Source organism: Trichosurus vulpecula, chromosome 5 (assembly GCF_011100635.1).
Source record: "Trichosurus vulpecula isolate mTriVul1 chromosome 5, mTriVul1.pri, whole genome shotgun sequence".
In the NCBI taxonomy this organism is placed as follows: Eukaryota; Metazoa; Chordata; class Mammalia; order Diprotodontia; family Phalangeridae; genus Trichosurus; species Trichosurus vulpecula.
In genome coordinates, this window is record NC_050577.1 from 134,075,284 (window position 1) to 134,219,462 (window position 144,179).

The 144,179-nt window shown below is 37.4% G+C and overlaps 2 protein-coding genes and 1 pseudogene across 3 annotated transcripts in view; 1 reads left to right on the forward strand and 2 right to left on the reverse strand.

Moving 5' to 3' along the window:
* ST7 (suppression of tumorigenicity 7) overlaps positions 1 to 4,560 on the reverse strand; it is a 291,352-nt gene extending 286,792 nt beyond the window's left edge. The window contains exon 1 of one of the 2 annotated variants that reach the window (XM_036759844.1): positions 4,318 to 4,560. In XM_036759844.1, the coding sequence (XP_036615739.1) occupies positions 4,318 to 4,468 (151 nt within the window). In that variant the 5' untranslated portion in view covers positions 4,469 to 4,560. The remainder of the gene's footprint in view (positions 1 to 4,317) is intronic. The other variant, XM_036759849.1, reaches the window with a different exon arrangement.
* A 29,003-nt stretch (positions 4,561 to 33,563) lies between these two features.
* On the forward strand, positions 33,564 to 33,660 carry LOC118852534 (annotated as a pseudogene).
* Positions 33,661 to 53,668: 20,008 nt separating this feature from the next.
* CAPZA2 (capping actin protein of muscle Z-line subunit alpha 2) lies at positions 53,669 to 106,795 on the reverse strand. The gene is made up of 10 exons (XM_036759439.1): positions 106,409 to 106,795; positions 79,236 to 79,299; positions 73,004 to 73,055; positions 66,472 to 66,535; positions 64,956 to 65,162; positions 63,834 to 63,913; positions 60,912 to 60,990; positions 59,915 to 59,986; positions 56,347 to 56,409; positions 53,669 to 55,073 (listed from the first exon to the last, which is right to left on the reverse strand). Exons 1-10 carry the CDS (start codon positions 106,445 to 106,447, stop codon positions 54,933 to 54,935), a joined length of 861 nt encoding a protein of 286 aa, XP_036615334.1. The 5' UTR covers positions 106,448 to 106,795; the 3' UTR covers positions 53,669 to 54,932.
* Positions 106,796 to 144,179: the final 37,384 nt, after the last annotated feature.

The following is a 144,179-nucleotide window of genomic DNA, read 5'->3' on the forward strand; positions in this document are numbered from 1 at the left end:
TTGACCTTACCCTATGCAGAAGTCCCTGGACAGATGGGTCATGGTACCTATGCCTGGAAGAGCGAAAGATCATCTAGTCTAAACTCATTTTACAAATGACAGAACATTAAATTATTTACCCTAGATCATACTAAATGGCAAAGCTAGGATCACAACCCCAAGTTTTCTGACTATATCTCATGGCCCTTTCTATTTCACCACAAGGCCCTACAGTCTCTGCCTGAATTGGACAACCTTACTGTTTAAAAAGGGAGAAAGAGAGAAAGAGACAGCCAAGTGGCTCAGGGGCAGCCAAGTGGCACAATGGATAGCATGCCATTCCTGGAATCAGGAAGACCTGAGTTCACGTACAGCCTCAGGCACTTACTAGCTGTGTGACCCTGGGCAAGTCATTTAGCCTCAGTTTCCAGTATACACCAGACACTCCAGTATCTTTGCCCAAAAAACTCTAAATGACAAAGAGTCAGACATGACAGAAGTTGAACAAATTCAAATTTGACCTCAGACACTCAGTAGCTGTGAAACCCTAGGCAAGTCACTTAACCTCTGTATGCTTTAATCCACTAGACAAGGAAATAACAAACCAGTCCAGTATCTTTGCCAAGAAAACCCAATGGACAGTACTGGTATGCTATGATCCACACTGGTCCTGAAGAGTCCAACAAGACTGAATAACAACCTTGTTAAAAAGGTATTCTAAAGCCTAGGACAATGGCTAGGGGCACATAAGTGTTTCTTCACTTATTAAAACAGACTAAAATCTGCCCTCCAATCATTTCCACCTTTTGGTCCTACCCTTTGTAACAACAAATAGGCAATAGCCTTTTTTTAGCTGATAGTCCTTCAAATATTTGAACACTGTTATTATGTTCCCTTTCCCCTTTAGATTCTCCAAGCTAATCATCTCCAGTTCCTTCAATCGGTTCTCAGTATTACAGTTTCAAAGAATGGTGGAAGGAAATGTACTTTCCAATCTGTTTGTTTTGTTTAATACCTGGTTCTTCTCCCTCTTTTTCTTTTTTTTTTCCACAGAGAAATGCCAAGGGAGGTGAATTTCTCTCAGTCACTATTGTCTTACCTCAAGTACCTGCTTCCAAACCCAGGTGAAACTAGTTCTATGTTAAACTGGTGTAGCATCAGGCACAAATAACTACTCACCCCCTTAGTTTCTATCCTGGTCCTTGTTATCCCAAGAAGTGAGGAATCCACACACAAAGTACCAGAGCTATTTGGTGAAAATGGTTTTAAAAGTTGTATGATAATAGCTCATTTATGTGTACTTTCCACATAACAACACTATGAAATAGGTAGTTCAAATGGGTAGTTGCTACCTACTTTTTACAGATTAGGTCACAAACCTAGAAAGAACTGGGCTCAGGAGTCAATACTTAAGTCTATGATTCAAAATCTCTCTCCAAATCTGCATATATTTACAGAGCACCAATCCCGAATTAGTTTTTTTTTTCCTAAAAACTAGATATCCCTTCACTCCAGTCCACCCTTGACTCAGCTGTCAAATTAATCCTTCTAAAGAGTAAATTCAACCATGTCATCTCCCTTTTCAATAAATTCCAGTGGCCAACAAGCCTCTGAGGCAAGACTCTAAATCCCTTGGCTCTATCCAGCATTACACCTAGCTGCCTAAATCCAAAATTTTTTGATTTGGAAACTAGCCCTGAGAGAGGTTAAGTGATTTGTCCAGGTTCACTAATATAACCAAAGGCAAAGTAAGAATTCAAATCAGAATCCAAATCCAGAAACCTTTCCACTGTACTACATACACCCATGATCATTTAGTTCTTGAGCTGTACACAACACTTGAGAACCAAAACCCCTACTAGTGCTAACTGAAAGTAAAATTTTTCTCAAAGTCACATACATGACTGCAACACAAGAATTTAATTAATTAGTCAATTAGTATTTATTCAGCACCCACTATGTGCTAGGCACTGCTAGGTCCTCAGAATAAAAAATACAAAAATTAAATCACTCCTTTCCTCAAGCTTACATTCCAAGTTACCATTAAGTACCAAACAAAATAATTTTAGTATACTACACATTTAGGCCCCCAAAACTATTATAAAGAGTTTAATACAACACATAGAAATTGCATGTCTAAGATCTCTTGGCCCCACCAGTTCACAGATCACTGTACTAATACAAAATCCACATGTAGTATGGTAATTCCAGAATTCTCAGACTGCTGGTAATCAATAAAGAACTTGTAAAAAGTAGTCGTGAGGATGGAAACTACAGTACACTTCAAGCCAAATTTTCACTACTTTCTAAAACACATCTCATTTTTTTTTTTTTTGCCATGGCATGTTTTCAAGATGTTTCTGTTGCTGTATTTTTAAGGGCTTGCTGGCTAGATAATTTTCCATTTTATTCTACCATTACAAACTCTGAGATTTGAAAGTTAGGACACATTTCTTTTGTATGTGGGGTTACTGCATTAAGTTCCAGACTGATGTTCAGACAAATTGAAGAGCTGTTGCTGACCCTCGGAGATAGAGTGAGTTTCCTCACCAAGATTTCCTTCTACCAGAGAAATCACAGGTCTAGTCTTTAAAAAAAAAAAAGTTCTGGACACAAATCACAAATGCCTTATATTCTGCTAAAGGAAGTGGAGAAGGGAAAGTTAGAAATTTCTTTAAAATTCCCATTAAGAGCACTGTAAATTCCAGATTTCCTGTCTTTATTTTTGTTCCTTCTACATCTGCTTTAGAGATCCGATGCTTCATTCATATTCCATTACTTGAAGAAAAGCAACGGACAAACCTTGTCAAAACAGAGTTACAAACTGACCACCCCATTCAGCAGTGTCTGATTTTAAGGTTACAAGTAAACAATCTTCATGCCACTCTGGCAGCGACAGCGACACACATTCATACAGAAAAGTGCTTCGAGGTGGACAAAGTACTTTCCTTACAACCACCCCCAAGGACTTCAAAAGGGGGGTGGGGACAAGCTGTTCTGCTCTAGGGCCAGCATCAGGCCCACCCAGATGCCCCCCTCCTCCTCCACCACCACCACCACCACCACGGTAGGGTTTAGTCTGCTTTTCTGGACACGAAGCTCTCTTCTCCAATGCCTCCACAGGCCCGTTTTCAGCCTCCCTCCTCATTTTCTGGCAACATCTTCACCCCCACGGTCTCCTGTAGCAACACTACAACCGGGCACCACACCAGCGTGTGTCATGCCACAACCTTCTGACGGACGTCCAGCTCGCTGGTGGAGCCTGGGCAACAGAAGTGACATAACTTTCCTAGACTCTTTTCCCTTTTGGATTTAAAAGGAACAAAGTAGGGGAAAGAGTGGGGGTGATGAACTGGGAGAAGGAGAGAGGTTCCTCTGCTGCTTGGTGAGAGGTCTTTTACCCAAAAAAAAAAAAATCTGGATGCTCCAGGACCAACCTGCGGGGGTCGGGGGGCCGACATGGGGGAGGGGGCAGGAAGGTCTGGGATGATTCCCCTTTCTCTGAACAGACTTCCACCCCTACCCTTCCCCAGGGGAAAGTTGCAAACTCTTGGAAGTAGCTGCTGCAGTTTGCTCGCAGCAGGGGGAGGGCATGTACTGGGGCAGAGGAATGGGGTTGAAGAAAATCAGCTATGATGATTCTCCTCACCGACCCCCTCCTGCTTCCCCTGCCCAAGGTCCTTCCCTGGCGAAAGGACCAAACTCTTGGAAGTAGCTTTTTTTTTTTTTTTTTTTTGCTGCATGCAAGCCGCAGGAAGGAGAGCGTATGCGGACCCGGTGAGGGCCGGGGTCGCTTTGGGCCTCGCACCTTCTGGTGCGGGACGAGATGAGGAGGAACCCCAATGGCTCCTACCCTAACACCCCACCTTCCCTACCCCCCCGCCCCCGCCGCCACAGGCACGTACGTGGCTCCCACGAGCTCCACTCTCCCGCTTCCCCCACTCCAGTCCCCAGCCCCTAGCCCAGCCCAGGTCTCCACGCGGGCAGCTTCTCCTCCAACTACGGGAGAAGCTGGGGAAAGACCACCCCGGGGGCTGTCCCCAGCCCCGGGGAACCCCACCAGACCACCACCCGCGTGGGCGCCGAATCCCGCGGGCGGTAGGACCCGGGGGGAGCCGCCGCGGGGCTCATTCTCAGGCTCCGCCAGCCCGCACCCCCCCCACCTCCCGGGGATCCCCAAGCACCCCTCTCCCACTACACGCGCGCGGCCACTCTCCCCTTCCCGTTCCCCCCCGCCCCCGCTTCCCGCGAGGCTGCCCGCGGGGGCGGGAGCCAGGGCCCCCGCACGACTTGCACAAACTTTGTCCGGCGGGCCCGGGACGGGCTCCCGCCTCCTACCTGTGCTCAGGTTGTCGTTGATTTTCAAGGGCACCCGCAGGATGTAGACGAGGAATAGCATGATGAAGAACCACACGGTCCAGAGATAGGTCCACGACCACACGATGCACGACTTGAGCTGCTCCAGGAACCCCGGGCCCGCTTCAGCCATGTTTTCTGGCTCGCTCACCGGGGCTTTTTTTTTTTTTTACAAGTCAAGAGTTGCTCCCGCTGCTCCTGCCTCCGCCGCTCCCGCCGCCGCCGCGGCCTCTCCGCACGGGCCGCCCGGATGGTTCATGGGCCGGCCCGGCCCGGCCTGCCCAGCGAGAGCGCGGCGAGCGAGGAGCACGGGCGCTCGGGCTGTCCTCCGCCCCGGCCGCGGCTCCCCCAAGCCGCCCGCGCTGCCCGGGCCCACACTTTCTCCACCCCCGCGGGTCCTTCCCCGCTCGGGATCCCGGCTCCCCCCTCCTCCTCCTCCTCCTCCTTCCCCTCCCCCTGCCGAGGTCACCGAGCGGCGGCCGTACCCGCTCCCCCCCTTCTCTTTAATAGTTAGGATACTAATAGTTATCGAGACCCAAGTGCCGCCTCTTAAAGGAAGAACTGCGGCTGCTGGGAGAGCGTGGCGGGAGCCCCGGCCCGGGGAGGAGCGCCCCCCCGCCCCGGGCTGCTCACCTCCCCCGGGTCACGGAGCCCGAGGTGCGGGGCAGCCAGGACACCCACCCGGCCCGAGCCACTCCGCGGTGTTACAAAGGGAGCGAGCGAGATCGAAACCCAGAGCTCAGCGCTCGTGTGGAGCCGCATAATTACACGTAGGGCTGGAAGAGAGAGAGCACAAAACGTTAGGTTCACGAGGGAAACCAACTGTATTGAAGTACAGGGATCAGCAGTCATGTGGAGTTATATAATGGTACACATTTCTGAACTTGTGTCGTTTATACGTGTGCATAGATCTCCACAGACAGGTTATCCCAAAAAGCATAAAATAAATAGGATTACAAAGGAAACCAACTACATAGAAATATATAGAGAGGTTTAAAACATATATATACACACACACGTTTTAGGAATACCTTGTACATGTATACACGTGTACATATGTGTGTACGTATATGCGTGTACATGTGTATAGAGATAGACTGTTAGAAAAATCATAAAATACGTTGGATTACAAAGGAAACCATATATGTGTGTGTTGTGCATGTGTACATACATAGTGATCTATATATATATATATATATATTACGTACATACTTTTAGTACACCTTGTGCACATTTACAGGCATATATACAGTGTTTCAAAAGACATAAAGTACGTAGGACTACGAAGAAAACCAATTGTATAAAAATACAATGAACACAGGGATGTTCCAAAGGCGTAAAATATATAGGATTGCAAAAGAAACCAATTATATATAAATACAGTGATCAATATATTTAAATATATAATATATTGTGGGGAAACCCTGTATGTATGTGTAAATGTTGATCCTTGCATTTCTGTATAATTGGTTTCCTTTGTAATCCTATGTACTTTATATCTTTGGACATCCAGTATACGCATTTACATATGCATATATGTGTAAGTATATATGCATATATACCTGCGGGCACACATGTAAAGGATGTTCCAAAAATGTAATACACATCCTGAATATGTATGTACATGCATATATATGCACACATGTGCCAAGTGTTCAAAAATATTTCTGCAGTTTAAGATTAGGAGAGCCAGAAAATGTGAGGTAGGATTTTAATTGTGCAAGTCAACCAGCATTAAGAAGAGCCTACTACGTACCCACCATTAGGCCAAGCAGTGGAGGATACGGAAGTCAAGATTTGTTGTCTCTTCCAGACTCTTTCCATGACGCACCCCCTCTTTTCATTCTTGCCCATATTCTTCAATACACTTTCTGCCCAGGATTCATCCTGTGTACAGAAAAGCCATCTTCTAGGTCTTTTTACATTTTGGAGTTCCAGGGGAGCCCACAAATGGCCATCTGTTCTCTCTCTCAGTATATAATTTGTTCACTTTTTTTTTTTTTTCAAATTGTACATTTACTTTATAATATCCCTTATACCAGCTGCTGTCCACTAGGGACCAAACTTTCAGTTGGACAACATGGCTTTCTTTCTTCCTTTCTTCCTTTCTTCCTTTTCTTTCTTTCTTTCTTTTTCTTCCTTCCTTCCTTTCTTTCTTTTTTCTTCTTTCTTCCCATAGGATATCACACCTTTATCTGCTGGTGCTCTGTCCAAAAAGTAATGTAAATTTTAATCACTGAAACTTTTTTTTTGTTTTGCCTTTTTCTTTTAAAGACCAACTTTAACCCCAAATCACTCTTGTCCCAGACCAGGCCCTACTTGGTCACTGTTTGGGCCTTGGTTAGCTCAGAATGAATGTAAATAACAATTTCTGTTTTGGCCAGAAACCTGAGGGTCTTCCTCTCCTGGATCTATCTTTTTTAAAGAGGCCATTCTTTGCCTCATTTTTGATTAGGTCTTAATCACTGAATGGGCACTGCCTCAGTCAAACTGAGACCTGTTAGAGACCTTAGCTTGAAAAGGCCACGGCCCCCTTTCGCATCCTGGGCTATCTCCAGTTGTCCTGATCCTTTTCTAGCCACTGGATCCAGATGGCTTTGGTGGAGAGAGGGAGGCTGGTGACATTGCACAGTCCTCCCTCACTTAAATCCAATTCACTTGCTCGTCATAACATCACCTCCCTGATGTCATGGTCCTCTTTGAGAATGAAGTACACACAGCAGCAGCATCCTCATAGGACACTAGAATTAACCCATTTTCTCTGAACCCCCTAAGCTAAAATAATTCAGAATTTCTATATTAGAGGCAATCTGGCATAAGTAAATATTCAAATTCAGCCAGAGTTAGGAGGCATGTACCACTTACCTTTATTTTTTCTTTGTTTAATTTGGGGGTTTTGTCACCAGTTGGAGCCCTGCAAGTTTTTTGATACCCCTTCCTCCCCTCCCCTCCCCCAAAAGTCAAATATAACTAATATTATTAGTTTTTCTTCTACCTTCTAGATCACAGATCATGCTCAGATCTTCCTTCCTAGGTCAAAGTGGCCCTTTTAAAATACAAGTATTCCCTTGTGTGGATTTGGCTCATTAGGCTATAAGTCTGCTACTTATATCCATTAAGCTAATTATGAGCTTTCACTTATGCCTCTGAGGTGAAACAGTGGATAGAGGATTGGATTTGGAGTCAGAAAGAGCTGAGTGTAAATCAGACCTCAGACATATACTAGCTCTTTGACCCTGGGCAAATGACTGAACTTTTATTTGCTTCAGTGACTTCCTTTGTAAAATGGGGATAATAATAGCCCCTACCTCCCAGGATTATTGTGAGGGTCAATTATGATACAATTTCTAAAGAGCTAAATGTGTTGGTAATCAAAATGGGCTCCTTAGCACTTAGTTCAACAAGTGCCCTTGAACAGTTTGGCCTTTGTTTCCTTTGATTAATTCAGTGTCTTTGATTGAGTCTTACCAGGGTGCTAAGCCCCAGGCCCAAACCCCTATTAGGTGTAAAACCTTAGTGGGTGTGGATTGGCAACTAAGGTGGGGCCCAAGGTGGGGCTAACTCCAGGGAGGGCCTAGTTTACATGTCTGGGAGAGCAGAGGCTTTTAGACCATGTGGGTTTAAGTTCGCCTCTTTGTGACGATTCTACGTCACGTGGGTGAGTCGCATGTGTGACTCACCCCTGACGCTGAAAAAGATATAAAAACCAGGGGTTGGCTGTCTGTTCTTGGGAGCTCTTTGCCGCAGCAGTGGTGGCGTGTGACTCTGGGCCAGCCCTTGTTCTGAGCTCCCGGGCTGAACCTAGATGTTGGTAACTATGAATTGTATTGAGTCTGTCTGTTGATGTTTGTAATTGGTTTGTATTTTGTTCTGAAGTTCAGGGTGCTGGTTTTTTCCCCTGAACTAAGTGAATGCTGTCTGTGTGCTGAATTAAAGTAAACTTGTCAACCCCTTTAACCTTGCTTTCCTTATTAAGGCAGATCAAAAGAACCTGTGCTTTCCCAGCATGCCGGCAGCTTTCTGGGTGCTGGCTGTGGGTGGATCTTACACCCCCACAGAAGCTGCTAGCCGGATTGTTGAAACACTAAAGTGTTATATAAATGCTAACTATTATAATTATTATTTGGCTCCTGCCTAAAAACATTGGTACATCTGCTGATATTTTTAAAATCTTGGTCTTTTAAGTTGTCATAAGCGTCTATGGCTCATTGTTTGGGTTTTGATGGCTTGGAATTAGTGTAAATTGAAATTGTTGTCTGTTCTGGCCAGAAACTTTGAGGGTCTTCCTCTCCCAGATTAGTATTTTTGTGATGGTAAATTAGGCCATCTTTTGTCTCAATTCTTACGTAGCTCATAGTCATCGAAAGGGGGTTGCCTCAGACAAATTGAGGCCTGGGAAAGACCTTAATTTAGACAGACCAGGGTCACCCACTGAATTCCAGGCCATCATCTTCACTTGTATCTTGCCACTGGACTTAGATGACTCTGGAAGAGAGAGTGGAGCTGGCAACTTTGCAATTCTTCCAACTAACATTCAAGATGTTAGGTCATTTAGAATTCCTGGGGTGATATTTCATTTTCAATATTATTTAATTTCTTTTTAATTTTACCTATAGTAAAATAAGGTATTCTGTGCTTCCCTCCTGACATGAGCTTATGTTGTTAGTAGTTTAATGAAACTGATCTCATCAACATGGATATTCCCTTTATTGGTGAAAATTGCAATCCACTCATGACTTTTAGATAGATAAAGGTCCCCATGTTCAAAGAGCTGTGCTCAGCATTGAATATAACAAATACATACAAGCAAACCAGTACCTGTCTTGTGAATGTACCATTGGCGAGGGTGGAAGGGGGGTAAGGGGGCAGAGGGGAGAAGAATGTACAATTGAAAAAAGAGGTAGGCTAGTCAGTTACAAAGTGCCTGGCAATCAGTCAGTCAGTCAACTAGCATTTCTTAAGCAGCTACTACATGTTAAGCACTGGGGATTGTTGTTGTTTGTCCTTCATTCTGGAGGAGGACCTTGACATCAGGAAGGTGATGCAAGTGAATAGGACTTAAGTGAGAGAGGGCTGTGCAAAGTTACCAGCCTCACTCTTTCCTCCGAAACCATCTGGGTCCAATGGCAAGACATAGACCAGGACTGGAGATGGCCCCCACTGGGGATACAAAGAAAGACAAAAGACAGTCCTCGGGATTAAGAAATTTAATTATAATAGAAGAGCTTACATTCATTTCATGATCAATCAAAAGGCAGCATTTATCGTTTGTTTTCATGATTATTGGACTGAAGTTTCTCGAGAGCAGTATCTTTTGCCTCTTCAGTTCTTAGAACTCTGCCTGTTGTTTAGGTAGTAGGTGCTTAAGAAATGCTAGTTACTGACTGACTGCTAGGCCCTGTGCTGAGAAATAGAGATAAAACTTTTCATCTTGTAGGATTCTTTTCCATGTTCCTCCACAGATTTTTTTCCATGGGATTCATGTGCTAAAGGCCTCCTTCTACGTATTTTTACATTTTATGGGCTCCAGTGGAGCCCATAAATTGTTGCCCATTTGTTATCTATCTCTCTGAATACCTGTCTAGCCCACCTCTTTTTCCACTTGTAGATTCTCTTAATACTATCCCTTATATCATTTCTCTTTGGTCGACATTGGAACTATTGCTACAACCTAAATATACCTACCAAAGCCCTCTCTACCATCCTTTAGGTGATCCAGATGGATGTTTCCTCAGGTTTCAGTGTTCAAGATTCACAAGTCTGTGTGTCCCTATGTGTGTGTGTATGTCAAAGAGAGAGAGAGAGAGAGACTTAAACAATTGGTCTTTTACCAGCTTGGCACCCTTAATAGTTCTGCAACATTTCCCAAATAAAATCCAGCCTACTTTCTTTCTCTTGTATTCACTAAATAGACAAGCCAACCAACCATGTGGTGGCATAGTTTCTACAATAGGCATCCTTTTTTTAGCCTTTTAGTTTTTCCTCTATGGATTATTAACATGACCTTTTCTTAGTAATCATGGCTGTCACTGAGGAGACTGCAATGTCTTAAGCCTGATAGGATCATCACAGGGTCATCTGCAAATAAGGAAATAAGGGTACCTGGAGGACCTCACTACCTGTAATAGTAAGTCTGTGGATAGATTTCAAGGGACTCCAAAATTCTGTAGAAAAAATGTACATCTTTATTTTAATGTAATTGACTTCCTTTACAATCCAATGTATTTGATTTTCTTCACATTATCCTGAGAAGGGGTCCATAGACTTTAACATATTGCCAAAGGGGTCTGTGACACAAGAAAGGTTAAGAATCCTTGATCTGAAGGCAATCTCTCTCAATCTGTAAAACAACTCTAGGATTGAGGCTAGCACCTTTAGTGATATTTCCACTTGAGATACTGCCTCCATTTGATAATATTCAAAGGGTTATTGCACAAAGTTATCTCCATGGTTGCACTTATCAAGAAATCTGACATACTCTTAACGTATACATGAAAAACACCTTGTTTAGAAGAACTATTAAGGCTGCTTCTTGTTCTACCAAGTCAAATGCTTTAAACACAGCCGTAAGTTTTACTCTGTACACCTTTGAGTCAGTTGTATGCCTGTTAAGATATAGTCTGCTGAAGGGAATCATTTACAAAAGCCTGCTTACTCCCTTCTAATATTTTCATCTGTTAATATCTTCAATTTGCATATAGATCACTTTCATAAAGATTTCATGAGATGAGAAAGTAGCTGTATAGGTCAGTAATTATTTATGTTCTCCCGATTGCCTCTATTAGATATTAATATCATCCATAATTTTTCCATTCTTTTGTTATCTTCCTCTCCTTTAGAAAATCATATAAAAAGATCCATCAAATGCTTTCAGATTGTGTTACTTCCAACACAGATTTCTTCCATGTATCTGGTCCAGCATCTCGGATTCATTTTAAGTACTTTTTTTTTTTACTCCTTCCTAAAGCACATCAGAGAATAAGGTATTAGTGTCCAAATGTGGTGGTCTGTCAATGATGAGGCAAATACCTCATTATAGAAACATTGACAGATATATTCCATTTTACTTCTATTAGTTGACCTGCCAATCTCATCTATTACTGCTTTTAGGATTCTGTCTCTTAGTTGAGTCTCATGGCAAGCTTTCTATAAATTTGTCTTTCCTTCCACTGCTTTGTGAGGTGGTACTACTCACAATCTTCTTCAAAGTATTTTACTTCTAAAGTTGTGTTGACCTTGCATGCAGTCTCTCTCATCTTGGCAAAGAGATCAAGTGTTTTCTGGCTTAAGCAGTTTCTAGGAACTTTTGGTCTCCTTATGAGGAATTTTATAACTATTCAGCTTTGTAGGAAATGGTAATAATTGAGATCAGTTATCTTTTCTCGATGTTACCATTCCCCAGTTTTGGATAACGACAGGTCCTTGAATGAATGCTTTGAAGCTGGAGCCATTGTTTTTAGTATCTTCTCATCCTTTTCCTGTCTTCTGATTTGAAGCTGAATTTGTCTTTTGCTGTAACTAACAGTATTCACACAGATGGCCAATTCCAAAATCAGGCAATCAACAATCATTTTATTAAGCACTAGTTACTATGTGCTAGGCATTGGAAATACAAAGACAAAAAGAAAATAAACCCTTATATGGGGAGATTCAATATGCATACTTGGAAATATGGTACAGTGAAAAGAGTACTATATTTGGAGTAAAAGAACCAGGGTTCAAATCCTATCTCTACCACTTAATGCCAGGGTGATCTGGGTAAGTGTCTCTGGGCTTCAGTTTTCTTAAGTGTAAAATGAAGGAATTGGACTGAAAGACCATTCTAAATCTGCAATAAGTAAATACAAACTATTTTGTTAAGTCATTTTTCAGCGGTATCTGTCTTTTCATGGCCCTATTTGGGGTTTTCTTGGCAAAGATACTGGAGTAGTTTGCTATTTCCTTCCCCAGCTCATTTTACAAATGAGGAACTGAGGCAAACAGGGTTAAGTGACTTGTCCAGGATCACACAGCTAGTAAGTGCCTGGGGCTGGATTTGAACTCAGAAAGATGAGTCCTTCTGACTTCAGGCCTGGCATTCTATCTACTAAGCCACCTACCTGCCCCAATACAAACTATATACAAGGTAATTTCATGGTATGGAGGAGCAGGATGGGCACTAGCCACTGAGATGATCAGGAGGAGCCACATGCTGGAAATGGTACTTGAACTGAGCATTAGAGACTAAGGTTTTTTTTTTAATTAATTTATTTTTTTAGTTTACAACACTCAGTTCCACAAGTTTTTGAGTTCCAAATTTTCTTCCCCTCTCTCCTCTCCCTTCCCCCCAAGACAGTATGTAATATACCTTCACATTAAACTTATTTTCCCAATAATCAAGTTGTAAAGAAAAATTATAACCAATGAAATAAACCATGAGAAAGATGTAACAAAACCAAAAATAAAATAAAATTAAAAAAGAGAGAGAGAGCAAATAGTTTGCTTCAATCTGTATTCAGATTCCGTAATTCTCTCTCTGGATGTGGATAGCCTTTTCCATCACGAGTCTTTTGTAGCTGTTTCAGAAGCTTGCATTTTTGAGAAGAGCCAAGTCTGTCAAAGTTAGTCATCACAGAAACAATGTATCTGTGATTGTGTACAATGTTTTCCTGGTTCTGTTCCCTTCACTCATCATCAGATTGTATAAGACTCTTTAGGTCAGGGGAAGCTAGGTGGCACAGTAAGTAGAATACCAGCCCTGGAGTCAGGAGGACCTGAGTTCGAATCCAACCTCAGATACTTGATACACTTGCTAGCAATGTTACCTTGGGCAATTCACTTAATCCCAAATGTCTTGCCTTCTCCCCTCCAAAAAATTTTTTTTAAAAAAGTCTCTCCAGGTTCTTATGAAGTCCATCTGCTCATTTCACATAGCACAATAGTATTCCATTACATTCATATACCATAATTTGGTTAGCCATTCCCCAATTGATGGGCATCCCCTTGATTACCAATTCTTTGCCACCACAAAAAGAGCTGCTATAAATATTTTTGTACATACGGGTCCTTCTCCCCCTTGTATGATCTCTTTGTGATACAGCCCTGGAAGTGGTATTGCTGGGTCAAAGGGTATGCACATTTTTACAGCCCTTTGGGCATAGTTCCAAATTACTCTCCAAAATGGTTGGATCAGTTCTCAACTCCACCAATGATGCAATAGAGTTCCAATTTTTGCACATCTTCCCCAGCATTTATCATTTTCCTGTTTTGACATGTTAGCCAATCTGACAGCAGAGATGTGGTACCTGAGAGTTGTTTTGATTTGAATTTCTCTAATCAATAGTGATTTAGAGCATTTTTAAATATGATTATAGATATCTTTCATTTCTTCCTCCTAAAGCTGCCTATTCATATCCTTTGACCATTTATCAATTGGGGAATGACTTGTATTCTTATAAATTTGACTCATTTTCCTGTATACTTTAGCGATGAGGCCTTTGTCAGAGACACTGGTGGTAAAAATTCTTTCCCAATTTTCTGCTTCCCTCCTAATTTTGGTCACATTGGCTTTGTTTGTACAAAAACTTTTCAATTTAATGTAATCAAAATTATACATTTTGCATTTCATAATGCTCTTTATCTCTTGTTTGTTTTTAAGAGGTGGAGATGAGGAGGGAGCTTATTGCAAGCATAAGAGTCAGCGTAGGCAAAAGCACAAAGATGGGAGGTGAAAAGTAGTGTGAGGAACATCAACAAGCACAGTTTGGCTGGACAGCAGAGTACAAGAAGGGGAGTAATATAAATTAGGATTAGAAAGGTAGACTGAAACTGTAGAGAAAAGGGCTTTCAGCACCAAGCAGGGGAGTTTGTATTTGTTCCTGGAAGAAACAGGGAAGCGCAGGAATGTTTTGAACAGAGGAGTGACATAATATCACTCAGTTCTTCCAATAGTCTGTCAATTTATTGGTTGCTATTCAGAATACTTTCAGCTAAGTTAATGCTTATAGGTGTCTTAAAATGTTGTGATTCTTGGTATCCTCTGTCCCCCTTTTCTACCACTCCACTACTGGTGACTATGGAAGCAAAAAGGCCTGAATATAACTGATGGCATTTTTTTAAAAAAATTTTATATGTTTTATGGTTAAAGTCTTTATCACCTAGTAGCCAATCTACAGACAAGCCTCTCATTACTTAGCTAGATTGGTTCTCATAGTATAGACTTAGTCATTCACACCAGAACAGTACACAAAACTCTTCCAACCTGATAGAAGACAGATAAAGCATCCAGGCCAAACTTCACACCATGATGAGGAATATGAATAGGACCTTGTATAAGAATTGTATGGTATGAATTTATTTTCTTGAACCTCCCTTTCTTTTAGTTGTTTGTTCTGAATCTTACTGTATAATTTGCTACAATGATATAGGTGATCAAAAACATATAAGAGGATCTAGAATATATACTGTTGGACATGGTCAATGCATCGATTAATTTTGTAGAATTTTTTTTTCTTAAACTTTCTCACAAGGGATGGCTCACTGAGTAAGATTGTGGGAGAGGGAAAATTTTAGAAATGAATGTGATGTAAAAACAAAATGTATCAACAAAACCTAGACATTTTAAAATGTATGTAGGAAAATGCTATTGATATGCATTTCTTTATATACGGCAAACCAATTGATTTTTGCATCCATCTATTTAGAGTCTTGATGGAATAAAACTATTAGAGAAAGCAATGTAATAAATTAGAAAGACCTCTCAATGTTGGAGTTAGAGAATTATTTGGAAGAGCACTTAATGTGGAAGTAGGAGGATCTGCGTTTTAATTTTAGCTCTGTTACTGATTACTCTGGGCAAGCCACTTAACCTCAAGCCTCTCTTTCCTCATCTGTAAAACAAAGAAGTTGGATTAAATCATCTCAAAGGTCACTACCCTCTCTAGATCCTATGTCAAATCTATTGCAAGGTTCTAATTTCCTGTGATATTTTATTAAATGGCATGCTAGGTATTGAATAATTCATATGCCAAGAATATCATCCAGTTAATTTATGTTATAAAAGACTGCTTCCGCATTGCTTATTCCTCACAATCATTAATAGCTGTCCTTGATGTTAAGGACATTACTTTATAACCAGCATATCAGATATCAACATTACTTCCCAATATATCAAGATTTTTTAAAGGTATTGTTATTTAAACACATTTGGTTGTAACAATGATTTGATGTTTTGTACATCAAAAATAGTGTTACTATCCTTGAAAAGACTTCAAAAGAATTTCAGTCCATAGGAGTTTTCACTCGTCATTTTTGTCTCTTTCTAAAGTGGGGATTCTTAACCTGTGGTTTGTGAACTTATTTGTTTGTTTGTTTTAAACATTCTGCTACTGCATTTAAACATAACTGGTTTCTGTTTTTAATACTGTGCATTTTATTTTATGCTTAAAAAAATTATTCTGAGAAAGGGACCATAGTTTTCACCAGGCTGCCAAAGGTATCCAGGATACATGCAAAAAAGTTAGAAACTCCTAATCTAAAGGCCATGAACATAAATGTTATTAGTGCTATAGTAAATTAAAACATGATTTTTCTTAGACTTAGCCAATCTCTTATGTACCTGTGCTAACATAACTACCAAATATTCTAACATAAACATATGTTTAGACTTGAGAAATTCCAAGTGCTATTTCAATTAACATATAAATATTAATATTGCTAATGCATACTTTTGACACCTAATAAATATTATGATTTTATTTTCCACCAAATAGTGAACATAACTCAAAGTTTATTTCAAGGCAAGTAATAAGCAGAATCATGGAATCTAAGAGTATAAAGGAAGTTCAGAGGCCATCCAGTCCATCCAACCTGTACCTGAGAAGGAATCCTCTCACTAACTTTTCCAAATAGTAACCTCCAGCCTCTGCTATAACACCACTCGCCAGTGATGGAACAGCCCTCACATTTCAAGGCAGCTCCCTGCCCCCCCCCCCCATTTGGGGCTGTCATAACTGGGAAGTTTTTCTTACCACTGAGATAAAATGTGCCTGTCTTATACTCTCCGCTCCCAGTTCAGCCCTCCGGAGCCAACGAAAACAATTCTGATCTTCTACCACATGAAGGCCTTTCAACTACTTAAAAACAGGTATCATGTCCTCTCTAAGTCTTCATTTTTCTAAGCAAAGGATCCCTACTTCCATCAAACAGTCCTTCATTGGCAGCGCTCCGGTTGCGTACCCTGTATTCTTACCAGCTTATCAATGTTTTCCCTAAAATGTAGTCCCCGGAATTGAACACAATATTCCATATGTGGTCTGACTTTGGCAAAGTACAGTAGGAATATCATCTCCCAGTCTTAGGCACTTTGCCTCTTTAATGTGGTTTAAATATTTGTTGAATTATGTAGTCTTTCACATCCTGAGGAAGTATCTATATCTAGGTGAAACTCCTCAGTATCTATTATTTCTCCTCAAATGAAGGTGTCTATAATAAGATTAAGGAGCTTTGTTGATACACACACAACAATCCTGATTGATAGGATGCCAGGTAGAGAACAATAAGAGCTTTATTAGAAGGTGGCCTAGCCCTACCTGCCACTGGCAATGGAGTGGTGATTCCTAGTTTCCATTAGAAAAGCAAATTTTCTTTCCTTTTGAAAGTAAGTGGAAACAAAAATGAACCAATAACCTCTCTGAACATAAATTAATAGTTTCTTCTTCTGACCATATAACTATGTAGTACTTATAAGGTTATAGAGTGCTTTAAGTTTGCACAAAACTTTGCATATATTTTCCCAACTGACCAGGAGAGGATACTAGAAGGAAAGTAAAACGACAATGTAGGGATAAATAAATGGATGATCTCAAAAATACCAACCAAGATCCAACTTATCAACAAAATCCAACTGCCATATTACATGACAAGGTATTGTAGAAAGAACATTGCAACAGTATACAGCACACCTGAATTCTAGTCCTTACCACTTACTTATACTGAAACAACTAAGTAACCCTGCATTCCTGGTATAAAACCAACTGGGCCATAGTATACAATCTTTTTGATATTTTATTGTAGCTTCTTTGCAAATACTTTTATTTTAAAATTTTCCACCAATATTCATTAGGGACATTTGTCTATATGTAGTAGTTCTCAAATTTTTTGCTTTTCAGGTTACATTCTTAAAAATTATTGAGAACTGCAAAGAGATTTTGTTTATATAGACTATATTAATCTATATTTACTTTATTAAAATTTTAAACTGATACATTTTAAAAATTTTATTTATCCATTTAAAAATAATAATAAACCTATTACATGTTAAAAACAACCTATTTTATGAAAAATAACGTTTTCCAAAATAAATTTAGTAAGTAAAGTGACATTATTTTATATTGCTTTGCAAACCTCCTTAATGTCTGGCTTAATACAGGACAACTGGATCCTCATATCTACTCTATTCAGTCTCTTATAATATGTTCTTTTGGTTCAGTGTATGAAGAAAATCCAGCCTCACAAAGATAAATAGTTGAAAAAGGAAGGAACATTTTAAAAGGCAAATAACAGCTTAATATGATTTATTTTTGAGGTAATGGGGTTAAGTGACGTGCCTAGGGTTATACAGCTAGTAAGTTTCTGAGGCTGGATTTAAACATAAAGTCCTCCTGATTCCAGGGCCAGTACTCTATCCACTGCACCACCTACCCATTTCCTGATCCAGCTTAGTGTGATTTTTAAAATAATCTTGACTTCACAGACCCCCTGAAATGCTCTCTCCCCAGTTGTACTAGATCTATAGCTGCTTCCTCAGTCCATTCTGAATCCATAATGTCAGGGAACAAGGCCAACAACCAGTCCTTGTTCTTGTTCCCTGAACTGTACACAACCTCAGACCCCTGGCATGGATCTTCAACCCCACACCTTGCTCTGGTATCTCCATTTGCTCTGTGCTCCAAGCAGCCTTCGTGGTTTAACCTCCTCCCCAGCGCTCACAGGCCTCTGGCAGGCTCCTTTTAGTAACCTCTCTGGAAAAATCACTGTGGTTTCTCCTTTGATTTCCTGATCAACCACGGTTTACCTTGATTTTTGTTGGACTAATTGTAGGAGAGAGCTGAACTGTATTGCCTTGTCCTAAGCTGCTATCTTTGCTGGCTGCCCCAGAGACATTTCTGTATTTCATTCTCCTAAAGTGACCAGGCTTCCAAAAGCATCTCTCACTAATGAAGGCCGACACGGAAGATGGATACAAAGAGACAAAGATACTCTCTAATGATTGCTGTTACCATTATCTTGCTTGTGTACTGGTCATTGCTTTGGTCAGGTTTACCTATGACAACACAATTCCAACCAGCATTAACTTAGTTAAACGATATACCAACCAGTCACACAAGAAAAAAATCAGCAAAATAGATCATGTTATTTTAGTCTACCATTTCCTCATTTGTGAAATGAGGGGATTGGATTACAGGTTTGCTAAAGGACCTTCCAGTTCAAACATTCTATAATTTTGTGGCTGGTAACATGATAGAAGTAGCCAGTGAACTCAAACTCTAATTCTGCACAAACTGCCTTGTTTTTCTTTGTATTCTCATTGGATGAGGTAATTCTTAGATTTCACATGGAATTATAAGTTCATGGTGTGTCTATGAATTATATATTATTCCCACTGAAAAATTTGTTTCAGTTCTTTTTATCACAATACAATGCTTTGTATTATATGGATCAGACTTTCTTTCATTTCTATTTCTAATATCCAAGAATAACTATACAGACACACAAAATAAAGGAGAAATGTGTTAATTATCATGCTTATTTGACCAGAATAGAAAAATAGTCCAATCACTCAAATCTCAAACTGATTTTCTGAGCTACATAACCCAAGTTACTTGAATTCTATACAAACTCTCTCCTTCATTTTGTGTTATCAATTTATTCTCATTGCCTTTTCTTTTTTTTTTTTGAGTTTAAATCATTATTTATTTATTTTTAGTATTTTAGTTTTCAGCATTAATTTTCACAAGAGTGAATTACAAATTTTCTCCCCATTTCTACCATCCCCCCCCCACTCCAAGATGGCATATATTCTGGTTGCCCCATTCCCCAGTCAGCCCTCCCTTCTGTCACCACATTCCCCCCCACCCCATCCCCTTTTCTCTTACTTTCTTGTAGAGCAAGATAGATTTCAATGCCCTGTTGCCTGTATATCTTATTTCCTAGTTGCATGCAAAAACTTTTTTTTTGAACATCTTCTTTTAAAACTTTGAGTTCCAAATTCTTTCCCCTTTTCCCTCCCCACCCACTCTCCCTAAGAAGGTAAACAATTCAACATAGGCCACATGTGTATCATTATGCAAAACCCTTCCACAATACTCATGTTGTGAAAGACTAACTATATTTTGCTCCTTCCTATCCTATCCCCCTTTGTCCAATTTTCTCCCTTGACCCTGTCCCTTTTTAAAAGCATTTGCTTTTGATTACCTCCTGCCCCTATCTGCCCTCCCTTCTATTGTCCCCCCTTTTTTATCCCCTTCCTCCTTCTTTCCTGTGGGGTAAGATACCCAATTGAGTGTGCATGTTATTCCCTCCTCAGGTCAAATCCAATGAGAGCAAGATTCACTCATTCCCCCTCACCTGCCCCCTCTTCCCTCCCAACAGAACTATTTCTTGCCACTTTTATGCAAGATATTTTACCCCATTGTGTCTCTCCCTTTCTCCCTCTCTCAATATAGTCCTCTCTCATCCCTTAATTTGATTTTATTTTTTTTAGATATCATGCCTTCATAGTCAACTCACCCTGTGCCTTCTGTCTGTTTGTCTATCTATCTATCTATCTATCTATCTATCTATCTATCTTCCCTTCAGCTACTCTAATATAATACTGAGGTCTCATGAATCATACACATCATCTTTCCATGTAGGAATGTAAACAAAACAGTTCAACTTTAGTAAGTCCCTTCTGATTTCTCTTTCTTGTTTACCTTTTCATACTTCTCTTGATTCTTGTGTTTGAAAGTCAAATTTTCTATTCAGCTCTGGTCTTTTCACTGAGAAAGCTTGAAAGTCCTCTATTTTATTGAAAATCCATATTTTGCCTTGGAGTATGATACTCAGTTTTGCTGGTTAGGTGATTCTTGGTTTTAATCCTAGCTCCACTGACCTCTGGAATATCGTATTCCAAGCCCTTCGATCCCTTAATGTAGAAGCTGCTAGATCTTGTAGTATTCTGATTGTGTTCCCACAATACTCAAATTATTTCTTTCTGGCTGCTTGCAATATTTTTTCCTTGATCTGGGAGGTCTGTAATTTGACAACAATATTCCTAGGAGTTTTCTTTTTGAGATCTTTTTTGGAGGTGATCTATGGATTCTTTCAATTTCTATTTTACCCTCTGGCTCTAGAATATCAGGGCAGTTCTCTTTGATAACTTCTTGAAAGATGATATCTAGGCTCTTTATTTGATCATGGCTTTCAGGTAGTCCAGTAATTTTTAAATTATCTCTCCTGGATCTATTTTCCAGGTCAGTGGTTTTTCCAATGAGATATTTTACATTGTCTTCCATTTTTTCATTCCTTTGGTTCTGTTTTATAATTTCCTGATTTCTCATAAAGTCACTAGCTTCCACTTGCTCCAGTCTAATTTTTAAGGTAGTATTTTCTCTTCAGTGGTCTTTTGGACCTCCTTTTCCATTTGGGTAATTCTGCCTTTCAAGGCATTCTTCTCCTCATTGGCTTTTTGGAGCTCTTCTGCCATTTAAGTTAGTCTATTTTTAAGGTGTTGTTTTCTTCAGTATTTTTTTGGGTCTCCTTTAGCAAGTCATTGACTTGTTTTTCATGGTTTTCTCGCATCATTCTCATTTCTCGTCCCAATTTTTTCCTCTACTTCTCTACCTTGCTTTTCCAAATCCTTTTTGAGCTCTTCCATGGCCTGAGACCAGTTCATGTTTTTCTTGGAGGCTTTTGATGTACGCTCTTTGACTTTGTTGACTTCTGTATGTTTCTGGCTGTATGTTTTGGTCTTCTTTGTCACCAAAGAAAGATTCCAAAGTCTGAGTCTGAATCTGAGTTCGTTTTTGCTGCCTGGCCATGCTCTCAGCCAACTACTTGACCCTTGAGTTTTTCGTCGGGTATGACTACTTGTAGAGTAGAGAGTACTTTGTTCCAAGCTTGAGGGGATGCGCTGTTGTTTTCAGAGCTATTTCTCACAGCAAGCTTTGCCACACCAGCGCTCCTCCTCCCCCAAGAACTGCCAATGTGGACCTGATTCAGATCTTAAGCAGGCTCTGCACTCCAGCTCTGATCTGGCACTTAATTCCTCCCGCCATGTGGTCCTGGGGCTGGAAGCAACTGCAGCTGTAGTTCTGTAGCTGCCAAACCAGGAACTCCTTTCACTCTGCCCCTGCAGCTTTTCCCACTAATCTTCTCTGTTGTCTTTGGTGTTTGTGGGTTGAAAAGTCTGGTAACTTCCACAGCTCACTGATTGAAGGTGCTATGCCTGTTCTGGCTGGCTCCCTGTCTGGTTGGTCTGGGCGCATCTCACTCTGGACTCTGCTCTACTCTGTTCCCAGCTCCATGCGATAGACCTTACCCAGTGACCATCCGTGCTGTCCTGGGCTGGAGCCCTGCTTCCCTCTGCTATTTCATGGGTTCTGCAGTTCTAGAATTTGTTCAGAGCCATTTTTTATCAGTGTTTGGAGGGTCCTGGGAGAGAGCCCTAGGCAAGTCCCTGCTTTCCAGCCGCCATCTTGGCTCTGCCCCCTCAGTGCCTTTTCTATTAGTGTTAATTACTGTGTACAATCATGCCTAAGGTAATATATAAGATTTAACTAATGGACTTTACTTCCGTGTTAATAAATCCAGTAAGTAAATGATTAAAACTGAATAAGAGATTTCTCATAGGTTGTTAATTCCCTGTCATCATTACCTAATAAAACACTTAAAATTTGCATTTGTCCCTTTGATGAAAGCTACTTATCCAGTTTTTTGAGGATTAGAGCATTGAGTCAAGAATGAAGTTAGTGAATCTGAGTATCTTATGTTCCAACAAGTGCTTTACTAAAGCCTACACTTAATCATATGTACTTGACTTCATTTACTGATGACATCTTACTAATTTATTACAAAATTGCACTTAGTTTTATTCAAATATGTCTAGGCATATTTGTTTAGTGTTTTTCATAAATTTTATTGATAGACACATGGTAAAGTGGCATATAATTTTTACCTCCTCCCAAATAATCTGATTGTATTATTTGAAAACCCAAGACCTTTGGTAATATAAGTTCACAGTGCTTTTTTTTTTCCAATAATAATTTAATTCAATTCTTATGTAGCATACTATTCTTGATATTCAGCCCCTTTTCTACTATACAGAATGTCAAGGTTTGGGCTATCCAACGAAGACAAAAAATGTGCTTCCAGGCAAGGACTTAGTAGTTAATTTTGTCTAACATGTCTAGGAATATTTGTCTAGTATTCATTATCAATTTATTCATAGCTGCATGCTACATTATTACCTACCCTTTTTAACCCCATTTCAAATATCCTGATTAATTTTTAAATCTGAGACCATACAAGAAAGCCAAATACATGTTTCTACATGTATTACTTATGTGGCTAACCAGGCATTTGCAGGAACAGAAGGAATGTGATGTATTTTCAAGCACGAAAACTGGAATTTAAGATATCAGAGTTAGAAAAATGACAAGTAGAAAGACTGCAGCAGGCTTCTCCTTGCCTGAGCCTGCCATTGAATTTATTCTGTCCATTTCACAAGTAATGAGCTACCTGCCACAAGATATAGTCAGAGATCTCTGACAGTGACAGGACAGGTCTAAGCAGAAAAGCACTATCTTAGGTCCATGTTCTCCACCACAGGGGGAGCTGAAACCCAGATACAGAGTTCCCGAATGCTCCTCTAATGATTATTCCTAAAGAAAATATTAAGTTGAATATCATCTGGGAAATGTGTTTTAATCTATATTCCTTTGCCTACTTGCAGGAAGAACAGCAGTGGAAAGTTAAGCAGACTAAATTTTGCCTTTCTTGGAATGCCTGTGTTTTGTAACCCAAATTCTGTTTAGAGTCCTGAGTTTAGGAATTGTGGGACCAGGTTTGCATGTTGGATAGTTTATAATGTATTGTTTTTATTGTTTCTATACAAAGAATAAAATATTATAAAATGTCCAGGTTTTCCTGTCTGTCCCTGTTGAGAATGACTCCATTATACTAAAGTCACATTACTCTAACTTAGTGAAATATAGCACAGTCAAGGAGGAGGTAGGTTTGCTTGAGGTGGGGACTCAGAGCTTTTCTGATTGAGTAAATCCACACTAATCACGCCCCTTAGATTACTGGGACCACTCAGTCATCAAAAAACCCAGAGATGTGGGATCTGACTCACTTTCTGAGAATCGTAGAAAGCTTGGTACTTTCTAATCACTTCTACCAGGTGAAGTACCATAACCACCAACATGAACGTGGAACTTACCCAATTTCTGATCTCTCCTGCTAACTACAGTTTGGCTAATGATTAGCATGCCACCTGGTGGTTAAACTTCTATCTAAAATTTTGATGGCATAATTAAGTGTAATCCTTCCATATACAAATTATCTTAGTTTCTTTATAGATAAATTCCCCAATGATTTCAGACTCCCTGGAGATGGTGAGATTTATTTTTGGCCTCAGTTTCTCTGTTCTCTCATATTAATGTTATCCACCACTTTTTCCTCTCAACTTCAACAAATATTTGCTAAACATCTACAACAGTTTTAAAAATACTACTTCCTGACATTGCTACATGATTTTTAATGTTATTGTTTAATAAATCTATTTAGACATTCAGACTCTTTCCCTTCATCTCATTTTCCTTTTATTGGTACACATCATTTTGTAAACATTTACTCCGGAAAAGTCATGTGTATATAATTTTTTTTTCTATTTTAACACATGGGAAGGTGGTGGGGGGGGAGAGATTTGCTATTAATAGGAAGGAGTCAAGGAAGGAAAGCTGACTGACCTGTATATATGGTAATGCTGTTGTGTTGTAAGAAATGATAAAGGGGATGGTTTTAGAAAAATGTGGAAAGATTTGTATGAACTGATGAAAAAGGAAGTGAGCAAAACTAGAAGAATTTCTATAATAACAACAATACTATAAAGACAAACAACTTTGAAACTCTTATCAACACAATGGAACCATAATTCTAGAGGATCATGATGAAACATGCTATCCACCTCCAGATAGGGGGCTGATAGATGCAAAGTGCAGATTGAAGCAGAGTTTTTGGACTTGGATAAAGCAGGTATTTGTTTTGCTTGATGATAGATAGACAGATATACATACATATATATATATATGTATCTATATATATACACACATAATATATATATATATACATATATACACACACACACATATTTGTACATACACACACGTGCACATGCGAGCAGCTAAGTGGCATAGTGGATAGAGCACCAGGCCTAGAGTCAGGAAGATCTGAGTTTAAATCTGGCCTTACTCACTTACTAGCTGTGTGACTCTGGGCAAGTCACTTAACCCTATTTACCTCAGTTTCTTTATCTGTAAAATGACTAGAGAAGGACATGGGAAACTACTTGAGTATCTCTGCCAAGAAAACACCAAATGGGGTTATGAAGAATTGGACACAACTGAAAACAAGTGAACTGAAAGAAGAATACCAGCTGTCCTATGAAATTTTGAGTTTCTCATAATTAAAAGTATTCAAGTAGAGACTGTATGATCATCTATGGTGGGTCCCCAGAGTGTAAATTTCACCTCATCCCTAGGGGGATGTTTTATGTGCAAAAACAGTACTCTATCCTATCCTGTGATCTGTGGAATCCCATGTGTCTCGGACTAGTGAGACATTAGTGAAGATGCATTAGTGAAGATGCCTGATGCTATGAACTTCTGGCTAAAGTTTCACTAGCAGCAGTAGCATCTTTGCACAAAGATCACTATGAAAATCTCTACTCTGAGATATCTGAGATATCCAGCCCCCACCTAGTGACCGGCCTTTCATTCTCCACTGAATATACACAAGGAGCAGCCTCCTTGGGTGGCTTCTTCTATCTGAAGTCAAAGGTGGTTCTAAGCTAAGGAATAGCTGGATGAAAAGCTCAAAATCCAGGCCAGGAGGAGAGGGAGGGACAGCAGAAGACCAAAACAGAGCCATCTATCTTTCCCTATCTTTGCTTCAGTGTAAATAATTTATAGCTCCATAATATCTTTACTGCAAAAAAAAAATTTTTGAGTGGAAATTTCAGTTTTCATTTATTAATTTATTTTTAGTTTTCAACATTCACTTCCACAAGATTTTGAGTTTCAGATTTTCTCCCCATCCCTCCCCTCCCCCCACCCCAAGACAGTGTACATTCTGATTACCCCTTCTTCCAATCGGGCCTCCCTTTTATCACACACACGCCTTTCTCTTATCCCCATTCCTTCTATTTTCCTGTAGGGCAAGATCGATTTCTATACCCTTTTGCCTGTATATCTTATTTCCCAGTTGCATGTAAAAACAATTTTTAACATTTGTTTTTAAAACTCTGAGTTCCAAGTTCTCTCCCTTCCTCCCTCCCCACCCACCCTCATCGAGAAGGCAAGAAATTCGATATAGGTTATACATGTGCAGTCATGCAAAACACTTCCATAATAGTCATGTTGTGAAAGACTAACTACATTTCCCTCCATCCTATCCCACCCCTCATTTATTCTATTGTCTCCTTTGACCCTGTCCTTCCTCAAAAATGTTTGCTTCTGATTACCCCCTCCCCCAATCTGTCCTCCCTTCTATCATACCCCCCTCTCTTATTCCCTTCCCCCCCTGCCACTTTCCTGTAGGGTAAGATAGATTTTCATACTCAATTGAGTGTGCATGTTGTTTCCTCCTTAATCCAAATCCGATGAGAGTAAGGTTCATTCATTCCCCCTTACCTCCCCCCTCTTCTCCTCCACTGTAAAAGTGTTTTCTTATACAAAAAAAAAAAAACTTTTAAAGTATCTTTAGAAGGAACATCCTTGCTATAGCTAAAAATTCTAATAGTTGCTTTTTCACTGTATCTAATATCTCCACCACTTCCCCTCTCCTTCTCTAACAGTGTTACTGTCTGGGACTAAGTTGTTTTTATTTTCTCAAATTCCCAGTATGTAAAATAGACAAATAGTGGCACAACAACTAGGTGGTGCAGTAGACAGAGTGCCAGGCCTGGAGTCAGGAAGACCTGAGTTCAAATTCAGCCTCAGACCTAGCTGTGTGATCCTGGGCAAGTCATCTAACCCTGTTGGCTTTAGTTTCCACATCTGTAAAATGAGCTGGAGAAGGAAATGGCAAACTACAAAGATACTGATCTTTACCAAGAAAACCCCAAATGATATCCTGAAGAGTTGGACACAACTAAAATGACTGAACAACAACAACAAAATTTTAAAGTGGAAACAATCTTATCGTTAAAGTTAAAATCTAGTTGATGGAACAGGAGAATGCTATGTTCTTAGATATCTGGATTTCAGCCCAACATTTACCAAAGTTAAACTCTGATATGCTACACTGCCTTCTTAATAATTACTCACATTCTTCAAAGTTTGCACAGTGCTTTCAGCTAGAATTTATCCCATTTCATAGTCTCAGAATCAGAAAGGATGTCAGAAGTTTAGCTAATCTGACTCTGACTTAAATTATAAATTCCATCTATAATAATTCCAAGTATTTATTCAACCAGTGATCTAATACAACTAATGATAAGGAACCCACTGCCCTCCAAGGCATCCTGTCTTTTTTCTAATTGTTTGGAAGTTTTTGGTTTTGTTTTGTTTTGTTCTTGAGGGAAATCTATCTCCATGTAACTTCCATCTGTTGGTCCTTGTTGGAACCACCTAGACCGTAAAATTTCACAATACAGACCTTCATATATTTGAAGAGAAAGATTGTGTTCTCTTAAGTTTCCTTCTTTACTATCCAGAATCCTATCACAATAGCAGTGCTGCTTGTTGCTTCAGCCACCCTCTAGAAGATTAAATTCTCATCAAGTGAAGTAAAAAAAATCTATAAATTGCTTTCAACAGAAAGAGACCTTCAACAAATATCTGAATGGTTGAAGTCCCCTACCACAATTGCATCTTGGGACTGTGTCAGCTTTGTGATCTAGGTCAAGAACTCATCCAGTTCCTCCAGCTTTTTCTATATTTGCCTATATTTCTCCCTACTTTGCTCTTCCCCAAGTTCTCTCCACTATGTTTACTCTCACAGGTTCATGGGTATCCACACATTTTATATCCTCTTGATGGACAATGTTGCTCTTCTTCCCCTTCTTCCATTGCTGTGGTCATAGTCATTGAGTCCCATCCCATAAAAACTCAGTGATACCTATGAGATTTTATTACATGTATTAAAATATCTAGTTCAATTTGTTTATTTTTTGCATAGCCTGCTTTTTTGTACAGGTCTTTTCTCTTTCCCTTCCTTCCTTCCTTCCTTCCTTCCTTCCTTCCTTCCTTCCTTCCTTCCTTCCTTCCTTCCTTCTTGCACTAACTAGCTATGTGACTTTATACAAGTCATTTTTAACCCTTTTGGCTTTCAATTTTCACTTCTGTAAAATGATGTTAGGCCATATGACTTTCTTTCACCTATATAAATCTCTTCCAGTTCTTGAATTCTAGAATTCTATGAATTGAAAGTTAGTTTGGCATTGAGAAGGAGCTGAATCCATGCATGGGTAAACGATGGCTCCACTATTGAAGCATGCAACTCAGATGAACTATGTTCAACTTGAGGGAGTCTAACAAATTTATCTCTATGGCTTGTTTTCCTCTGACCCATGGTTTCCTCCCTGAGAATATCAGAGTTTAGTTCATTTTGCCTCTATTCTTGGAACATTAGAACTCGACTTATGTCATTCCAAGGGCATTTAGCTCCTATGCATGTACTCAGGCTAATGAAACAATGCATATAGGACAGGTTTTATTTAATCCAACCCAGAACTCCACGTACCTAGGCCCAAGCTCATAAACAGCTAAAATACCTTTCCTCTTTGGTGGGCCTCCACCTTCCCCAGCAATCTACATAATCTTCCATACTTATGGATCTACCCCACCCCTTCCTCTTCCCAAGAGGGGATAAAATTCAGAACTGCTAGGGAGTCCAAAAACCTCCCACTCTGGTAGATTCCACCTTCTATTAGGACTTAAACAGTTCAAGGGACACAGGGTACCAGAAAGCCTAGGTGCAAGTAGATCCTCCATTGCATAGATTCCTGCTATGCCAGTCATCCTTGATATCACTGTCATTGCCTAGTGAATGCTCCTCTTCTTGTTCTGTATCTCTCACTGCCCGTTGGTCTATGTCTCCATCTGGTTTTGATTCTTCCTTTTCTGAGAGACCATTTTTTGCTGTCTCAGTTTGTTAACTTATTTGTGTATCTAATTTCAAAAGTAATGTGTGGATTGATCTTTGAATCTCACAGCATTTATTAGGGTCTCCAAAATACATGTATATATTTCCATATGTATGCAAATTTAGGTATGTATACACAGACATATCAGCTTACAGCAAAACAAACATTTGCATTGTTGGAAGGGTACCACATTTTAAATTGAGTACTCTTGCATCTGGGCCAGGAATTCAAACATAGCAATACTAGATTCCAACTTGCCTGTCCCTAGTGATACAGTCAGCTTTGTACTGGCTGGGATTCAAGGCCTGGCATTGCACAGACCAGCGACTCCTGGCAGAACACTATTAGTAGGCCACTATAGAGCTAAGTTTTTATAGCCCTCCTGAAGGCAATGGAAACACCCAGTTAGTCCTTTCAAAAGTTGTGGTTTCAAATATTTGTTAATATAGTGCAACCTGTCCTTGCAGAATACCCTTATTAAGACACTACAGGCCAATCAACTCTCAGCAATAAACTCTGGCCAGGAATCAGTAGCAAAAGAGTGTGTTTAATAACCCAATTTTATCCATGACCAAGTTAGTTTACCTATCCCTCCCCTAATTCCTAGAATATGTCTGGCTCAATTCTCCCTGGGCCTGTGTCACCACCTGGTGGTTTCCCAGTGCATGAGGTTTGCCGGAAGTCCCCATGGTTGTGTTGGCCTCTTTCCTTTGTGTGGAGCCCCTCTTCAAGTTTCTCTGTCCTCTCTCCATCCTTACTTCTTCCTTTTAAAGATAATTTCCAACATTTTCACTGTATTAGCAATGTGATATTACCTCATTCATCTTCATTTAAAAACTGAAGCTGTGGTTTTGAGTAAATGCAATAAAAAAAGGACTCCATTACCAGTTCGGCGAGCACTCCAGAAAGAGGAGTTCACATGTTTCATGGACAACCTAAAGGGAGCTGGGGTGCCTCCTGGATATATATATCAGGACTCCATTGGCTTCATTTTTTTTAAAACCATTTCACCTTTAATTTGCTATGTTTAATAACCTCTCCCCACCTTTTTAATTAAAAGGCCTTTAAAACCCCACAGAGCTAATTCAGGTTATAAAACCTTAAATCGCTTTAACTTATAAAGTTTTGTTAAACCAAAATGACATACTCATTTTGGTACAGTGGAAAGAATACAGTTCTGATATTAGAGAAACTGGGTTCAAATCTCCCCTCTGATGTTTATTACCTATGACCTCAGGCAAGTCATTTATCTTCCCTGAGTCTCAGGTTTCTCATCTGTTAAATTGAGGGGGCTGTACTGATGGCTTTAGAGATGCTTCCAGTTCTAAACCTATGATTGTGCAACTTGCTCTTTTGTTCTGTGCTTTAACCAAGTCACAGTTTTCGCCACATAGGATCCCACTGATTGGATAACCAATGTATGGAAAGTTCTTATTGCTTAAAATAGCTATCTCAACTGAATTTTAACCAAATAATCATATGCTTTCACTATTTATTAAAATTGGTGAAAGACCTTAGGTAATGGGAATCTTTATTATATCTATGATTTTTCCACTAATAAGCCTCATGAAATGTGCAATAGCAAGGAATTTCATCTTTAGGGAAGTCAATATTAAAAACCTCAAATCTAATTTTAATACTTAACAAACCACCATGAATTGCTGTCAACACTTAAGCAGCACATCCCTAAGATAATCTTCAAATAAATGCACACTGTTCCCTGGGGAAATTACAGCTTATTCCAGGGTCTTCACCTCCTCATTATCTAAGCAAGATGTAGTCGACCAAAATTTCCCTCTTAGGTACAGACAGTCTGAGGTAGAAACAAGTTTTACTTGTTAAGCCTAACTCCACCCAACCTTCATTAGAGAGTAAGAAACAAATTCCACCTGCAGACCTTGGTTCCCTTCTTTGCTTTATTAACAAGCGTCTTCAGATCTGAATGCAGTTTATAAGGTCCGTATCAACATGGCAGCAAATATTGGGGATTTAACCTGATTAACTGATGGAGAAATTAAATTATTCTCACTAGAAACCAATACAGATTTTCCATTTTGATTCTTTGCCTGGAATATACTTTTTACTCACCTCTGACTCTTGGTATCCCTAGCTCAAGGAATAAGCTTAAATGCCATCTCCTGGATAAGACCCTTCTTGTTCCTACTTTCCCCTCCTCGGATCCCCATTTAATGTTTTTCCTCTCAAAAATTACTTATTTACTTTGTATGTTTTTTCTATTTATCTGTTTGTGTTTATGTTGTTTTCCCTTACCAAAACAAAGGCTCCAAGGACCACTTCATTTTTGTCTTTGTATTATTTGTCTTTGCATAACACTTGGCATATGTGTGTATGTAGGTATGTATGGTGTGTTCTTAAGGAATACACATGTTGAACTGAAAAAAAAAAAGTAATCAGAACCCAATGCCCATGTATTCCAGCAACTAATGTATTTTGAATTAACAGAGGAAGTTTATTCCAGAACTATGACCTCTTGGTCTTAGCACCGTCTTGTTGAAATCCAATATGCCATTAGAAGCAACTGGAAGAAGAAGGAGAATGCACAGGTTAAAGTAAAAGAGGAAAAAGATGAGGTAGAGGTCCAAGAAGCCTGGCTATACTGACCACAAATGCAATGGGAACAGAGACATGGAGCGCCAGACCCCTGTTTACACCTGGCAATCACCCTACTAGGGATGTACCAGCTCTTCCACAGATCCAGAACTCTAGTTTCTATAGGACTCTTGCTACCATTCAAATCCTACTTGTCAAAGAATATTCCATTTTTTTGGAGGTGGGAAGGCAGGGCAGTTGGGGTTAAGTGACTTGCCCAAGGTCACACAGCTAGTGTGTCAAGTGTCTGAGGTTGAATTTGAACTCAGGTCCTCCTGAATCCAGGGCTGGTGCTCTACTCATTGCATCACCTAAGTGCCCCGGATATTCCATCTTTTAATGAAAAATCAATCTTCCTGAAACCAATTTGCTTAGTTATGTGCCATCCAGGATTCTCTTGATATTCCAGATTAAGCATTTTCTTTGTGCTTAGCATAGTAGTGTTATAATAAATCATTTTGTCTTTGGGGGTTAGGAAAAAAACACCTTAATTTAGAAAAAAAACCTTAATTACAACAGCTACTCTTCAGTATTTCTCATCCCATAATCTCATAGTTTCACAGGATACTACATTTAGAATCGGAATGAGCCTCAGTCCATCTAGTCCAACTCTTCATCCTATAAGAGAGTAACTCGAGACCTAGTGAACTGGGCAAAGCCAAAAAGAGAAGCGATAAGTCTGAGATTTGAACCTAGGTCTCCTGATGCTAATCTACAGTCTTGACACTGACATAAAGACAGAATTCAACACTAAAATAATATATATTCAATCACTTCCTTTCCTTTCCTCCCTTCATTCTCACCAAGTTGGGAACAGAGTTGGGGAGACTGGAAATAAAGAGGGGAAAAAAGTATTTTGACTACCTGACCTAAAACAAATGTGACCTTTCCAGGAATCTTATGAGAGTCTTTATATCTGGCTCCTTCTTTCTTTCTTTCTTTCTTTCTTTCTTTCTTTCTTTCTTTCTTTCTTTCTTTCTTTCTTTCTTTCTTTCTTTCTTTCTTCCTTCCTTCCTTCCTTCCTTCCTTCCTTCCTTCCTTCCTTTCTTTTTTCCTTTCTTTCTTTCTTCCTTCCTTTCTTTCTCTTTCTTTCTTTCTTTCTTTCTTTCTTTCTTTCTTTCTTTCTTTCTTTCTTTCTCTCTTTAAGTCTCGGTTTCCTCATCTGCAAAATGGGGGCGATAATATTTGTAATATAATAGGGTTGTTGTGAGAAGCAAATGAGATAACAGTCCAACAGACCAGGAGAGCTCCCTGAATCAGCTTTGTTATAAAGTGCTTTCTAAATGATAAAGTGTTAGAGATTACTATTACTCCCCAGTGCTCTCTCCTCTCTCTCTCCTACCTACCTGTAATTCTGAAGCTCCCACTGGATTATTGTAAATCTATCAGAGATTCAACTCTGCCTTTTAAAATTTAAAACTATTTAGAGAGTATAAGAAGAAAGAGAAGAAAACTAGAAAGAAACTAAACCAGAGTCTGAAGAATAAAATAGGGGACTGGCCAATGAGGAACCAGTCTTAAGAGCACATATGGCTGTTTGGTAAGCCTGCTTTTCTGACCCTGCATGATGGAGGTCCCTGCTCTCCTCCTTTGGAGCAGTTATTTTGTAACTGTTTCCTGTCTGCTTCCCCTGTGGCAAAGGCTTCTGAGTGAGAACTGAATATGCATACAAAAGGCCTCAGTGACTTGACATTCCCTTTCAGCGTTGGTGTGTTTTGAGGAGCTTAAGCCTTTGATTGTGGTGGCACACACAGTAATCCTTGTTACTAAAGAGGCTGGGGCTGGTGGATAGCTTGAGCTTGGGAGTTCTGAGCTGCAGTAGGGTTAACTAAGTCTGAACTAAGGCTGGGAGCACAGGGCCACCAGGCTGCCTAAAGAGGCCCAAAGCAGTCTAGATTAGAAACAGAGCAGGTGACTATCGCAGTCAGTAGCATTAAGCCTTTGAGTGACCACTGCATTTTAGCCTGGTCAAGACAGGGAAACTCAGTCCAATGTCCCCCCCCACCCTAAAAAAGCCTTTGGTTGGGGAGGGAAGTTGAAGCAGGGATGGCAGCAATGTTGTTGCCAGCCCCACTAACCAGGCTAATGTGTGATCCACAAATACATGGTGCCTCAGTTCTTTGCCTCTTCCATGTCTTTTACTGCTCTTAAGTGAATGATTGTTAGAGATAGTTACAGCCTTTCAAATGCTGAAGCTTTGAAAGGTTATGAGCTTTGAGAGGTTGAAGAGGTGCTTGCTTCAGCAGCACATACACTGAAATTGGAGAAGATTAGCATGGCCCCTGTGTAAGGATGACACACAAATTTGTGAAGCAATCCATATTTTTAAAATTAAGGGGTAAATAGAAGTTGGAAAATTAAATATGATAGATCTCTGGAGAAAATTGAATGGGAATAGAAAGGAATATACCTTTTTCTCAGCGGTATATGGCACCTACACAAAAAATGACTGTGTATTAGGATATAAAAACCTCACAATCAAAGGCAGAAAGGCAGAAATATTAAATGCATCCTTATATCATGATGCAATAAAAATTACATGTAATAAAAGGCCATGGAAAGATAGATTAAAATTAATTGGAAACTAAATAATCTAATCCTAAAGAATGAGTGGGTCAAACAACAAATCATAGAAATAGTCAATAATTTCATCAAACAGAATGACAATAATGAGACAACATACCAAATTTATGGGATGCAGCCAAAGCAGTTCTTAGGGGAAATTTCATATCTCTAAATACTTACATAAGTAAAGTAGAGAAAGAGAGGCTCAATGAATTGAACATGCAGCTAAAAAAATCTAGAAAAAGAATAAATTAAAAATTCCCAATTAAATACCAAATTAGAAATTCTAAAAATCAAATGAGAGATTAATAAAATTGAAAGTAAGAAAACTATTGAATTAATAAAGCTAGGAACTGGCTTTATTTAAAAAAAATAAAATAGATAAACCTTTGGTTAATTTGATTTTTAAAAAGAAAGAAGAAAACCAAACTCTTAGTATAAAAAATGAAAAGGAGGAATTCACCACAAATGAAGAGGAAATTAAAGTGATAATTGGGAGCTATTTTTCCCAACTGTATGCCAATAAATCTGACAATCTAAATGAAATGGATAAATATTTACAAAAATACAAATTGCCCAGATTAACAGAAGAGGAAATAAAATACTTAACCCCATTTTAGAAAAAGAAATTGAACAAGCCATCCATGAACTCCCTAATAAAAAATCTCCAGGGCTGGATGGATTTACAAGTGAATTCTACCAAACATTTAAAGAACAATTAATTCCAATACTATATAAACTATTTGGAAAAATAGGCAAAGAAGCACCACTGTCAAATTGCTTTTATGACACAAAGATGGTGCTGATTCCTAAGCCAGGAAGAGCCAAGACAGAGAAAGAAAATTATGGACCAACTTCCCTAATGAATATTGATGCAAAATATTTAAATAAAATATTAGCAAAGAGATTACAGCATTCCATCACCAGGATAATACAACATGATCAGGTGGTATTTATACCAGGAATGCAGGGCTGGTTCAATATTAGGAAAACTTTCAGCATAATTGACCATATCAGTAACAAAACTAACAGAAATCATATGATTATCTCAATGGATGCAGAAAAAAGCTTTTGACAAAATACAGCACCCTTTCATTCCTTTTAAAACACAGGAATAAATGGAGTTTTCATTAAAATAATAAGTAGAATCTATGTAAAATCATCAACAGGTGTTATATATAATGGGGACAAGTTTTCCCAGTAAGATCAGGGGTGAAACACTATCATCACTATTATCCAGTATTGTATTAGAAATGATAGCTTTAGTAATGAGAGAAGAAAAAAACTGAAGGAATTAGAATAGGCAATGAGGAAACAAAATTGTCACTCTTTGCAGATGATATGATGGTATACTTAGAGAATCCTAGAGAACTAACTAAAAAGTACTTGAAATAATTAACAACTTTAGCAAAGTCAGAGGATATAAAATAAACCCACATAAATCATCAGCATTTCCATATGTTGCTAACAAAGCCCAGCAACAAGACATAGAAAGAGAACTTTCATTTAAAATAACTGTACACAATATAAAATATATGGGAGTCTACCTGCCAAGACAAACCCAGGAACTATGTGAACACAATTACAAAACACTTTTTACACAAATAAAGTCAGATCTAAACAATTGGAAAAATACCAATTGCTCATGGGCAGGTGTTTCAACAATCCGGCTAGCAGCTGCTGTGGGGGGTATAAAACCAACAACAACCAGCTCACAGAACACTGCAAGCCCAGGTCCTTTTGATCTGCTTTATTTAAGGAAAGCAATGTTAAAGGGTTAACAATCTTACTTTAAGCCAGCATACAAATATCATTTACTTAGTTCAGGGGAAAAAACCAGCACCTTGAATTACAGACCAAATACAATTTGTAGTTATCAACATCTGAGTCTTCAGCCGGGTTGCTCATTACAAGGGCTGCCCAGAGTCACATTTGCCACTCCTGCTGTGGCTCAGAGCTCCGAGACAGAACACCAACCTCTGCCCTTATATATCCTGTTCAGGGCCCCCAAGGACCCTGACCTCACCCAGGCTGGGTGTGGAGAAGTTCCTCACCCCCAATATCACATGAGATACAAATCAATGACTCCCAATTGTCTCAGTGCTGAGAAATACAAAAACATCCCACTTTATCTGCCCCATTCAAACAAAGGCCAGAATCATTAAAGGTCAACAGCAAAAAGTCCCACCTTAATTACTATTACAGCAGGCCAAGGTAATGTAATAAAAACAACAATTCTACCTAAATTAATTTATTCAGTACCATACCACTTAAACTATCAAAAAATTATTTTACAGATTTAGAAAAAATAATAACAAAATTCATCTGGAAGAACAAAAGATCGAGAATATCAAGGGAATTAAGGGGAGGAAATGCAAAGGAAGGTGGCCTAGCCATACCAGATCTAAAACTATATTTTAAAGCAGCAATCATCAAAACTATTTGATACTGGCTAAAAAATAGAGTGGTGGATCAGTGGCATGGGTTAGGTGCACAAGACACAGTAGTAAATGACTATAGTAATCTACTATTTGATAAACCCAGTGACTCCAGCTTCTGGGATAAGAATTCACTATTTGACAAAAACTACTGGGAAAAGTGGAAAATAGTATGGCAGAAACTAAGCATAGACCAACATCTTATACCCTGTACCAAGACAAGATTGAAATAGCTACATGATTTAGACATAAAGGATGAAACCATAAGCAAATTAGGGAAGCATGGAACAGTTTACCTGTCAGATATATGGAGACAGGAAGATTTTGTGACCAAACAAGAGATAGAGAATATTATGAAATGCAAAATGGATAATTTTAATTACACTAAATTTAAAAGGTTTTACACAAACAAAACCAATGCAACAAGATTCGAAGGAAAGCAGAAAGCTGGGAAACAATTTTTATAGCCAGTGTTTCTGATAAAGGCCTCATTTCTCAAATATATAGAGAACTGAGTCAAATTTATAAGAATACAAATCATTCCCCAGTTGATAAATGGTCAAAGGGTATGAACAGGCAGTTTTCAGATGGAGAAATGAAAGCTATTTACAGTCATATGAAAAAATGCACTATGAATTAGAGAAATTAATACAACTGTGAGGTACCATCTCCCTCCTATCAGATGGGCTAATATGACAGAAAATGAAAATGACAAATGTTGGAGAAGATGTGGGAAAATTGGAATGGGAATGCGTTGTTGGTGGAGTTGTAAACTGATCCAACCATTCTGGACAGCAATTTGGAACTATGCCCAAAGGGCTATAAAACTGTGCATACCCTTTGACTCAACAATAGCAATACTAGGTAGGTATCCCAAAGAGATCACAAAAAAGAGAAAATGTACAAAATGTACAAAAACATTTATAGCACATGTGCAAAAATATTTATAGCAGCTCTTTTTGTGGTGGCCAAGAATTAGAAATTGAAAGGTTGCCCATCAATTGAGGAATGGCTGAACGAGTTGTGGTACATGAATGTAATCAAATACAATTGTTCTATAAGAAATGATGAGCAGGCAGATTTCAGAAAACCTGGAAAGACTTACACGAACTGATACTGAGTGAAGTGAACAGAACCAGGAGAACATTGTACACAGTAACAGCAACACTGTCTGATGACCAACTTTGGTAGACTTAGGTCTTCTCGGCAATACAATGACTTAAGACAGTTGTGAAAGACTCATGATGGAAAATGCTGTCCACATCCAGAGAAAGAACTATGGAATCTGAATGCAGATTGAAGCCAACTATTTTAACTTTTTTGTTGTTGTTGTTTTTAATTTCTTATAGTTTTTCCCTTTTCTTCTGATTCTTCTTTCACAACATCTTTAATGTGGAAATATGTTTAACATGATGGTACATGTATAACCTATATCAGATTGATTGCTGTTTTGGGGAGGGAGGAAGGGAGGAAAGGAAAAAATCTGGAACTCAAAATCTTATAAAAATGAATGCTGAAAACTATCTTTACATGTAATTGGAAAAAACAAAATACTATCAAGTTTTAAAAAAAGAAAGGTTGAAGAGGAGTAACCAGAAGCCAGCTTAGAAGTAGACTGACCCTGTAGCCAATATACAAGTTCCTGTAAGCAAGAGAGCCACCCTGCCTAACAACCATGACCCAATGGAAAGTGAACTTGGTAGGGTTGAACGCCTTTTAGATTTGGCTTTAAATCTAAACCCATTCTTCCCAAGGAACAAGGTAGTAGAGGGGGAAATATGTTCCTGCTCTTTGGGGGAAATGTTTGTCCTTTGCTTCTTTTCTCAGTAAATATCTCTGTGTAAAAGCTAAATGATGCTAACTGGTTAAAAAATATTAGGGTGTTAATCACTCTCCCCATCAGTCACACACTCTCCATATCCAAAGGCTTAAGCAGTTATTACCTCCTGACAAACATATTCACACAGGAAAGAGAAAAAGGTCAAGTCAATGGGACCTTTGGAATGTATGCTCATTTCAGTGTCAGAAGCTAATCAAAAAGCCTTTCTTCTACCACTCAGTGAATGAACGAGAAACAGTTAATAGAATAACTGTGCATGCCTTAAAGTGGAGAATGGAACTCTCCATTCTGCATTATCAGAAGCACACTCACCAAACATTCATGTGCTCCTGGGGTTGGGCCCTCGTTGGCCAGTCCTGAGAATAATACTAAACATATAGAGAAAATATCAATTTCAAAAAACAGCCTACATTTCTTGAGCATGAAAATAACGCTGGAATCACCATATTTGAAACTAAGTTGAAAGTATTCCCTTGCAGCAAGAAAAACATTGCCCATCTTCCCTGTGATAGTATATTTACATTACTTTGCTTTAAAAAAATACTTTTAAGTTCAGGATTTCAAAATACTTCACCATTTAGTATAACCAACTGCATGAACTCCAATGGCCTACTTAACCTCTAAGTCTTAGTTTCTTTAGCTGTGAGATGAGAGAGTTGGAAGCATGACCTCTACGGTGACTTACACTTTTAATGTTCTATGATAAAGTCAGAGTGGCAAGGTGGAAAGCATCTTGGCTCTGGAATCAGAGATGCTGTGTTTGAGTCTTTCCTCTGACATTGCCTGGGCAAGTCATTTGACTTCCCTGGGCCTCAGTTTCCTCATCTTTAAAATGAGAAAATTAGACTACTTGGTTTATGAAGTCCTTTCCTGCTCCAGATTCATGACCCTTCTCTCAATAGACTAAAAAAACATAAAAACACTTGTTCTAAATCTGTCTTTGAGGTAGGATATTTAAAGGTCCTCACTCAGCCATTTTTACTCATTATTTAGAAAATACTCTATAGCATTTTATATTATATTTTACAAAAACTGACATACTGGAATATATGCATTTGTTTTCTTGTGATTTTTAATAAATGCCCTCTATTTCCCAAGCCTTCAAAGTAGGATAATGGATTTGTAAGAGCCTTTGATGATGTAGATTAAATGCTATTGCTAAAAATATCATCAGTCAAAAAAACCCCCTTCTTTCCTCCATTAATTCACATACTCTTTATAACACTCCCTTATTGCCTTTGCTCATTATTCTTCTGCAACTCCCCAGCCTACACTTTCCTCTAGATCCAGGGAAACAAAGAGAGGGGAGGTAGATGGGTAAGGCAGTTTTCTTGCAACACTCATTCATTGTATCCTAGATTCTTTCATGTTCCATTTGTCTTCAAATCACAGCTGCTTTTCAGCTGTAAGCTATATTCCTAAAGTCTGCAAAAGATAACAGTTGCCTTGATGGCCATATTTCTTCTGATTTATTCTTTAAACTTCAAAATATCTTTTTTTTCTTTTGGGATTGATAGTTTCGAAAAGAAACTTGGTGATTTCCAAGCCATTAACCATGAAAAGAAGGGAGTATCTTACCCCTGCCATAGCCTCACTGAAGAAACCAAAGAAACTATGTTTTAAAAAAATGTACCTTGAATAATCTAATATATGGAAATCCAAGTTTACAGGACAGAGGTGGGGCAGCTTTCCTGGCCTTTGGGGACTTTCTTTGCTGCAGCTCCTGCTTCTGCTTCCTTTCTCCTCTTCCCTTTTGCTCTACCTCTTCTGCTTTTTTAAGGCTTTTGTAGATAGTCTCCAAGGCACCCCCTTTGCCTGCTCTGGTGGCATGTTTGCTAGGAAGAAGCCCAGATCTCATTTGGATCTCAGGGACTGTCTTCCTTTCCAATTCCTGCTTTCAGGATCCTGATACTCCTGTCTACGGATTTCACTAGACGGGATCAGATCACTGAAAAGTCAAATAGACATTTTTCCCCATTTGATTCCTTTTTCCACTTGGTGTTTCATGGTTTGGCTCATGGCCCTGAGTCTCTGATTAGTACAGACAAGAAAGACAAAGAAGTCGAAATTTAAAATTTTAAAAGAATGTGCCTCTAGTCACCAGCCCTGAAACTCCAATGTAAGTAAGCTTTTCATGGAAAACTTTAGGATTTGGTGAGCAGTGTTCAGTTGGAAAAATAATTTTTTTAGTCAAGAAGATAAGGATGAAAAGATTATGCTGTAAATTAGGGGAAGAATAGTTTGATTTTTCAAAGTTTATATTTTTAAAAAATAAAACAGTTAATTTTTAAAAAATTAACTTTGGTTAAGTCTTAAATTTTTTTATGAATAATGGAGGTCAGACATTTACTGTTATTCCCATCTTACAGTTGTTTTTCTGCACATGAGAAGAGATCTTTCAATTTGAAAGGTCCTAGCTATGTATGTCTTTTCTCTCCAGAATGAGTCTTCGTATCCACAATCTTTTGGAATACAAAAAAAGATGACTGAGTACTCAATAAATATTTGCCTTCAGTAATAGCTATCAAAATAATAGCATTTACACAGCACTTTAAGGTTTACAAAGCACTTTACACATATAACCTCATTTGATCTACACAATAACCCTGGGAGGAACGTGCTATCATTATCATCATTTCATGGAAGATGAAATTAAGGCTGAGAAAAGTTATATCACTTCAAAAAATACATTTTCTGGAAGCGCACTCTAATGAAATGTTCAGGCTCTACTTGTGAAGAGATGCAGATTTCAAACTAGAGCGTTAAGAGTCAATGTCAATGGAAGATCGATATGAAAGTAAGACAAGCTTTAGTTCACATTTCCCTCTAGCCTCAGTTATTTGCTTTCCCAACTCCCCCAGAGCATTTTTTATGAAATAGTTTCACGATTTCTATTGGGAAAACTTCGCTGATGTGCTGACTAAATTCTCTCTCCTTTAATTTGAACCAAAGGCTTCTTCTTACTCAGTTCAACTCAAATAACTTTCAGATCCCCTACAATCATCATTTTGCCAGGAAAGCCCTAAATCTACTTTATGCACATGACAATCTCAAAGTAGGCTGATTTAATTTGCTCAGTTAACTCCTCCTTGAATCAAAATGTTACATACACTATGACATTTATTGTATAACTTTTTAAATTTTAGGGGCACCCTAAGGCCATGGAAAGAGTTGCCATGAAAATGAACCAAATAAAAATAAACTTCCCACACTCAAGCCTCTATTTTTAAAACTTTGAAAAAATTTTATGATAGACCACAGACAAATAAAATTTTATGAGACAGCATGTCGTGATAATTGGTATGTATAACATGGCTAAAGCAATAATTTGAGAGTCCTCTTCTAAAGAGTAGTGGCTTTCAAACTGCTTATTTAAGTTTTTGTGTTTTGTGCATACAGAAACAAAATTAAAATTAAGCTGTATATATGTACTTTTAAATTTATCATAGCTCTGACTAGTCCTTTAAGCTATTCTAGGAAATGAAAGTAAGCATGCTAAAAATGTACCCATGCCTCTTAAAATTGCTGGCACCCAAATAAGGCTGGAGATTCATAGAAGAGAAGGAAATGATCATGTCATATAGTTTTTAAGTAAGAGAAAATTATAGGGAATTGTTACATGTCAGGTGCACCTTTGACCTGAAATCATTCTCAAACTTTTGTGAAAGTAAAATGTAGCTCTTCATTTAGACGGTCATCTATCATGGAAAATCCTTCCACCACACATTATTAATTGGTCAATAATCTGTAGTTTTAGAGAGATGCCTAGGACACTGAGAGGTTAAGCAATATGTACAACGGCTGCATACAAACAAGATATTTACAAGCTAAGTTGGAAATAATCAACAGAGGAAAGGGGCAAGCGTTAAGAAGGATCAGGAAAGGCTTCTCTGGAATGTGGGATTTTGTAATAATGATTCCAGTTCTAATGAGATTAGAATCATAGGCTCTCAGAGTTGAATGATACCTCAGAGACAAGTCTAGTGCAGGGCAGTTTTTGGATTCAGAGGAATTGGGTTTCAATCCTAAATATTTCACGTGCTACTTACTTGTGTGACTTTGAACAAGTCATTTCATTTAATCTCTCTAGGCCTCAGTCACTTCTTTTACAAAATGAAGGGAAATGGTGATGAGGTCAGACTAGATTTCTTGTAAAGTTCCTACCAGCTCTAAATGTATGATCTAATTCAGGGCTTCTTGAACTTGGACCTCTTTTCCTGTTTTGGCAGAGTTTTGGCATTGTGTGGCCTAACGGTACTTGCGGTGCAAAGTACGCATGCTTTGTGTTCAAAACCAAGGCTGCAGTGAATTGCAAGATACAGCACTGGCAATCGTTACCAGAAACACCTCAGATTCATGACAAATTTGATTTTTAATTAATTTTTGGTGGTTGCACATTCAGAAAACTTTGACTGTTGCCAAATTTTTCGTGACCCGATATGGGGTCGCAACCCACAATTTAAGAAGCGCTGGACTCTAATTCAACCCATACCTGAAAAGGGAAATCCCCTGCCACATAACCTCTCCACAAATGAGTAACTTCCTGAAGTAGCTCATTTTGCTTTTGGTTGGTGAACATTATTAAATAAGTTTTTTCCTGGTATTGAATTGAAACCTGACTTTCCTGCTTCTAGGTACTATATTTATATTAATTAAAGCCTCCGAGACAAAGTAAACAAAGGGTTTCAGTTTTAAAACCAACGTGTTGGGCCATTTTTCCTATTTCCAGTTATTTCTGCTTCTCAAAGTACTTATTATCAACAAAGCTTTCCACTACCATTGCTGAAATAGAAACTGTAAATTGTAACCTTCAGAATGTCTAGAAATGGCCTTCAACTTTTTAGCTCGCCCCATAAATAGTGAAGGCACAGCCTGATAGATCCACAGGATTCCCTTTCTTTGAGTATATTTTTGAATAGCTAGCATTTCACATTGGAGAAGGAAATGGCAAATTACTCTGGTATCTTTGCCAGGACTGAAAAGACCGAACAACAAAGAAGATATGGATACCTAATACAGGAAAATGATTGCCCTAACACCTAACATACACAGTTTATTCCTTACCTTGACTGTAGAGGTTCTCCAAGTTGTCTGTTGTAGGTTTGGCAATGTGAAAAGAAGGACCTGATAAATTCTATACCTGTTTAGGCTTCCATGAATTCTTAAGTGAGAGACTGAATAATACTATTAATACACAAGCATTTATACAGCACTTTAAGGCTTACAAAGCATTTAAAGCATTTCACACATATTATATCTTTTGAACCTCACAACCCTGAGAGGGAGGTGCAATTACTACCCTAATTTTATAGATGAGGAAACTGAGGCAAGCAGGGGTTAAGTGACTTGCCCTGGATCACACAGTGTCTGAGGAAGGACTGGAGCTCAGGTTTTCCTAACTTCAAGGCCAGCTCTCTATGCACTGTGCCATCTAGCATGAAGATTATGTGGGATTGCTACATGATTTAGTGGAAAGAAAACTGAATTTGGGAGTCAGGGTATCTGAAACTCTGCCATTTACTGCTTGTTTGGCAGCTAGGTTGTGAAGTGGACAGAACACTGTACATATAGACAGGAAAATCTGTATTCAAATGTGGCTTCAGACATTTTCCAGTTGTGTGACCCTGGGCAAGTAACATAATCTTTACTTTTGTAAAATGAAAATAAAAGCACCCACCTCCCAGAGTTGTTGTGAGGATCAAACAAGATATCTGTAAAGCACTTTGCAAACCTTAAAGTGTTACATAAATGCTAGTTGTTGCAGGCCACTCCATCTCTTGAAGGAGCCTTTTTTTTTTCATCTCTAAAATCAAGATGGATTAAGTGGCCTTTATGGAGTCTTCCAACTCTAAAAATCCTACGCTACTATGACTCATCATCTTGAATTCCCTGAAGTTATTTGTGTTTTTCTCTTCTCAAAGTAAGCAAGCAAATACTAGACTAGCCAAGTAAGGGGAATGCCACGAATATCTAATATCTGATTCTAAGCAAGGCAATTTACGGTCTCTTATAATATCCGTGTAAACAAGGTAGATAAATTATGGGTTAAATGACTGTAAAGTTAGGTAGATTTTGAACTAGTTGATCTAAAAAGTGATGTTTTATCTATTGCTGTGAATCTCACGTGGCTTCAGTGGTCATTTTGGTACAGATTATTCCCCAGTCCATACCTCCTTGCTCCAATATTACCCTTCCTTTCTCCTTAGCATCTGCTCTCTGTTATTTCTATGCCATCGGAGTTTTCTCTCTATTAACTATTTGGAGGAAAGCAATAAAGTAGAATTAATTTACACTAAAATGTGAATGACTAACAAAATATCTTTGCTTCCCTTTCAAGTAACGTTTACATTTACAATTGGTTGCTGTGCTTCATTCTCAAGAAGGGCCAAAATGACATTGCTATGTTGGAGCATGTCTGACCATGGCTGATTAGACTAATAGGAGTTAGGAAGGCTCTACCACTTGTCGGGCACGAATAGTCCATATGAACATTTGGTGTGGAGATGTCTCTAAATTTGCACATCTCAACATTTATAATGAAGAATAAAAAAGAGGGGGAAAAAGTAATTCAGGAAAAATAACCAAGTCATCAACCAAGGCTGATGGCATATACAGTTTTCCATACCCATAGTCTCCTACTTTTGTTAAGAAGAGAGATGGTAGAATATTTTCATTTTCTTTGGGACCAAGCTTGAAAAAAAATTTTTACACTACCTACTTCGAAGGTGTTGTAATGATCAAAAAAAGGGGGGAGAGGGGCTTATTAGCCATTAAAAGATTCAGATAATGAACCTCTGTTCTTGAACAGTTCTAGAGAAGAAGTGAGCTTTCCAATCCTTTGAAAGATTCCTGAAATCCTACTCCACAGTACTTGATTGGAGAGTTTCAGCTGCCATTCCTGTTTAGTCTGTATCAAAATACCCTTATTAAGCAGCTCCCACTGATCTTTTCCCTTCTTGACCTCCCAGAACATTTGTCTGTACCATAACTGCTGGCACTTGATCTTTGACCGTTTCATGTAGCCTTGAGCAAATTGCTTAATCTCTTGGGATCTGTTTCCTATCATAAAAACTGAAGGGTTGGACTAGATTGTCTGTGGTCCCTACCAGTTTATAACAGGATATGATTTTATTATGTCTACTTTCCTCAACATGAATATAAGATTTTTTGAAGTAGAGCCCGTGCCATACATTTATTGTGTACTCTCCTATGGTGCTAGGCACATATTTAACAAATTAAATTGATCTGCATTTTAGAGATAACATCTGTTTCAATCCAACCCAACCCTATCCAATCCAATGAGTATTATGCCTTTGTACCATGTGCAAAACAGTGTTAGGTACTGGGGATTACAAAGAGAAGTCTCTCTTTAGGGAAGTTACAGTCTACCACAGAGAATTTTGTTGTCGTTCAGTTACAGTCATGTCCAACTCTTTGTGACCCCATTTTTTTTTTTTGATAAAGATACTGGAATAGTTTGCCATTTCCTTTTGTAGCTCATTTTACAGATGAGGAACTGAAGCAAACAAGAGTTAAGACGTGCCTAGGGTCACACAGCTAGCATTAGAGGCTGGATTTGAGCTCACAAACATCACCACCTAGCTGCCCCAAGTGAGGTCTACCTGAATTCTATCCTATTTTAGAATGATTCTAGCTGTGTGCCCATAAACCTTGTGATGAACAAAGTCCCTGTTGTCTGAAGACCAGCTTATTCCCATCACCACGGTGGCTACTAGATGGTGAATTTTCATCCATAGCAACTCTCGAAGACTAAGGCATAGAGAGGTTCCAATTTGCATTGGTGGAAGAAATACTCAATAATTGACAAAATTATTGATACTAAAGATTCTAATATCTACACCTACTGTTGAATTGGTTTAGCCTATAAATAACTGAGAACTGCTGGAGATGCAAGACATCCTTAGGACTTTCTTCATATCATAGCAGGGCAGGTAGATGTGCTATACCTTAAGTCTCTTCTTGAGTTCAAATCTGGCCTCAGACACTTACTGTGTGACCCTGAGCAAATCGTTTAACCCTGTTTGCCTCAGTTTCCTTATCTGTAAAATGAGCTGGAGAAGAAAATGGCAAACATTCCAGTGTCTCTGCCAAGAAAACCCCCATGGGGTCATGAAGAGTCATACCCAACTAAAACAACAGAACATTATCTTCATATCGATGATTTGTGTTTTTGCCATGTTAACTCAATACATGAGGAATCCATGAATTTTTTCCATTATGGAGTCCCTTTTTATTTTTATATTTTAAATAGTATTTTATTTTTCCAATTACATATAAAACCAATTTCTGACATTGATTTTTAAAATTTCACTTAAATTTTTTTTAAAAAAGTTTTTCCATATTAGTCATGTTGTGAAAGAAACAGACCAAAAGAAAAAAAAAAGAACATAAAAAAATAAAGCAAAAAATAGTATGCTTCAATCTGCGTTCAGACTACATCAGTTCTTTCTCTGGATGTGGACAGCATGTTTCATCATGAGTCCTTTGGAATTGTTTTGGATCATTGTATTGCTAGGAATAGCTAAGTCATTCACAGTTGATACTGTTATTCTCCTGTGTAATGTTTTCCTGGTTCAATTCACTTCAATTTGCCTCATGTCTTTCCAGGTTTTTCTGAAATCAACTTGCTCGTCATTTCTTATGGCCTGATAGTATTACATTACAAGCATTTACCACTTGTTCAGCCATTCCCTAATTGATGGGTATCCCCTCAATTTCCAACTATTTGCCACCACAAAAAGAGCTACTATATTTTTATATAAATAGGTTCTTTCCTCCTTTTTTTGGATCTCTTTGGGATACAGACCTAGTAGGGGTATTGCTGGGGCAAAGGCTTTTGATTGCCCTTTGGGCATAGTTTCAAATTGCTTTCCAGAATGGTTGGAGCAGTTCACAACTCCACCAAATGCATTAATGTCCCAATTTTTCTACATCATCTCCAACATTTATCATTTCCATTTTCTGGCACATTAGCCAGATAGGAGTATTCTGATAGGAGTAAGGTGGTACTTCACAGTTGTTTTAATTTGCATTTTTATAATCAGTGGTGACTTAGAGCACTTTTTCATATGACTATACATAGCTTTGATTTCTTCATCTGAAAACTGTCCATATCCTTTGACCATTTATCAACTTGGGAATGACTTATATTCTTATAAATTTGACTCAGTTCTCTATGTATTTGAAAAATGAGGGCTTTATTGGAGATACTTGCTGTAAAAATTGTTTCCAGCTTTCTGCTTTCCTTATAATCTTGCTCATATTGGTTTTGTTTGTGCAAAATATTTTTAATATAATCAAAATTATCTATTTTATGTCTCATAATGCTCTCTATATCTTGTTCTGTCATAAATTTTTCTCTTCCCCATAGATCTGACAGGTAAACTATTCCTTGCTCTCCTAGTTTGCTTGTGGTATCACTGAAGAACCCCTTGTGTGCAAACCCCTTCCACCAAAGCAGATTTATGGCTTAGAAAAACCCTACAGAATTATGTGAGACACCTAGAAGCCAAGTGACTTTTCCAGGGTCATACAGTGTTAGGAAGTAGGTTTTTAATCCAGACTTTCCAGATTCCAGCCCAACTATCCTTCACCACGCTGTCTATATCTTAATAAGACATAAAAAGCACATTTTTTCATTATATAGCCAAGTTCTTACAAGTTATCCAAATGCTTTATATTATGGAAACTGATTAAGCAAAGATTACTCTGCTGTTCAAAAGTAAAATTAGAATAGCTAAATGGGGGGGTGGGGGAAGAGAAGCATTAATTCTCCCCACAGCTGTTCACAGATAGAATAAAAGCAACTCTTCTGTGGCACATATGAGATTTAAATGTCTAAGTAGACATTTATCAGGAAGCAACCAACCTAAAATATGTGTCAATGAAAGTATTTTGAAGTAAGTGTGATATAAGGATAGAATAGCAAATTATGGTCATGGGAGTCCATGAAGAACAGTTTTTCTAACAAGGGAGAGGGGGTGCTGTTAAGTTTGGATGATGAATCTCAATGCCTGTTGGAAATCAACTAAATGTTCAACATGTGTAAAATGGAACTCATTATCGCCCTCTCCCCCCACCAACTTCCCTTTTTCCATTGAGCTCAGCACTATCCCATTCACCAAGGTTCAAAACCCTAGTTATCTTTGACTCATCTCCATCTTCACCCCCTCCACAATCCAGGTTACTTCCAAAGTATTGTTTATCCTCTCTCTTCAGTGTATTTCCCCCTCTTCTGTCTTCTCACGTGCAACCATTGCCATAGTTAAGACATCACCATCATTTGCCTAGACTATTACAACAGCCTCCTAACTGGGCTCTCAACTTCCCCTCTCTACCTTCGTTAATCTATTCTACACCCAGCTGACCAAAAAAAAAGCACAAATCTAAGCTTGTTACTCCCTTTCTTAAAAGCTTACAGTAATTCCCTTTTTCCTCTAGGATAAAATACAAATTCCCCAGCTTGACATTTAAAACCTCTTACCATTTTGCTTCAGCCTACCTTTCCATGCTCATTTCATAATTACCTTCTTTATGCAGGATACTATGTTCTAACCAATGACTTTGCATTCCCTTTCCCACCTCAGTATCTCATGCCTGGAATGTACTGTGTCTTCTCCTCCTGCCTCTCAGAGCAGGTATCACCCATAGTGGGAAGCCTTTCCTATTCTTCCCAGTTTTGCTCCCTTCTTTCTCAAATTACGTATATACTTATCTATAAATTATATATTATATTCTCTCTGGTGGGGGTAGCCAGGTGGCACAGTGAATAAAATGCCAGGCCTAGAGTCAGGAAGACTCATCTTCCTGAATTCAAATCTAACTTCAGACACTTAGTAGCTATCTGATCCTGGGCAAGTTACTTAACAAACCCTGCTTGCCTCAGTTCCCCCATCTGTAAAATGAGCTGGAGAAATGGCGATCCATTCCAGAATCTTTGCCAAAAAATCCAAACAAAAAAAAAAAACCCAAACCAAAATAGAGTAACAGTTGGACATGAGTGAACAACAAAAATACATTACTCCATGTCAAATATTTTATCTACTACACTGAATCAATACATATAGAACACATTTGATCTTAACTGAAATGGCATAAGGTGATACAATGTGTTCCTACTATATATTACCGACATCTCTGAAGATTTTATGGGGAAAAAGTCTCATAAAGGTCTTTCTTACAGTTTCTTCAAATTAAAATAAGACAAATGTGTATTTAGGTATGGATTGGAAAAGAGGCACTGAGAAGAAAGATCTTTTGGGGTAGGTAGTGCAAATATGATTACCCCTATTTCACATAAAAGTAAAGTGGGGTGCAGAGAAGTGACTGTGATGTGATGGCAATAACATTGGCTCTAGAGCCAGAGGACCTGAATTCAAATTCTGCATCTGAAACTTAGCAATGTGCCTTTGGACAAGTTGATCTCCCTTCATCTTGGTTTACCTTTATGTAAAATGGAGTTGGACTCACTGACCTCTGAGGTCTACTCCAGCTCTCTATCTGCGATCCCATAACCCAACACTGCTCCTAGGAATTTCAAGCCAGGACTTGAACCTACTCCTCTAATTCCAATCTAGTGCTTTTCTTTATACCATATTTCTTCCCTTCCTCCTTTTTTTAAATTAGGCTGCTTCCCCATCCTCACTATAGGGATATGATTATATATGGGGTGGAGGGTTTTAAGAGGCTGAAATTGCCACCTTCAAGTCTCAAAGTAACTCAGTCTTATAGCAAAGCACACACCGTAGCTATCATAGTGGTGAAAATTATGAGGTAATGTTAAAAAAAAAAGCCTAGTGGAAAATTTTTCATTATGTCATTTTTTTCAAAAATTCCCCATTTTACTGCTTTAAAGAGAAGTCCTTGCTGGTACTATTGTGGAGGATAACCAGAAGTTAACATCTTAAGGTCTGTATCAAGCAGTCTTCTACTTTAATATTGCCAGGCAAGGATAGTTACTGATATTGTTATGGTTACTGGTGTGCACAGATCTTCCCTATCCTTCTCAACCTATCAGGCTCTTTTTCTCTTCCTTGACCCTGGCAAACTCTTGAGTCACTTACACCAAAGCTGTCAAACTCAAATACGAATGGGGGCCACTAAATCATATATAAGGATCTTTTCACTGGCATGCTGTATGTCAATAAAAACCACATAGTAACATTATCTATACTGTACTTTTATCAAATATTTTCCAGTTATTGTTGCCAACCCTAATGCCCCTGTTTGACACCACCAATCTACATTAACTGCCGCCCCTCGCTTTTCGACCCATAGAATTCTAACTTCTAATCCTATCATCAGTTGTCCTTTGGTGTTAATGTATTCCCGGCAGAATTACGGTTGGCTTCTACGTTCAAAACAGCTGGCTAAAAACAGCTAGGTGGCACAGTGGATAGGGTGCTGAGCCTGGAGTCAGAAAGACAAATAGAAATATCACCTTGGATACTTACTAGCTGTATGAACCTGGGCAAGTCACTTAATTGTTTGCCTCATTTTCCTCATCTATAAAATGAGTTGGAGAAGGAAATGTTAAACCATTCTAGTATCTTTGCCCAGAAAACCCCAAATGGGTGACAAAGGATTGGACACAACTGAAATGACTGAACAACAACAAAAGATTTAAATTGTAGTTGTGGTCAAGATGAAATAAGAGACAAAATAATTAGCTTACATTAATCATACACCCAAGATCCTAGCAAGTGATAGGATTACTATGTATCCGGGTTCCTCCTTCATCCCCCCTCACACCAAGATAACGAAGCTCTCAGGGACTTTGGCTTAAAAGGCAGAGACTCAAGCTGCCTCTCTTGACAGCTTCCTGGTGGCTTAAGGGCATAAAATGGTCCATTCATGTGGAGCCCATACCTTTAAGACTTGGTCGAAGCACCTAGACTGTACAAGTAATCACTTTTTGCTCATTTGACCATGCTCCTTTATTTCTATATGCAGGTGAGGGGGCCCAGCTACCCATGTTAAGTGCAACAGTGTGTTTATTGAATATCTTTTCTATGCCATGGCTAAGCCAACGTTTCATTAACTTCTGAATGTCCAGCTATCACACAGCATAATTCACAACACTGTCCAACTAAGCTAAATATCTATGTACTCATAGAGTAGCCATCTAAGTCCATTATTTTCATTGCTTTTGGGCATGTCTTTTTTAAAAAAGATAATGACATACTATCACTAGTTCATTTTCTTCAGAAATTTCAGATACAATCAAGTACAGAATAAATTTTGAAGCTACAAAGCCCAAGCATCTTAGAATTCCTCAAGTTCATGTTGTGAAACAATCAAGATCAGCCTTGCACCATCGCCAATGCTCCAAGTAGGGAGCTCCCACTGACAAAGAGGATTCAGGAGGTGCCCCCAACATGTTCCTTACAAAAACAAAAAACATTTTGCATGCTTAGAAAGAATGAAAAGATCTAGACATTTCAAGATAATAAAATAGTTTATTGTATCCAGGAGGGTAGGAGCTCCAGACTTGGCTCTTGCTCAGTGACTAGTTTTCCACACTTGGTTTTCCTGGTTGCTTCTGTAGAATCTTCCAGGTTGCTCTTGTGGAGGCAGAAGCTAATTTGTCTCCTATTGCCGTGTGCTGAATGTCACTGCAATCTTGGAATTACCCATTGCCAACATAGGAGGGAGGACGTGCCACTACCATTGCCACCGACACTGCGTTCTGCTCCAAGATCCTGCTGTACCCAAGGATCCTCATCGGCACTGTCTGAAGAAGTGAAGTGACCAGCTGCAGCCTGGGGCTGGAGGCCTTCACCACATGACTTTCATGGCTTTAGCACCAACTTCCTGGCATACTGTAACGAAGAGGCTGTCACACAGCTCAGAATTAATGACCCATGAGAACTTCCTTTTCACTCTCCTTACATCCTTCTTTGCTGCTTACAAAAACCGTGAGATCTTCCCTATCCTCCTCAAACTGTCAGGCTCTTTTTCTCTTCCCCAATACTGTAAAACTCTTGAGTCATTTACACCAAGGCTGTCAAACTCAAATACAAATGGAGGCCACTAAATCACATATAAGGATCTTTTCAGTGGCACACTGACTTGGAAAACCACATAATAACATTATCTATACTCTATAGTATTTTTATCAAATATTTTCCAATTACTGTGTTGCCAACCCCAATACCCATTTGACACCTCTGATCTGAACTGCCTCCACTCACTTGTCAACCCATAAAATTCTAATTTTCAACTCCATCATTCTGCTGAAATTACTATCAATAGCTACCAGATATCTCTTTGCTTTTAAATTCTATAGCCTTTTTACCATCTCTATTCCCCCCTGACCTTTTTGCTGTTGGATCCTGTTTGATCACTCCCTCTGGTCTCTCTTGGCTTTTGTGATATTACTTTCTATTTATTCTACTTGTGCTTGGCTGCTCCTTCTTAGGCTTCTTTACTGGATCATTATCCATCACTCACTCCTCCCCCGCAAAGTCCTCAGTCCCGAGGTTCCCTTTTCCTTTCTGTGCAGAGTGATATCACAAACTCCCATGGATTCAACTAGTTTTGTGCAAATGACTTACCAAGTCAGCATAAATTCCTTTCCTGAACTAGTTAAATACCATTAGTTGTCTACTGCACACATCCAAACGCATTCATGCCTCATCTCAAACCAAATGTCCAAAGCAAAACTACTCAGGCCACCAAACAATTCTCCTTTCAAGCTTTCTGGTGTCTTCAGAAGGCTCCATCACTCTCCTAATCACCCATGGTTCATAACTCTTAAGTTTTCCCGGACTGTTTTAAAGTCTGGTCAACTCCACTTTGCTAACATTTTTAAACACATCCACTTCCCCTTCACTCGCAAGTGCATCACCTTGTTTTAAGCCATCATGAGCTCTTACTTCCACTATTATAATACTCTTCTAATTGTCTCTCAGCTTCCAGTCTTTCCCTTCTTTAATCCATCCTCTATACAACTGCCAAAATAATCTCCCTAACATAGAGGTCTCCAAACATATTATTTCCCTGCTCTAAAACCTTCAATGGATCCTTCTTACCTCTAGAATAAAGTATAAATTCCTTACCTTGACATATTACAGTCAGTTTCCAATCTTCCTTTCTTACTTTATTTAACATTATTCAGTTTTAAGTACTCTATTTATTGAAGACAAATTGGACTATTAGTTATTCCCTAAACTCAACATTCCACTGTCTGTATCTATTAGCACATATGGCTGGAATTAATTCTTTACCACCACTTACCTTGCCAGACTCAGCTGATTTGCTGCTTCCTTCTGAAAGCTTTCTTTACTCCTCAAACCTGCTTCTATCAGTTGTCAGTGCTTTGTACTTATCTATGTAAAAATTGAATGCCCAGCACTTATTAGCACATTGTAGGTATTTAATACACATTTGTTGACTTAAAATCCTCGTAGAGGAAGATAGGAAGGAGGAAAAGAGAATATTTGGTATGCTTAGAAAGAATTAAAACATCTATGCATTTCAAGCTAATGAAATAGTTTATTGTACATAATAAAAGTGGTGTTTCTTAAAAAAACATTTTCCAGCTCCTGGACATCTGCAGAAGAAGATGAGGAAAGGATTCCACTCTCAAGCAAAGTGAGTGTTAGTTTAGTTGATGAAATCATAATCCATTCCACTCTCTACAGCAAATGCTAATAGTTACCACAGGCTTGAAACTCCTGTAGCAAAGCATCAATAAATGTATTTTTAATATTACAAACATGCTTATTAGCACAGGAAGATGGAAAAATTTAGAATGTTACAGCACACCATATGTACTCCCAGCTTTTCTAATTTACAACCAGTGAAGAGCCACAACATCCAGAGAAAGTATTTTAAAATAGTATATGACTCACCAGTAAGTGACTTTCTAGTCAAATAAATAGGAAAATTTTCATTTTAATGTCACATTGAATTTTAGTACATTTCAATCCAAGGGGAAAAACCAAAACATGGTCATAAGTACAGGGTTATATATATATTACAATCTGCCTTGTTATAATACATTTGTGGCTGTGTGATAAAATGTAACTTGAGGGCAGATAGAATCCAGGCTCAATTGAGTAACTGTCACAGGAAAGAAGGCATTAAATACAATTCTGAAGTAAGTATTTTTGTTTAATTTCAAAATCTCAAAAAGCATTAGATCTTGGCCTTGTTTAAAAAAAGTTTAGTTAAACACTAAGCTAGCTAAATAACTATCTTGAAAGGTTTAAACATAATTAATATAGAAAATACTTTCCCTCTAAACTCAGTCTTACATACATGGAAGAGGAAAGGGGGAAAGGTAGACAATTTCTTCAGCAGCATATATGGCTAAATCCATCAACCACCTTAAACTAGAAATGGCCATTAAGGACCCCATTAAAAAGAATCTGGCAAATTTCAAAAAAGTTATCCACTTCATAAAAGACATCAATTAAAGGGTTACATCAAGCAAATATAGTTTTCATACACTTTTTCTTAACCAAAAACTAGAGGCATCACCTCTCTTCAGTGTAAGAAAGAATATATTTCTTATCTAATGTGATTTGCAACCCTCTCTGAACATAAGAAAACAAAAAATTAAAAAACAAAGATTGATTAGCTAAGCCTCGTGCTCTAACCAAACTACTTAATTACAGTGATTTTCAATGGCAAAAGCCCATGCTAAATGGGCAACTTGACAGTTTTGAATACTTTTGTAATTTTTTTTTATACATGGACACTAAAATGATCCAGTCATGCAGTGTTCATCTTAAGCATTCTGCATCTCTTTCCCAATTTTGTAACTAAGGATCTTATTCCAGTCAATCTTAGTGCGTGTAACTGGCAACTGTCGACGTAAGGCTTTGAAAGTAGTGTCCGACATAGTCTGATAATTCTCACTGATGGCAGTCTATTAAAAACAGAAAAGAGTTAGAGTTATAAAGGAAAACAAAAGGAACAGAACAGTCTACAAAACAGATGGTTTTTTCAGAAAAACACTTTGTGTTGTTCATATGTTAGCATACTGTTTCATTGCTAAGTGGCTGTATTAAAATACCAAAATGTTTTAAAAACTGATAGAATGAAAGTAACACATTACAAAACAGTTAAAGAAGCAAAAAAGAAGTATGTTCCTATTTTAAATAATAAATTTGTGGAAAAATAGACAATATTCCTCGCTCTCCTTCTGTATATGAATAGTTTAAAATCTCATTCCTGAAAAGGGTTTTAAGTTTCTGTCTGCACATAATTAAATACTTCTAAGTTATAAACGTTCAACAATGTTGTTTGGACACTGATCAATTACTATAAAAAGTGGGGTATAAATTTAGTCTGAATGGTTTGGGGAATTGTCTATTTTCCATAAGCAGACTTCCAAAATTGAAAAAGAATAACTTGAATTTTGTGACTTTTTTTGAACTACAAATATGGATTAAAAAGGCAACACTTTTTAAAATTTTGAAAATAATATCTTAGTCTCAAGGAATAAGCATTTATTAAGTACCTATACTATGTGTTTGGCACATGTAATCTGGCACATTGGAGATACAAGTTCAAAGAATGAAAACAATCCTTACGTGTAAGGATCTTAAATTAGTATCAGAATTATCTGGTATCTATTTTTTTTTTGAGTAGATAAGTACATAAATTTGGTTATACATCTGAAAAAGGCATCCATGGGGGCAGCTAGGTGGCACAGTGAGTCGGAGAGCACCAACCCTGGAGTCAGGAGGACCCGACACTTGACATACTTACTACCTGTGTGACCTTGGGCAAGTCACTTAACCCCAATTGCCCTGCCTGCCCCCCTCCAAAGAAAAATGGCATCTGCCTACATAAAGCAATTTAGAACTGGAAATTAAACTAGGTTTCCCACTCCCCAACACCCCTATTTTTTTTAACCTGAACTTCTGAGTTTGTTAATGTAAGGAACTCCTGATAGAGCAACTCTCTAGATTCAGATCAGCCCTTCCCTTTGCAACTTACAGAGCCTCTGGCACTGAGTGGTTAAGCAACTTCACCACAGTCACAAAATTAAGGATGTGTCAGAAGCCTGTCCTTAGAATACAGGTTTTCCTGACTCCTAGTCTGTCCCCTTAACCATTATAACACCTAGGCTCTCATTTTCAATGTCCTTATCCAACAGTAAGTATAAGGTATTAAGCTATATTGAAAAATCACACCTGATATTCATTTTCTGCCGCTTCTACAATCTTTATAAATTCTTTTGCTGTTTGGACTTCATTCTAAAGAAAAAACAAATAATAAAATGAGCTTTAAAATCTTTAAAAGTCAACCATTTATATTTGAAGATGAGTTAAAATATTTGACTATAGTTAATAATAAGAGTATATGACTCAACAAACCATCCTGATGGAGATCTGTTCACACACAAGCAAGCAGATCAGCTTTGAGCTCTCTCTCGCTCCTCTGAAATCCCACAGCGCTGTGTTCTCTTATTATACTTCCATATTCTATACTGAATTAGAATTAGAATTGCCTTGCCGGAATAAATAGTATGAGGGCAGGGATTATTCCTTCTTTGTTATCTTCCACGAAACTTTGCACAAAAAGTATGCTCAACAAATAGTTGTTAAAAGAATCAATAGTACAGAGAATGAGGTAATATCACTGGCTGATTTGCAATAGGAAATATTTTTAGAACGCTATATAACAATCATGAGAGATTCTTATATATAATTTGAGTTTGTAACAAAGCAAAATAATTTAAATATACAGTACAGCTTAATATCAAATATTAATATAAATTCTATACTTTGGTTAACTCACCATAATGAAATATAAAAAAGGTATTTTCTTTTCATAAAAATGAAGTTAACGACCCTAAAAGTGATATAGACCATTAGACTGTGAGTTCCTTGAGAGCAGTGACTGTTTTTTCCTTCCTTTATTTGTGGTCTGTAGTGCTTAGCAGGTGTGGCATAGAATAGACACTTAACAAAAACTTACTGAGTTTAGCTTACTGACTTTCACATAAGGGTGTTTTATTCTATCCAATAAAAAAAAAAATCAACTAAATTCTTTTAGAAATTATGTACAAAATAAAGTGCAAAACCAAGTATCAGAGTAGTGAAGTACAGAGTAGCTTACCACCATAAGGATGGTCCTCAGTCCTGAGCAGCCCCTTTGAAAATGGTGAAGTGCTAAAAATGGCAGATGGTGCTAAGATCACACTGTCTACAAATATTTAACTTAGTACGACTCTAAATGTGCAACTTTTGCCTCATGACCAAAATCTTGCTATACTAGGTGATGTTATTATTATAAATGAAGTCAGAATACACAAAGAAATTACAATTAAATGTAGAAGGCTTATGGGTTGGTTTTCCTTTATGAGGCAAATAAAGGAGTTAGTGGATTTCTTTTTATTGTGCACCCAAAGACAATAAGGTACAACATTTCATGGGTCAGCACGTGCTCACCTCATTTTTCATTTTTAGCACCTAAAATGATCAGAAGCAAGACTATTATGAAGATCACTTAAACTTATGCAACAAAATTTCTTGCAGAGGCTGATAAGCAGAGGAATTCTATGGAAAACCTGACAAGATCATCTAAATGTATAAAGGGTAGCAAAGGGAACAGTGATAACCGTTAATGGAACTGATTTTATCTTAACAAGAAATTACTGATTACTCTGTGTGTGTGTGTATGCGTGCGCGCACACGTGCGTGCATGCGCACATATGAGGGCATACCTACTAGTACATACATAAAAAAGACCATAAAATGAAAAGAATGAAAAGATACTGTGTGCAGTTACAGTAGCCCCAACTTGACCTATTTAAACATAATGTTAACACTGGAAAATGGATAAAGGTAAAGATTAACTACAATTTTCACCATTTCTTGGAGAAGTTTAATCAATGAAAAGTCAGTCACAACAATGAAGCAAGCCAAAATACCCAGAGAATCCCCATTCAACCAGTGAAACAATATCTTTGTTAAGTAGCAAAAGGTAACTAACGTCTATTTAGAGTACAAGCACACTTGCAAAACATTACAGAGGGAAATGATAGAAAAATGTGGGTAATTTCGCCTTACAAAACAGTGAAAAACAATAGAAGAGAAAATGAAGACAGAAGAATGCCTAACGACTGAACTAAGTCAGATCATCCAAAGATAATTCGTAGATAGAAATGGATGAACAAAAAAATAGCAGTACAATGGAACAGGATTACTAGTGTTTCTTTCTAAATCTATTCTCATCAAAGAGAACATTAAATGATCATTTTTGATTTTACTATTCTATATAATAAACTATGGGATATGATGGAAATGGCACTTAAGATGATAACATCATGACAGAAGCTAGACTTAGTTCAGGTTCAGGTTCTCATCTCTTCTTTCCCGGACTGTGGCAATAACCTCTTACTTCATCTCCTTGCCTCAAGTCTCTTTCCCTTCCGATTTATCCTCCACATAGTGGCAAAACTGATAATCCTAAAGTAAAGATCTTACCAGGTCATTTCCTGTTAAATGAGACTCAGTGACTCCCTATTGCCTCCACAATAAAATAGAAACTTCTGTTTATCATTTAAAGCCCTTTACAATTCAGCTTCAGGCTACTTTCCAGGCTGATCAGCTCAAATTCAGCCTCAGACATTTACTAGCTATATGATTCTAGACAAATCATTTCACTATCCTTTGCCACAGTTTCTTCATCTATAAAATGGGGATAATAATAGCATCTATACCACAGGTTTACAGTGAGGATGAGATAACATGTAATGCACTATGCAAACCTTAAAAGTGCTACATAAATGTCAGGTATTATTAGCTATTATAAATTAAGGCATAAAACAGGGAGAAAGAAACTCATCAAAGATGTTCACCTATTGTATACAAAAGTGTTCATTTACTGTCATAGGCAATGTCTTGCCTAAGGAGCAAATGGAAACAGGTAGAATACCTATAGATTATATATTTCTGCAGATGCTCCTCGCAGCAGGAGCTCACAATTATAGAGCTTTAGGTTTTGCAATAAGATACAGGATTATATGCTACAGGATTAAGATGATCCATACAGGAAAAAATAAATGAATGTAAAATACAGTTATCTAGATATGCAGCTGGAAAGCTTGTCCACTGAGTCAATATATCGACATATATATTGATAAGAACTACAGACGTACAATATTCTGGGTCCAGAAATGACTATAAGGAAAATTGTGTACTGGACTACATTTGTGAAATTATATTGTATTTTCAATTATCTTATGCTGCTTCCTAACATAAAAGCCCATCTTTTTTACTACCTAGATTCTCCCAGTGATGCAGTTTGATTGTGAATCTTGGACCAGCACAATATTTTAAGACTAAAAATTGAAAGTGACCTTCATGAAGGGCAATGAAGAGATGTTCAGTGGCCTTAAGTAAGCTGTAGTATATTGCCAATATGATAAATAACAAGGGGCATAAGGGTTATCAAGTACTAGAGAGAAGAAAAAGAGTTAGCCTAACTTTTTGTACATTGAACAAAATATACAAATAGCTAGAGGTAGGCCTTTAGTATGTTAGGAAGATCTAAAGATCTGCTGGGAGAAAATGGACAAAAATCACACAGGATGAGAAAGCACAAATAGACTATGAACTGCACAAAGAAGGGATTACCTATGCTTAAGGCTATACAAAAGCAGAGGGGGGAGCCACACCCAGGGGCGGTTTGTTAACCCTTGACATACACTAAGAAGATCACTGATCCATTAAGAATTAAAATATAACTACTTACAGACACTGTTAGAGATTCTTGTATGTCTTTATGGCTCACTAGTTGAACATTACCATCTTCATAATAGTGAACCTATTCAAAGAAATTACAGCATTGGCATTACAGTACTATCAAGACAGGAAGAGTTCATTTTATCCTTTATTATTCATAACATAAACAACTGCAGTTCAAGCACTTTACAATGAACTCAGAAAAAGTTCTAGTATTGTTCTATGAACTTTAAAAATTTCACTAAGAGCCAGAGGCATTTAAAATGCCAAAAGTCAATTAGCAAAACACTCACACTGAGTTATAAAATATTTTATAACTGAGAAACTACAGAAACTATCCAAGGCATAATGCTTAAAGCTGTATATACTAAGGAGTAGTGGGATGGGGGTCTGATCTGTATGGTAGTCCCAGTTCCGGAATTATCTGTGTGATGCTGGGAAAGTGACTTCGATTCTCTAAGTTTCCCATATACACAACAGGAGAGGATGCTGGGTCAGGTAATCTCTAAGGTCCAACCCTACACCTTTACCACCCTAAATCTTATGATCCTACCACAAATATATGAAAAGCAGAAAACAAATGGTAGTTTTTCATTCTGTGGGTTTTAGAGTTTGTCAGTTATACCCAGAACAGAGGACTGACAACAAATTGTTTAATGTAAAAAAATGTAAGCAGCTAAGAATGTACATTATTGTTCTGTACTACCCTACACCAGAGGTATTAAATTCAGAGCATGTGGCAAGGCCTATAAAACTCCTGCCTATGGCTGATCCAGGTTAAAGTATAATTGGCAAATGTTTAACAAAATAAATACAAAGAAAATAGAACATATGTAGTGTCAATTTGTGATTTTTAAGTCAATATGCTGCCCATCAGATAATTTCTTTTTGAGTTTGACACTAGAGACCTACAGCTAGTAAGATTAGTATAAAAGCTTCTTCACTTTATTTAAAACTGAATATACTGATTTTTAACTGTTATCTTAGCTAATTAATGGTAAACCTACCTGAATTTTCAAGATACCAACCACCTGTGTGGTAGAAGGAGTAATTGTAAACTTCCACTCTGATCTCCAACGACCATTCCTTAAAAATAAAAACAGCAGTTGTAAATAAGGTAGGGAAAATAACTAAGTAAACTATATTTTAAATATTAATTTCATGCTAAAAATAGGTTGTCTGTGTACGTGTAGAGGGAATATGTGTATTTGTGGGAGACTAGAATGATGTTATGATAGTGGAAGAAAATATGGTTCATGGGGCACCTAAGTGGCACACTAGATAACAGTACCGGGCTTAGAATTAGGAAGATTCATCTTCCTGAGTTTCAAATCCGGCTTAGACACCAGCTGTGTGTCCTTGGGCAAGTCACTTAACCCTGTTTACCAAAGTTTCCTCATCTGCAAAATGAGCTGGAGAAGGAAATGGCAAACCACTCCAGTATCTAGCTCAAGAAAACATCAAATGAGGTCATGAAGAGTCTGACATGACTGAAACAATTCCACACCAACAACAACACACGTAGCCTTAATCTCAGTAACACTGTGTCCAACTAACCAAAGACTAATACGCCTAAAAGGCAAATGTCACAATTATACTTCTTAAGGTTACCAATAAATGGTTTTTTCTCAGTCCTTATCCTTCAAGTCCTCAACATCCCGAAGGTATGGTACCATTACCAAATGACCTGTAGGTCATTTGACATAGTTGATTACTCCCTCCTCCTAAATATTCTCTTCTCCCTGGATTTTTGTGACATATCTTTCTCCTGGTTCTTTCCTACCTCTTTGGCTACTCCTTCCTACTCTGTTTCGCTGAATTATCATTCACTTCTCATGCTCTATGAGCACACTCCAAGGTTCTGTGCAGGGACCTCTTCTCTTTCTATACTGTTCTTTGGTGATCTTGTCAGCTCCCATGCATTCAATTATCATCTCTATGCAGATGACTCTCTATTAATAGATGTATCCCTAGCCTCTTTCCCCTGAACTCTAGTCATGAACTGCAAATTCTGTAGGCATCTATAAATATAAAACAACACGTCCAAAATACAACACATTATCCTTTCCCCAAAACTATCACCCTTTCCTCACTTCCCTATTTCACCGAGGGCACCACCATCCTTCTAGCCAGCCGGATTCATAATCTGACTTTACTTCTTTCTTATTCAATAAGCTGTCAAATTTTGTCATTTCTACCTTTCTACCTCCAGTTCATGCTTTCATCACCTCTTGCCTAGATTACTGCAACAACACTACTAGATGATGTCCCTGCTTTAAGTGTTTTCCTGTCCAGTCCATCTTTCACTCAGCTACCAAATGGATATTCTTAAAATACAAGTATGGCCATGTCTTCCCTGATCAAGGATATCCAAGGTCACCAGGTTGCCTTTTCTAATCCCCAGCTTCCTTCAAGGCTCAGCTCATGTGCCACCTCCTACACAAGGCCTACTCTGATCTCTCCCTCCTTGACCCTGCACTTACAAAAATTATTTTGGATATAATTTATATTTACCTCATGATATATACATACATATAGATAGAGATCAGCATAAACATAATGTTTGGCCTATAATGTAATAGGCACCTAATAAATGTTTTTCAAATAAATTAAAAAAGCTTACTCATTTCTAAATTTGCAATGACACTATAGGAATAATACTAACTTATATTTATGTAGCACTTTAAGATTTACAAGTGTTTCCCTCATAACAATCCTAGTTCATACAGGTATTGGAAGTATTATGACCCTATTTTACAGATGAAAAAACTAAAGTTCAGAGAGGTGAACTGACTTGGAGTCAAAAAAATAAGGGTCTGAAAAGGTAGATGCTAAGTGTAACCTTTTTTTGAATATACTATGAATTAACCAAAAAACATGAGGTACGGAATAATGATTTTTACTTAAGTGCATTAAGCCTATACATTTAAAAAATGTAAAATATATTAAAATATCTTATTAAAAAAGTATAGCTAAGCCTTGAAGCTGAATGGTAGAGTTATCTTATCTAATCCACGTATTTTCCAGTTTAATATATTCTATTGGTATTGGCTCTGGGCAAAGCACATACTAGACCATGAAAATACAGAGATCAATGTGCTGTAGACCTAATTAACAAGGACTGCATGCTAAAGGAATGGAGTATGGAAGCTCAAGCTCAAGTCTACTGCAAATAACTATGACAATAACAAGAAAAGCTGTTATACCTCAAGAACATATGAGAAATATTTGACTCCTTCATGATATGGGTGCCCAGGGATGTTAGTCTAAGCATACCATTAAACAACTCAACCCTCCTGGGGAAATGTCCTTTTGGAATCAAAGATCTGAGAAGAGAGGCCAGCAACTTACAAAAGAAAGATTAAAAAAGAGAGGTTTCCTCATCTTATACTACCTCTCCCTAGGAAACCTTTCCCTGAAACCAAGAAATGACACTATCTTACAATTTTCTGCCCAGTACCACCATCTTACAATGCATACAACAGAAATTTAACAATTGTTATGCAATTAAAATTTGATGTTTCCTAGATTTTTTTTTAATCTTGGAAAAAATGGCTACGTCTCTCTCCTAGTATAGTCTCCATTTGGAGATAGTTCTCTCTAAATATACCTAACCATTTATTATGGCCTCTCCCTGAGGGCACTGCCTATAAACATTCTTTCAGAATTTATGGCTATCATTACATAATAATGATGCCTGTCATACACACACATGCATACACATACATATATATCTTTATCTTTATAGTTCTATCTCTATCTATCTATCCATCCTCTTTCTGGTTAGTTAAGTTGAATTTTATACCATACTTGGATTGCTGTTAGTCACTCTTACTAATAAAAAGTATGGTCAAGGACTAAGGTAGTCAATGCAGAGGATTCAAACAATTTCTCCCTCAGTAAACATTAAAGACATAATTTGAACTTACCAAAAGTTTTTTGCTTGAAACTGATGACTTTCTATGCATGCAATAATGGTTTGCTGTCCATCTATAGTTTTACCATAAACCTTTGTTGCAAAGAAAATACATGCAAGTCTCAGTTTAGGACCATAGAATATCAGTCACTAACCAATTATTAAATTATTCATAGAATGCATATTATATGCAGTTACATATTAAACGCATATTATAAGTAGCTACACATTAAATAAATGAAATTATTATTCATATATAGTGGATAAGAGAAAACACATTTCTCAAAGTAGATCTTTTGACTTATTCAATAAATGCTGTGAAAACAAAATATTGTAAAAAAAAAAAATCACAGTAACTTTGGCCATTCAATCAAATGCATAGAAATCTGTACAAGAAAAGGTGTAAGATAACTTAAAGTACAAAAAGCTGGTAATTAAAAAAAAATTATTTAATAGATAATAATAAAATATAAACAATAAAAAACTATACCTTAGAAGAAAGGTAAACAATTACTTATCATTAATACTAAAAAGAGAAAACATTTATGCCCTGCTATCACAAAATTTAAAATGTATACATTTATTGCATGTACTTGTGTTACTCCCTTTTTATGTTCGATGTATGTACGTATATTTATTTTCCTGTTCCATTTGACATTTCAAATGAAAATGTCACTTGATCTTAGAATGAATAGCTTGAGAAACAATAAGTACAGTAATTATTTTTAAAGTCTTCATAGAAAGGCATGACTAAATAATTATGCTTTTTGGTAGAAAACAGAGCTGGTAAAGAAGTTAAAATGGCACCATTTAAAATTCCTGGTGGTTCAACAGCCTTTTATCTTTGCATCTATTTCTTCTGTATGCCACAGAGCGTTGAACATGGTAGGTACTTGAAAAATGTTTGTCGAACTGAATTTCTCAGCAAATAAGTAAGAATGGCTTGGAATATGTCCTTAATGGATGGTGACAGAAAGTGACAAACAAAATTTCAATTGTGATAAAAAAATTGTACATTTCACTAGGTCATGCATTTCAAGGCCCTATTTTAAAGATCTATCAATAAAAAGCTCATCATACCACTGTCACTTATGAAAAAACCATTTAAAGATTATTTTGTCTATTGCTTACTTACTGTGCAGACACCATTAGGGTAATGTTCCTTTACATAGGCTCTCATGGCAGTTTCCACTGAATGTCTCCAAGATTCAATGGCATTTTCACCTTCGTAGGGCCTGGGATCAGTAGCTTCTTTTCTTAAATGATCAAATTTGAAAGAGACCCTATTTTTGGGATCCAGAAATTTTCCATTTCCTAAATCACCATGCTCTGTTATTAATACCTTCAATAAAAGAATAAATTTTGAAAAAATGTATTACTTCATGTTTAAACATATGTTTACTTATCTATTTTCATGAGAGCCAATGCTACACAATACTGAAAACTTTAAAATGAGGTCCACCAGCTGAGTTGACAAATGAAAAGAATATTTTTAAAAATAAAGGCTGCTCAGATATTACTACTTTTTCTCAAAAGAAATACAAACTCAAAAGGGAAACAGGCAGAAAAGGGGAGGTTAAGAGGGAAGACAATACTGAGGAGGGAATAGTAATAATCAAAACAAGTTTCCTGATCTTGATGGCAGGACTGAGAAGGAAGGAGGAGAAGAGAAAAGCAAAGAAGAGGAACTTAAAAGAGAGTACCTTAGATTTCCCCTTAGACAATTGGGAAATAGCTGGACAAATCATCATGTAAGTAAAATGGTATACTATTATACCATAAAGAAATGAAGACAGACAATTTCAGAGAATTCTGGCTTGTACAAAATGCAGAGTGAAGTGAGTAAAACCAGAAGAACAATTATACAAAGACAGCAACACTATAAAGAAAAACAACTTTGAAAGATATAACAATCTTATCAATCCTGTGGATGTAGGATGAAAAATGTTTCCCATCTCTGTCTATAATGTAAAAATGTTTTCCTGTCTCACAGAGATGGATAATAGGTAAAAAAAAGGCATACATTTTTGTGGCCAAAACATGGTCCATGGATTTGTTTTGACTATGATTAGTTCTAAATAGCGTTGGTTTTTTTTTTAATCTTTCCACCCCAAGTTTTAATAGAAGTGGAGGGGGGAAGGTTAGCAATAGTGATGTCAAAAAAGGAAGCTATTAAAAAATGCACAAAGGAGAACAGAAAGAATCTGAGAAGGAAGCACAAACATAAGCAGGGTAGTTTCAAAAGTAATCTGTATAATACACACACTCTTTCCATTTCTTGCTGCTTGTCTTTAAAATATATATTTTAATATAAATGTTGTAAACATTTAATAAAGACATCAATTATAAATTTTAAAAGCAAGCTGTATGAAATGGAGATTTATGACATCACCCTCTTTTGGGGTTCTGCTGTGTGTATCAAAATGCTCTTTGGTGTTTAAGTTCAGAATAATTTTTTTAATTCGACCATTTTATAGCATCATTAATAGCATATATCATTAGAGCAATTAAATGCTTTAAGAAAAATATGAAGTCAAATTTTTCAAAGATTATGCCCTTTCAAATGAGTAATCTTGAAATAGTATGTATTTAGGTAAATATTTTTACTATTTTGCCTTCATAGCAGTATAAATGAGCTATTATTATCATACCTGTTCTTCATAGCCTTCAATTTTTACTGGAGTAAACTGGTCCAAGTTATACTGTGCAAATGCACTGAAAAATGGAAAAAGACAAACCACTTGAGTTCATTCCATTCATTTTTTCTGATTAAATGTAATAAATAATGCATTCTTATATTCCATAAAGAAAAAGAACTAAAGTTAACATTAAAAGCTATTAGTAGGCTACCATAAATGATACTATTTCCAAATACAATGTTATCTTAAAGAAGTTTAGTGATATTTTTTAGTTGAATTTTTTTCATTAAGAAAAACTCTTGGGGCAGCTAGGTGGCACAGTGAGTAGAGCACCGGCCCTGGAGTCAGGAGGACCTGAGTTCAAATATGACCTCAGACACTTGACATACTTACTGGCTGTGTGACCTTGGGCAAGTCACTTAATCCCAATTGCCCTGCCTTCCCCCCTCCCCGCCCCCCCAAAAGAATACTCTTAAAAATGTCTTTCAATAAAAAACACAAATTTGGATTAACTTGTTTCTTATTCATTTAAAGAGCTAAAAGAAAAAGGGTCATTTTCTGTAAATTTTTCTGTAAAAATTAAATTTTCCATTAAAATATAAGCAACCAGAACCAGTCCTCAGACTGGTTCCGTGACTTAGAGATAGAATGGGACTGGTGCTGACTGGTGCTCACTCAAGACTGGAATACATATCCCTAGAGTGGCAGCCTCTCCTTGGAGAGTTCTTATCATTTCCCTGGAGGAACCCATCTGTCTTTGCAGAACCAGGCTTCTCTACAAACAGTTCCCAAAGCTGTTCTGATTAGCCCAATCTTGCATGGAGCCAGATGAATTTGGTTTTGATACAATCCCCTGCAGCCTGGCATGGGAACCATTAGTATCTATGTCTACTCCCAGGCTCAATTTGGGTGGCATTTAAGCCGGTCCAGTGAGAGGCACTGGAACTCATCCTGGGGCTGGGTAGAAGTGAAGCTATGGGCACGGAGGTGGTTCAAGGCCCTAAGATGGTGGTGACTCATGTGAGCATCGATAACCTTTCTTTCTCTAGCTACCAAGGGCCAAAGGGAGAAACCAAGTTTCTTTGTCATTCTTTTAAGAAAAGTCCTAAATAAACCTGAATTAAGAAAAAAAAAGTTGTGATATTACAAACATATTACATTGATGCAAACAAAATATAATCTTATATTGTATATAAAAATCTGGGAAACTTTATTAGGACTTAGTCAAATGTTGAGGCATATATTTTTGTAGCTCCCTTATGAAGTTAAACAATATTTATTCTAATCATTCTGGGGCTGGTCGCAACATTTTAGAACTCCCTTTGAAAATGGAGAACCTGTGACATATAACTTCTGTTCTTTTAAGGTGTATTTGACTTTTTCGAAAAAAGACAGAGGATAGTCAAAGTTACATATGATAAATAAGGTGGGTGATTTTCAGTCAAAAACTGACAAAATGTTCTGTGACCTAATGCACCATCCTGATAAAGCAGCAAACTGGAACCCTTTTGTCCATTTCTGCATCAACTCTGGTTTTCTCATATGCTTTTTACATAGTGAATCAGACAGTGATTGATCTTATGAGTTAAATTTTGCACAATTAATACTAATGTTAAAGAAAAAATAAACATTTTTGTTCATCTGATTTTGATACGCACATTCTTGGGTCCCAGGATCACAGAGTAATTATTTTGCTCAAAAATATCCTTTTCTACCTTTCTTGTAAAATCTAAACAAATTAAGTCTTTGATGTTTCTGCTCACTCAAAACGTGACATTTTCATAAAAAGTTAACTAAACATTCTTTTAGAATGTCTATTGGAATTTGACTGTTAAGTCATTCTTATAGTTCGACATTTTGAATGTACAAATCTCCCACTGCCTTTGCAGGATATTTTGATTTCTTCTGTGTGACTAAATGACTGCTTTGTATACAATCGAAGACATCTCCACTACCTTCTTTAAACCTTCTGTGTCAGCTTATTTCCATGAATTTGTTTTAAAACTGACGGACGAGTGAACAGGGAATGAGTGAACAAACTGTTAATGGATAAAGTTTTTTAAAATTAGGGAAGACTTTTTTGAAGCGATGGAGAAAAAAATCACCAAAAGAATAATAAATATAATTATTCCATATAAATGAAGACAGCTGTAAATGAAGGTCCTTTTAACAAAAGGAAAGCTACTAAAGTTTAAGTCTCTTTGTCCCAAACCCAGTTTTTGTTCTCTGGAATCACCACCTATTTTCAAGAATCTGTGGGAGATTCAGTTGAGAATATGTGGGGGATAGTTGTTTATATGCTATGTTGAAAACAAATTTATCAATTAAAAAAAACCCTCCTGCTATTACTTCAATTCCATAAGTTAAATTTAGTCATGTATCTCAGTATTAAATTTTATGTGATATCAAACAAATAATCAATTATCATAACACCACCAAAACAGCCTGTGAACTTCTATTCCTCACAGTTGTTAGTGAATGGTTGATGCGCAGACTTTGAAAATAATGCTAAGGAATGAACCTAGAAGTTTAGGGTTCAATAAACCCAAATGCTTCAGACACTGGGGTAAGGACTCACTATATAACAAAAACTGCTGGGAAAACTGGAAAGCAGGCAACAGCAATGATGTTTAGAGGAACAACTGACATACAACAAGATAAGCTCCAAACGGCTGTATGAACTACATAAAATGACACATAAACAAATTTAGAGCATCAAGAAAGAAATGACCTTTTGGATCTGAGGCAGCTAGACATAGAGGATAGAGCAATGAACCAGAGTCATAATACCCAAGTTCAAATCAAGCCTCAGATACTTACTAGCTATGTGACCCACAGACAATTCACTTAATCTCCACCTCAGTTTCCTCACTGTAAAATGGAGTGTAAACTGGAAAAATAATAGTACCTACCTCCCGGGGTTCTTGTGAGTATCAAATGGGATGTTTGTAAAGGGCTTTAGCACAGTGTCTAAGGCATAGTAGGTAATAAACAAATGCTTATTTCCTTCCCTCTTTCATCTATGGATGGGGAAGAGTTCATGATCAAACAGGAAATAAAGAAGATAAGAGCACATTTATATAAAGAACTGATTTGATGAATGGCCAAAGGATAGGAATAGGTAGTTCTCAAGCAAAGAAACCTAAGTTGTCTATAGTCAACAATTATTTATTAAGTGCCAAGTATGTGCCAGGCACTGTGCTAAGTGTTGAAGATACAAAGAAACACAAAAAACAGTCCCTGCTCTGTCAGGAGCTCACAGTCTAATGAGACAATATCTAAAATAACTATGGACAAACAAGATATATACAGGTTAAATTGGAGATAATCAACAGAGAGAAGGTGCTTTTAATAGGATCTGGAACAGTGACTTGAAAGAAATCAGGGAAGCCAGGAGGAGGTTATAAGGAAGAAAAACATTTCAGGCATGGGGATAGTCAGACATGTAGTGTTTTGTTCAAAAAACAGCAAAGGAGGCCAGTGTCACTAGATCACAGGGTAAGGGATGGGGTTAGGAAGAATTAAGAAGACTTAAAAAAAGAGGAGTGATAGGTTCTCAAGACCTTTGAACACCAGAGGATTTTATATTTGATCTTGGAGATGACAGCAAGGCAATGGAGTTTAATGAGTGGGCAGACACAGGTAAACCTAAGCTTTATGAAAATTAGTCTGACAGTCAAGTGGAGGATGGACCTGAGTGGGGAGAAACTTGTAGCAAGTAGAACAACTAGAAGCCTACTGCAATAGTCCAGGTTTGAGGTGATGAAGGCCTGTACCAGGATGGTGACAATGTCAGAGGAAATAAAGAGCTTTATAGGAGAGATGTTATAAAAGTGAAATTGTCAGAGAAACCTGGGAATCTTTGTATAAACTGATGCAAAACGAAGTGAACTACAACAAATAATACAATAACAACAACATTGTAAAAATGAACAACTTTTTATCCAAATTTGTTACAAGGGTTTATTATGAGTGTTCTGGGGGAGAAAGTAATTGCTGAAAAAAAATTAATTTTAAAAAAGAAATGAATGCAACCTCAAATAGCTGGAGTAAAGTGGATACCCACTGACTGGGGAATAGTTTAACAAATGGGTAGTTTACACCAGTAAAAAGAATAGGAGTTCTGAGAAACCTAGCAAGACTTTCACAAATGGACACACAACAAAATAAACAGAATTAGGAAAACAACGTACGTGAAAACCACAATAATATAAAAGAACGAAATGTTTAAATACTTCAGGACTCTGATCAAGTCAGTTCTCCATCATGGCTTTAGGGGCTTGATGGTGAAGCACATCTGTTTATTTCAGCTGAGATGTAGCAGGTATATGGGTATGGAATGAGACACAAATTTGCAGACCATAGACCACTATGTTTTAAGTGTTTTGCTCAAACGTAATTATTTTCATAAAGCAGTGCTCCACATGGGGATGGAGAATTATTGAAAATTAGCTAAGGTAAAAATTGCTCCTTCAAGGCCAAGTCTGGTGCTAAAAATGAATCATCAAGGGATCAGTTCAAATTTTCTTTTGTTCTTTCCTTTTATACTGCTGTAACTTGTGTGCATATTGTCTTCCTGGTGCCGTGTACTTCGTTTTCTGTTGGTTCATTCAATCGTTCCCATGCTTCTCTGCTATCGTGTTCACAGCTGCTTCAAGTGCAGTATCTATCAGTCATACCACTCATGAGTCACAACTAGTTTAGCTGTGTTCTAATAAATGACAACTGCTTTGTTTCTGCTTCTACAGAGTATATAAACATTTTGGTGCATATGGAGCTTTCTCTTTGTCAATGACCTTCTTGGGAAATATACCTTGGTTTTGTTACTTTATTTGCATAATTCCAAATTGATTTCCAAAATGATTGGACCAATTCATAGCTCCACAATAGCATATCAGTTTACCTGTCATTATACAACCCCTCCAACACTATTTTCATCTGTTGACATCTTTAAACCTCAGAGTTGCTTCGATTAGCATTTTTATTAGCAACTTTGGAGACTCTTTCACATGGCAGTTGGTAGTTTGCAATTCTTTTACTAATCATTTAATAGTTCTTGGTCTTATATATTTGAATTAATTTGATATATAGACATATACACAATATATTCAGACGTTTATCAATAATATTTGATGCAAAAACATTTTCCCCCAATTAACCCTTATATTACTTGTGTTGATTTTATTTCTTTGTAACCATCTTTGTTGTTTTCTCAAAAGTTCTTGTCAAATACTAACATCAAATAATTTATTTTTCTTCTCAGTCAATCTGATTAAGTTCATTTGTTTCAATCTGTCCTTACCTAGCCTGCTCCAGTCATCTACTTTTCTATTTTTATTCAATACCAAATAGTTCTGATGACAAAAATATTCATGTTATGAGTATGTTCTAGAAATGTACGTATGAAACGCCTAAGAGATGTACATTTATAACAAGAATATTTTGTCATCATGGAAATCTAATTCATTTTATGTAATGCCTCATATATGAGGGTATTTATAGTATTATGAAAGCTAAGGATCACAAAATATATCACATATTACGTGTACACACACACACACACACACACACACACACACACACTCTCTCTCTCTCTCTCTCTCTTCAGGCTAAAAGGAATAAGAAGCATGAAAAATTTCAAATTTCAAAATTCAAATTTCACAATTAGAGTCGACAAGTATGAAACAAATGATATAGCATTTGATATTAGAATTACCAGAGAAATAAAACAAGGCAACTTCTAGAAGACCACTTGATTTCTACTTATATGTGTTTGACTTGATAGAATGCTGCCAGGAAAAAAAGACTAAGTATAAATCCTCAGTATTATCCATAAAGATATCTATGATATATCCTTAAGAATGATTTGGTTCTTTCAAAATCTCAATTTATAACAAGGTATGATAGTGTAACATAGTGATCCTCAACCTTTTCTGCTTTTCATTTCTCCTAAGTCTTTATAAAGATTGACAAGAACTAGGGATACTGATGGCAGTTATTAAGAGAGTGAGATTGATAATTTCATGGTTGCTTCTACACTCACACCTTCTTCCTTGCTGGAAATGCTCCTGAGCCTTGAAGAGGAAAACATAGCAGTGGCTGACTGTCTTGTGTCAGGCTTTTTAAATGACCTGTTAGGTTTAGGAACCTTGGCTTTAAAAAATCGGGGCGGGGGGGGGGGAGGAGGAGGGGAACAGGACAGGGGGGATGGAGAGAATGCTAATGTTGTGAGCTAAAATATTTGTGACTTTTACAAAACTAGAGTTTTTAGAATAAGGTTAAATTGCACGTCTAATATCATTACTGTTGGAAAGAACTTATGGCTCTATGTCATATATATATAAAATATGAAATGAATAAATGGAAGAGGTTTTTTACTACCATCAGTGACTCAAAGTCCCAATAGCTTGTCTAAAGATACCAAATAACAATTAAACTGTGAGAGCAACTAGTCTATTCAATGAATTGTGAACACAAGCAATATTTAAAACAATTTTATTTCTAAGTATTTTTACATATGGAAAATGTAATATTCAGTACTTACTGAGCCGCCCCTTCCCTGAGAAGATTATCATTATTAAGCAGTAACCGAACATCTGGAAAAAAAGTTTATTAAAAATACCTTATTATTTGTGTATAGTTGAAAGTTTACCAAGATTACATCTAATCACAGAAAACAATGAAAACTGGTTTTGTTCTGCTTTTCCTCCCAATTCCTAAGAGGCTCTAAAAAAAAAAACCCAAAGGAAATTAACATATATTTTGTACTCAGAACAGACCCGCAAGTAGATGGAGGAGGAATGTAATGTATCCCCAAATAACTAGACAAGTGGAGGGACACCAGAAAGATGATATGGTAACAACTGTAGTAAATACTTTAAGTACTGTACCATTTATATGACAACACTAGCATCAGTTCCGCAGGTAACCACTCTACAGAAAAGTGATCAGACAAGGAAAAAGCTTGTCATTAGCTGCAGGCATTCCTTTCCCATCTTTGGAATATCACAATCATGCTACAAGTGCGTTAAATTAATTTATTTTTGGACAACTGCCCTACCTATTTTGTTGTCCTCACTTTGGTGACAGATACAAGATGCCCAACAGTGATACCATCAAAAAGCCAGTTAACATATCTGCTATTAATCATCATTACAGTTTTATAAATGGATTTATGAAGGCTGCATCGGTTAAAAAATATTGTCACTCAACTCTAACAGGCTCATGATGGAAAATGCTATCTACATCTAGAGAAAGAATTATAGAGTCTGAAAGCAGATCGAAACGAACTATTTGCTCTCTCTCTTTTTTGTTTTGTTTCTTCTTTCTCATGGTTCGTTCCATTGGTTATAATTCTTCTTTGCAACATGACCAAAGTGAAAATATATTTAATGTGAATGTATAGGTAGAGCCTATATCAGATTGCATGCTGTCTTGGGGAAGGAAGGGGAGAATATTTGGAACTCAAAAGCTTGTGGAACTGAATGTTGTAAACTATAAATAAATAAATTTTAAAAAATATTGTCATAAATGCTTACCTCACCTCCTCATGCAATTATGAATATTACATGCAACTTGGTTTTTATTAAAACTACTGCCAAACCACAGCCTATTGTTTTGGGTCTAGAGGCCTACTTTAATTTGATTTGGTTCATTTATCTAGGTAGACTGCAGAATGGTGGTGGTGACGGTTTTCATTTTCCAGTCGTGTCGGACTTTTCGTGACTCCTTTTGAGATCTTAGCAAAGATACGAAAGTGGTTTGCCATTTCCTTCTCCAGCTCATTTTACAGATGAGAAAACGGAGGCAAACAGGGCTAACTGACTTGCCCAAGGCTACACAGCTATAAAGTGTCTAAGGCCAAATCTGAACTCCAGAAAATGAGTCTTCCTGACTCCAAGCCTGGCACTCTATCCCCCTGTGCCACCTAACTGCCCAGAATAGTATTGGTCTCAAACTATTGGAACTAAACAAAGGGGACTTCTTATGCTAAATAACAGTCTTCATGAGAATCTAGGGATATAAATCAGAACCTTTTTCTATTAAAATAAAGAGAACTTGAGGATTCCATTTTAAAATTTCCCTCCATCCCTGCTTACTATTGTCCTCTATCTCTTCTGTTCTTTGTCACAAAACTCCTCAAAAAGACCATCTACAATAGGTGCCTCCACTTTCTTTTCTTATTCTCTTATCCTTTTACAATCTGCCTTCTGGCCTTATTCCACCAAAACTGCTCTCTCCAGTTAACAAACATCTCTTGATTTCGATTCTAACGGCTTTTTCTCAATCCTAATTCTCTTTAATCTTCTTGTAGCCTTTGACATTCTTGATCACTCTCTGTCTCCTCAAAAATTTCTACTCTTTAGGTTTTTAAGACACTACTCTCTCCTGTTTCTCCTACCTATCAGACCACTTCTTCTCAGTCTCTTTTGCTGGATCCTCATCTAAATCATGCTCTCTAACCACAGGTGCCCTTCAGGGTTCTGTCCTGGGTGTTCTTGTCTCTCTCTATACTTCATTTGGTGATCTCCTCAGCTCCCATGGATTTAACTACCATCTCTATGCTGATAATTCTCAAATTTATGTATGATGCTCCAAACTCTCTCTACCGCCAATCTTGAATCTCCATGCTTTTCAGACATCTCAAAAATGAACATCCAAAGACATCTTAAACTAAACATGTTTGAAACTGAACTCATTATCTCTTCCCCTAAACTATTCCCCATATTCTCCCTTCTGATACAACTACTGCTCTAGGGTAGGCTCTCATGAATGGACTACTGCAATATTCCACTGGTGGCTCTGCTTGCCTCCAATCCATCCTCCATTCAGCTACTATAATGATTTTCCTAAATCACAGGCTTCACCATGTTGCACCCCTACTCAATAAACTCCAGTGGCTCCCTATCGTCTCCAGAATCGAAATCTAAATGCTCTGCTTGGCATCCAAAGCCCTTTATAACCTAGATCCCTCATACATTTCCAGTCTTTTAACACCTTTCTCCCCAACCTGTACTCTTTGATCCAGTGACACTGACCTCTTGGTTGTTCCATGAGCAAGACATTCCATCTCTCAAAGAAGATCAAAATAGAATCAAAATAGAAACTCAGAAGAAGACAACATAGTCAAAACTCCTATATCCAAAGCCTCAAAGAAAAATATGAATTGGTCTCAGGCCATGGAAGAGCTCAAAAAGAATTTTAAAAATCAAGAGAGGTGGAGGAAAAATTGGGAAGAGAAATGAGAGAGATGTAAGAAAATCATAAAAAAAAAAAAGAGTCAATAGCTTGGTAAAGGAGGCACAAAAAACTACTGGAAAAAAAAACAACTTAAAAAACAGAATAGGCCAAATGGCAAAAGAAGCACAAAAATCCAATGAAGAGAAAAATACTTTGAAAAGCAGAATTAGCTAAATGTAAAAAGAAGTACAAAAATTCACTGAAGAAAAGAACTCCTTAAAAGTAGAATTGGCCAAATGGAAAAGAAAGTACAAAGGCTAACTAAATAATTCATTAAAAATCAGAATTGAGCAAGTAGAAGCTAATGATTTTATGAGACATTAAGAAGGAAAGGCAAACCAGCCCAGGTTGGTGAAAGAGAGCATGTCCAATCTTAGGTGCTCTTCAGTACGTGGAGCTGACCTATGAGTGGCTGCTGCATTCGTGGCCTAGATATGATAGAGAGACCCAGCTTCCAAAAAACAAAGAAACAAATAAAAAAAAAAGACTGAAAGTAGAGAAAATTAAGAAAAAACTACAACAGACAATCTCATCGCCAGTTAAAAACATTTTTTAGAAAGAGACTGTCATGCAAATGGAAAATTAAACGATCCCATCTTTCAAACAGATAATTATTTCACCAAATGGTTCATGTTTAAGGACTATCATATTCTTGTTTCCACAAGGAAAAAAAAAATATTTTTCTGCCAATTCTGAAGACCAAATTTTGCTGATAATCAATCTATGTCAAGTCAACTTACAATAAATTTCAAATGGCATCTAGGCAAGCTATAACTTTTCATTTCTTTTTGAGCCTTTGTAAGCATATTGTAAATTATCTGTATGACACGTTTCCCAAACTGTGTTCCACAAAGCCTATTATTTTACAAGAGAATAAGAGTTGCATGAAAAGTGCCAGTGCTAGTAGTATTTTCCTCCCTAATGATATCAAATGGTTGATACAGCAAAGAATTTATTTTAAAAAGTGAGAATTCTTCAATTAAATGTCATGCTAGCAAAAGTTTCACACGAAAAGTGACCAAACATGTCACTTCTTTCATTATGAAATAAAGACTGATGTAATCTATTTTTGCTTAAAATTGCCCCAGTCTTCAAGTATGATGGCAAGTATTACCCACCTAAGTATTATGTTAATATATTTTAAAGCTGTGTTAATATATCTTAAGCCCAAAAATGTTCCACTGCCAAATGAATCTGGGAAAAGCTGCTGTGGTAAAATGTATTCAAGGCAGGAAAAAAAACACATTAAATTTTAAAATCTGAAAAAGAAGTCTCAAAAAGAGTCTTTCTTAGCTGACTATGTATGCATTACAAGTATTTAATACTATCTAGAGCACATAGAAAGATTAATGATTTTCAAAAATGTATAAATAGATTTATCGCTATTACATTTTAATTTTTTTTTAAATTTTCAAGGAGGGTGAGCTGCTGTGTTTAAAAACTCAAACAAACCACATTAAAATGCATTTACTTCAAAATGGATTAAAACTCCGAGATACCGCAGAATATGAATTATTTGTACCACAATTTATTTGGGATCATAACCAGGTAATCTTTTTTCAGAAAAACTCTTATTAATTGATTACAGTAGCCATGTACTGACTATCCTGAACTATGGGAGAAATGCTTCTATGACATGGTCATCTCATAATTATCCTTTCACAATACTAATTTAAATTTTCTGACCTAAGGTTGAACCCTTCTAAAAACATGATTGCTAGATCATTCAAAAAAAAAAAAAAAGTAAGAGCTACATCAGTGAACTGGGAAAAGTACAGGTTTTTTAGTGAGAGATTCTGTCAAAAAAAAAAAAAAGATTTCTTCCTTTGCAGTCTCTTATTCAGGCTGGAAAGATCCATTTGATTTTGATTTCAGCATATGTACGAAAGGAAATGCATTTCCCATTTTTAACTAAAATTCAGTCGTTTTAAAAACTACTTTTGTTAAACTAATTAGATTTCTCGTTGAAGAATACAATACTACTCAATTTTTTTTAAAATAAAAAAATTTAAAAGTGGCCTTTTTAATTGTCTTTAAAATAAAGGGTCAAATCAATGAGCATTTATTAAGCACCTACTACCCCAGGCACTGTGCTAAATGCTGGGGATGCAAAGAAAGGCAAAAATAGAATAAAGTTAAATATATTGCAAATATTTATTGCTTATTTGTTCAGGAGACAGTTTCACAAGCACACATCTTCAGTTTGTTAAATTAAATAAAAATTGAACGATCATTTACACCATCTGTTTAAAACTATAAAATTAAGCTAAAAGACTTCTTTCTAAGGTATGTTACTGCCAAAATTACACACAGATCTATTATTAGGAATATAAAGCAAAGTTATGTTAAATAAGAATGTCTGGTAGAAGAACAATATTAAACCAGTCTTCCTGATCGTTGATTTAAATCAATTCAAATCTACTACTTTCTCAAAGAGTAAAGTTCCAAAATAGCAGAAAGAAATTTAACACGAAACACATATCACTTTTTTTCCTCTATTCCTCTGATAAGTTCTGGACAAAGCAAAGTATGCTAACTGGCCCTGCATTAATCTTTTGAAATTAATAAGCAAAATCAATAATTACTATTTCATGCATTAAGGAAAGCAGCCAGATATGAGATAATTTGCTAAAGGCAGTTATTTCTTCTAGAAAGAGAGAACACAAGGCTCTTTTGAACTCGCCATTATCAGATCCCTAAGAACAATGGCAATTTCTTATGTGTTGTATTGATGACTAAAAAAATTCTGTAATTTCTTACAAAGAAATTTTTAAAACTTTATGCAAATTAAATGATCTCAAATATTCTACAATTCTGCTTTTTCATTTACTGTAAAACTTAACTAATTTGGACTAAAGCAGTGATACAAATCAAAAAAGAGCAAAAAACAGCATTATATGTTAAATTAAGCCCTTTCTAACTTTATGAAGGCAATATGGCCTTATGGAGTCATGAGGATAGAAAGCTGATTTTGCAGCCAGGAAGGCCTGTGTTTAAATCCTGCCTCTGACACATATCAGCTGTGTGATCCTGGGCAAGTCACTTCAACTTTTCAGTGCTTTAGACAATTATTTTTGAAGCTGCAGACAAAGCGATGACTTGCACTGCTAGAAAGAGTTCAAGACTTTACTTAGAACAAATATATATCAACTTACATAACACAGCAGCTCAGATTAGTAACGGTCTAAACTGAGAGAGAGGCTCACCCACCAGATATTGGTGGCCAGGTAATTATTATTTTTCAGATAAAACAATGCATGGAGATAATCTATTAGTCATTCAGGATACAATTACATTATGTTTTAGTTTAGGAACCATACACTAACAAAATCATAACTTAGAGATTTAGTACTCAAAGGGACCTCAGAGACCATTTAATCCAAGCCCTTGATTTTAAAAACAAAGATATGTGCTCAGAGTGGAAGTAATTTAACTAGAAATGAAGTGAGGTTGGGATTTGAACTCAGGTCTTCTAAATCTAAATCTAGTGTGCTTTCCTCTATGTTAACCATTAAGTAGGTAATCAAAACACTCACCATTAAATACCTCATTAAATTCTCCTGGAGGGGCATGGATGATGAATTTTGCTGCTATGCGCACCTGAAATAGAAATAAAAATATTAATATTATAGCATATGAAAATGAACAATTATTTTGAAAGTGATCAAGGCACACCACCAGCAAAACCTTAAAAACTAGAGTCCTCCTGAAAATACCATTAGAATGTTCTAACGGAAGTAGAAAAAATTCACTCCAAATTTATTGCCATTATATATTATATATTATGTTATATTACATTATATTGTATTATCAATATTGATTAAAACATACAACTTCAATTCAAAACACGCCGTTTAGAATCTGGATGATAAAAGCTAATAATCAAAATTCATTCCTACCAACTTTTTAGATATTTCAGAATATCTTTTTGAGTATAAAACAAAGAAATGTGAACTTTTCATGAATAGATATGTTATTTAGGCATATGAAAGAATATGTTTTTTTAAAGAAAAAAGCTACTGATTCAATGATTGTAAAAGGTCTGTCACAAAGTAGTGGCAAATTAAAAAGAAGAGGGGATAAAAAGGTATCAAGGTATGCAAGACACAAGTAATGCCAGAGCAGCAGCTGAGAAGTTTCAGCCACAAAATAAATGACAGGGAAAACAGAAGTAAGACAAATAATGAAGCATTATTTCAGGCAAGAATAGACTTAATAGTTATTTTCAACAATAGCCTAAAATATTAAATTAAAGCCAAACATTCATGTTAATAATAAAAGAGAATATTTTTAAAAGATTATTAAAAAATTGGGAACCTTTGAAATGTTTGTAGAGAAATTCATCTTGATGTACCTTAAAGTTTTTTTTTTTTTAACAATTTTACTAAAATGTTTTGATCTAAAAGTCCCTTTTTAATCTGGGCATTTTTAGTAATTCATCACAATTAAGATTTGTGTATTTGTGAAGGCAGGAAGTCAAGAGGAGAAGACAAAAAACCACTACATTTTCTAGTTCATTTATAGGAATCTAATACGGTTGTGGAAATAATTTTTACAGCAAGATTATGAGAAGCATAGCTTAAGTAAACTAATACAGGAAAAAAATAGATACAGTAACCCAATGACAAGGTAACTAAAGTAAAATATTCTTTGGAGAGCTAGTGGAATTTTAAAGTGATAGCTATTTATATTTCCAACAAAAAAGGAGAAGTTAGACACAAAAATCACATCCGCACTAAATTTTCAATTTAAAAAACAGCCAAACATCAAGCTCCCATCTGAAATTTCAATACATTATCTATCTACAGCTTTACAATCTGGACTCTGATTAGCAAGCATTTAGAAAAGTGCCTACTATGTAGCACACACTATAATAAGCTCTGGGAATACAAAGAAAGGCAAAAACAATTCCTGTCCTCAAGGAGTTCACGAATCTAATGGGGAAGACAACATGCAAACAACTACATACAAACAAAACATATAGAGGTACAAATAAAATATACACAGAACATATTGGAGATTACCATGAAGGGAGGGCACTACATTAAGGAAGACTGGAAAAGGCTTCTTGAAAAAGACAGGATTTTAGCTGAGACTTGCAGAAAGCCAGGGATGCCAGGAAGCAGTGACAAGCATTCCAGGCATAGGGTCAGTCAGTGAAAAGGAACGGAGTGGGGAGATGGAATGTCTTGTGTGAGGAAGAAAGAACCAGGATATAGTTACTGGGTCACAGAGTACGTGAAAGGGAGTAAGGTGTAAGAAGACTGGAAAGGTAGGAGGGGGAGAGGTTGGGAAGGGTGTTCAAAGTAAAAAAGAAGTCCTAAACTGAACTATCTAGAAAACAGAACATGTAAAAGGAGGAAGGCACAGAACTCTGGCACTTAACATTTATGTGACTGTTCTAATGGTCCAAAGTATACAGTTAAAAGGGAGTGTCTTGTGAAGCAAAATCCTAGGATGTCAGGCTCCACAAAACATCCCTGAATCAACTAGATCAGACATTAAAACTTTCTAGAAATCCTATACACCTGTGTTCACTGATTCGTAGATCACTGATTTGTAGAGAGCTCTATAATGTCTCAGAGTAGGTGAGAAAAAAAAGAAGTCAAAACTTCCTACAAACCTCGGTGTTACTCTGTGTAATAGACAGAAGCCAGGCTCTCTCTCTCTCTCCAAATAAGAGGTCCACAAGTTGCTAGAGATGTGCAAAAAGGACATTTCAAACAGCTTTCGTAAGACAAGTAGTCTCAGAAGCAAAAAGAATGGGGAGTGGGAGGGAAGAAAGGAAGCCCAAGTAAAAACCATCATTTGCAGTTTCTGTCTTCACTGTTCCTGAGCACTGAAGCTGACTGGAAAATACACCTTGAACAGATGTCCAATATCTTAATTAAACTTCTCTTTGCCCTCCTCAACAGCCGTCTTCTAGGTGACCTCCAAAGAGGGAAGAACAACTTTCGTTGTTTTTCTAAGTTACTACAGGTTGTGTTTGTCCCTGGATTACGAAGAGGACCTCAGGAAAATGATGACATGACTTGCAGTTGACTTTGATTTGAGCTAGAGAGGGCTGTGCAAGGTCACCGGCCTCACTTTCTCCTCCAAAGCCATCTGGATCCAGGGACCAGATATTCGTCATAATGACTGGAGATGGCCTAGGATGCAATAGGAGATCCTGGCCATTTTAGGCTAAGGCTTTTTCAGGTTCTCACTTCAAGTGAGGTAATGCCCATTCAGTGAATAGGCCTCTTTAAGAAATGAGTCAAGGGATGGCCCCTTTAATTAGAAAAAAGGAAAAGTAAAAAAAAAATCAAAGTAAGAGAGGAAGACCCTCAGAGTTGCTGGTCAAAAGAGAAATCTTTGACATTGACTCTGAGCCAGGAGGGCCAAAAATATAGCCATTAAGTGGAACCTGGGTAGGAACCTATTGTGGTCCAATCTATGAACTTCAGAGTGAAATGGGTTTAAGGTTTGGTCTAAGAGAAAAGAAGAACGGAAGAAAGAGAGGCAGCCAGGTGGCACAGTAAGTACAGCACCAGCCCTGGAGTCAGGAGGACCTGAGTTCAAATCCGGCCTCAGACACTTGACACGCTGACTAGCTGTGTGACCTTGGGCAAGTCACTTAACCCCAATTGCCCTGCCTTCCCCCCTCAAGGAAAAAAAAAGATTCCCCCCCTCCCAAAAAAAAACCAAAGAAGGAAGGAAGCTAGTTAGTAAACCTCAAGTTAGCTGAGGAGCTTCTGGCCATCAAAATTTACCTCCTCTGGAGAGATGGAGAGGGAAAGGAAAAGGATGAGCTTGGTCCCCATTCAATAAAAAATATAATAATACATAATAAATATAATAATAAATAATAATAAAATAAACTGATTTTAGTAGTGAAAAAGACAAATTAAAGATAGGTACTACATGAGAATCTTAATATTCACTTTAAACTTTTATTAGGAAATTAAGTTACTAAATAATGCTTTATTCCTAAGAATAGAGTAATTATGTTCAAATAATGTAAATTTTCTTTCAAGTAGTTCTGATTTTTGTAATACAAATTTGATGGTATAAAAACTAGACCAGAGAAATATCTAACGTACTCAAAAATTCACCTTTCAGTAGAGAACTTTTTTTAAAAAGATCTCAATTCTGTTATATCATCAAGCCCAGCACGGCTATTTCTTTCACCTAATAAAAAGATTCTTTTGTGCACACTATATATGAAAATAAACGAGCTCTTCCACATGGCTGCTTTCTGTTTGTTGCCTCATCAAAATCAATATGGGATATAAAATTAGATTTTAAACATAAAGTACTCTTATTATAAGAACGTGTCTATACTCAAACACACCAAAAAATGTCCCTTATATATACTGGTATTTTAAAAAGGTTTTAAGTTTTGCAAAGGATTTTACATGTTTCATTTGAACCATATAATAGCTCTGTAAGGTAGCTGCTATTATTATCCTCATTTTGCAGATAAGGAAACTGAGATTGAGAAAGGTTAAGTGATTTGCTCAAAGTCACAAAGCAGCTACTATCTCAGGCAGAATTTAAATTCAGGCCTTCTTGACTTAAGTCCAACACTATTCACTGTGCCATTTAGCTTCCTCTATATTTGTATATTTAACAAGAGGTTAAAGCCAGTTCCTACATTTTCATTATTAGAAATCGCTCTGAAAAGTCATTCAGGAAAAATGGAATATTTCATACCCTCCATTTAGAAGAGGAAAAAAATCTAGTTTTCCATTCAGGATTTAACTGTAACATGACAAAACTGAAATTGATTCATTCTCATTCTCTCTCTCTCTCTCTCTCTCTCTCTCTCTCTCTCTCTCTCTCTCTCTCTTTCCCCCCCTCCAAGTTTCAACAATAACAACAAAATAACAATACTACTACTTAGCATTTAGCATCTGTAAAGCCCCTTAAGGTTTTCAATGCACTATCTCATTTCACCTCCACAACCTTGTGAAATAAATGCTACAATTATCTCCATTTTACAGATGAGGAGACTGAGGTAGGCTAAGCGTCCAGGGTCTTAAAGCCAGCATGTACCTGAGGCAGAATTCTAATTCAAGTCATCTTAAGTCCAAGCCCAGCACTCTATCCACTGCTACTTAGCTGTCCCATGCAATGTCAACAGTTAGTGTTGCTTTAAAAAGAGAGAGGAGTTGCTATTAAGAACTCTTAAATTCTCTATCAAGAGAATGGAAACAACCATTTCAAGTAGGTTCCAAGTATGCCAATATTTCCTTCCTCTTCACCAACTTCTGACTTTCTTTCAACAAACTCTGATGGTGGCATCTAAACATATTTCAGACATTTCACCTAATTTATTTTGATACATAAATTTAAAAAAGATAATTTGGTGGCCATTATTCCATCTATACGTACCAGAGCCAACTTTGGAGACTAAGAAGTGAGCTGCTATTCTAATTTAGACTGGACCATTCAAAGGTGACTGCTTTTGAAGTCTCTCTATTAATATAGTAAATTAATATCTATTCCCTTTTACTTTCCCTTAAACTTAGATCTGTGCATAGTTCCCCTATTCTTGTACAGTTGTATACTGTAACAGCATGGCTTGGGTTCCTACAATAATTGATGTTTTTTTTTAATTCCTAAACCAGTTTCATTAAAAACTTTGTAAAATAAAAATGACTTCTATCTTGTCTTCCATGTACACAAAATTGCCAGAATATTTAAGATATTTTAAATTGAATTTATGATTCATCTTTAAGTAAAATTGAATTCCTAAGTGTTCTCCCTCATTGTTATGTTATGCCCTATATGTACTCAATGAATATTTACTACTTATGGTAAAAATACAATTTACTAAGAGGCTTACAGATATATTCTAGTTAACTGAATTTTAAAAAACTGACCTAGCCAAAAATCTTTTTGCTTTAACCCTTATTGAAAAATCTTACTAAAATGTATGTCAAATTCCTGTCTTTTAAAGTAAAGATAATATCTTCAGTGGTTCTCAAAAGTGTGATCCAAGGATCCCTGGGTATCCTCAAGAACCTTTGGGGGGAGGCCCACAAGGTCAAAACTATTTACATAAAACAAGCAAGACATTACTTGCCTGTTAAAATCTATTCCTTTTTTAAAGATATCTATAGTCATATGAAAAAATGCTCTAAATCACTACTGAATAGAGAAATTCAAATCAAAACAACTCTTAGGGTACCACATCTCTCCTGTCAGATTGGCTAACATGACAAAACAGGAAAATGATATATGCTGGAGTGGATGTGGGAAAATTGGCCCTTTGCTATATTGTTGGTGGAGTTGTGAACTGATCCAGCCATTCTGGAAAGCAATTTGGAACTATGTGCAAAGGGTTATAAAAATGTGCATACCCTCTGACCCAGCAATACCACTTCTAGGGCTATATCCCAAAGAGATCATATAAGTGGGAAATGGACCCGTATGTACAAAAATATTTATAGCAGCTCTCTTTGTGGTGGCAAAGAACTGGAAATCAAGGGGATGCCCATCAATTGGGGAATGGCTAAACAAACTGTGGTATACGAATGTAATGGAATACTATCGTGCAATAAGGAATGAACAGACGGACTTCTTTACAACCTGAAAAGACTTATATGAACTGATGCTGAGTGAGGGGAGCAGAACCAGGAGAACATAATACACGATTACAGACACACAGTATCTTTAAGGACTAACTTTGATAGAGTTGACCCCTCTTATCAATACAAGGTTCAAAGACAGCTCCAAAAGACTCATGATGGAAAAAGCTGTGCACATCCTGAGAAAGAATTATGGAGTCTGAATGCAGATTGAGGCAAACTATTTGCTCTCTTTTTTTTTCCTTCTCTTTTGGTTTAGTTTCTCCTTTCTAATGATTCATTGTATTGGTTATAATTCTTCTTTACAACTGGACTATTATGTAAATAAGTTTAATGTGAAGGTAAATGTAGAACCTACATTGGCTTGATTACATGCTGTCTTGGGGCGGAGGGGGGAGGAGAGAAAATTTGGAACCCCCAAACGTGCGGAACTGAATGTTGTAAACTAAAAATAAAAAATAAATTTATTTAAAAAATAAAATAAAATCTACTCCTTTTCCAATTATATATCTTTGTAAGGAAAGCCCTTCCTTCATATATTTCAACCCAAAAAATACTGTATGTAGAAATAGGTAAGTGAATCCAGGTATCTTCTATTAAGCCAGACATTAAAAAGATTTGCAAAAGTAAGTAAAACTGCCATTCTTCTAATTTTTTTAATTTTGGAAAACTTATTTTTTCATTAAAATGTTATCTATGTTAACATGTAATAGATTTATTGCTATGATTTTTAATGAATAAACCTTTTAAAAATTAATCAATTTTAATTTCTAATGTGGTAAATATTTATAGACATAACCCACATTAAAAAAAAAGGTCTTTGGGGTCTTCAATCATTTTTAAGAGGGTACAGGAGGGTCCTGAGACCTAACATTTTGAGAATTGCTGCACTGATTTTTTGAGGTCTCCTAATTAATCTCCCTGTCTCAAATCTCTCTCCACTGGACAGAGTGGAAGTCAGGAAACCTGAGTTTAAATCCAGAATCAGACACATATATTTGTAATACAAGGAAAATTAGGAACCCCTGAGAAACCCCTAGCTACTGACAAGCACCCCCAGAAAGAATGGACTCAGATATCTTTGGCATTTAGCAAACCCCCTGGGACTCCATGACTCCACCAAGGAATGTCAGTAGATAGGAACATCCCACAGAAGGATAACCTGGCAGACCCTGTCTAGCAGATATCCCTGGGGCTCCGTGACTCCACCAAGGAACGTAAATGAGATTATCCCACTAGTATGATAACCTGACTGAATCTTTTGATCAGCCAGGACCTTTGTTCCTGTTCCCCCCCCCCCCACTCTGTATCCCCATATCCTATACAAGCCAAGCCATCACCCCAACACATTTGCCATTGATTTGTGGTGCCGTACCCCGATGGCTGCCAGCTAATAAATTCTCCACTTAAAACTTATACTCTGTGGTGTGTCTTGCTCGCTTCTGGTACAACATATTAGCTGTACGATCCTTCATTTCTCTCAGTCTCAGTTTCCTTATGTGTAAAACAGGGACAATAACAGCATTTAAAATCTCCTAGGGTTTTAGTGAGGGTAAAACGAGATATTTGTAAAGTACCTTGCAAACTGTAAAGTGCTATAGAAATGCTAGCTGCTATCATTATACAATGTGGACAAAGTAATTTTCCTTAAGCAGAGATCTGACCAAATGACTTCCCTCTTTTATCAAATCAAGTGGCTTCCTATTCCCTCTGAGACAAAATATATAAATTCTTCTGTTTAACTTTTAAAGCCCTACGCAATCTGGCCCCGGCCCATCTTTCCAGCTTAACTGTACACGTTACTTTCCCTCTCCCACAGGACACTCCATCTCTGGCCATTTCCACAAGTCTGGAATATACTCCTTCCTTACCTTTCACATGCAGAGGCTTTGACTTCCTTTAAGATGCAGCTTAAATACCATTTTTTTCAAGAAGCCTTAATTTAAATTTCCCCAAAATACTAATTCCCTTTCTCCCAAACAATCTTGCCTTTCATTATTTTGTAATTATTTATATTTACTCATTTAAAATATTTGCTGTATATACTTACAGATATGCTTGTTTCTCTCATTCGAATGGAAGCTCCCTGAGAGTAGGGATCATTTCACCCCCAGTGCCTGACACACAGGTGGCCTTTAGTGATTGATCCTTACTCAGTTTTACTCTACACGTATTCTTCTAATAATCACTGCACAGTACTTGAGAACAAAACTGAGGCTCAAATTTGATAAGAAATTCAGTCAGTAATAGCAATTGTTAGCTATTGAGCTTAACTTTTTAAAATTAACCTTCCTAAATAAGCCCTATAATTACCATTCCCAGGAAACTACCACACAGCACTTACCATTAGGCATGCCTAAGGCACAAAGCTTAGCACAGTGCCTGGCACATAATAGGCATTTAATGACTAGCCCAGACTACCTCTTATCATGAAAGGCAAGAAGACCCAGTTGGTATAAATGGGAACCAACCAAGGGTATCCACTAAGCAAAAATACACCATTTATTTAAGCCCAGTACCCTTCCCTTTCCCCCCTCCATAAACTAATTATTTCTTTAATTTTAATTTCATTTAAAAATATATCTACTGAAAGTAAATAGTAAATTCAGGAAAAACAATTCTATTGTTTATATCATTATTCTGATGGTGGTAAAATATTGGTATGATAGTTTATTATTTTTCTAACAATCAAATAAATTCTCTTCACTTACTTTTAAAAGAAATTCTAACTTTCCACCCTTTGCTTTTATGAAATCACTGTTTTCAAAATCCTCAAAGTCTGCCAATGATTTATTCTGGGAAGGAAAAGAGAATCAGGGTCTTCTCCCTAATTCTACCTCTTCTGACATATTTTTAACTAGTGGTGAAGCAAAGAACACAGTAACTGAAACATCATTTCAGCATACTTGAAGAAATTATCCATACCTCTATATGAGTGATAACATTGAGTTACTAACATTTTGATGGTTACAAAATGGACATTTTTTGTACTTTATATAACAAAGGGGATCTATATTCTACACCTCACTATCACATCTTTACTAACTTCCCCAAAGTATCATCATATCTTCACAATTATTTTGTATTGAACAATGAAAAATTAAATATGATATATTTTATATACCTTTCAAGAATTTCAACTAGGCTAAAGAATTAAAACAAAATAATTTTCCTCTAGTAAAATAAAAAGAAAGAAGAAAAAATGAAACAACTACAAAGTAACTTGAGGATTATTTTAAGCAATTTATTTCAATAATTATCTAAGATGGTTAAGGCAACAGAAGATGTTCTTCTCACTGAAGATTCTTTGTACCCCTCCTCAAAAGGCTAAGGTGTATAACCTTCAGAATGGCTTTTTTATATGTTTATACACAAACCTGAATGCTTCAAGCACTGTGATTTTATTGATGCTAGTCCCGACCTCCACCAATGCAGACAACAACCTCTGTAACTTAGCAGACAGTTTTCATGAACTTCTAGAAATTTAAATTCATCATTTTAAGGCTAAATCATCTGAGCTGGTCCTATAACAGACCAGCTGATTACAAAAGCTCTATGGTTTTTTCTAGGCTTTTATGGATAAAACACTGTTTTTTCCTTTTAACGTAGATACAATTCAGCTCCACCCAACACAGTAAAATCATTTCACTGTGAGTCTTATATGATTTAAGAGCCCTAAAACGAGTTAACATTTTTACCTGCCATTAATAACAGTTTTGATCACAAAAGATGCTTACTTACAAGATTAATTGTAACTGAAGGCAAATCAGTTTGAATCAGAGGTTACCTACCAAATTCCCCATTAGAATGCAAATGACATAAGATAGGGACTTTGGTTTTGTACTTTTATCTCCAATGTTAACATAGGAGGTACTCACACAAAAAGACTGGCTTATTTAATGATTAACAAAGGCAAAAAAACCATTAAATTGGTTGGGTTCTTTGTATTTTTAACTGTGGCAGATGTGAATTGCAACTTTTTGTTTGTTCCTGTTAAATACATGGTGGAAAAAAAGAATTTTTAAAAAATATCACACACAGTTTCTTGTTTCTAATACTGTGACCTGATGGAAACCCCTTAGAGTGACTTCTGTTACTCTAATGAAAAACAGATTATTAGTCTGTGGCCTAAGCAAGTGTAAGGTCAGAATCAAGGTTCAGAGAGTGAAACAGGGTAAACTGAAACTTACAATTTAAAAACGCATATTGCAAATGCATTTTGTGATTGATTTTCAAAGTCTGAAACACTAATTTTGGAAAAATTAGGACTTTAAAATAGAAGTTATTTGAATTTATCATGCTGTTTCTTGTTTTGGTCTTTTCATTCTAGAAGGTTTTCCTGTATTATATACCACAAAGATAAAATAAAAATAGCTTTTAATTTCTTATCTACCTAACAAAAATATTCTTCAAAAAAACAGCTGCAGGGAAAAGCTAAAAAGCCTAATATATTTGTGCTGAACAATTTACATCCATAACTCTAGAAGATTTTTTAAAAATAATAAAATTAACTTTTGTGAAAATTTATGATAAAATGGGAAAAACAAGGAATATTTAGATTTCATGTTATGAGTTTTAAAAGGTATCTATCACTGAAGTGACAAATATTAGGCTAAAGAATATATTCACAAGTACATTATTATTATCATTGCTTTTAACAGTGTTAAATACTTATGAAACATAATAAAAACAAAGGAGAACTTACAACACTCTACACAGCAAATTCCTGAAGGACAATTAAAGACAACTACAATATGTACGATATATGTATTAGTATCCCAGGGCAGCTGTGGTGTAGTAGAAAGAGTATGAGTTTTGGAATTATAAATCACTTAATCTTTAGTCCAAGTAAATCATCTTTAAAATGGAGATGGCAATGTTTACACTATCTCATGTGGGTTAGGAGGATCAAGAAAGATAACAAATACAACATAAACTATTATTAGTTACTGTATTTATCACCCATTCTTACCTATATATTACACCTACCATAAGGATATCCACTCTCTCACTCACCTAACCATGTATTTCCTCCATATTCTTTTCCTAGTCTTCTCATCTTTTCTTCCTTTCTACTTTCAATGGACCTCTCCTCTCCTGATTGCTTCTTCTTTCACTCACTTTTTTCTTCCTCTTCCTCATTTTTTCCTTCTCCTGCAGTTTATTTCTATCACAATAGCAAGATATCATCTATTAATATGAGAAGAGAGTACACACATACATGTACTATAGTTAAGAATATGTTTACATTTGTAAAAGTCTACAAACACACATTTAAAAGTATTTCAGTAACAGTGTGTTAAGACTTTTTTCTTTTGGTACCATGGTATGCACCGAGTCTTTTAAAAGCCCTTAGAACAAAATTTCTGTGCCCTTGTAGGCAGAGGGTTCTTAATCTGAGTCCAGTCACACCCCAAAAGGGCCCATAGGTATCTTCAAAGGTTCTACTTGGATGGGGAAAAAAAAATTACATCTCTGTTTTCATTGACCTCTCTCTAGGTGCAATTTAATTATTTCCTTTGCTAAAGAATTTTTAAAAAATTATTCTGAGTCCATAGGACTTACCAGACTACCAAGGTTAAGGTTAACTTAACCCTGTTCATGAGTCAAATGATTCAACTGTTCTCCCTTTTTAAACAGACCCAAAGAACTGACAGGAGAAACTGAGTTATTAATTATTTAAACGGGAACTGTTGGATGCTTTTATAGTATTTTACAATTAAACAAAAGATATGAAACATGCTGTACCTCAAATTAGTTATGCTAAATTTCTAAAGAAAGGTTCCAAGGTTTCTTTGGATGCACTAGAAAAAGATCCACTTCCCAACTTTACAACCGGTCATAGCATCAGCACATAGTAAGTGGGGTCCCTGACATTTACCTTCTCTTTGGAACAATATAACTCAGAAGATTATGAATCTACTACATGAGGAGTCTCCGAGGGGGAGGATCTATAAAGGACACTGGGGAAACTCTCATGGAGGAGGTTGGAAAAGTCTAGAAGGGAGATGGACAGCATATGGCAGCTGTGCACTGAACTCTGAGATAACTGGTTCACACAGCCCAAGGTTTGGATTATCCTTGCTGAGATAATCAGCATTCTTGGAGTTTCAGTACCTATCCAGTTGTCAAGGTGTAAGAAGCCCCATGCTTTCTTTAGCTGTGGTGAATTTCATAACACCTTTTTCAATAAATAATTTATGTATTCTCTGGGGCAGATTCTATTCAGGATAGAAGAAAGGGAACAAGCATTTATTAAACTTCTATGTGCTAGGAACTGTGCTAAGCACTTCATAAATAATATCTCATTTTAATCTCACAACAACCCTTTTGAGGTGGGCAGGCTTATTAACCTCATTTTACATTGAGGAAACTGAGACTGAGAGAGGTTAAGTGAGTTCCCTAGGGTCACATAGCTATTAAATGTTTAAGGTCATATTTGAACTCAGGGCTACCTGACTCCAGGCCCAGGGTTCTATCCACCGTACCACCTGGTGTATTGTGAAGAAAGATACCAGTGCTTCCTGAGATTTTTTTTGAGGGGGGGGGGGGGGGTGAGAAGAGAAGGTAACCATTTGGGAAAAGATGTATAGAGCAGTTAATATCTGATTCAATTTCCTCTATTTCTCTGTTATTCTCCTTAATCATTTTTTTGCTTTGATAGTAATCTAGTTTGGTCAGGTATAAGAAGTGACAATAAGGACTCACTCAACTCAAGAAGCTTTTATTAAGAATCTCCTGGGAGATAATAAAGGCAAAATCAAAATAGTATTTTCCCTCAAGTACCCTATCTACCTGTGGTATAGATTTTGATAAATGAATAATCCAACAACACTACAGACCAGGGTGTAAATGAGAAGACAACTCTGGGTACTACAATAGTAAGGCAAGGAGGCTTTTTTTTTTTTTTTACTGGGTTAAAGGCCAACCAGAAAAAATAGATAGGAGGATTAGCTCTTCCATCAGCTAAAGCAACAAATCATGAAAGCTAGACAATTCTTTGAGGGAAAAGAATAATAAACAGAAATGAAAGGAAACCATAATAAAAGGTAAAGACTGATTTTGTACAAATAAATTACAACAAAAAACTAACAAAATGACTAAGAAAACAAGCATATGAAAAAGTACAACCTAAGCAACTAGGTTAAGTAGAACTATATAGATGTAAGAAACACAAACATAAATATCACCAGGAAACACATAAGCTAGGATCATAATGACTGGCAATCTGATGACCAGTTATGAGGAAGAAATTCAGGTGGATAACTAATTTAGGCCAAATTCTACCAATGGATTGTTTGCTTGCACTTTTGAGTAAAATATGAAATTCCTAAACACCACTTTTCTTTTAATACCTAGCCAATTCTCATGTACAAGATTATCATCTTAGTCCTGTTGTTGTTATCCTGTTTGCAATTTAGTCTGAGTGCTCTGTTAATGTTCCATTAGCTCTATTAATGTTCTATTAAAACATTTTGTTTTCCCAGATATGTGATTTTTGAAAATGTTTACTGCAGTCTTTATGAGGTTTTATTTCTTCTCAAGAATTATTCTTATATTTTGATATTTATAAATTGTCAATGGGAAAGGGTTATTTACAAAATTTTCACTTTTACATACAACTATTAAATTCTAACATTTTAAATGTATGAACCAAGGGAAAATGTAGGCTAACTGGGTTATTTTGATTAAATACTCATAAGCACTTCTACAGCACTACAAAATTTACAAAATATTTGATACTTAAAACAATCCTGTGATATAAGCACTATAGGTATTATCCTCATTTTACATATGAGAAAACAAATTCAGAGAGAGTTTAAGTGACTTGCCCAGTCACAGCGCTAATGGTGTAAGAATCTCTTTAAAGGCCTAATTTAATCAAAAGTAATAATTTTATCAAATTTATCAAAATAAATAATTAGATGGTACATAGATTACTAATTTTCAAAGACACCAAATTTAATAAAATATATAACTAACATTAAAACTACAAAGATTATAATTGAATCTTTCTTTGATGACTAAGGAGGCAATTCTGGATACTGTACTCCTTTAAGCTCATGATTATGAACTTCTATTATTGTTGTACAATCCAGGGGATCTCATGGATTGCCTCAAGGAGAGCCACAGTCAATCTAAAGAGATTAGCCTAACAGGAAAAACCAAGTAGATGAATACATAATAAATGAAATGGGTAGTCTTTTGAGTTAATCCTTTAGCACCTATATCTTGGATAGATATGGTAGATGGATGATGAACTAGGCCCTGCAGGAGAGCAAATATGGAGAACTATACAACCATTTCAATGATTTCAAACTACAAAATCCCATTTTTAAAAAACCAATATTCTTCTGGTGATGGTATGTCAATTAGCATTTATTAAACATATGTCAGGCTATGTGCCAATATAGTCTAGGCTACCTGCTAGGGCTAAAAGCCATGAGAAAAAAAAACAGTTCCTGCCTTCAAGGACCTCACACTCTGTAGGAGGACACAACACGTACACCATAAAAAGTATATGTACAAATCAAGTCGACAAGCATTTATTAAGTGCTTACTATGTGCCAGTCACTGTACTAAGCTCTGGGGATGTAAAAAAAGACAAGAGAAAAAAAATCAGGTAGTTTCAATAGCCCAGGCATGCACTGGATTGATGAGCATTAGAGGAAAGAAGGGGTTGTATATAAAGAAATGTTGTAAAGATAGAACTGCCAGGAGTTGAGGTAGAGAGGGCAAGGTGAGCCTCAGTGACTGAGAGAATGGTAGCGCCCTTGATAACAGTAGGAAAGTCAGGAAGAGGGGAACGTTTTGGAGGCAAATAAATTAATTGAGTTTTGGTCACTGCATTAAAATGTCTATCAGATATTCATCCAGTTGAAGATGCCCGATAGACAACTGAAGATGCAAGACTAGAAGTCAGGAGAGAGGATCGGCTGGACAAATCTGAAAATCATTTGCATAGAGATGATTGTTGAATTCATGGGGGTTGGTGAGCTCACCAAATAAAATATACCTCTACAAATAGAGAAAATACTCAAATGATAACTTGAGGAAATACTTGTAGTTGTAATGAATGGGAAAGGCTTATTTATGTAGGTGGTGTAATTTCTAAGAGGCAAAGGTGCTGAGGATGCTTCAAGTCAAGAAATTTTATGTGTGACTAACAGAAAAGACAATCGGCTAGACTGCATTAATGAAGAAGATGAATATATAATAAGGCTGGAAAAGGAGGAGGGAGCTACACTTTGAAAGGCTTTAAATGCCAAACAAAAGTTTATACATGCTCCTAGAGAGGATAAGGAGCCACTGCAGTTTTGGAAGAAAAGTGACAAGAAAAGACCTATTATGCTTTAGGAATATCACTTTGGCAACTTTATGGAGGATACAATGGAAAGAGGAGCGATTTGAAGCTGGAAAACTAATGAGAATACTATTGTCTATTTAAGAGAGGAGGTAGCTAGGTGACTCAGCGGGTAGAGTGCTGGGCCAGGAGTCAGGAACACCTGAATTCAAATATGGCCTCATATACTCACTAACTCAGTGACCCTGGGCAAGTCACTTAACCTCTGTTTACCTTAATCTACCAGAGAAGGAAACAGCAAACCACTCCAGTATCTTTGCCAAGAAAACTGCATGGACAAGAAGGTCCACAGGGCTCATGAAGTTGGAAAAGACTGAACGACTGAACAAGTTAACAGGAGATAGGGACCTTAACCAGGGTGCTCTACCTATGAGTAGAAAGAAGGCGACCGATGAGAAATACAGAGGTAAAACTGTTAAGACTTTGAGACTGATTGAATATGTCAGGTGAAGAAATCGAGGAATTGTTTGACTCTGAAGATACAAACCAGCAACACTGGAAGAATGGTATGCTCAAAAGAATGCAAAGTTCAAAAAAGGGGCGAGTATACCAGTATCTTTGAAGAATAAAAACTGTAAGTGACTCAAGGTCAATGCGAACATTCATGTTGGTTTTAATAATTTCTAAGTCAGAAGTATTAAAGGCTTTATTTATGATGTGCATGACCAGAAAGGAGTGTGCTGGTCATTTAGCAAGAATTTGGGGGTCATGTAATAAGAGCAAGATACAGCGATGCAACACAAAGAGTTACATTTGGAGTCAGGGACCCCCAGTGAGCTCAATTCCACCCCTGCTCTCATTACTTGAGTGACCATGGGCAGATATTCTCATGTGCAAAATGAAATGAGAGGTTTGGACTAGAGGACCTCTGAAATCCCTTGCAGTTCTAAATCTAAGATTCTGTGATAACAGACAAGTAGTATACTGATATTCAAGAAGTATCCAAAGAATGCCTCCAGAAGGATATGGGAAGACGAGGGCAATAACCCTCAGATGAGAAGGCTTAGATGGGTTGTGACTTGCACTGCTAAAAGGAATACCCAACTTTGGAAAGATCATAGATACACTGAAATGTAAGAGTATATGTTGATTGGTCTGATTTTTTATTAGTATTCTAGCTACCTTGAAAGTTATTTTTAAAAACCTGGTAATCTGTCATTTATATTTTTCTCATAGAAGTATGTCACATGCTCTAACTCAATTATTTTATTTTTATTACTCCTTGGATTCTAGATAAAAACAAATATACCACAATATTTTAAAGAAAAAGTCTATTTGTTATTCAAAATAGGAGGCTACGTTACTACGTGAAAGAGCTAAGCCCTGCACTTCTTAAAATTTTGGAGACGGATCTTAAGAGATTATCTAGTGTTGCCCTCCTTATTTGACAGTAAAATGCCTTGCTACTGTAGTAAGGAAATGCCCAAGATGAAATATTTGGTTTTCTTTAAAATCCATGAACATGACATAAGACACTGCAAATAAATCAGCTTTCAAGCCTAAGATCACTTCTACTTCCAACTACATATTTATAAAAACTATTAAAAAGAAACATCAAACTTTCACAAACAGCTCACTATTGAATCTTACTATCAACAATTATCTAGTGAAAATGACATTATGTAAGTTATTTGAAGCTGCTCTCCAACAAAAGATTTAAACCATTTTCCTATCGAGTATCAAAATTACCTTCTGACTTTAGAAATCTTAAAAAGCAGGCTGTGAAGTTTTTTCCCCTTTGCAACACTTACATTCAAAATGATAAAATTCAAGTTAACTTTATTATGGGGCTAAGGTATCTAAAAATGTTAGCTGTATAAATATACTAACCTGAATACTAGCTTCTCCCTTCTTTCTTGCCTCAAACCCAAATTCCAAAATAGTTAAAATATAATATTAATCTCCTCCTACACTTACACTTCCAGTATCCATGAATCCTACAAATGACTCAAATATACTGGAAATGGAACCAACTCCTATCAGTAGCTACTGTTTCCTGAAGATTTCCTGGAGCAGCAAAAATTCCCCTCAGTTCACACTCCTTACATATTTCCACAATCCCCTCAGATGTACACTGGTAATAAAATAAGTGAGAACAGCATTCTTCATCTCATATTGTTCACCTTGCCCTTTAAGCAGGTACCTATCTGTAAAACTAACAAGAATCAAAGCTCTTAAAATTCTAACTCTTCTGGATCATTTGATGAAACAATCATATAAATCAGACTTTCAAGTTGATTTTTTAAAGATTCTGATACCTAAAACCATAAATGTTTAATAAAATATTTTGAATAAAGTAACAATGGCCTACTGCATAATTCTCTTAATATCATGCATGACATTAATGTTTCCATATCTTCAAAGTTTCTCAGTCTCTACTTTTCTCCCCAAAGCAAATGTCAGGTCCAGTTTGTTTCACTGTATTTCCCCCAACTTCTACTTTGATAATATAGAGCACTGTGGGACATCCTACATATCAGATCTTTTTTTTTCTGATTAAAAAAAGCAACAAGTAGTCGAAATATTTTTAGATATTATTTTGGGGTTAAATATGTGTTTCTATACCAATGGACAGGTACAACTTGATTCCATATAAGGAGAAAAAAATTCAAACAATCAGAACTAGCAAAAAATGGAATGGTTGCTCTTGGAGGTAAAGAAGATCTATCACTGGAGAGCTTAAAGTAGAAGTTGGATAAGTATCCACTGGGAAAGGACTAATTTCATGCTTCTGGTGAGACTCAAAAAAGTCCAGGAGCTCCCTAACACCTCCAGGATCAAATATAAAATCCTTTCTTTGGAGTTCAAAGGTCTTCATTACCTTTACATTCTTTTTATACCTTACTTTTCAATGCAGTAACACTGGACTTTAGTTCCTCAAACAAGACAGTCCATTTCCTGACACCATGAATTTTCAATGTCTCTTGCCCATACCTGGAATGTTTTACCTTATCCTGTCTATCATCTGGTTTTCTTCAAGTCACAGCTAAAAATCACATCTTCTACAGGAAGCCTTCCCTGATACTTCTTTATTCTTTGGCCTTCCTTCTATTGATTATTTCCAATTTATCCTGTATATAGTTTATTTGTACATAGTTGCTTACATCCTGTACCATTAGACTGTAGGCAGATTAAGAACAGGGATTTTTTGCCTTTATCTTCCCAATACTTCAGTGCCTGGTACATACTAGGTACATATCTAGTAAATGATTATTGACTGATTGGTGGGGTAAGGCTAAATGACCTCTTTTAACTCCAAGAGTCTATGAATTTATGGTTTTGTGAGTAACAACATTCCCCTATAATTATCACAATCTCTCTATACTTTTAGTAAAGATAATCTTAATGAATTGCTAGGGCTCATCTACTGGTAATGAAATCCTCCAAACTCAGCTAGGCTGATCTTTGAATTTACAGGCATAAAGTCTATATTAAAATCTTTTCATCTTGGAAAGATCCTTTAAAGTTTGTTTTGAAGAACTCCAGGTCACCTCCAAGCCTTGATGAAGCAAAGGAGGATTTTAACAATTGTTCTTTGTGGGAGATAATATTTGGTTAAAAAAAGCCAAGGACATACACATAATTTGACCATCTGTTCATTATCCCAAGCTACATGTCAGCAGAACACTTTACATTTCTCTTTACAATCCACTAAGAACACAGGCTCATTGAGAATAGGAACTTCTATGATAAATTATACTATCAAAACACACTAACATTAAGCAATCATTAATATTACATTTGATATTGAGAATGATGATTAACTTCCCATAAAGTTGCACAAGTACATATCATACTCTTAGAGATGAAAAGGATCTTTGAGATAATTAGGTTCAACTTATTTTACAGTTAAAGAAAACAAAGCCCAGGGAGGTTAAGTGACTTGCTAAGTTACACAGGTGACTTTGGCAGAAATAGAAACCTGAGTCTTCTGACACCACATCCAGCACTCTTTGCACTGTACCCATCTAATGTTGAGAGGATCAACACCAGGTTGGCTGCAGAATGATTAAGGTTTTTAGCCACAGTAATTCATAAAAGATCATCTCCTAAGTAACAGGGGGATTGTGATCTGCTTCAGTAGAGGGCATACTGACACAATAAAGAAATTACATACACCTGATATACTGATGTATAGGGATGATGCAGACCCTCTCTCTGGGAGTGACAACCTCCCTAACTTCCAACTGAACTCTAGTTAGGTCCTCAGGACAAACACACAATAATGGAAGTTGAAGATTCAGTAAATGAGACTGAGAAAAAAATGAGAACCAGAAGTATAAGGGAAGCCAAGGGAGGATAATGTATTCAGAAGGTAATTGACAGTGGGGAAGTAGCAGAACGGTCCAGAAGAATAAAGCCTGAGAAGAGGTTCCTGGATTTAATAGCTTCGGGGCAGGGGGGTGGGGGGTGTCTTCTGGCAACCCTAGAGGGAGCTATTTCCCTCAGATTGCGCAGAAGAGTCAGATTTCAAGAAGAGAATGGGTGGTGATGCAGGCACTTGACAGTGAAAAGGAGGGCACACAGAGAGACAGTTTCAGGGAATGGCAAGGTCAAGAGTTTTTTAAGGATAGGGGAGACCTGGCTGGACATGTTTATAGAGAAGAAAGAGCTAGGGTAGAGAAGGTATTTTTAAGAGGGGCAATGATTTGCGCCTCTGAGCTTATTTCCCAAAGGTCAAGTATAATATTCTGCACACAGTAGGCACTTACAGAATGTATCAAGGGAGGGTGAGTACACCCATATAATCCAAGAGTCTTAAAGTCTAATATCGTTATTATGCCTCATGTTAATATGAGGCTATCAGAGGTATTACTATTTCATATTCTTACGTATGTCATAAATTCCTAGGTCATGATACAGACGTGGCAGTGGTTAAAAACCTTTGTCCACAACAGGATTAATTTTCTTTGTAAATAAGCCATCATTGATAATTAACTGTGTGGAGTGGTAGTTATAAACAGCGCATTTATCTAGGCTTGACAAATACAGGGCTTAATCATAAACCTAAAATCAGTACCACCAACTTTTCCTTAACAAATTTATTGTTTCTATAGATGTAAATGTGCCAGGCGGCACAGTGGATACAGTGTAGGGCCTGAAGTTAGAAAGACTCATCTTCCTGAGTTTAAATTTCGCCTCAGATATGTAGAACCTATATCAGATTGCATGCTGTCTTGGGGAGGGGAGGTAAGAGAAAATTTAACACTCAAAAGCTTGTGGAACTGAATATTGTGAACTAAAAATAAATAAATAAATATTTCTTTCAGAAAAATTTCACCTCAGACACTTCCTAGCTGTGTGAACCTGTGCAAGTCACTTAACCACTTGCCTCAGTTTCCTCATATAATGAAGTGCAGAAAGAGATGACAAACCACTCCAGTATCTTTGCCAAGAAAATCCCAAATAGGGTCATGAAGAGTTGGACATGACTGAATAGACCCAAAGGTCTACTTAAGTAGTATATAAGTATAACCTAAAGGTCTATATAAATAAGACCTGATCCTGCCCTCAGACAACAGGGAAAATAAAGCATATACCCAAACAGAAATTGTCTGAGCCTGTTTCCCCAGTGTAACATGAAGGTAATGCATACATTATCTAAATCCTATTGCAAGGATAGCACCTTGCAAGCTTTAACTATAAATTATTATCATCAATTAATTTAAAAAACTACATTTCACTTAGTAATAAATGGTCTTCAAAAAATCTCTTCATTAGGGGCAGCTAGGTGGCACAGTGAGTAGAGCACTGGCCCTGGAGTCAGGAGGAACTGAGTTCAAATGTGGCCTCAGACACCTGACACACTTACTAGCTGTGTGACCTCGGGCAAGTCACTTAACCCCAATTGCCCTTCCTTCCCCCCTCCAAAAAAAAAAAAAAACCTCTTCATGTACTTGTGAAAAATATAGCCTACTGATAAAACCAAAATTTTTTGATTTTCCATCTGCCTACGTTATAGAACTTGTATATTCAAAGGTAAATTAAAAATAAAGATTAAGATAAACTCTTTGAAAAGATCCTGATCCTACTTTCTATGATACATTAAGTGCTGGTTAGAATACTCAGAAGAATTCAAAGAATAGTTTCTAGTGATGTGAATGATTTCACAGCAACAGAAAATATGTTGGTGATTGGACTGTAACCAGCATCACCATCTGCATCTCAAAATGCAGGAGGCACTTCATCTGACTGTGTATGAGGTTCTTTAGGTTATAAAACAATTTAGGAAAAACAGATAGATTCTTTCCATCCCTACTCTCACCGAAAAGCTGTCCACATAGCACAACTATTTTTCAGACCTTTTCTTTCAAATATAAATTCATAATTCATTAAAAAAATTTAGGCATCTTATAAAAGACACTGTAAGGAACAGAAAGATCAACGGCCAATCCTTGCCCTCAAGGAGCTTAAAAACTTAGCATGGAAGATAAAGTATGGACCTAAATACGGACAATAAAAGGCAGTAGCAATATTATAACGACTAGTAACATATTCTATATCCTACAAATGCATATAGTACAGGAGAATTCCTTCCTTTAATTCTTTGCATCTCCAGTACACTGTACGTAATAGACATTTAATAAACATTTGCTGAAGTTGAAATATAAGTTTCAGAGGATCAAATTTTTCTTCTATTTGGAGTGAACAGGAACGGCCCCATGTAGAAGGTATTTTAACTGGTTCTTAAAGAATGACTGAAATTTTCATAAACAATATTTTGGGGGCAGGGAGGAAAGAGTAAGAAAACTTCCCAGGTGTAAGAACAGTGTTAGCAAGTGGAGGAAAGAAAGTACAAAATGTGCTTATTATTACCAGTAAATGGCCAGTATTCTCATAGGGGGAGGGGTGAGGAAAGTGTTTTATAAACCTTAAAGTACTATATGTGATGTGTCTAGTGAAGAATGAGGTTAGAAAGGTAGGTTGAAAAGAGATTCTGTAGGGGTTTTACTGCCATCCTAAGGAGACTAGCAGTTACTCAGGAGCTACCAAGGGAGTATCAATATCACAGCATTGCTTTAGGAAGATTAATCTGGTGGCAGCATGAAGATGAGGAGACTAGACAGTGGGAGACCAGAAAGGAGACTATCTATTGTCACAGTAGAACATGAGATAAGAAAGACCTGAACTTGGATAGTAGACAATGGAAATGAGAGGAATAGATTCAAAAGCAGACAGTGACACAAGACTTGGCCATTAGTTAAATACAAGAGATTGGATACAAACGGAAACATCATAAATGACTTGAAATTTATTAGTCTGAGGGGCTGGTAGCATTAATAGAAATTAGGAATTCTGGATAAAGATCTGGTTTTGGAGACCATGAACTTGCTTTTAGACATGCTGACTTTAAGATACCTGATGGGTATCTAGGTAAAACTGCCTAAACCTAAACAGTTTAAACATGAGACAGGAGCTCCATGAGAAAAGACAAGACTGGACACAAAAATATGAGAGTTATCTACATATAAATAATTAAAGATATAGGTAGACAGGCTCACTGAGAGAAAATGCAGGACTTCCTCAATATTACTGATATCAAAGAAGTGTAATGGGTAAAGAAGACTTGATATGGAAGTCAGGAAGACTTGTGTTTGAATCCTACCTTAAACATTTACATACTAGCTATGTGACTCTGAGCAAATAATTTAATCTCTTTGGGCCTGACCTTGAAGTTTCCTTCCAGTTCTAAATCTATGACCCTAAATGTTTGGCATGGTTCTTATTGTAAGCCTAAAGTCACAAACCTTTAAACAAATTGAAGTTCTCATAAAATTGTTTCACAAGCTGACAGAATAGAACTGACCCTTCATAGTCTAGGAATTGAAGGGTTAAAATTGCATTTAATTTCTGCATCTGAATGCAGTAGTGATTTTAGCAAACAAAGTTAGTCAGTACTCCCATCAATATGAGCCATACCCCTCATACTTCTGCCATTACTTTTGGTTAGGTACAAAGGATTCCCAGAATATATTACATCCCTCTGCAACCCTGTGGCAACTGTAAGAGAACCTTTAAAGTAAGGATTCTTAACCTTTTTTGTGTCGTGGACTTCTTTTCGCAGTCTGGTGAAACCTATGGAATCCTTGTCAGAATGTTTTCATATGCATGAATACAATAAAATATATAAGATTACAAAGGAAATAAATTATATCGAAATGCAGTTATAACAAATAGTTAAAAAAAAAAAGTTCATGGCCCCTAGTTTGAAGAGTCCATGTCATATTCTTTTCCATCCAACAAGCTGTCTTTGCCATGGTCACCCATGCTCCTGCCTTCTGTCCCTTCTTCTGGAACCTCCCCATATGTTGATGCTGTAGGCCTGGAAAATTCCAAGCCAGATACTTCCAGTTTCCTAGTTTACTGGTACCTCCAAGGTAGGAAATACCTCATATTTTTATTAGCCATATGAAGAACCTAAGTAGCCCTTAAGCATGGAGTGAAAGTGGACCTAGGAACCCCTGTGAAGAGCTTGATGCAGTTTTTTACAAGACCGACCTAAACTCTCTCTTCCTGCCACGGCATTAAAATTATTATGCCTGAGATTCCTTGACAACCTCCTCAGTAGCTTCCCTTCTTTGCTCTTCCTACTCATAGCATATGCATCTGTCCTGGGGAACTTGGAGGGATGTGAGGAATGGGGGTACTGGTCATTGTCACTGGAGTTGCCTCAGTTTGGAGATGAAAATTTTTGTTCAAGTGTTTTGTTCAAGATCAGTGATCTGCTAGTCCCCTTCCTAAAGTGCCTTCTGCTAAGATAAAAAGGGCCTAAGGCTTTCATCACTGACTGGATCTTTTAATTCTGTGAAGGTCTTTTAATTCCAGCAATGGCCCCCAGTGGGCTTTTGCTTTTATAGTGGTATTACTGAACAAAACCTGTATACAACTAGAAAAGTTATCCAACGAGGTGGAAGAAATATTATTATAAACTGAAACAAAAGTTACAGTGTTGGCACAAATAACATTTTAAAGGGTAACTTTGAAAACAATTTTAAAATAATTAAATTACTAATTGTAGAAAGCAGAACTTTGTTTTTACTTAGGAATTTTTTAAAAAAGATTGCTTTCTCTCTTGTCAACATGAGGCAATACAAATAAAAGCAGATAAAGAAAAAGGCATTGCTTTCAGCTGACTCACAATGAATTAAAAAACAAAACAAAACAACAAAGTACCCAAAATTACTAAAGATAACCATTTTAAGAGGCAGTCTGGCCTAGTTGTAGTACATACAGAGAGATGGCTTCAAAGTCAGAAAGACCTGGATTCAAGTCAAACGTGATACATAAGGGCAGTAGGCTGTGTCTGACAAGCCATTTAACTTTTCAGTGCCCTGGGAAGGTTCTAAAACTTCCATGAAGGCTTCTCTAATTTCCCAGTCTTTGGTCTTCACAGAGTACTTTTTTGTACTTTTCTGATGCAGTCGTATATTACAGTGATTCATGTATGTCATATCCCTCAACAGACTGTAAACTCCAGATGTCAGGGATCAGATCTTTAAAGTTTTTTCTCCTACAGTACATAGGCCTTTAAGCTATGAATTGTGCTGATTTGGCATCAATTATCATTACTATTAAAACAATATCTTCTAAGTTTAAAAGTTAGGATAAAAGAAACTTAGAGAAATAAAAACTCCTGAAAATTAAAGTAAGAAGCAGAAGGAGCAAAGTAATCAAATAATTCAAGTGATAGGAATCAGGGTAAGGAACTCCCTGCGAGGACCTCCCTCAACCAATGCAAGTCAGCAGCACCTTCTTTGCAATTATAGAATTGCCTAGAGCACTGAGAAGTTAAATGAATTGCCCAATGTCACACAGACAGTTTGTATCAGTTAGGACTGAAACTCAGGAGCCTTCCTAGCCCTATAAACAATTCTGGACTAAACAGAGGACTTCTGATTCTTAAAAAACCTTCAGTCCCACAAAGCCAATACTCTTGCTAAAAATGCTGAGATGATTTGAATAATTGATCTGGAAACAAAAATACCACTTTTGTTTAAACATTTATTTGAATTTAATTGAGTCTGAACAATGACAAAAGTCTATGGCAAATCTGTACAAATAAGCCTATATAATTACTTACAGAAAATTAGGCTTTAACAAACTTGAAAATAATATTTTTTCCTAATGGAAAGACTAAATTCACTTAAACCAAACTTTGTAGTATGTTTCCTTTCTGATGTCAGTTGCACACATACACACAGTCATATAATCTTAAAAGAAATTTGCTATTTTAGGCCTTTAGAATGGATGGCAATTCTATATTAACCATCCACATTACAAGATCCCCAACTATTCCGTTTCTGAGAAATCAGTTAGAATATATTTGAAGATTATTAGTGCAGTGTAAAGATTCTAATTTAATTTTAATTTTAATTCCACATTGAGGGTCTTTCCACTCTTTTTAACTCTACTTAATTTTCATGGGGTATGATACAACATGGATAACAGTTTCAATGACAAACTGCACCCCCTTCCCCAATATTCTAACTGCAAACACTGTACAGATAATGCAAAACTTCAGGTGTTCAGGGACACACTAGAATTTCTGTAGCTATCTAAGTCTTTTGCTTCTTTTTTTCCATTACTTTTGTCATTCACTAATCACTTTCACCAAAGAACTAGCAAGGAAGATGAGATGACACCTAAAATGAAATTTTATTCTGCTTAGGGACATTCATACCATCTGGTTGATGACTGGTTAAATTAGTGGCTTAAATAGAGACTTCTGAAACTGAATCATTTCCTTATTTGTGCATTACATTGACTGGTTCTGGATTCGAGAGAGATCATACCAATACTCTCCCAATTATCCTAAACAATCAAAAGTAGTTTGGTTTTTTGGGTGGTGGGGTGGAGAGGAAGACTGTCAGTTCCCCCAAACGGCCAGATAATTGCAAAGCATTTAAATCTTTGCAAAATGCAACTGTCTATGGTACAGCGATCTATTTGTTACTTAAAGTCTGAAAAATCAAATGCTCGTCTTAACTCCTATGCTGCCAAAGCATCATCCAAGTAAGAGGAGTTGCACAATCTCCCCCATTTCTAAGACAGCAGGACCATCCGGGGCCACAACACCAGCACCCTGCGGTGGTGCTGTAGGGGGTTTGGAGAGATCGCAAGAATTGCAGGGGGGGTGGTCCTCCAGAAAGTGGACGGGGCTCCACACCTTCCTCGACCACAGCAACTCTAAGTAGGGAGGTCCGAGTCTGCCAGGCACACCCATGAGCCCGAACGGAACATAAAACCCCTCGAGAGGAGGAAGGTGAAAAGCCGGGTGGGGAAAAAGGATCACCAGAAAAAAGTGAGGGTGCTGTTCAGCGGTGGGGGGGAGGTGATTTCTTTGGCGCCTCCCCACAGCCCCTCTTCCGGCTGGCACTGCCCTCGGGCCGCTCCCCACTCCGGATGCCACCTTCGCCTCGGTCCCCGGCCCCGGGGCTCCGCCCGCAGCCCCGGCAGCCGCGGGGGGCCCCTGCAGAGAGGAGCGGCCCCTCACCCCCCCCGCGCCTCGGCCACTTCCCCGGGCTGGGGCGCCCCCGCCCCGGCTCCAGCTTCCTATTTTCGGTGCTCATACACCCTACAAGGAGCGGAGGGAGCAGGCGAGCGGCCTCCGGGTGACTGACAGGGGCAGCGGCCAAGTCAGGCGGGCAGACAGGCGTTGGACCTTCCTCCCCAGCCGTCGGATTCAGGGGAAGCCCTCTTCCCTCCCCCATCCCCACGCCCCGGGCGTCTCAAGTCTCCGAGGGGGCTCCGCCGCCCTCATTTCTCCTACCTTTTCCTCATCCGACAACTGCTCCTCCAGATCCGCCATCTTTCTTCTGGCGACAAGCGGCGGCGGCAGCGGCCACCTGACTTCCCTCTTCCCGTACGGTCCCAGGCGCCGCGCGCCCCCGCAAGGGGCGGGGCCAGGGAGCCGGAGGCCGCAGTCGCGCGCTTGCGCCTGCGTTCTCTTCTCCCTTCCCCTCCACCCCTTCCCTCCCCACCCCGGCTAGAGACCGCCTCCCTTTTGCTGGGAGGGCGCGCGGGCGGACTCTAGTGCCTCGGGGCTAGGTCGGGAAGAGAAGACTAAAGCGAGGCTCCGCGGCTGCCTTTTTCGATTTCACTCGGAAAGCAGCTAGTTCGCTTTCCTCGCCTGTCCCCCCCCTTCCCCCCCCCCCCCCCCCCCCCCCCCCCCCCGCCTCAGCCAATGAGCCTCCCCTCGTGGGTGGACTTGCTGAGGGCGGATGTGCTGGGAGCTGCCTCGGAGTGGAGGAGAGGCGCCGATTGCCATAAAAGGACTGGTGGAGCCAATCTTTTTTCGTCCCCAGCTCTTTTGAAACCTGCTGCGGGGGCTCTTTTGAGTCCAGCAGGCGCCCTGGGGACCGGGCCCATTCTGGAGAATGGCTGTCTCCACAAAGTCCAGCCCTGACCTCCTCCCGCGTCTTTGCTGACATGTCCCTTCTAAAATAGCAAACACTTTAAACCTCCGTCGGTGGATGTAAGGTCAGCAAACAGTGGTTACACTCCTACTATGTGCCAGGTACTGTTTTAAACAGAAAACCAACAGTCCTTTCCCTAAACGAGTTCGCCTGCAAATAACCATGTAAAAAGCGAGATAAATTGGGAATAAGCTCAGAGAAGATAATCTTCCTAGCATTAAGGAGGATTTAAAGGCAACAAGCATTTATGAAGCTCCGGGAACAGTGGGATTTAAAAATAAACTAAAAAAAAAAAAGTCCCTTCCCTCCCGGACCATCCGTTCTCATAGGGAATGGGGGCGGAGGCAACATATAAAACACCGGTTCATGAGCGCTTATTATGTGCAAAACTGGAAATTCAGCTGAGTAAGACGGGGTACTCCAGTCAGTCTACTAAAGAGATAAGATTTATTTGCAAATAGAAACAGTCCCAATTGGAACGTGAAAATTGTATGAGAAGCACAAAAAAATATTATGAAAGTTCACAGAAGGGAAGAATCTCTCGAAGGGGGAGGGCAACCAGAGACGTCTACATGCAGGAAATGGCATTTGAGCTGAAATAGGACCTTCAATAAATGCTGTCGTCTGACTGACTTGGCTCTTGGGCAGGGAGGGAAGAGGATGTAGGATTCCAAGCCTAGGAAATCAAATGTGCTAAGGCATGCGGGTAAGAATGGGCTATCTACACCCAAAAGGCGAATGGACTAGTTAGGTCGGAGGGTAAGGAAGAGGATGGAGAAATCTCACAGAAATGTCCTCACCAAATTTGAGTTAGAAGGAACCTCAGAGGCCAAATAGTCTAGTTAACACATTACAAACCCTCCTCTACGACATCCCTTAAAAATCCAGCCTTGCCTTGGAAACCTGTAGTGAAGGGACATCTACAACTACCTCCTCTGGAAGGAAGCTCATTCCACTTTTGGACAGCTCTCTAACTGTTAAGGTTTTTTTTTTTTTCATATCAAAATTAAATCTAGGGGCAGCTAGGTCGTGCAGTGGATAGAGCACTGGCCCTAGAGTCATGAGGACCTGTGTTCAAATGCAGACTCAGATACTTACTAATTGTGCGACTGGTCAAGTCACAACCCCATAGCCTCTTCCTGACCCCCCAAAAGAAGACTAAACCTGTCTTTCTGTAACTTCCACACTTATGGTTCCTATTTCTGTCCCTTTATTCCAGCTCTGATATTTAATAGTTATGTGACCATAAGTGTCACTTAATTTCTCTGATTTTCAGTTTACACACTTCAACAGGGATTACTACTGAAATACCTCACAGGGTTGTTGTGAGGATCAAACGAGATAATTTAGATAAAGATTTTGCTAATTGTAAAACACTATGTAAATGTTATCTCCTCCAATGTGAAATAAAGCCATAAAGGTAGCCTGAAATCAGATTGCATAAGGCCTTGAATGACAATCTAAAAAGTTTACACTTGTAGGGGAGTGATACAACCAGACCTGTGCTTTTAGACCTAGCTGTAGGTTTTTGGATGGACTAGAGGGAGAAAAAAATGAAAGCAGGAAACTAGCTAGGGAGACTGCTATAGCAATACAAGGACTGGACTAGGTAGGGTAATAACAGTAGGAGGAGAGAACAGATTTTTAGAGGTAGGATGATCAGTATTTGGACAGATTGGATGAGGTGGGTGAGAGAGACAGAGGCATCAAAGGGTGACTAGGCTGATGGTAAATTAGAACACAATGTTAATACGGATAAAAGTTTCAACACTGTAGGACAGTTAGCTTTGCTGTTATTCTTTGGCTACAGACCTCATTCATAACTCCAGCCAGCTATTCAAAAGGGGTGGGGGCAGGGGTCCTGAGAAGACAGTATGAGTTGATCAATGAAAATCCATCACCACTGACATACAAAGTAGGAATTGACATATATTTTGTATCTACCACTCAGCCCACATGAGATAATATGTATAAAAGCACTTAACATTTTTTTAGCCTCCAACTTTTAACTTACAGCTGTATAGTTCTTTGAGGTTTGCAAACACACTTCTTGTAATAAGCCTATGAGGTACGTAGAATATTATTTTTTTCCATTTTACAGATAAGGAAACAAGCTCAAACAGGAGGTTTATTATTATAATTACAAAGTGATTATTCCTTGGTCACACATAAACATAAGTATCAAAGGAAGTTATACAGTGTTTCATTGCTAAATTGCCACTCATGCTTTCATTTTTTAGTTTACCTTTCATTATAAAATGGAATTTCAAGTCCTGGGTCTACTATTTTTAGACGTGTGAGACTTCGAACCATTTCAGCCTCCTTGAGTCTCAGCTTCCTCACCCAGAAAATAGGGAAAAATAATCACTATCTCACAGTGTTGCTGTAATGAAAACACTTTATAAACCCTAAGAGTACAGATAGAGGCAGTCATAGTAGAAATGAGGGATTTATAGTGACTTGTATGTGCTCCTAACAACTCTTGTGAAGAGCTGACCAGGATTACGAGTGAGATCTGTAGCCACAGAATAATAGCAGACTAATTGTTCCACAAAATGTTGAAACTCATAACCTTGTCTTTATTAGCACTGGGCTCTAATTTATTATCATCTTCATTAGCAGGTAACGTTGGTGCCCATATATATGGATGTGGGGTGAGAAAGAGGGAGATTTATGTATATGTTCTGTGAGGCGATATGGTATAATGGATAAAAAGGCTGACCTTGGAGAAGTAAGGAAGTCCTGTGTTTCAGTCTTACCTCTGACACATATTAGTTGCATGACCATTGGTGAGTCACAGCCTTAATTAAACACAATTGTACTTTTTGACTTAATGATTAGCCTACTGAAAACAGGGCATGGATTTTGCATTGCTTTGCCTGAAGATTTTTCCTTCAAATCACACGTTCTGTTTTGGTGATGATGGGGTTCCTCTTGAGAGCAGTTGGCTTCTTTTAGGAGTGAAATTACAAGCAAAGAAGGAAGCAAAACTGACTAGCCAACAGAGGGCTCAAACCCGCAACTTAGCACTATGTTCTAACTAAATGACCTACTTGTCCAAAGGTAAAAAAATACAAAGTAAAAAATGAACAAACTATTATTCACCCTTTAAAATAACTCACACTTCTGTAGTGTTTCTCAGAGTCACTTCTCACAACTCTGTGAAGTATGTGCAAATATTATTGCCATCATTTCATTTGTGTATGTTTAGTTAGATATCTAACCATACTTATATATCTACATGTATATAGATACATAAAATCTAAGGGCAGCTCAGTGGTGTCAGGCCTGGAATCAGGAAGACCTGAGTTCAAATCTGGCCTCAGACATTTACTAGCTGTGTGACCCTAGGCAAGCCACTTAACCCTGTTTGCCTCAGTTCCTTAACTGTAAAATGCTCCAGAGAAGGAAATGGCAAACCACCCTAGTATCTTTGCCAAGAAAACCCAAAATGGGGTCGTAAAGAATCAGATATGACTGAACAACAATAGTATATTATCTGTATTATTTAATTATATATTACATAATTATCTAACTATATACATACATACACACACTAGGGCTCAAAAAGATTAAGTGATTTGCTCATGGTCACACAAACAACTGGGTCTTGGACATCTATCATAAGGTATAGGCTTAGAGGGGTCTTATATACCACTGAATCCAACCCCCCACTTTTTAGATAAGAAACCTGAGACCCAGAGGGGCGTTGACCAATCTATCTGCTTAAGGTCCTAGAGGTGGTAAGTGGCAGAACAAAGAATCAAACTCAGACACTCCAATTCCAAATCCAGTAGTCTTTTCACTGCACCACAGTGCTGCTATTCTGATTCTATGAACACATTTATTACACTCTCCAGAATGTCAGATAACTGAAAACAAGTCTTGATAGGGCCACTTGTGGGGAGAGGACATGATGGTACTGGTTGGGGTGTGAGAAAGGAGGTGCTTTTTGTCTTGAAAACATTAAAATGTAAGCTCCTTGTGAATAGGGATTATTGGATTCATTGAATAATGCCAGTGGTTGACTGGCACAGAATAGATATTTAATAAATGCTTACAGATTGATTAGCATGTGTTGATGGATAAAATCACCACTCAGTCATTGGTCACTCCTGGATATAAACCTAAATTCTGTTCTTTCCTCTAAATAAAATTTAGCAAAGACTAATTGCCTCTAGCTTACTAACTTCAGAAAGAGCCAAAAATATGTTTAGTGACAGATGTGTTTCTCTCGTTTTGTGACTTCCAAGCGTGGCAGGGTTTGCCTGGCAGGTAGCTAAGCTATTGCTTCTGTCAGTAAACCTAAACAAAGAGGGTAGAAGGTATTTTCATCAAGGCCTTTTCCCTCAGATCATTTATGGTGTTTCTCTGATATCCAAGAAGATCTGAAGATTTGTTCTCTTATGTTTAGATTTTACTCCTTGTCTCCCTCATCAGTTCTGTTCTCTTACCACAACTAACAAGGGCCTGGTAATACCGTCTTCTACCCAGTAGATTTTCAGTAAATTTTTACTAACTTCCCTTCCTCCTAGCAGCCTCACCCATATCTGATAATATTTTGCAATAATTTGAGTCAGAGAGTGTGTAGACTTTATATTCTGGTCTCCATGGTAATACCAGCAGTAACATATAGTTCTTAACAAGCCTTTCTGTAACAGGACCACTCCCACCCCTCTCAGAGAATAAAAGAGACTCATGAGATGCAACACACCCAAGCATTCTTCATTATTAGTAAGATTCTTTTCCTTTAACATTCTCTGCTGGCATTCTCTACCAGAATGGTTGGAGATGAATTTCTCAAGGGCTTGTTCTACCTTTATGAATATGTTCCACGAGTCTCTTTAACTTAGGTTCTTTTTGTTGATATTCACTCGTTTCATTCACGTCTGACTCTTTGTAACCGCATTTGGGGTTTTCTTGGTGAACATACTAGAGTGGTTTGCCATTTCCTTTTCCAGTGCATTTTACAGATGAGAAAACTGAGGCAAACAGGATTAAGTGATTTGCCTAGTAAGTGAGGCCAGATTTGAATTCAGGAAGATGAGTCTTCCTGACTTCAGGCCTGGCACTCTATCTATTGTGCCCCATCTTTTAGCCTTGGCAATTGAGCAACCTGTCAGATTGTATTTAACTGTTTACATTCTCACAGGTCCTCACAGGAGTGTAGGAAGCATACAGACAGATAAACACTAATCACATTTGTAGTGGAAAGTGATGAACTAGAATTGTAGGACCTGATTTCAAATATTGGTTCTTTTATTTACTATTTATGTGACTTCGAACAAGTCAATTAGCATTTCAGGGCTCTGGTTGCCTCATTTGTGAAATGTTGGATTTAGACTGCTTAGACTCTCAAATGCCTGCCAACTCTAGATCTATGGTCCTATGAAATTTTAGTTCACAGAAAAGTATGCAAAAATCATTGTTCATCAGTTTGACTTTGCAAACATTTTTTTCCAACATATTCAAGTGAGCCAGCTGCACAGGAGTTCACTATAGAGCTCTAAGATATCTTTTTTAAAGACCAGAAGAATGTACTGTGGGAGAAAGAAGACAGCTTGTGAGGACATTTGGTGTATTGTGAGTGGTCATATTCTAACCTGAGAATTACAAGGTGGACTTTGTATGACCTACTTTCTTTTAATCCTGTTTTGACTATGGGAAGTTTGGTCCTAGAAATGTCAATTCATGCTATGTGTCCTTATTTTTATACAAAAGGTATAAATGAGATTTTCAGTAACTTCTGGAAGCCAAGATGGCAGCATAAGCAGTAAATCACCATAACTCTCCCATATTCACCTCTAGACAACCATAAAATAGCACCCCCAAACAAATCTTGAAACAGCAGAACCAGTGAAAAGATGAGGTGAAACAATCTTTTAGCCCAAGAAACTTGGAGGATTGGCAAGAAAGGACTGTTTCACTCAGGTAGAAGGACAGGACAGGAAACATCCCATCAAGCCCCACCTTAGCAAACCACCAGGAAATCCTGAGCTCCAGTGTGGTAGAACAGGAAAGTGTCAACACCTCAGCATAGCCAGGGGAATGGCAGTTTCTACCTTTGAGAACTGCCAGGGGAACCTCTAGACTGACTAGCTAGTCTGCTTCAGCATAGCCCCAGGCAAACAAGCAGCCTCCAACAGCTAGACTGCCAATTGCTTCAGTGAAGCTGGGAGGAAATGCAGAAATACCCCACCAGCTTCAGCACATGCCAGATACCAGCACTAGGACCTTAGCTCAGTACCAGGTAAGCTATCAGATCCCCACAGCCTCCAGCAGTGCCAGCCACCCCCTCAGCACAGCGCAAGACTCAAGAGTCCACCATAGGCCTCAGGGCAACACTAATGCAGGAACATGTGTCTTCCTGACTTTAGACCTGGCACTCTATCTACTGTGCCATGTAGCTGTCCAATCTTTTAGCCTTGGCAATTGAGCAACCTGTCAGATTGTATTTAACTATTCAGGGCCTGCAGCCCCTGGCACAAGAAGCCTGACACAGTGCCCCTTCCAGCCCAGAGTAGAGCTCAAATTTAAAAGAAAGGAAAAAAGCCAAAAAAGATGAGCAAAAAAACAACAAAAAAAGAATCTAACCATAGAAAGTTATTATGGTGACAGGAAAGGTCAAGACACAAACTCAGAAGAGGACAGCAATGTCAAAACATGTATGGGCAAGCCCCCCAAAGTAAAACAGGAAGTGGTAGAACTCATGAAAGAGCTCAGAAAGGAGCTTAAAAATCATACAAGAAAGGTAGAAGAAAAATTGGGAAAAGAAATTAGAGTGGTGCTGGAGAATCATGAAAAAAGAGTCCACAGCTTGGAAAAAGAAAATGACTGCTTAAAAGGTAGAATTGGCCAAATGGAAAAGGAGATACAAAAATCCACTGAAGAAAACAATTTCTTGAAAAGTATAATTGTCCAAATGGAAAAAGAAGTACAAAGCTAATGGAAAAAAACAACTCCTTAAAAGTTAGAATTGGGCAAGTGGAAACTAATGACTCTATGAGACATCAAGAATCAATCAACCAAATGCAAAAAAAAATGAAAAAATAGAAGAAAATATAAAATATCTCATTGAGGAAATAACTGACTTGGAAAATAGAGCCAAGAGAGAGACAATGTCAGCACCATTGAACTACTTGAAAGCCATAATCAAAAAGAAGACCAATAAAGTATCTCTAAAGAAATTATCAAGGAAAACTTCCCTGATATCCTAGAACCAGAGGGCACAACAGGCATTGAAAGAATCTACTAATCACCTCAGGAAAGAGTTCCCCAAATGAAAACTCCAAGGAACATTATAGCCAAATTACAGAACTATCAGATCAAGGAAAAAATACTGCAAGTGGCCAGAAAGAAACAATTCAAATATCAGGAAGCCACAATCAGGATTACACAGGACTTAGCAGCTGCTACATTAAAAGATCGGAGGTCATGGAATATGATATTCCAGAAGGCAAAGGAGCTAGGACTACAACCAAGAATTACCTACCTGATGAAATTAAGCATAATACTTTAAGGGAAAAAATAGTCATTCAATGAAATAGAAGGATTTCAAGCTTTCATAAGGAGAAGATGAGAATTGAACAAAAAAAAATTATCTCTAATATCAAAACCCAAGAGAAGCCCAAAAAAAGGGAAAAGAAAAAGGGATTCAACGGAGCGGAACTGTTTACATCCCTACATGGGGAAAATGATACTTGTAATTCTTAAAAATGGTACCACTAATAGTACAGCTAGAAGGAATATACATAGAGGGTTCGGGCATAAGGTGAATTTGAGGGAATGACATTAAAAAATAATTAAGGGATGAGAAAGAGGAGTACACAGGGTGCAGAAGGAAAGAAGAGGTAGAATAGGGTAATTTATTTCGTATGAAGAGGCATGAACAACCTATTACAGTGGAAGGAAAGATGGGACGGTGGGCGATGGGCATACTCTTGTTAGTATTGGCTCAAAGAAGGAATAATATCAACAATTAGTTGATTATAGAAATCTCTCTTACCTTACAGGAAAGTAGGAGGGGAGGAAATTAAATAAAGGGGGAGAAGGAGGGAGACTGACAGAAGAGAGGGCAGGCTGGGGGAGGCAGCAGACGAAAGCAAAACACTGATGAGGAGGGAAAGGTGAAAGGAGAGAGGATGAACAGGAGGAAAAGTAGGATGGAGGGAAATACACAGTTAATAATCATAATTGTGAATGTGAATGGAGTGAACTCTCCCGTAAAACAGAAGCAGATAGCAAAGGGGAGAAAAGCTAGAATCCTACAATATATTGTTTATAAGAAGCACACTTGAAGCAGAGAGACATACAAAGGGTAAAGGTAAGGGGTTGAAGCAGAATCTACTATACTCCAGCTGAAGTAAAAAAAAAAAAAGCAGAGGTAGCAGTCCTGATCTCAGACAAAGCAAAAGGAAAAATGGACTTAATTAAGAGAAAAGGAAGGAACCTACATTTTGCTCAAAGGTACTACAGACAATGAAATAATATTAATACTAAACATATATGCACCAAGTGGTATAGCACCCAAATTCTTAAAGGAGAAGTTAAATGAGTTACAGTTTCATGACCAAACAAAAGATAAGAGAGCATTATAAAATGTGAAATAGATCATTTTGATGATATTAGATTAAAAAGCTTTTGCACAAACAAAACCAGTGCAGCCAAGGTTAGGAGGAAAGCAGAAAGCTGGGAAACAATCTTTACAGCAAGTGTTTCTGATAAAGGCCTCATTTCTCAAATATAGAGAAGAACAGAGTCAAATTTGTAAGAATACAAGCCATCCCCCAATTGATAAATGGTCTAAGGATATGAATAGACAGTTTTCAGATGAAGAAATCAAAGTTATCTATGGACATATGAAGAAGTGCTCTAAACCACTTTTGATTAGAGAAATGCAAGTTAAAATAACTCTGAGGTACCATCTTATGCCTACCAGATTGGCTAATATGACAAAAAAGGAAAATGATAAATGTTGGAGAGGATGTGGGAAAATTGAGACACTAATGCACTTTTGGTGGAGTTGTGTATTGCTCCAACCATTCTGGAGAGTAATTTGGAACTATGCCCAAAGGGCAACCAAACAGAGAAAACAGGTTAATGGAGAGGGCCAGGGCTAACTGTGTTCCATCGTTATTCTTGATATGTCAAGAGAAAGTAAGGAAGGCCTCCAGCATACTGAATGAACTCCCTGTGGGGGAAATTATGGGATGATCTGGACAAGAGTCCCATAGGATGACAGGCATGGCTGCAAGACATGGATTGTGATCCACATTACAGAAGGAATATCTAATTGAGTATAATAATCAGGCTTGTCTTTGTTCAGCCAAGTTGAGGTTGTCTCTTTGTAGGAAAAGAAATAAGGAAGACTTCAAAGAAGAAAGATGTCACCACCTTTCTGAGGCCAATTTTCTTGTTCTTCCCTACTCCTTCTACATATCCAAGACCAATTCAGCAGTCAGAGGAGTCACTCACCACCATTATTATGGCTTCAGTGTGTCTTTCAGGAGCACTCCATGTCAGCAGCGTGCTGACAAAACAGGCTATCAGTAATCACACAGAACAACTACCAGGTAACTAGAAATGCAACTACCCTGTTAAAAGTAGACAGACATAGTTGTAGGAGCTATGGGGGGAAAAAAAACCAAACCAACATAACTTCTTTCTTGCCAAAGGGGAATTTTTTTAGCTACATGTACTATCAAAACCCTGTACAAATATGTCTCCAGGAAACCTTTCCTGATTAACCCTACTAAACCCTGATAACTCATTTAATCTTTTCTTATCATGAAATGTTGATAGTCAAGAGATTAAAAAAAGGAAACACACATTTTTAAATATTTTGAAAATAAATATTTGACATTTAAAATTAAAATCCATAAATTTTAGCCTACAGACAACCTAAGAGTATTTTTTCAAATTAGGTCTTTACCTGAAAAGTAGATACATTTATTTTAAATCACATAAATATGGTAAAGGATCAGGTCATCAAATAAAAATGTATGGCCTACCTGGAATGATTACCATAAAAATATTTAGAATTTCCCCAAGCTGAAATATCTAAGTGTAAGACTTAGGATCATAGATTTAGAACTAGAAGGAACTTTAGATGAGGTCATCCAAGACAACACTCTCATTTTACAAATTAGGAAACTGAGACTCTGGGAGGTTAAGTGTCAGTCCAAGATCTCACAAGGTAGTAAATGACAGAATTGGAATTCAGACCCATTTCCTCTTACTCCAGCATTATTTCCACTGTGCCACTTATTTTATGCATCCGTGTTTCTTTGAAAGAAACTAGAGAGCAATTTAAATAGGCTACGTTTTAAAGAGCTTTCTCTAATATGAAAGAGAAAATGTGACTTTAATCAGGCTGACAAACATACAGAATACATCAGAAGAAACCAAGGTGATATGAATGAAAGTTGACTTTAGGTTGAATGCACAGAACAACAACAACAAAAGTTACTTTGATAATTAATAGACATAATTCAATAAACTATTATGTATGGCTTCTTTGCCTGGGACCTTCTCCAACTTAGAAACAGGAAATGCCCTATGGGTAGGATTTCCTCCCTGACATTTGTTTTTCCTTTTCACGTGTGGCCATTTATACAGATATGAGTGACTCAGGGGTGGGTGTAATGGAGTCAGTTAAGAAAAGGTGAGGTAACATAGGGCAAAGTTTTATTCTACTTACTCTTCTAGCTTTCATAGGAGTTGCTAAGGGAGTGATACTTTTGACTAGAGGCAGGTCAGAGGGTGGTACATTTTCATTTTTAAGCATTAAAGTGAGAAAAAAAATACTGTAATTCATTACCACTACCCCACTCTTTTTTTTTTTTTAGTGATGATGGGATATAAGAAAAGTAACTGGGTAATTTATAAAAGAAATCATTATGCCTAAATGCTTAGATCAAGGGTCTAAAAGAACTAGAGAATGCTCAGTTTTATTCAGCCAGATCACATTCACTAAAACCAATTCAACTGTTAGGGAAGCAAAGGATGACTTTGGAATGTACATTTGTAACCCAAAGAAAATTCTCTGTCATACTGAAAATTGCAGACAATGGGAATACAAATGAAGGAGCCAACTCTGATTACAGGGAGAATGTAAAAGATACTGTGACCTAAAAATGAACAGATTGCATGTAATGCTATCTAGAATTGTACATACAAGGTTATTTGAGCTATGCAAAATTGGAGGTATTCAAGGCAGGGCCACCACTTAGGGAAAATTTGTAAAGACAATTCATATTTGGGTTGGAGTTGATCTTAGATAACCTCTAATATTTCTCCCAACTCTATGATTCTATCATTTGGTGATTAACCATATACCAAGAAAAATTGATGAATTGAAATACGATAATAATTTGAGCTATATAAATAATAATTAAAAGATAAGCATAATTAATTAGTTCATTGGCTAATTAATTCAGCAAACATTTTATCGAGCATCTGCTATGTGCCTAACACTGTACTAGGCACTACAGTGAATAAAAAAAGAAATAGTAAGGTTTTACCCCCTACCCTGCAAATTGACAAAGACATTTTTAAAAAAATGAAAACAGTCAAAGTTGAGGGGCTATTGGAAAATAGAGATGCTAATACACTATTGGTAGAGCTATGAAATTGGTAGAGCTAAATATTAATTTGGATTTATGAGAGAAAAATGACTAAACTTTGCATATGCTTTGATCTAGAGATTCCACTGCAGGATATATAGCTCAAGAAAGTCAAAGACAAAAACAAAGGTCCAATATGTACCAAAACATCCATAGTAGCACTCTTTGGGATAGAAAAGAAATAGGACAAAATGAGTATCCATTTATTGGGGAATGAATGAAAAAACTGTGGCATTTGAATAGAATAGAAAATTATTATGCAGTAAGAAATGACATATGAGGAATTCAGAGAAAGATGGGATTTATATGAACTGATAGAGAAAAATAAACAACCAAGAGAGTAATGTATTTATATGTCTATATTTATAAAACAATGTAAATAAAAAGATTATCAAAAGAAAGTCAACTTTTTAGCAATAGAAAAACCAATGAACATCCCAGAGCACAGATACTGAAACATACTTCTTCCCTCATGACAGAGGAATAGAGGATTACTAGTCCTAAATATTGACTAATATATAGTCAGATGTAGTTACTATATGTGATATTTTTGCTTTTTTTTGTCTTTGTCACAAGTGAGGGTTTAGTCTGGAGTGGGGAAAAAGTTGAAGTGACCATGATATGAAGACAAAAGGCATCAAAAATGTATTTTAAAATAAAATTTAAATGATAGATATGATCTGTGCCACATGGTTGCAAACAATGCAGTTTAGAAGACATGAAACAAGTGGGCAGCAAAAGTAAGTTCATGGTAATAGAAAAAATCATGTAGCTACATATTATAAGAAGGGCCAGAGTGGGATGAGATAAATAGGATTTAGCAACTTAGTAGGAATGGAACAGATGGGGCAGGGAGAAATTGAAGAGCAGTTCTAGGACTAAGTACCAGTATATCAAGTCATTTAGCCTCTCTGGCCTCACTTTCCAAATCTGTAAATTGCAGGGATTGGACTAGACCTCTAAATTATTTCTCTAAGTTTTAAATCTATGATCTTATGACTCTGAGATTTGGAACCATGGCAACTAGAAGAATTAATGATACCATTCGCAAAAATAAGAACATTGGGAGAAGGGGCAGGTTTTAGGGGAAGATACTTTCAATTTTGGATTTATTGAGCTGGAGGTGCTCCAGAGATACTTAGGTGCAAATGTGGGTGTGTATCTCCTCCCTGCTTATTATTGCCTTATCCTATTTAAAGGTTTCCTATGTTGTCTTTAGATTTTTTTACCTGAAGGTAGGATGAAGGAAGAAGGAGAAGAAATCTTTCAGATTGGTTTATCTATGGGTGCCTGCATCTTCCCTGATTTTCATGATAGGGTCCAAAACTTTTGGAAGGGTGGGAGTAATCATTCTTCTTACAAAGATTAAATGCCTTTCCTAAAGTATAATTAATACCTTGACTGGCATCTCAAGAACTCTAAGGAGTTGCAGGCAAAGTTTTATTGAAATATTGAAGTTGCAGATCAGCTAACCAGTTATTTGTTGAACACATACTTGGAGTAGCACTTTATCTGAGGTAACACATAGAGCTGTCTCAGCCGTAGATCTTTCTGGAATATGAAATCATGGCAACCATCCAGGTCCTTTAGTTACAATTTCCCAAGACTCTGGCCACGAAGCCCTAGATACAGCAGAAGTTTGGATCATAGATCCTGAGAACAGCATTTTCAACTCAGCATATATGAGTATCCAGTTACTCGGAAGACTCATATCTCCCAACTTCACTCTTTTCAGTCTAACCCAAGGGATGGAGATGGCAAAGGTAGGGAGCTGTAGGGAAAATTTTGAAGCAGACAAAATCTGTCCTTGGCTTCTCTGTTTAATATCTTTTCTGCTTTAGTGATGCCTTGCTTTCCACCTACACTCCGCCCCCCTCCCCAAAACCCCTGCCTTCAGATCTTTTATTTGCATTCATGAATAGATTATCTTAAAGAATTATTTCCCAAGGGATATTTACATTTAATCAAGGGTCAAATCTTTAGAATCAAGAGCCTATTGAATATGGAATTAGGAGACCTGAGTTTTAATCTGTATAATTTCTAACTTAAAAAAAAAAACCCTGAAGATGAAAGTCTTTGCAAACTATATTTTACTGTAGTTTCTGATTGGTATATGGGGAAAGTGCTTGATGCAAATCTGAATGGGCCTGTGCCGCCACTAAATCCAGACACAGTATCTATATAACCATGAGTCACAACTTTTCTAAGCCTCTATTTCTTCATCTGGAAAATAAATAGAATATTTACCCTACCTACCATACAGGATTGTTAAAGGAAAAATACTCTGCAAACTGTAAAGCATCCTACGGATGTGAGATATAATAATTATTATTATTTAGAAAAAGTGATTTGGTGGAGGTAAGTTAAGTTGGTGAAGTGATTTGTGATGGATTGGTAAAAAGGAGAGGTGAAGACTTTGTGGGGGGAGGCTGGCATACTCAGAGGGCAGCAATACGTAGGATGTTAAAGGAGTACTCAGAAGTCTTTTCCTTTTTCCAAGTTCCTCTATTTAGTAAAGAGATGACTAGTTTGTGATAAGAGGAAGTTTGTTTAAATAAATGCTGACCATCTACATTGCTGGAGAAGTAAAGACAAGGGTTTTCTTCCTTTCTCCAGAAAAAGCCCTATTTTTACAAAATATTCTTAGGTTAGTTTTTGATTGGGAACATAATTGAAAGCTTTATTAAAGTCATAGAATCTTTATATCAACTCTAAACTACATGAATATACAAAGATAACCATACAAAGAGTCTTTCAGTGAAAGATGCTTTTCCTTTGTCATTTATTTTATCACTTGATATTCTTCAAGCAACTGGATTGATTTAATGCTGTTTTAATGTTGTTTTCCATGCTTTTTTATTCCCAGTTCTAAAGGTATTAAGTTCAGCTTTGGGGATTTACGAAAACAAAATCATTTATAAGACTGTATAGTAGCACTTTCTATAGTGTCAGGAAGTCAAAACAAATATTTTTTTAAAAACTTACTATATGCAAAGCACTGAGATTACACAGAAATATAGAAGGTCACCTTGCTCTTTTTTAAAAAGTATTTTTTATTTTGAATTTAATCAACTAACACAAACACTTCCACATACAAAGAAGATCAAAAGAGAGCTTTATGTGAAACTTTGAACTTCTGTTATATATTGTTTTAGAACCAGTGTGTATTACATTTAATAAGGTTGAAACAAAATTGTCCTTTTTGTGTTCACTTCTGAACCTTTGCTTTCCTCTATGTATTTTTAAATGTTTTGTTGAGGTTTTCTTTCTTCTTCTTTTTTTTGTATCTCTAGCATGACCCACTAATTTCTCTTTTTGCCCGTAGAAATTCTACCTTGTAACAAATAATTACAGGCAAGCATTTGACTCCTGTTCTTAAGAAGTCTATAATCTAGTTAGGGAAGAGAAGGTGTATAAGCATAGAAAGTTAGGTGATAATTCCAGGCAGCATCTGATGAATATGATAAGTACTAAATAAGTAATAGAGATAATAAGAACTGAAATGAGAACTGAGATCATTAGGAAAAGGGCTTTTTGGGAAAAAGTTGGATTTGGCCTGGGTCCTGAAAATTTGCATATGAAATAAATAAGAAGATGACATGAAAATTGAGCAAAGGCACAAAGAAAAGAATGTTCAAGGTATGTTTGAGGGACCGACTAGATAGTGGGAACTTAGCTGTGTTTTCATTGATATAGCAACCTCCTGGGCAAAGAAATTCTCCACCAATGTAGATCAACATGTTCTCTTCAACTAGTTAATAAAGACTGGTCAACCTTATAGCATTCATTATAAATCTGTAGGATACCTATTCACGTGAGTGAAGGGTAAGGGTTTAAAACATATTTCACAGTTAAATGATCAATATTAACATGGCCAAACCCTCTCTGAAATCTTATACTTATGCCTCATTGTGAAATGTGGCTAATGCTGGGTTTTTTGTCTTGTCAGCAGAGTATAAGGCCTAGCAGATCCTGCCAGGGCAGAAAGACTTCAAACTTGGGCCTGGTGACAAATTTTGTCATGTGGTAGATGATAAGCCTAGCTAAAGGGCAGCTAGGAGCTTGAAATCAGGAAAATTCATCTTGATGAGTTCCGACCTAACCTTCAGACATGACTAGCTCTGTGACTCTGGACAAATCACTTAACCCTCTTTGCCTCAGTTCCTCATCTGTAAAATGAATTAGAGAAGGAAATGGCAAACCACTTCAGTATCTATGCCAAAAAAACCCCAAACTGGGGTCATGAAGAATCGGATGCGAAAGAACAACAAAACCTGGCTAAAAGGCTTTTTATCAAGTGGATTGGCCACCAATGATTCATCATCTTTTGGCTTCAGCAACTCACAAAAACCCTCTATTAAGGGGTAGTGATCTTATCAAGGAAAGAGTGCTTATAGTGAGGAAGCCATAGATCACTTGAAATAATACTGTTGAAGGGCTCTAAGCATTAGAGAATGGATGTGGTTCTTTCAATTTGGATTCTTAAAGAAGATTTACTAGATAGGTTGGCTTATTTTAGGAGATACCCTTCCCCACCCCCCATCCCCATTCCTACAACTGTAGGATCATAGATTTAGAACTGGAAGATACCTTAAATGCCATCTAGCCCAATGCCTTTGTTTTAAAAATAAAGAATATGAGGAGGTCAGAAAGGTTGCATGATTTGCTTACCTAACATTGTATGGGAACCAATTAACAGAGCTAAGATTTGTACCATGGTCTTCTGACTCCAAATCCAAATTGTTTTTCATTGTACCAAACTACCTCTTAACTTTTCTTTCATATTTTGATCTGGCTAGCTTAACATTTGTATTGCATGCTACACAAGTAGTGTACTACTTTTGCTTGAGAGCACCACATTTATTCTAACATTAAGTTATCCCTTCCACATCATTACTTTCCCCATCATGGCTTCAATATTTTGCAGGTCAGCATAAAAAATTAAATGGAAGTTTTGTGGAAGCCACAGGTAACACTAGAAGGCCAGCAGACAGCACAGAAAAAGTTTAGGAACTCATAAATGCATAAAATATATGTATAGTATTGTATAACATCAACCCAAATCTTATAATAAGGTACTGTAAACACCCCATAAAAGAAAAATTCAAACGTCTTCTCTGGTACAAAGGGAAAGCCAAAAAATTTTATGTGGATTTTCCAGATTGCAGGGATGCTGTACTCTAACCCCCATGATATAGAAGGGATAACTCTATATATAAGACTTTACATCTGATGGATGCTTCTACCAAAAATTCACACTGGGGCTGTGCCTGACAGTAGCTACCAGAGACTATACATTTAGCAAGAAGAGTATCTGGTGAAATCTACCAGTCCAGAAGAGCAGCATCCAGCAGCAGGAAAGTTTCTGGGAGCATTGTGGTTGTATCACTAGAATTCATCATCAGCCCTTCAACATCAGAGATATGAGTTACCTACATACTGGCCAGTCATGCTTCCTTTGTCCCACCATATATCTTCCCTGTCCACAGAGGATTTCTTCTTCATCCTGCAAGACCATATCAGCTCTGGAACTCACACTCCCATTAGTACCCTTTGCCCCTAAGGCCCCTCCCTCCCTTCCTCCCTCTAATTGGAGGGGAAGAGACCTCTCCCTCCTTCTAGAACCTCCAATTAAGGAGAGAGCCCAGTGAGCTTATGGCTTCGTTTTCCACCCAGCTGAACTCTTCTGCCCTCCCTGACTTTTTCTGTTTCTTTTTGTGTGTGGTTTTCTTCCATTAGATTGTAAACTCCTTGAAGGCAGTGACTATAGTTTGCCTCTCTCTGTATCTTTAGGAAGTGCTGGGGTACTTACATTTTAACTGGGAAAAAGAGCTATATATCTTCAGCAAACATAATGCCTGGCACTTAAAAAATATCTATTCATTGACTGACTGATTGAAATCATCGATGACCTGGAGACTAAGCCTAGGTGACTGGGAAGTTGGTATCTTCAATAGTAATAGAAAACATGGAATGAAAGGCAGGCCTAAAGTGAAAGATAATCAGTTCAATTTCAGACATATTGAGTTTGAGTTGTTAATGGGATATACAGATTAAGAGACCAGTTGTGAATGTTAAAATCAACTCTTCTGTACACCAGTAAAAACAGATTTGGAAGTATTTCAGACTTCAGGTGCCTTTATTTTAATTGGGAAAAACTATTTCATTTGTGTTCATATGAAATTATATTCATCACCAGTAAGAAAAAAATACATTTGAATTGAGTCAGCAGTATAAATTTCCTGAATTTAAGAGAAAATATGAGGGTGAGATTATTACTCTGACCGTGTTCTCTCATCAAACTGGTGGCAAATTCAGGGAACTGAAAAAGAAAGGGAAGGGAGTATTAAATTCTTTGTGTACTAATGACTGTTTTCACTATTAGGTCCTCCATAAATGAGAAATTCAAGAAGCCTTCACCTATAATGACTATTTACTCGTTCCTTAAATACATGGGATTTTCACCTATTTTCAATGAATATTATTATTGTAAGATTTCAGGAAAATCATTAATCTATCCCAGATATCTCATTTTAAAGAATGGTCCCATTTTCCAGAAAGGGAAGGAATCTCATAATGAGAGAACAAGAGCTGGAAGAGACTTTCAAAGTCATTTAGTCTCATCCCTGTATTTTCCAGATTTAAAAAACAAACCGAAAAACCAGAAAGGTTTAATGACTTGCTCCAGATCAGTGAGTCAATGACAGAATCAGGACTGGAACCCAAGTCTTCTTATTTCCAGTCTAGGGATCTTTCCATTGTACCCAGAAGTCCTTCATTAATAGCCTGGAAATAACCTTAACATTGGGATCCCTTGTACATAAATTAGGCAGATGAAGATTGAAGTTTGAACAAACGATTTTCCTTGAAATCTATAAATATTATTCTATATATCATGCACCTGTGTGGCAAGCACAATTCTGGCTAATAACTTACTTTCCTTTTCCATAGACATGGGCCAATACCCAACAGGTGGCAGACGACCAAAAGAAAGGCAGATTGTAAGCAGGTGTTTTCATCTTAGGTAATTATTAATTTATCCATTTTAATGCATGGGTGTTTTCATTTTAAAATATAATTTATATTAGTGATTTTGTACTTAGGATAATTCAATCATAGAACTAACTAGTCTGAGAACTCTGAAAATAAAAAATTCACAGGATGCTTTACAATAGCCCCTAGACAAATTCTGCAGAGCTCAAAACCCAATTTCACAGAACCTTGGCCTCTAACCAAATCTTTACTAATCTAAGGGGAAAAAATACCTGTGAAAATTTACCCTCTTCTATTTTCCTGTAAATGTTCTGGTATGAATAGTTGTTAAAGACTGGGAAGAGTCATAGTGGGCCCAAATAATCCTCAAGTTATATGATTACCTTTTGAATACTGATTTAAGAAAATAATGTAGAATACCCTGAATGTTCCAGTTGTATATTTAGATCTAATACTCAAATCTTTTCATTAAATTTTTATTTTAAAATAAGAAATATAACTTAGGTATATGAAATATATAAATAGCAGTTGGGATATTATAAGTTAAAGACAATGATGATAATAATAGCAAACATTTATATAACATTTAATATGTGCCAAGCACTGTGCTAAGTGCTTACAATTATCTCATTTGATCCTCACAATAACCATAGGAGGGCTATTATTTTTTCCATTTTATTGTTGAGCAAACTGAGGCAAACAGAGGCTGAGTGACTTGTCTAGGGTCACCCAGCTAGAAGTATCTGAGGCTAACGTTGAATTCAGGTCTTCCTAACTCTAGGCCCAGCATTCTTATCTGCTGTGCCACCTAGATGTCCCCAAAATGGACCTAGTAAGATTAAGAATTTTGCTGCTGCGTTTGCAAGGAATGATATGATTTAGGATAATTTATATAATTATATAATTGATGATCTTGGAAAAGCAAAATGTCAGTTGCCTTGGTTCAAGCCCAGCCTATTCCCTTCTGTTGTTATTCATAGCTGAATTCTTCAAATGAGTACACTGAACCTGAATATAGTATAACAAATGTACCATATTTTAAATTTTTTTATTTATATCTTTTTGTTTTTTCATATTTTTTATTTCCGATATCTTCTCCTTCTTCCCTACCCATAGGGTAGCAAACAGTTTAAAAAAAATAAAAAAGCATTTCAGCAGAACTAATACATCAGCTGAGTGACAGTATGTACAGTGTTCCATATCCTTAGTCTCCCGCCTCTCCGGATAAGGGAGAAAATGAATGAAAAAGCATTTATTAAACATCTACTATGTATCAAGCACTGGGTTGGGCACTAGGTATATAGATGAACTCAAGGACCTTAATACCCTAATTGGATGAAATCACACACACACACACACACACACACACACACACACACACACAGAGTCACACAAAAAGGAAGCTTCAAGGTGTATGAAAATCCCAGAAGTCCTAGTGGTTCAGTGGTAGGATATGGAGCAAGGACCAGGAGTCCTTAGGTTATGTCAGTAGGTTAGATGAGAGTACTAGGGGTCCTCAGGGTTCAGTAACAAGGCATATAATAAGGCTTGGTGGTCTTCAGTATCACTAGAAGGAGTGGAATTGGTGACTCATCTCTCCAATCCATATGAGCAGTCAAACAACTCAGATGACTTCTGGGCCAGCCCTGGCCAGGGAGAAGGTAAAGAGGGAACAGTGTCGCTGCCCCTGGTTGGGGCAGGTCTGGGGAGAGAAGAGCATGTGGGGGAAACCAGAAAGGAGAAAGAGGCAGAGTTTTCCTTCCGTCACACCGTACTTTCCTGACAATTTCTTCTTCCTGTTAACAGTGAGAACTATAAAAATAGATATCAAAAATGCACAGAAACCACAGACTGAGCAAGAAAGCCCATGGAAGTCAGAATGAGGGTTTTGACTAGAGAAGGCAAAATTGTTAGTAGATGATGGAAGCTGCTCAGAAATACTTTCTCTGGGCCTTTTCCTTTTTTTTTCATTAGTAAAACTAGGGGATTAGAACAGATGATCTCTAAGATCCTATTCAGGTCTAAATCCTTTAATTATGTACCACAAACTATCCTGAAACCTGCAAAGCCAAGTACAAGTCCTGAAAGGGTTTGACCACAAGTAAAGACAAGTGAATTGTTATGAAGCATTCTAATAAAAAAACTGATAAAGGAAAAATTAAAGATTAATGAGAAAGTTTCCATATTGTACATTATAGTTTATTTTTTTAAGTGTGGGGACTCTAGTAATTATTAAGATAGTTAAACATAAAACAAAAATATTTTAATTTTTAAAAAGAAATGGAAAATTCTTAGTTAAACCTCGATCTGAAAGTTTGAGAATACTGTATAATCATGTACCTTCCTCTCCAGTCTACACTGAGACTGCTGCTTGATAATAACTACCTACATTTCAGCAACCACTTTTTTTTTCAGGGGCCTCTTTTTGGAGGTGAGTAAACACCTCTGAGAACAAACTTTGCAAAACCCAAGTGAAGAAATGACAGCTTAATGACACCTGCTTCTTCCTTTTCGTTACTTCTCTTTAATCCCATGCATTCTGAATTGCATTCCCATCATTCTACTGAAATGCTTCTTTATAGCAAAATCCTATTATCAATTTTCTGAGGTCTCTTCTCATTCAGGATCTATGATCCTATGAACTTTCCTCAGTTACCATATTCTCTGATAGCTCTGGTACATTTTTTATATTTTCTATTATTATGAACTAGACAAACAGGAGGGACAGCTAGTTAGTACAGTGTATATAGAGTGCAGGGCTTAGAGTCAGGAAGACCTGACTTTAGATCAGACGCTTACTAACTGTGTGACCATGGACAAGTCATTTAACTCTGTATGTCTCAGCTTCCTCATCTGTAAAATGGGCTGGAGAAGGAAATGGCAAACCATTCCATTATCTTTGCCAAGAAAAACCAAAATGAGGGTCATGTAGAGTCTGACGCAACTGATCAATTAAAAAACCCTGGGCCAGTCATTTGACCTCTACACAATTCAATTTCTTTAGAAGGATAGGCCATAAACTTAAAATCTTATCAAAGTGAATGTTGAAAACTATCTTTACATGTAATTGGAAAAAATAAAATGCTATCAAGTGAAAAAAAATGAAAGAAAGGTACTTGCTATCTTAGGAAGGGAGCAGGTGAGGGAGGGAGAAAATTTGGAACTCAAAACTTTTAAAAAATGTTAAAAATTGTAATTGGAAAAAATAAAATGTTAATTAAAATATTTGTTTGTTGCCTCCCCTGTTGGGTTGTGAGCTCCTTGACGACAGGAACTCTCTTTTATCTCTTATCTTTGGCATTTGATATAGTCAAAGTGTACGAGTAATAGGTACACAAAAGCATATAGTAGGTGCTTAACAAGTGTTTGTTGATTGATTGATTAAATGAAAAAGTGGATATTTAAAAAAAATTATTCTGCTTTTACAAACAAGATCTGATAATAGTACTTTAGGAATCACCTTGAACATATGTAGAATTATTTTATTTAACTGTAAATAATTGCAAATCATGTTTAACTTGTTGCATTGCTGTGTGATATTAAGTTAATAATAAATCATTTAAAATGAAAAACAAAATAAAATTCTCACCAAAAAAAAAAAGAAAAAGAAGAAAGATAGGCCAAAGCAGTGGAGAATATTCCAGTGTGTGAAATCCAAGGGTGAATTGAGCTTCAGTTTCTGTGTCATCATAGAGAAAGTCTAAGAGAGTCTCAAGTATGATCTTACTTTAAACAAGGAACCTTATCCATCTTGCCAAACTGCCTTATTCTGTGAGGTTTGTAGGTTGCTTAAGTAGCATCCATGTGAAAGACATAATGGAATCATAATAACAGTTCTATGTGGCATTGCTGAATATTGAAATTTCAGGTAGATGGACAAGTCTCTTCATTTCTCTGGAACTCAGTTTCATCATCCATAAAATGGGTGAGTTGGACTAGATGGTCTCTGAGATCTTTTCTAGTTCTAGGTTTATGTTCCTATGAACCTAAGATGGAAAAAGCAGTCCCATCAATACAGTGGTAGTTGGCCTGTTCTGAAGACTCTGTTGTTTTCCCTCCCTTAAAAGGGGCAGCTCACACTTAACTGATTATATTGCCCATTTTTCTGTATGAAGAAATATTGCACAAATTGATAGTTTTGAAATGAAACTTTGCCTAGTATTATAAGAAAAGAGGCACAGGACAGACTATGCAAGACCACTTTGTAATTCCCAGTTCAGAGCTTGGCAGAACAAAAGCTGTGGTATGTCACTACAGGTGCTCCTCTCTCTCAATCCCTAAATTTGATAGTTCCTTGAAGAAGTTACCTAAATGGTCTATAATAATATTTTATGCATCCATATAACATGTATGCATAGAGAAATAACAAAAGTTTACAAGGCCCAATAGACTGGCAGAAAAAGATATGCTACAACAAAGAACACACACACATATGTGTATGTAAGTATATATTTCTTCTTGTCATGAGAAAGTAAGAGGTGATAATGTCCTTATGTATTCTGCAGTTTGAAGTATATTTTATATGTTCCTCCCTTTTTACGCCCTCTGCCAAAGGGATATGTATGCTGGAGATGCTTAATCAGGGCAGAAACCTTCAGTTTATTTGATCCACTGACTATATCCTAAAAGGTAGTATTGCCTTCCCTTTGTTCCGGAGGAGAAATCTCACAAGAGAAGAGATGGGTGCAGGAATGAATGAGGAGAAAGACAAGAGAGACACACTGGAGAAGCATAGAGGTGGGAAAGATAGCTACCTGGAATTGACCTTGACCACTTCTCACTCTTCCTGCAGCTACTGGAGGAACAGCGGGAGGCAACTGATAAGAGCCTGAGAGGCATGCAAGGAAGGGCCATTTTAGAACTGTCTGTTCTGGAGAAATGATACCAGATGCTGATTTTTTGCCTGTTTCCCCCTCCCCTTTCTTTCTGGCTAGGAGATCTTAAGATCCAAGCTTGCCTATTCACTGAAGTTTGCTTATATTTCCTTTCAATTTGCATGGGAACTTGGCATAAGATAAAAAAAATGTACTCAACTATACCAACTTCAGATTTTTATGTGTTTCATTTTGGGGACTGGAAAACACAGGAAAGGGCAGTGACCAGCCTGTGTGTGTGTATGTGTGTGTGTGTGTGTGTGTGTGAGAGAGAGAGAGAGAGAGAGAGAGAGAGAGAGAGAATGAGATAGAGAAAATAAACTTTGCCAGAAGTCACTAGTATTTGTTCTGCTGGGAGAGGCTCTAAAGTTAAATTAAAATAATTATTGATTTTAAATTCCATTACTTCTCCAAAGGAGAAAGATTAAGTGAATCCAGACCTATGACCCTAGGGAAGATCTGAGCCACCAGTAAGTTTTAAGTAGTGTAGGGAAGTTTGGTGAGTGGAAGTTGGAGGAAGTTCCCTCAGAAACATTGGTCTTTGGGCATCCTTTGGGAGGTGGTCCTGCTAGTGGGGACAGTAGATAAAGTCACATTTAGTGGGAGGAAGAGAGTCATTCCACCAATACAGGGTTGGAGGCCAAGAGAGAGTAGCTATCCATTTACTTTAGCTAAACACCACTCCCTCCCAATCAACTACTATATCCCTATACATACACAGTACATATACATGAACCTGTACAAATATCTGGATACACATACACAATACACATGTACATATATATTGCCTGTATGTAACACACATACATGTGTGCACACAGAATGCATGGCATACACATGTGCTACAGTATACACACATGTACACATAGCATGTGCTTATATTGGTAGTAGGTGTATGTTTACATGTATACATGCACTAGAGATACATGGATTATACGTGCAAGAACACACACATACTGAAGAGGAGAGGCCAATTTTATTCTCACTTGTCTCACTGCTGCTTCTTGTTTTGACAAAGATGACTCCATATCAGCTTTTTTTCTACTTTTGCAGCTGTTGTGTGTTTTGGGCAACTTTATATTGTTTTTTATTTTCATTGTTCTATGGCTTGGAGAGGACACTTGTCCTCTACCTTCCCTTGCCCCTGAACTGGTTTCAAAACTCTTACCTTTTTTCTGAGGGCTGAGAGGTTCAGAGTCTCTCTTGCTTTTTGGCCTAAGCAGAGCCCCAACAAACACCAAAAAAACCCATCAAATGGAAACTGACCAGAAATGATGTCTTCACTGCTCTGCATTATTTTCCCATAAATTCCAGTTTCAATCCCAGAAGTTATTGTATTCACATGTCTTATATGTTCTCTTTCTCTCTGTGCGTATATGTGTATGTCTCCTCCTTTCCATGAACCTTATCTCCATTTACTTACTTTCTTGGTGTCTTCTCTATTCTGCAAGTTGCTAAAGCTAAAATAGTTACTTGAGTTAGTTCTTACTTTAATGAACATTTTGCTTAATTTCCTGAGCTAAAATTTCCCCAATATGATCAAGGTATATTTTAATCCTGGATGCTTAATAAATTTGTACTCCTGTTTTCAAGGATAGACCTGTATAAGCAAGAGTGGCTGGGTGCAGATTGCCAAGACACATTATTGCCGAGGCTAAAAGCTTCCAAGTTCATTGGGATGAATGTAAAAGAAACATATGCTCATGGAAAAAGTTTCTGAGAATTTATATAAAAGAAACATGTGTTCATGGAAAGAATCTTGCTAATGGTTTTGGTGGTAAGTATGGGCACGCATGTATATATGCATTCCCATGAATTGACTAGGTGGCGACAGAGTACTCAGGCAAAACAATGTGGTCCGGCTTGTGTTGCACTGAGTGACCACAAACAACAGCAGCACAGTTGTATTCTTGGCTAGACTTGGTCTAGCTTTCATTTCTATTAGTTTGCTGAAGAAGTATATGTGTATATATATATATATATACACACATTCAAAATTCTTTCCCATATATAAACTGGGAAAGAATTTTGAATGCTAGATTTGAAATATTCTTGAAATGTGCAACTTAGAACTATGTTAGTAATTAACAGTTCTGTGAAGTTTTAGTCTTAAAGTTGGAAAGTTTGGGCCTTGAGACCTCCTATGTAAGTGAAAGAAAAAGAGGATTTGGAGTTTTGGCTTTGTGATATACTATAACAGACATACTCCCACGCAGTCTGCCCTTTCTTTCTTCTGACTGTTATAAAGTTTACTTTAAACTGTACTGGGCAGGTACACAAAAATACTCTGGGACAGGAATTTAGGATAGCTGTTGATCTTGGCCCAAATTATTATCTGGATTCTGAAAATGACTTTCCATTCCTGATTGTCTTTTGTAGTTTGTCTTCCCATTCTGGCAATCACTCACCCCCAAAGACATAGAATTCCTTAACAAAATGCTCTCTTTTCTTCATCTTACTGAACATCAATGCTAGTTTGTTTGTACATACTTGTTTATTTGTGTGTTGTATCTCCCATTAGGCTGTGAATTCCTCAAGAGCAAGGACTGTTTCCTCCTTTTTTTGGATGCCCAGTGTTTAGCGCAGGCCCTGATACTTGCTGACTTGACTTGATTTCACCCTATAAACTCATACTCATCAACTACTGAAGTCCTTTGCTTTAAAGAATGGATTTTCCCTTCTCCTCTCCATCATGTCCTCTGTCTCTTTAAGAAGTTGGAGTACTTTCAGATAAACAAAAGGGACTGAACCAATGATTTCATTAGTATAGGGAACTCCCAGATGAAGAATCTCCCTCTACCAAAGCAGGCCTTCACCTCCTGGGCAATTTATAATCTTTGAGAGTAGCTTTAGAGTATTTGAGAGGTTTAAGTGACTCATTTGGGTCGGAATCAGTATGTGTAAGCACTGACACTTGAATCTAGGTCTTCTTGATTCCAGCTGACTTTCTATCCACAGTTCTAAAGATGCTATCCTCTTTGTGACCATAGCTTTCCAGTGCCATCCATGGGGTTTTCTTGGAAAGATAATGGAATGGTTTGCATTTTATTCTCATTGGATTAAAGCAAACAGAAGTTACGTGACTTGACCTGGCTCGCATAGCTAGTAAGTGTCTGAGGTCTTTGAACTCAGGTCTTTCTGACTCCAGGCCCAGTGCTCCATCCATTGAGCCACCCTACTGCTTAGGTGACTAATTTTATAGATTAGGTGTCTAAGGCTCAGACAGTCTGAGTCTGAGGGCAAGACCTTGGGCTCCAGCGCTTCCATTCCAGTACTTTCTCCTAATATCCCACCAGCATCACTGCTTTTGGTCTTTGCACTTCAACATCCTGCTACCTTGAAGAATACTTTCTCCCCTTCTCTAGGTCCATGTCCCCTCCCCACTTTTCTGTTTCTTTTTTTGTGCAGAGTCTTCCTTGATTAGATTATGAGGCCCTTAAAGGCAGGAACTTGCCTTTGTTTTTATTTGCATTTGTATCCCCCCAATATTCTAATGTTTATTGACTGACTGAGACTGGGTCAGCTGTATGATCATAGAGCAAGGAAGTTACAGAATTAGGATTCAAGCCTAGGCCCTTCCTTCTGACCCCAAATGTGGCTCTTTTTCCACTCTGCTCTGGTGTCACTCATTATTGATCATTTGGGGAAAGAGTCAAGTAAAGAATGCCCCTTTGGACTTTCAACTTGTTTACTCTTGTCTGTAGATTTGAGAGTTGACTTTGAAGCCAGGAAGACCTGGGTTCAAGTCCTGCTTCTTGACATATACTAGTTGTATGACCCTGGGAAAGTTACTTAAATGCTTAGTGCTAGACAACTAACCGTAATGAGCATAAATTGCACTGAAGGTGCTGACTTAGGGCGGTAGAGGGGTTTTCCTCACATGAGAATCCCCTATACAAGAATAATCACAAGTCCAGTTCCTTTCCCAGTTGCACCTACTTCACAGAGTTTTGTATGGATCAAATGAGATAACACATGCAAAGCTCTTTGTGAACCTTAAAGCTCTATATAAATGTTGGCTATTATTATTAAATTGTACCCCACAATCCAGAAAGTTCTCATTTCTCAGGGAGTGAGGTGCCTGGGAAACAGGACATTAAATGAGGCTCCATATCTCTATCTGACCTGACTTTGAGCTCACACAGATATTATCTAACTATATAATTAAGGGTCCCAGACTCAGACTCAGATCCTTAAGGCAGTTAGCATCTTACTGGGAAAGAGATCATTTTCTATAGTTTCTCTTCTCAGCTCAACCTGTGAGTCATATATTCCAAACTTGCCTGCTCATTTCTCATAGATCCATCTTAGAGGGAGCAAGTGAGAAAGTTGCCCTACTCTATTAAAATTATGAGAGACAGAGAAAGGGAGAGAGAGAGAGAGAGAGAGAGACAGAGACAGAGAGAGAGACAGAGAGAGAGAGAGAGAGAGAGAGAGAGAGAGAGACAGAGAGAGAGAGGGAGATTGACATTAGGAGTCAGGACTAGGGATCTAGGGATTATCCCTAGATAATTTCCTACAATAAACATAGTTAAAGTTGGTGAAGTAGCTGTTTAATTAATCTTGGTAAAATAGCCATCGCTACTCAGACTCTCAATTTCTTTTTCTTCTTTAAGTTTCATCATTTCCTTTTGCATTTACACCCAGTGATTTATTTCAGCTTTAACCTTGCCCCCATTGTACACTCCCTTACAACAAAATTCAACAGCACCATAACCATATGATAGCCATAGTCCTACACCTTTCCACTGAGAGGAAAAAGGTGCCTTTCACCATTAGTTCTCCAGGACTAAGATGGATCATTACAATTACTTTGATCGCCTTTTAGAGATGTTTTCATTTTCATGATTGTTCGAATTTTGATTATTATACTTCGTATATTCTTATAGAAGTCTTCCTATGTTTCTCTGAATTCCTCATGTCCATTGTTTCTTAATCCAGGCTTCCAATTTATGGGCAAGGTTGAGGATAATACCTTTAGAAAACAGAATGGAATTACTTATCCTTGCTAACCAAAATTAAGCCTTTTTTTACATATTGAGAACATTGTATACTCATAAAATATCCATTAATTTTAAGAACTGATCAACAAAAAGGACAATTATACAAAGTAAAATGTGGAAGCATATTTAAAACCTCATTTTCAGTTTTTTCTTTCCTATCCCTTTGCTTTTGGAGATTGGGCCTCCATGACTTGTCCAGGCTGGGAGTATAGTACTAGTCACAGTCCTAATCCCAATACTGATCAGCAGGGAAGCTTTGATGTGTTGTACTAGAAGTGAGCGAGACACACCACAGAGTATAAGTTTTAAGTGGAGAATTTATTAGCCGGCGGCCATTGGGGTACGGCACCACAAATCAATGGCAATGTGTTGGGGTGATGGCTTGGCTTATATAGGATATGGGGGTACAGAGTGGTGGGGGGGGGAACAGGAACAAAGGTCCTGGCTGATCAAAAGATTCAGTCAGGTTATCATACTAGTGGGATAATCTCATTTACATTCCTTGGTGGAGTCACGGAGCCCCAGGGATATCTGCTAGACAGGGTCTGTCAGGTAATCCTTCAGTGGGATGGTCCTATCTACTGACATTCCTTGGTGGAGTCATGGAGTCCCAGGGGGTTTGCTAAATGCCAAAGATATCTGAGTCCATTCTTTCTGGGGGTGCTTGTCAGTAGCTAGGGGTTTCTCAGGGGTTCCTAATTTTCCTTGTATTACAGATGTGTTCTGTTTTTCTAATCTATTCAAGTTCCTCCAAGCCCTTTAAGCAGTCTGGAGTTGGACTTAACCCAGACACCCTATAGGCTTCACCCGTACTATAGCTCAGAACTCCCATACTCAAGGGATCCACCTGCTTCAGCCTCCCCAATTTCTCCCCCTATTACAAGTACCATGCCTGACTATTTTTAGTTTTTCTAGAAATGTTAAATACTATTTACCTGGTCAGGGAGTTAGGTGGTACAGTGGATAGGGCCCTGGACCTGGAATTAGGAAGATTCCTCTTTGTGAGTTCAAATCTGGTCTCACACTTACTGTCTGTGTGACCCTGGGCAAGTCACTTAATTTCTGTTTGCTTTAATTCAATGAGAATGAAATGGCAAACCATTCCAGTATTCTTGCCAAGAAAACTCCAAATGGGGTCATGAAGAGTCAGATATGACTGAAAAAAACAACTCAACAACAGATTTCCTTGGTCAAAACCCCTTTACGGACTTTCTTATTTGAAAGTGGAATAGATTGAAGGCAAAAAGCCCTTTCTTTCATAAGGAAAAAGATTAAGAGTAGAAACCAATCATTTAACAAAGAATAACTTGTACAAAAGATAATTGCCTTCTCTATCCCTGAAGGGACTGGAATATTGACCTAAGGGTAATCTCTTCTTTATTATTCCTTTTATGACCCCATTGACCAGAAGTCCTATTTTTAGCTTGACACTCAAAGTCATTATCCAGGGAAGGAATTCCTGTTTGGAAGGGGTCAGCCACCCCCACCAACTACCAACCATTTACTACTTATAGTGTAGGCAACCCTGCCTAGCTGAGGCGCCAAGGCTTCCTGAGGGAGAGATGGGAGACATTGTGTGCTAGGTTAAGTCAGAATACCATCATGTCAACTACCCCCTCCCCTCAGACTCTAATAAAGACAGCTCAGGACCCTGAACCCAAGAACATTGGGAACAACATCCCCCAAAACATCAGACCTGCTTCCAGCCCAGTACCTATAGTTAGTCAGTCAATAAACATTTATTAAGCACCTACTATACCCCAGACACTGTGCTAAGCACTGTGAATACAAAGAAAGGTAAATGACAATCTCAGTGCTAAAGGAACTGCTGGTGTTATTGGTCCTTAGTTGTTTTCTGAGAAGACCAATGATACCGCAAGTGGGTTAATTGGATTTAAGTGAGGCAGAGTTGCACAAAGTCATCAGCCTCACTTTCTCTTCCAGAGCCATCATAAATCCAGTGGCAAGATAAAAATCAGAATGACTGGTGATGGCCCAGGATGCAGTGGATGACCTTGGTGTCTTTGATGCCTGACAAAGATGTGCACTCCACAGCACCGGATTCAGCTGCCTTCATGGCAAATGGAAAATGGAACAAATCGTTCTCGTCTGACCATTCTGCTGGGGTAAGTCTTCACATGCTTGGGATAGACATCTCTCTAACTCACCCATGGGTTTGAAACCCATCTGTTGGTTACCCTCAACCTGATCTAGCCAGCCTGCTGAGACAGTTGACCATGGGGGTGGCCACTGTACATGCTACAACTTCTTGGAGCCACAAGTGAGAGTTGAGTGCCATGCAGACACCAACGTGGATCAGCAGCCCTGAAAAGGGCTCAGTAAACCCTCACCACCACAGATGCTAGTCCTTCTTGACACCCCATATGCCCTATTAACTCTCAAGGAGCTAATGGGAAAGACAGCATGCAAACAACCCTGAACAAACAAGATATTAACAAAACAAATTGGAGATAATCAATAGAGAAAAGTCACTAGCATAAAGGGAGACAGGGAAGGCTTTTTGTAGAAGGTGGGATGTTAGCTGAGACTTGAAGGAAGCCCAGGGGGTGAGGAGGGAGAGAGTCCCAAGAGGAGAACTCTGGCATGAGGGACAGATAGTAAAAATGCCTGCTGTTGGGAGATGAAATATTTAGTGTGAAGAAGAGCAAGGAGATCTGTGTCACTGGATTGAAGAAGAGTATGTATGTGGGAGTGTTGTAAAGAGTAAGAAGAGTGGAAAGGTAGGAAGGGCCATGTTAGGGAGGGCTTTAAATGTCCAAAAGAGGATTTTATATTTGGTCCTGGAGGTGATAGGGAGCCACTGGAGTTTATTGAGTATGCGTGTATATGTTGGGGCTGGGGATAGGGTCGGCGATATGTTCAGACCTGAACTTTGGGAAGATCAATTTGATAGCTGAGTGGAGGATAGACTGCAGTGGGAAGAGACTTCACACTGGGAAACCAACCAGCAGGTTACTGCAATAGTTCAGACATCAGGTGATGAAGGCCTTCATCAGGATGGTGCAGTGTCAGAGGAGAGAAGGGTGCATATAGGAGATATATCAAGGTTGAATTGAAGGGACTTGGCATCTGATTGGATATGGGGCAAGAGAATAAGGGGACCAGGATGTTATCTAGGATGTGAGCCCGTTTGACTGGGAGGATAGTGATGTCTTCATCAGGAATAGGGAAGTCAGAAAGAGGGAAAGATTTGGGAGGGAAAGATATTAAGGTCAGTTTTGGACATACTGAGTTTAAGATGTCTATAAGATATCCAGTTTGAAATGTCCAATAGGCAGTTGGAGATGAAAGAGTGGAGGTCACGAGAATGGTTAGAGCTGGACAAATAAATCTGAGATCGTCTGAATAGAGATGACAGTTGAAATACAACCATCTTCCAGGGAAGATATTGTAGAGAAGGACCTACCTTCCTCATCACCATGAGCAACATCTGCTGACCAACTGTCACCAATGGGCAGATAAGCACAAAAGCTCTGGGAGTGGTAGCATCCTTAGCACTCCCCTTCCCCTCCACCCCCTGCCCTGCCCCAGAACCTCACATTCTAATGGGGGAGACAATACATGCAAGGTTCCATCTGCAAGTCTGATGGAAAAATTCCATGTTCCTTAGGGTGCTTCAGGAAAACAAATAGTAGTGCCTCATCTTTAATGTCCCAGACCACTGGCTCTGATTGTAGCCCAGACTTGATAACTATTATCCAGTGAAGCAACTCCTGTGCAGGAGGGCCTAGCCATCCCCACTCAACTGCCAATCAACAGCCCACCTGCAAGGCAGGCAAGCCAGCCTAACTGAAGCAGCAAGGCAACCCAAGAGAAAGAGATAGGCAAGTTAGGCAACCTTGGCCACCATCTCTCCTCATACCCTGATGGAGATAACCCAGGATCTTAAATAAATCCAAGAGTCTTGGGAATAGCGAAGCTTCCAGCCCAGTGGCTACAGCTATCGTCCCTGAAGCAACCAGATGCAGCCTAGTCGACTGTACTCCTGAAAGTGCCATAGCCACAGCTCCTGGAGACTCAGAAAAGAAAGTTTTTATTTACCATTAAAGTCCTTGGCAATATTGAAATTAGAAATTGATATGACTATCAGTGGTCTGGGGTATTAAAGATGAGGCAATACTGTTTGTTTTCCTGAAGCACCCTAAGGAATATGGGACTTTTCCATCAGACTTGCAGATGGAACCCTGTGTGTGTTGTCTCACCTGTTAGAATGTGAGGTTCTGGATAGCAGGGGCCATCTTGCATTTCTGCTTGTATCACCAGGACTTAGCACAATGCTTTGCACATAGTAAAAGCTTAAAAATTGCTTTTTTCATTCATCCATTCACTCATTCATTATCCCCTGAAGAGACCAGCCCTAGATGTACCTAGGGGAAGTGTGCTGGGGACTTCAAAGGGAAGCACCCTTTTCTATTATTCAGAAGAGATTTGTTCTCATTTATTCTGAAGACATTCTTCAACAGTTCTCAAAAGGGGGACCATGAAGTCAAAATAATTTTCATAATAATATTAAGATATTCTGATTTGGTAAATATAGATAGCTATAACCCACATAAACAAAAGTACTTGAAGAAGATCCTCAATAATTTTTAAGAATATAAAGGGGTCCTGAGACCAAAAAATTTGAGAATTATCCTGTATCAATTTTTTTGGGGGAGGGACTCCCATTGATTTCTTGACCAGAGTAAGCCGGGAAGAAATGAGACTTTTTTTTTACTTAACCTTCCTGGAATTTTGAACTTTAACACATTATCACCTTAGAAATGTTATATCAAATCATATTGAGGTAGAGAGATATATTGGAGGGATGGGAGAACTAAGGCAGTTTGAAGATCTCTCTGAGGCAGAATTGACTTAGATATTAAATTAATGATAAATTAAATAAAATTGCTTCTGATAGATTTTCTTAAAATACAGAGTATTTTAAGCAGCTCAAATATATTTAGTGACTATTAGTTTGATCAGGGATTTCCTTTGTACTTTGGAGGTACATTGGGGATGGAAGAGGATTATGACTGATTTGCTACCTTTACATCTCTTCTCTACCCCTAGTACACCCTTCTCCACCTAGTACACCCAATAAAATAGTATTAGGAATATTATATGAGAAAAAGGATTGTGCTCTTAAAATGTCTGGTTGTAGAAACTTCCCATTATTAAGCAATTAAGTTTATTAACTAAAGGCATATGCAGAGAGAAGGATTTAGGGTTTTTTTTTTCTTGTTTTGTTTTTTGTACTTTCAGGCTTTCACTGGAGAAGGTTTTTCTGGTTACATAAAGGAAAGAGGCAATGTCATGGAAGATCAAACAAGGGACAGAGGGGAATTAGGGGAAACTAGAAGCCCAATAAGAGACAGTACAGGGAGACAGCATCTGTTATATATCTCCCTTCTACTGCCAAATTTGGAATGAGAAAAGTATAGAAACATCTTTATATAACATCATTAAAATACATTTTCTGAGAATTAAAAATATTCTTGTTGCTAAAAACAATAACATTCATTTTTTAAAAAGTAGAACTGAGGAAATACAAATAAAATGAGGACAAAAGGCCTTGAAAGAGCATGTCCATTCACCCAACGCTGTGTGATATCCATTATGACATGTAAGAAGGTTGACTCCATTTCTATAAAGAATCCATATGGTAATTTTTCCTCAGTCTGAGGGGCTTGGAAAGGAAAGATGTGTGAGATTCCTAAAACTTACACTATAATCCTAAATTTGCATTATGCTGAGGGTAATATGTAGATAATCCTTATTTTTGTAGAAAGTTATCAGGAAGAGTGATTTTCATAGATTCAACTTCTTATTTTCCTTCAGGCAAAGAATATTAGCTCAATTTTGGGGGTATAGATGATACAAATTCCTAAACCCAGAATTTTTCTCCGGAAAAATCTTTAACTAGAGTTTGTCACTAGGAGTACTGAGTCCTGGGAGTGTTACCTCAAAGAATTCTTATAAATTCTCTATACTCATTAAACTTCCTTCTCATCGAGCTCAGGACTCTTTATGTGGTTTTCCTTGGGAATCAATTTTCCTCTTCCCTTATATACCATTTTCAATGCTTGTCAGAGAATTTGAGAAGTTTTTACTTTCTCTTCTTCCCATAATTTTCATAATCAAAGGTATTTCCACCCAGATGATTATATACCATTTACCTTGCCTATTTTTTAAAAAGTTTGATTGAAACTTTTTTTAAACATTACTACCATTTCCTGATACTATCGTTCAGAGAATCTTATAACAAATAAAAATAATTATGAAAAACAAACTGAAATATCAACCCTGCCTAATAACATATACGACATTCAGCATCCCTAGTCTACCACTGCTCTCTTAAGAGTGTCATCATAAGTCCTCTGGAACCAAGATTAGTCATTGTGTCAGTCTGAATTCTGAAGTCTTTGAATGTCATTTTATGTTACATTGTTGTGGCCGTTGTGTAGATTATTCACTCAAGTCTTTCTCTGAATTTCTAATATCCATTGCTACTTACAACTTAATACTAGTTATATTTATATATTATAATTTGTCTAGCCTTTTCCTAGGCAATGGGCACATACTTTGCTTTATGAATATTTTAGTATTTATTCACCTTGACCAGTCAGAAAGCCCCCCCTGTGAGAACCATTCTAATATTCAAGTGATGTCTACAGAGTGACTTAGAATTCTTAGAGAGGAAGGGTTCAAAGGATAGCCCAAGAACAGCGCGATACATGTTGCTGTTAGACAACTCCTATATACTAGATTTCTCCCCAATCCTTAGGATGGCTTCTCTACAGATGCTTAGCCTCTTTGGTTATCTCTTTGGGCTAGACTCTCCCTCTTCATATTGAATACAAGCAAGCTACATTTGCCCACTGATAAGAATTTCCTCTCCCCCAGGAGTCAGGAGTTGAATTGTTGTTACATACCCATGGGAGCTTCTGAAGTCTCTAGACTGAAAGAATCAGTTTTAAACCAGAGTTACTCAGATCAAGAGCTCCGTGCTGGATGTCATATATAGAACAGAGGGTTAGGCTAGCCAAATTAACAAAATTTAGAGTGACATTTATACATGTCTGATCACTCTTGTATTTTTGCCTTCTTTTTAAATTAAAAGCTAACCCAAATATAGTTAATGTTTTTTTTAAAGTGGATGGGATCATTCGGGTTTTTAAGAGTTTGTCATTTATTATATAGCATGTCCCCAAAGGCTTAGTGTAGTTTTAAGTTTAAATAGTTTCAGATATATAATTGCTACATATTAACAAAAATCATTTGAAAGTTTTCTTTAAAAATTTTTACTCTCATTTGATTTTGTAAATTATGAATAATAATTTTTTTTATTTTAATAAAACAGGTTATCTTTTCATTAGTAATGTGTGTGGAACAGTTTCTGGAAAACTGCTTTCTCAGCATGGTGCATAAATAGAGGAGGTCTTCTTGCTTGGCCACCCCTGTGATCTGATCTATCTCCATTAGCCCTTTTTTTCATAAAGTCTTATTAAAGCCATTGTGTATGCACTCATTCTTTGGACGTGCTTAAGGCTAGGATTACACATGCAGTCCTTTCAATCACTGAGCATCAGCTGATAAAAGTTTTTACAAAGTCTGAAAATCGATTAGAGTTATGTATAGCACAAGCTGGTGGTTATGTTGAATTTTAATAAGAAACAGCACAATTTAAAAATTTAAATAGTTAACCTTTCAAATTGTTTTTGTATGTTTGTAGCATTTATATTTCTGAAGTTATTAAAATTGAAAACTGAAATAAGTTTTGATACATATTGCAAATGTTAATCTCCAAAAGTCCAAGGCCTGATCACATAATTTCAAGATTACCTAGGTACTTGTTATTTCTCTTTCCTGTTTATGACACCTCTACCAGAAGGCTAGAAAGAGAAAAAAGAAAGAAAGGGAAATTAAAAGGCTTAATTTTGGAATCTAGTGACTGTGGATAGAGAAACCAGTTAAAGTCAGGCTTTTAATCTATTGAATGTATGCTGTTCTCATCTCTTTAGTTCTAGATTTGATAAACCTTGGGAGTAGTTATCCTGTGAACTGTTCTAACAGGTATATGGCTGGGAGACAAAGGAATTAGTAGAAGTTGTATTTTAAAACCCTACATGCCCCCCTGTTAAAAAAAAGATAAATTATTAATTACCTAGGAGCAAAATACCTATGTTCAAGCTGTCACTCTCTTGATTCAATAGGCTTTTAAAATTTGTTAATTAACAACTAAGCAGAAGAAACTACCCAGTGGATTCTAAATGGGGAAGGATTTTCTTAGTCATTTGGTCATTTGTAGTGGCCAAAGCTCATTAATTTAACACCAATATTCTCAAAAACATTAAAATGATAAATAACCCGAATAATGTATAGTGAGGATAAACAGGTTAAAGGATGTTATCACAGATGTCTTGTGTGGGAAAAGTGGCATAACATATTACTGAAGATATATAAAACTAGGAAATTATAGTAATAAGCTAGTATTTGTATAGCACTTTAAGGTTTACAAAGCACTTTACATATATTATCTTATTTAATCCTTAAAATAAATATGGAATAAGCATTTACTAAGTGTCTACTATGTGCCAGACACTGTGTTAAATGCTTCATAAGTATCAT

Excerpts from the sequence above, each read along its gene's own strand:
- CAPZA2 (XM_036759439.1), bottom strand. The coding sequence starts at position 106,447 with ATGGCGGATCTGGAGGAGCAGTTGTCGGATGAGGAAAAG. Across the intron at positions 66,536-73,003 it reads CTCAGGGAAGGGGCGGCTCA|TGCATTTGCACAGTATAACT; the intron begins GTAAGTACTGAA and ends TCCATTTTTCAG. Across the intron at positions 56,410-59,914 it reads AAGAATCTCTAACAGTGTCT|AATGAAGTCCAAACAGCAAA; the intron begins GTAAGTAGTTAT and ends TTTTTTCTTTAG.